The sequence below is a fragment of the Pipistrellus hanaki genome, assembly GCF_964339955.1.
Source record: "Pipistrellus hanaki genome assembly, chromosome: 3".
Lineage (NCBI taxonomy): Eukaryota > Metazoa > Chordata > Mammalia > Chiroptera > Vespertilionidae > Pipistrellus > Pipistrellus hanaki.
In genome coordinates, this window is record NC_140505.1 from 26482011 (window position 1) to 26626189 (window position 144179).

At 44.3% G+C, this 144179-nt stretch overlaps 2 protein-coding genes across 6 annotated transcripts; both read right to left on the reverse strand.

The window, feature by feature from the left end:
* Positions 1-9644: 9644 nt before the first annotated feature.
* Positions 9645-120319, reverse strand: LOC311620471 (uncharacterized protein). 5 transcript variants are annotated; one of them, XR_014794694.1, is made up of 5 exons: positions 62381-62456; positions 29503-29630; positions 22464-22617; positions 16575-16788; positions 9645-12705 (listed from the first exon to the last, which is right to left on the reverse strand). XR_014794694.1 is itself a non-coding variant. In XM_084879932.1 (4 exons), exons 2-4 carry the CDS (start codon positions 29572-29574, stop codon positions 12587-12589), a joined length of 345 nt encoding a protein of 114 aa, XP_084736058.1. In that variant the 5' UTR covers positions 29575-29630; positions 120301-120319; the 3' UTR covers positions 9645-12586. The 5 variants fall into 5 exon arrangements, 3 of the variants coding, with proteins under 3 accessions (XP_084736058.1, XP_084736057.1, XP_084736059.1); XR_014794695.1 differs by lacking the exon at positions 16575-16788 and adding an exon at positions 28527-28618; XM_084879932.1 differs by lacking the exons at positions 16575-16788; positions 62381-62456 and adding an exon at positions 120301-120319.
* Positions 48250-52243, reverse strand: SOX1 (SRY-box transcription factor 1). The gene has a single exon (XM_084879937.1). It carries the CDS (start codon positions 51450-51452, stop codon positions 50283-50285), a length of 1170 nt encoding a protein of 389 aa, XP_084736063.1. The 5' UTR covers positions 51453-52243; the 3' UTR covers positions 48250-50282.
* Positions 120320-144179: the final 23860 nt, after the last annotated feature.

Here is a 144179-nt window from a genome sequence, read left to right on the forward strand (position 1 = left end):
TGGGCTGACCGGGTGCAGGGCCCTGAAGACCGTGATCTGGGATTGGATCTCCTTCTGTTTGTGAAGGGAAGCCACAAAAGGGTTTCAAACAAGGCAGTCTTGTGATCTGAATGATCATCTTAAAGGTTTTCTCCCCTGCTCTATGGGGAACAGGCTGGCAGCAGGCAAGAGGGAGGTAGGAGACTGGTCCGGAGACTACTGTGTAGGCAGGTGAGATACAACAGCTGTCTGGCCTAGAGTGGTGCGAATAAGTGAAGTGAAGCAGGGGGTTGTTGATATGTTTGGAGTGTGGTTCTGAGGGAAAAGGAGGCATCATGTGCGACCCCCATGTTCTGACCATAACAATGAGCGCATGGCCACACGTTGACTGAGTGGCGAGGTTCAAGATGGCTTGGGATTACTAGGCAGGTTGAGATTCCCAGGTCTCAAAGAAATAGTCTGCACTGGGCTTAACAATAAAAGAACATTGCGCTTGCTTTAACTTGGGGTGGTTTAAAAGACTCATTGCGACTTAGCAGGGCTCAGGTTCATTATCTTGGACATCGGATACCACTCTCTTGTAGAGATAACTGGCAGCAGTTAAAATTCAGTTTGTTACAGTGACTCCAAAACTAGTTTTCACCCCAATAACAACTTCACTGCAAATATAGACTTTGCAAATGCATGTTTAGGAAATCATGATCAGACTGGGGGTCATTATAGTTTGAACAAGAATCACACCCCTCCCTCCTCCAATTCCTCTTCCTTCTGCCCTGGGGAATCACTGGGGGCTGAGGTTTCAGCAGTCACCTTTCAATCCTCCTGTGACACATTCAAAGGTGTCCTTGTAAATTCCTAGCAGCCCAAGTTCAGGGAACTGAATGAACTTCTTTCCCTCTGACAGAACGAACCAAGTGTAAGGAATGGCTTTCACCTCAGCCGGAACTGTAGGTGAGCAATGTCACTGAAACATTATTTTAGCTAATACCATCCAGGAATTTATGGTGAATTTTTGTATTATTAGTGTGTCATTGGGATCACATCGATCTTTTTATTTGGTTTCTGAACATTACTCACTTTTTTTTAAATCTCTTATTTTGCATGTTTCCCACCCCAGCTTCTCCACATGTTGTTCCTGCCACGCCAACACTTCTCTGCATGTAATTTTCTGTTGACTGGTAGCTGCCATTGACATAACATTGCACCCAAAAGCTTTATACCTACAGCTTGACACCCTGTTCCCTCCTCTAGATAAAAGAAGGAAATTTGTGAACTTTACATCTATTCAGAGCATTATTTCAATTTCTGAAGTCTGTTTTTAGGGTTGGGTAGCATGTTTTGTTATTTCAAAGAAAAAGGAAGCGAATAATTAAACAGAAAGAGTCTATATTAGGCAGTATTCTGGCAGAGCAATGGGGAAAATGAATAGATTTGGAGAAAAGGAAAAGAGGAGAGAGAAGAAAGGAGGTAAGTCAGGAAAAGCAGAGAAAAGAAGTAGAAACTGATGATGGAGGAAAGGTAAAAGCCCCAGCCCCAGAGGCTGTTCAGTTACCCGGAGAGGTGACCAAGAACCAGAGAGTATATCTCCTCTCCATCCAGCTTCCAGAGGAAACCCTGTGTCTGGCTCAGTGTAGACCATTAATTAAAGACTACATCCCCAGCATCAATAAGAACATTTGCTGTTAAGACAAGAGAAAGAGTGAAAATGGATAGGAAAGATTCTGTGCTTGAAAGCTCTGTGCTCTGCCCTGGCACCCAGCTCTCTTTATCCAGGATCCCACTTGGGGGTCAGAAACCATTTCTTTGGTGTAAGCACAGTACACATGTACAAGGCAGCACACTCTGTTTTGCAGGAGAAATAGCCATACACATTGGAGCAGGGCTTCTCTTGATTACATTTGGGCTCTCCAGTGGCAAAGCCCCTTGCCTATACCCAGAGGTGGCAAGAATTTGAACACCAGTTGACTCCTTTAACTGCCACCTTAGAACATATAGTCTTAGAATATGTTTTTTCCTCTCCCTCTTCCTCCTATGTAATGCTGCCTTCTGAGATAAAAAAAATGTTTAGAGAAAAATACTCTTGATTTCAACACACCACACACACACACACACACACACACACACACATGCCTCACTAGAAAAGAGCTTGTATTTTGCAATCTGTACAAAAAAAAAAAAGTAATCATTCATTATATTAGTCATTTCTTTCTGCTATTTCCCAAAATAGCTCCAAAATGAGTTTGGTACTTCTTAATTTAAATAACCAAAAGCCACAGTAATTATACTGTATTTCCATGTACCTTGATAAATTGAGCATGATCACAAAGCAGTTTTGAGGCCGTTTTCTCTTAAACAACTGTTTTCATGAAATCTAAAAACGACTATAATTAATCTTTGTATTAGGAAATTTCTGGAACATCCCTAAGTAATTGTCTCCAACACCACTTCTCTGAGAACAGAATGATGGTTCAGCTTCTAAACACAAACTAATCTCAGAGGAGCTAATTCGACTTAACTCCCAGAGAAGCAAGATATCACACGAGAGTCTCGTGATCACTGGCTTTATTACATCACACACGTTTATCCTGTGAATACCCCAGCCCAGCTCACCCCACAGACTTTGTAAAGCTAGAATTGTCCATAGCTGGATCTATGATCTTTCATCCAGAGAGCCAAATATCACATTTCCCTCGGTGCTATTTGCACCCGAATTTAGAGCTTTGTTGCCTAAGACTTTGAATTAGAGATGCTATAGCACTTGGCATCAGATTGTTCCACTACAGGCTAGGTGCTGACAAGTTTATATAAATGAAAAGGCAAAGATCCATGTGCTTTGTATTAAAGTCAGAGTAAAGGTCTCACCTTTTGAAAGAGTTGACAAATCCTAAGACAACTTGCAATGTTTCCAAGTTCCCCTGGCAGTGCTCTCAGGTGTCATATAGCCCATGTGTTTGTGCACTACAGTCATCTTTATATTTAAAACATGAGCCCAGCCGGTGGGGCTCAGTAGTTGAGCATTGACCATTAACCAAAAGGTCATGGTTCCAAGTCAGGGCACATGCCTGAGTTGCAGGCTCCATCTCCAGTATGGGGTGTGCAGGAGGCAGCAGATTAAAGATTCTTTCTCATTGATATTTCTATCTCTCTCTTCCTCTCCCTTCTTTTCTCTGAAATCAATAAAAGCATATTTAAAACAAAACATGACCAGAGCCTCCTGGAGGATTTGAACCACCCCATACAACCAGGATACCCACTTTACACTGTTCCCAGTTTTTACTTATTGCCAGTCCTCAACCAATCATAAAAGAACTAAAGGCCCGGTGCACAAAATTCATGCATGGGGGGTAAGGGGGGAGGAATGGTGTTCTTCAGCTGAGCCTGCACCCTCTCTAATCTGGGACCCTTTGGGGGATGTCCAACTCCCAGCAGTAGGACATCCATTTCATAATCTGGGACTGCTGGCTCCCAACCACTTGCCTGCCTGCCTGCCTGATCACCCCCTAACCACTCCCCTGCCAGCCTGATTGCCCCCAACTGCCCTCCCCTGCAGACCTGGTCCTCCCCCATTGGCCCTCCCCTGCTCGACTGATTGCCCACAACTACCCTCCCCTGCCAGCCATCTTGTGGTGGCTATCTTTGACCACATGGGGTGGCCATCTTGTGTGAGGGCATGAGGGTCAATTTGATATTACCTCTTTATTATATAGGATGTCTTTTCCCCCCCTTACAGTTCCAACTGAGAAAAAATCTACAAGGGGCTGAGAGAGTCGCTAAATGGCATGGGGCTGGAGGGGAGGGCAACTGTGTGCAGAGCTATGTCCAGGGGTCCGAAGTGCGCTTGGGTCAGCAGGATAAGGGATGGGGCGGGGGGGGGGGGTTTCAGAGATTTGGTGAGGGGCTTATTCTCAGCCCACTGAACATGCTGGCACTGCTCCCAAAGCCCAGAGAGCAGTTGAGTTTTAATATCCAAATCGCCCGTTTTGAAACGTGTCTATGTGGATCTGTTTAACGTCCTGTCTCCCGTGTCATGGTGTATTTGATATATGAGGTGTTTTGATTTCATTTCTCATGTATTAGTCTTCATATTCAAATTCAGAGTGTGTGATTGTACCCAGGGAGTTCTGAGGAAGACGTGGGGGGGGGGGGGTAACATGGGGATAGTTTCTCACCTCCTGGAGGTGCTGTTATCTGGACTGGCACAGCCGGGCTCACTTCTGAGCTCACTCTGGGGCCAGGCCACATGGCTGGGTCGCTGCTGGTCACACAGCTGGTGCCTGCTCATAGGAATGAACATCCTGTCACTTCAGCCGTGTGCCCGCCTACACCTGGGGTCTGCAGCAGAAGCCCCTGGCTGCTGAGCTCATTAGGGACCCTGAGGTTGTCCTGGCTTCCTGAGCAATCTCCTGAAAGGACAGCATTAGGGTCCCCCTCTGACAGCCCCCTGATTGGAGCTCGATGGCCCAGCAGGGCTCCGGGAGCGGGATGAAAACATGCCTGAGCCTCTCTGCAGCCCAGGGGGATACAGGCTCCAGGACCTGAGTGGCAGGCACCAGCGCTGCCTTCACTCAGAATAATTCCAAGGTGGGACCCAGCCACGTGAACGCAGCTTTGAATCTAATCTCTCCTGAACTGATTGGCAATTATGCTGCCATGCGAGGTGCAATCAGATCTGAAATCATCTCCGCCCCAACTGTTGCTGGCACCAACGCCTCTCCTCCAGGCAGCCTGATGCAACCTCCCGCCATGCTCTAGAAGCCCGGACATTAAAACAGGCTACACACTCAGTCCAGCTTATTCCAAAGGCCCCTGGGCCGGGCACGGTGGAAAAACAACCAGAGGTCTTTGAGCAAAGAGCTGACATGGACAGGAAGTGAGGCATCTGTAGGGAGAGGAAACAGCCCCACTGAGGCCGAAGTAGGAAGGAGATCACTGTGGCCAAAGTGGACTGACCAGAGGAGAGTGTTAATTAATGACATGAGGAGGAATATGAGCCAGATTATAGGCCAGGCACACACAGAAAGGGGCAGCCTATTGTTTCAACCCTGAGGTTGGCCATTCAGCACCTATAATTATTTCTCTCCCTCTTATTCTCTCTCTCTCTCTCTCTCTCTCTCTCTCTCTCTCTCTCTCTCTCTCTCTCTCTCCTCCTCCTCCTCTTCTCTCTCTCCTCCTCCTCTCTCTCTCCTCCTCCTCCTCCTCTTCTCTCTCTCCTCCTCCTCTCTCTCTCCTCCTCCTCCTCCTCCTCCTCCTCCTCCTCCTCCTCCTCCTCCTCCTCCTCCTCCTCCTCCTCCTTCTTCTTCTTCTTCTTCTTCTTCTTCTTCTTCTTCTTCTTCTCTCTTTCTCCTCTCTCTTGCTCTTTCTCTTCAGTTGCTCTCAAATTCTTGTTAAGAAGAACTCTCATGGACCAAGGAGCAAACCATTTACATCAACCCTAGCAGTGAGATATTCCACACCCTAGCTACACATCCAAGATGTAGCAAACCTCACCCATCTTTCTTGCTCTAAATCATTCACTGCGTCTTCATCGCCCAAAGAATCAGATCTACATTCATCACCTGCTATCAAGGCCCTCCACTGCTCCTTCTCCAGCATTATTGCCCTCCCTTTACATCTCAAAGTCTTCTCCTCCAACCAACCCTGAGCATGCCCCACCCCAAGTACACTGCAGACACCCCACCTCTCTCTGTTCCCTCTGCTGAGAAGTATGTTTCTACTCAGGCTCTCTAGGTGTGCTCTTTGTTTTAAGGCCCAAAGCAAATTCCATCTCCCTTGGGGAAGCTTTTCCTGAGTGCTCCAGACCCAAATTGCTCCTTTCCACACAGAATTATTAAAGCCTTCATTCCTGTAAATGTATCCCTTTGTCACAGGCAGCTTGCATTTTCCTGACAACATTCCTCTTTCATGCCTCTGCACTTTGTAAATGCTGTTCCCTGCCTACAGTTCCTTTCCCTTCCCCTCTTTATCCAAGACTGAGATTTGTGGATGCTGGCTGTGATCTCACTGGGCACAGATGCCCATGACCTCCTAGCGCCCCCACGGAATGACCCACTACTGCATCGCCAAACTGTGGGCTATTCAAACATTCACTCTCTTTCTCCCCTACAGGGCTGAGAGCATGAATTATAACCAATATCTCTGTACTTTGTATCCTGCACTTTGTAGAGTACCAGGAATATAATAGATATTTATCTATTGAATTGAACTCTTACCCTCCCATCTTCTCTTTTCTTACCAAAAGGAATAGAAGTTACTACTGCAGCTTAACAGTGAAGGTATCTGTTAATTTTTTTGCAAACCTTAAATAAAAGGCTGGGCTACAGACCCTCAGAAACATCCTTTCATGTAATGAGCTTTGAGAGTCCTTCTCTCCCTTTGTTCCATCTTTCCTCCTTGACAAAGAAACACATGAATATACTTTTTAAAAAGCCACAAACCCTCGGCCCACTCAGATCAAAGAGGAAGGAGGTATGATTGGGAGATTGGCTCACGAATGAAAAGGATGCTCCTCTATCCCCACCTCTCAAAAAAATGTACTCTCTGGGCAGCGGGAAAGAGAACAGATTCATTTTCTTCCACACAGGGCTGCACTGCAGAGCTGAAGGGCATGGGGAGAGGCGTGGGTGCTGTTCCTGCTCCTCAGACAAGATCCGGTGGTTGGAGTACATCAGGGTGTGGTTGGAAAGAGTCAGAAAGTCTCCGAAAGAGTCAAAAAGTCTTTATATATGGTCATATATATATAAAGTGCCAAAGAGCAGCAAACCCTTCAACCCAAAGTTGTACCTGTGCTATAAACAACAGGCATATTGTGAACCACTGCCCCAGACTCTAAGGTCAAATCATGAAGGTGCAATGGGAGTTTCTGAGATTCTAGTAAAGGGGGGTTGCTGACTTCTGTCTTCCCAGGGATGCTAGTGGCTCTTGCAAGCTTGTCCTAGAAGTACATAGCAGCAGCAGTGCCCTGGTGGCTGAAGCTGGCTAAAAAGATCTGGGGCCCTGGCTGGTGTGGCTCAGTGGGTTGAATGTCATCTCTCATATACCAAAAGGTTACTGGTTCAATTCTTGGTCAGGGCAGACACCCAGGTTGGGGGTTCAATTCCCAGTCAGGAGGCAACCTATCTATGTTTCTCTCTCACATCAATGTTTCTCTCTCTCTCTCTCTCTCTCTCTCTCTCTCTCTCTCTCTCTCTCTCTCTCTCCCCTTCTCCTTTCCTCTCTCTCTCGAATCAATATATAAGGCCTTGGGGACCAGAACATGTCTGGGGGAAGAGGAGAACATCAGTTGGCCCCTGATGTCCACAGCAGACCTGAGAGCAGAGGTAGGTGACATTCACTCCCTCATTTTCACATGAAATTTAGTATTTTAAATTTAAAAAATTCTTTATTCCAGACCTCAAACTTCAATTTGTTTAGCTTTTCTATTTTTGGTTTGGCAGCTATTTTTCCAGAGTTTCTATCTCTGCACTAGTAATATTTGAACTAGTACAATAGTACTAGTACAATAGATTGGTAGCCTCCCGAATGCACCCTGAGTAGGGCCAGGGATAGAACCTGCAAATGAGGTACATGCTTTTGACAGGAAATCAAACCTTAACCCTTCTGTTCTCAGGCCAATGCTCTAACCACTGAGAAACCAGCTAGGGCAGGACTATCCCAGTTATTGCCCTTCAGAAATATGTTGTAAATCAAGTAATTTTAAAATGGGATGGCATCCTCTAGTTGCTGAATTAGCCTCTATTTTTGAAATATATTTCATAGCAGCCATTCTAATAATTATTTCAAATTGCCAACTTATTAAATATCTTTTGTGATAATATCTACTAATAAAAGGGTAATATACTAATTAGACCTGGAGAGCTTCCCGGAGACCTTATGGATGTCTTTCCGGAAAAGTCATAGTGGTGGGCTGAGGCAGAGGCTGTTAGAGGCAATCAGGCCAGGAGAGGAGAGCAGTTGGGGGTGATCAGGCTGATGGGGGTGCCAGTTGGGGGTTATCAGGCTGGTGGGGGGAGGGCATTGGGATGAGCAGGTTGGAAGGGGGGTTGTTGGGGGTGATCAGGCCAGCAAGCAGAGTGGTTAAGGGGATCAGGCAGGCAGATAAGTGGTTAGGAGCCAGCAGTCCCAGATTGTGAGAGGAATGTCCGACTGCAGGTTTAGGCCCGATCTAGGCCAGCAGTCGAACAACTCCTGAGGGGGTCCCAGATTGGAGGGGGTGCAGGTCACCCCCCGACCCCCTTGCACAAGCTTCGTTCACTGGGCCACTAGTAAGTAGATAACAATGGTAATGAAAAAAACAATTCAGTGAACATTGATAAGAGATGATGATCAAAAGGATAGACAAATTGAACATTTACTTGCTCACCTGTGAAAAGGCGATAGAGGCTAGCTAGTGAAAGCAAACCAAATTATGCTGACTTCAGCAAATATATAAATGTCTCAAGTACCATCTTTTTGAACCCCTGATGTTTTTGGTCCTGTTATAAGGAATTTCATCAGTATTAATAGCAGTTTTCAGGAAGAAAGAAACAATCATAAAGTTATATAGAAACAGTATATGGATAAGCAGGAAGGTGCCCTCAAATGATAGTATCCAAGCATTGGGCTGTTGGTGGAATCTATCCATCCTAGAATGCATCAAACAGTCCAGACCTTGTGCTCTGAATTTGATGCTATTTCAGCCATTCTCTGAAATGTATCCTGAGGAAAAGCAAAAAGACCCCCACCATCAATGGATGGATAAAGAAACTATAGTGACTGGCTTAGAATTCTAGAAACTTTAGAAACATCTGCTTTCCCATACAAGTGGTCTATCTTGCAAAAACATTTACAAATTTGCTTACAGACATATTAAAATCTAGATAAGATTCCTCATTTACTAGAGGGCTTCTTTGCTTTCTTATCTGTTTTTGAGAAATCTTGCAATAACACTTTTTTTTTTTTTTTTGGTCTATAGTGCTTTTTCAATCAATGTAGCTGACACCAGATAATGTCACCACAAGGGAAATATCTCACTGGCCCAGTATGAACATTAACCTAATTTAGTTAATCTTAGATTATTTATCCAGAATATCTGGTTTGTAAATATTTGAAAGTGTGTGACCATTATAGTTTTTCAGAAAAAAAAAAGAAAAACAGAAAGCCAATGAGTATCTTTCTAATTTTACAACATGATAAAGCCAATGAGGCCATATATTAAATATACCCAAGAATAACTTAACTGGGAACTTGGCTGGCATGTAGCATTTACATACTGCTAGTCTGGGTGCTATGTGTTGGGTTTCCTCTTCTCTATGCTTTTTTACCATCTTTATTGTTATTGTTCTTTTACTCCAAGATGATTATTGAAAAGTAAAAGAGCAGAATTGATAGTAAGTGGCTAAATTCTTGCAGTGTTTTTTCCTTTAGTTATCTCAGTAAGTTGAATAAGAGCCAACATGAGTCATCACAAAAGTAAATAACCTTGTTATGCTACTAAATATGCCATCCTGTTCACCCAAAGTGAGATTACTTGAGTTTCTAACGGTATACAAATGACTCTTCAGCAGGATATATGTTAATTTCTTTTTGTTGTTATTCCCTTGGAAACTGTTAAAAAAAACAGGTAGTTTGATTAAAGTATAAAATATTTATTATTATTTTTTTACTAATTGAGCATAAGCTTCTCGTGACAATGGTGATATTTTCTACATTACTACAAAGAATAAAACTTTTGAATTAGCTTACTCATAAAATCTTGATCATTCCTCTAATTCTACAATATTTTCTTTTCCCCTTAAATTTAGTAAAAAATTGAACCATAAATGAACATACTAGTAATGAACAACAGATTTTCCTTTATGACAGAAATAATTTTTTAATTTTATCAAAAGTATGTCTGAGATACTCCCAATTTATTGGCAAAACAACTCACCTCACATTTTTGCTGAATTTTTTCATTAATTATGTAAGCATTCAACATACATATATAAAAATTCAAGGTATATATGTCAAATATATACGCATGCAGAATTTTCATGTTGTAAGCTATACTGAGTTTATTAAAAAAAAATATTCTTAGAGCAATATTTCCTTTCTTGCTATCATCAAAAATGAAATATAAGTTTTATAATTTACTTCTAAAAATCTTATCTCTAAAATATTACTGTAGACTACTTTTAAATATTTTTTAAACACAAAAAGGCTACAAATATGTTTTATTGTAATCTTCTTGATCAAGATATGACTTCTTAGGTTTCTAAAATTATTAATCAATTATAGGGGAAAATATGGAAGAAATTCCATTCTTGCTTAGTAGAAAGCATTTTCATAGGATATAAATTCTTCCTTAAGCTTTTTGTTTTGTTTTGTTTAGAGTTGTAGTGATGGTGTAACCTTGTTGGTAACCTTGCAGGAGAAAAAAATAAAGCAGAAAATTACCAAAATGCTGACCTGAACTTTGAAAATAACAGGAAAGGATTTGCTCCAGCCCTGCGTAGACATTATACAATAACCTGTAGTAATTTACATCTCATCATTATCCAACAGTTGTAGCAAGATTCTTCAAAAGTTACTTGAGAGTTCATTTAAGATTGCTGACTGAGATCACAATACAGTAATTAGATGAAATTAAAGTTAAAATGAAAAGAAAATGAATCAAGTAATAAAGTACAATGTGGGATGCCCTCCACCCACCTCCATGCATTCTCAAGAAAGAAAGGAAGCTTTGATAATATAGTATGTTATAAAAGCAACTTTAACCCAGGCTGGGTCTGTATCCCCTCCTGCTAAAACACAAACTCAGCATTTTCTACATTTTTGCTTTTCCTCTTTCATTTCCTGGAGGATCAGTGGGCCACATAGTCACTTTAAATTCCCAATAGATGCAGTTTTAAAACATAAAAAGAAGCAAGTGAAATTCATTTCAAGAATATATTTTATTGTAGCCAATATATCAAAACTGCAATCCTTTCAACCTGACATCAATATTTAAAAATGATGAATCGGGTATTTTACATGCTTTCTTGCACACAGCATCTTTGAAATGTGGTGTGTGTTGTATACACTCATGCACACTTCTCCATTCTGACTGGCTGGATTGTAGATGCTCAGCAGCCCCACATGGCTAGTGGCTGCCACAGTGGATAACAGAAGTCTCAGTGGACAGCCAAGGAAACTATCCTGGGAGAAAGTAGGAACCTGGAAATGATGGATACAATGTGATAATTCCATCCATTGGCAAGCTCACTCTTTGAGAGCTCAGAAGAAAAGGTTCAGAGATAAACTGCCCTTATCCTTCAACATCACTTTTTTGCTGTATTTGTTGAATTCCTGTAAGGATTTGTGCACACATCCCTGTGTGTACCTAACAGAGTATTCTTCCCAGCCTTTTGATTTCTCTTTCTATGAGGACCAGATGCTGATGCATAAGCCAACTCTAGTACTCAGTCAGCTAGTGACTTCAGAACCCCAGAGGAGTGATTTTGTGAGTGTGTGTGTGTGTGATGTGTGAGAGTGAACTTGTGTGGCTCTGTGTGTGAGAGATCCCAGGAATTTTTATGTATGAGTGTATAGTGCCTGTGTTTTGTGGGTGTATGAGCGCATAAGAATGTGTGGCATGTGTGAGAATGAATGTGTGAGAAGAGAGAGAGGCAAGGGCAAGAGTGGACTCACCAGATCCTGTTATCCACCAGGGCCCTGGCCCAACCTGAGTGGGCCCCCTGAGCCACCTCTGCAAGGAAGGTCCACCTTGGCCATTAAGACTTTCCACAGCCACCAGCCCCACTCTCTTCAGTGCTTCAGCACATTTTGAAAACCCACAATGCAGTAGGCATTGTCCATACCCTAGAGCAGTGTTTCCCAAACTTTTGACATATGTGTACCCCTTCTATAATTTTCGTAACGCTGAGTACCCCTCGTCAAAAAAAAAAAAAAAAAAGGATGTATTAGGTGCAGCTAAGCACGGTGCAGTGCATATCCCCACCGAACTCCGGTGCAACGTGTACCCCCACCAAACTCTTCCTGTACCCCTGCGGGTATGCATACCACACTTTGAGAAACATAGATGAACCAACCCGGCAAAACACCATCTCCCTGAAACTCACATCATCCTTCGCGCCTCCCCATAGTCAGGACCTCCAGAAAGCTCGCCTCTGCCTTCAGCCCTGCACCAGCCGTGGGTGGCTTTGCCTGAGCAGGAAGTGGGCAGGCAGGGCAAGGGCACCTGGAGGGGCTCTGGGCCCAGGCCCAGCCTGGAGGGTCGTAGACACACAGACTTCCAAGAGCAACCACAGGGCATGACCTGTGACTCCCTGGAGCTTTGGGGTCCAAATTATACAAATTTCCAGGGACTGTGCTAGTTCACTTCCTCCAAAGGTGTCCTATTTACAAAGAGCTTTCCCTCACCCCCAACTAAGCAAGACACAGCCAACCGGGCCTTTTATCCAAGGATTTCTCTGTTCTCCTGGTTGTCTCTACAAAAACATTATTCGGTTGCACTCTTCTCCCAAATCCTACTCCAGTTTGTTGAGGGGCCTGCAGGCATCTTGAGAGGCAGGGGGCGGGGGAGGGAGGTCATGTGCCAGACTGGAAGGGGAGGACCCAGCCAGCCGTTTGCAGCCTTCAACCTCAATCTTTACTTTTTCATCTCCCGGCTAGAAATTGGCTTGGTGGCTTTCTCCGTGTTGACTACCTTTTCCTGGAAAAATGTTCCGGCCCACGGATGAGGTGGGGAGAGAACAGAGCACACGGATCCTGTAAAAAAGCAGAGGAAGGACTCGTTAACTCAGACGGGTGGGCCTGGGGGAAACACAAGATGGATAGGAGGGGAAAGCTGCCTACTCTGGAGCCCTGGGGCGCCCAGAAGTCTGGAAATCAAAGCTCCTCCCGGCCTTGGGTTTCTCGGACCGGATGGGGCCACGGGGTCCAGCGCCCGCAGGTGCATGTCCGCGGGGACCCAACGCATTCCCCACCCGCACCCGGGCCCTTAGCACCCACCTCATGGGCCGCCCGCCGCCAGCACCTAATAGATCCCTCCTGCTACTTGTTTCTAGAAAAAACAAAAAACAAACAAAAAAAAAACAAGAAAAAACAAAACAAAACAAAAAAAAACCCGAGATCATCCTGGCAGCTGGGGGTGGGTGAGGCGATGGAGAGGGAGAAGATTGCTAATCTCAGCAATCGGGAGAACAATGACAGAATCACTGAGATGCGGGTCACGGTGGGCACTCGAAGTTGGCCAGGCGTCTGTCACGGCGCCGCCGGGGAAGGTCCTTTCCTGTGTAACTAACTAACCTGGTTGCTTTTGGGCGCACAGTTGCTCCAACACGGGTTGTTTTGAATTCAACCTGAAGAAAACACCTTGAACATACCTCGCTGGCATTATTATACAAGCAGAAGGCGGTGTCTGTGTTAAAAGCACCTCCCTTGTTGCCTTCGCTGCTCCAGGTGCATTTAAACTTGCAAACAAACACAAGCGAACCAGCGAAAACATCGACATTTCAGCGTGGCTTATAGGTCAGGGGGTCTGAACTCAGAACCCCTCCCTCCCCCCACAAGGATCGGGTTTTTAAAATGTCTGAATCCGCCAGAAAGAGGAGGAAATTATGGATCATCGTAGCGGTTGTCACTTTGCAAAATCCTCCACCACCACCACCCCCCCTCCCCCGCCCCTTTCGCCCTCTCAGCAGAAGGGGATCTGAAGTTTGAAACTTGTCACGGGGGAAAGAGAAACCTCTTGCCCGAGGCTGCTAATGAATTCGGATCGCGTCGTTTTCAAAAAATCTGATGTTTTGCGATGATGACATGAGTGTGGCAACCGAGGGTCCGAGGCGACGAGCCCGCGCAGCTGCTCCGCGCTTTGAAATCCCCAAGACAATGGGCGCCAGTGTTCGCGGCGCTGCGCCTCTCCGCCCCATTTGCATAGTCTGTTCTGCCTGATTGACCAGCGGGCCCGGCGCGGGGCCCGGCATTGTTCGCAGATCACTCCAAGATGGCCGAGATGACAAGGTTCAGGTGAGAGACGAAGTGGGATGATTCCAGAATGCCACAAAAAAAAAAAAAAAAAAAAAAAAAAAAAAAAAGCAAGCGGCCCTGGGATAGGCGGCGAGGGCCCCCCGGGCAAGCTGACTTCCGAGGGTGGATTTAGCAGCCCGGTTGCTTTGGAAGACCTCATCGAGTTTGCTGGAGGGGGAAATGGAAGGCTGAGAGATTTCCACACGGGAATTTACAATGCCCTCTCTTTTTGAGGGGAGGGGTCACTGGGGGTCCTGCTTGATGTAAAAAGTCCAGTCCTTTCGTGGCATTTTATGCTGCTGTGTCCTTTCACTCTTGGGAAGCTTGAGTGCTACTTGCCAAAGGGGACACAAATAGCTCCCTTCTCTGGGGCCAAGAGCTGTCACGAATTGAGCCTGGATTTGCTGGGGGGTTTTTTGTTTTTTTCTTTTTCTTTTTCTTTTTTTCAGAAACGTTGAAAAGTGGTGGTGGAGGTGGTGGTCCCTTGGCTGGCAAATCCGAGTTTGCAGAAGTAAATGAACTCTAATAGTTTAGTTCCAAGTGACCGGCCACTCGTAGTTCTTGGCCGCAGCAAGTCCATCGCTTCACGCCTCACTGCGCACCGCGAAGGCGCAGGCCTCCACCCACTGCCACGCGGGTTTTTACCTGACACTCCTGTTTTGACTTCAGCTCAGGAAGACACAAATCTTTGCCATACAAGTGCCTTTCCCGCGTCTTTCCCCCCCTCCTCCCCCCAGGCCTCAATTCCATCTGCCATCGTTCTTGTTTTACCCCTAACACTGGAGCGCCGTTGGGGATTGTGGCACTGGGACGTGTTTCCACACCCAGGCTTGCTCTCTTGGGGATTTCCATCACCGGGAGAGTAAATACTGCCAAGGATTTGCTGAGATGGGAGTCCTGGAAATCATGGGAATCTTGGGGGAGGGGCCTAAGGCGGGAACGGGTGGGTGGGGCAGGGTTTGGAGCTAGAGGAACCCAACTTAGGAAAGGGAGCACCTTTCCTGCAGAAGGGGGTGGGGGGAGGTCATCCTCTCCCCCAGGTCAAAAGACTTGATTCTGACACTTGGCAGGGTGGGCCCGGAGGAGGAGGCCGCGTCACGGTGAGCCTGAAGGCCTGCTCAGGCCCGGCTAGACGTGGGCTGCGCCCGGCCCTCCTCATTCTCCTCCTGGCCCTTTCTTCTTCCATCCAGCCTCATCACCCCTGTCCTCCTCCCGCCCCCTCCACATCCGGCACCCCCTACAACACCCACCCGAACAAAGGCTAGTCCTGGAAAAGGTTCCCTACAACCCTGCACGCGTGCACCAAACCCCGGACACACATCGGGTCCCGGGGAGGTCTGCAACCCGCCCCACCAGCGCGGGGGAGGCGTCTCTAGGTCCCCAAACGCGTTCCCTGAGAATCACAGGGACGCACATCTCGGGGAAATATAACGATTAATCCAGCTGCAGGTTTCCATATAAGTGATTGTGATGGAGATTGTTGGCGAGAAAATAGACAATTATCCGCTGTTAGCTTTACATAAAGATCGCATTAACTCAAATTAGTTATCAGACAAAAGAGCGTCAGCGTGCGCGCCCGGCCCGCCCGCGCCCTGCCCGAGGGGACCCCCGGGGGCAGTGGGGCGGAGCGCGCGGCCGGCGGGGCGAGGGGCCCGGAGCGCGCCCCGGCGAGGCCCAGGCCCGGCCCCACGCAGGCCCGGCCCCACGCGGGGACTCGAGGCCGCGCTGGTCGGACTCCGGACGCCCCAGTAGACCCCCCACCCCCGCGCGCACCAGCTCCGCCCCACCCCCGCCTACCATCCTCCCGCGCACTACCCGCAGCGCTGCCCTCCTCTCTCCGCCGCCCACAGCCCCCGGTTTCGGTCTTTGAGCCCGAGCAGGAGCCGTCATTCATTCTCTCTTCTTAGTGGACCGGCCCTCCCCCTCGCCGCGGGATGAGACGCGCAGCGATGGAGTCCGCGCGCTTCGACGGCGCGGCCCTGGGACCCGCCCGCCGGCGGGAATCACCGCACGTGGTCACTGTCGGTTCCCATGCACCGCGCCCGGTCGCCCTCCGCGGGGCCCCGTTGCCACGAGGACGGAGGGGAAAGGCGGGCTGGGGGAGAAAAGGCACCGAAGGACTCTCAGAGCGGAGTGTTTGGCCGTGGCCCTGGGGAACCAAAGCGGACATGCAGCTTCAGGCTGGAGAGACGCAGGGCGGTGCAGCTTGGACTGGGATGAGCAAACGTTGCGCACCATCCACGCACGGGGTTGCCTCCCGCACACTCCTGTCTCCCGTGTCCCTGTTAGTGTTCACACTGTCCGGAGCACGGATTCAAACGGCGCTGTGGGTGGGTGCGAACGCACAAGCCGCCGTCCACCGCCCCAGCCTGGCTGCCAGGGCCCCGCGAGGTCTCCACTCCCACAGAGGAGCGCTGGCGCTCCCACGCGGGCCGGCCTCCCCGGGGGCCCTAAGGGTCCCGAGTCCCGCTGAATAGGGCGGATAATGACCCCCGGTTCCCAAGGCAGGCTTTCTGCTGCCTGGTGAGCTTGGATTTGTGTGGTCCAAGCCTTTCCCAGCTTGTCCCATTCTGTCACCGGGATAAGGGGCTCCCTCGGCTCGTTTGCACCTGCGTTGCTTTTGGCTCCTTCAGGAATGCGCTGAAGCTTGTAATCAGCTTTGTGAAGCCATTGAGTGCACGGCTGAGTGAAACTTCCAAAGCTCGAGGAAAACTGGCCCGCTGAATAGGAGCCAGCATGGGGCTGCTCTCCAAGCCTCCGCGCTGCCAAATTCCAGCAGAGCCCCTCACAATCGCTCCGCGCGGGCTGCGCCGCTTCCCCACACTGAGAAAAGTGAGAGAAGAAAGGCGAAAATACCAGTCACCGAGGTTAGTCGTTTGTTCCCAGATTAATGGCAAACGGCTCCCTCTCACTGTTTCCCCCCCCCCTCCCCAATCCAAACGTAGCTCACTAATTTAGGAAATATGACAGAGAAGAGGGAAAGACGGTTATCAATAACCCCTCATCTGTTTTCCATTTTCAGCGTGAGGCCCTCCCATCTCTGGAAGCTGATTTCCAAGTCCACCCAGTAAGACTCCTGTCGGGAGACTTCCTGTCCCATCTCTAGTTGTGCACCTTAGTTTCTCGGAGGAGTCAGATGAAGCCAAACCTAAAAAAAAATCCACCAAATTTGCACCAGAAAGCCCTCAAAACATTTCCTCTAGGGAACAAACAATAAACCAGTTCTATCCCTTCTCTAGGTTACCCTCACCCCATTCAACATGACCCCTGTCCCCAATAACAGGTGCCTTGGATTTCACTGGCTTTGGAGCAGAGGAGGATGCAGGAAATGTAGAACTGCTAACACATATAAGATGATTTGTTATTTTCCGGACAGATGACTGTAGGACTTGAGGAGGGTTTGGAACTGTGGCTGCCCCTCCCTGTGGCATGTGCTCCTGGCTGCAGTTCTATTGTAGAAACACAAGTGTTCTCTGAGCCACCACTTGCCCATGTAGAATCTAGGTCCCGAAGACAAGTCCCTCCCTGAGCTTCCTTCCAGGCTCCTTGATCCCTCTCACCCTGTCAAGGTAAATGGAGGGAAGGAAATTCCAGGATAAGGAAGTCGCTTGGAGCCAATAGGTCAGCCAGCTTACAAAAGGCAAGCTCACACCCAGCAACATTAGTCAGGACATATCAGCATCCTGTAACTGTCAGCTCATCCAGGGAGGGGCTCTTTCTTCGTGTTGGTACACCCCACCGTTTCAGAACAGGGCCTGGCACATGGGAGACACTCAGTACAGACTTGTTGAATGAATGTTGTCCAGTTGTTTCTCTGAAAACGGAGCCAGAAAGCAGATCTGAAATTTGGAATCCTTTCTCCAAATTATAGGCTCTCTCTTCTGCGACTCCTAGTAGACATGACTTGGAGAAAAGAAAGCGAGGGCGACATCATGATCTATGCATAAAAGCTCTCTTTACAATTGCCGTGAATTCCTTTAGCTAATTAATTCTTCCCACCGTGAGTTGGAAGCTTTTGCTCTTCGGAGAGCACAAACATAACCTTTTAAAGATTTGATCTGATTTCCATTCCTTCCAGTAAACATCACCTCCGTTCCGAAGGCAGGGCTTTCTCCTGCCCCAGCACCTTGCTTTTGTGGGTGCAACATAATGCCTGACTGCTGCTCCGAGCTAAAAATAGGCCCCTGGTGGATGGAAGGCTTAATAGGCCTCTTCAAATACCTGACTTATTATAAAGCCCTGGGGAGAGTAACATTAACAGGCAAAGGAAGGAGAGGAGCACTCCTCCTGTGGGTGCCCTATTACAGTGTTTTATGGAGACCAGGCGCAGGCAAGAGTTTAGTTGATACAAGAAGTTATAACATCTCAAACAGTTGTTTTGAGTGAGGAAGACTCTGTATTCAAAGAGGTCAAGTGGTATTGCCAGGAAGTACTCTGGGGCACCATGACTGTTGTCAGTGATAATAATAAAAAATAATTGAATACTTTGTCCTGTTTTCAAACACATCAGATAGTTACAAATAACAAAAAAAGAATTCAGATAGTTCTGTTTAAGAGCAAGGTAATCCCTCCTTCGTACATTTCTGGACTCCCAAAAGTGGCGAATGAGAGCATTTGGTGCTCAAAGAGATGTTAAATATCTCTCTGTGCCAGGGTTTTGTGCATTCATTCATAGATGCTAAAATGCTTTAAACATCCCAGTTCATAGCACCCATTTTGATATTTAAAGTTTAATTTTTTATTATAAAGTTTGATGTGCTGTTTTCAGCAGTGTTTCGCCTTCCAACTACTCTCAGTAACAAGTCAGGAGATATGCAGTAATTCAGAAATTAGTGAAATTTTCTTCATGGTGGGGGCACTGGATTAAGAGGCTGGGAGAGTGTGAAACAAATCAACGTGTAATTGTATGATAAGGCTCTCACGAGGAATTTATTGGCCAAGTTGCTATTTCTATTCCTTCCTAATCTCGTTTAGCACATTCATTCTCTGCAATCTGTCTCCATAATCTTCTGTGGCAGAATGGCAGCCAATAGAAGCGTGCGTGTTTGGAGAGAAGGGAAAATATGCAGAAGCGTGATAAACTGATGCTAATTATCCATATTTAGGACACCGAGTGCAGAAGATCAAGGTTTACAAATAACAAACCAGAGCCAATGATGATGGCTTCCTCGTGTGGAATATGTTGGAGGGGACCAGATAAGGGTTTCACGGGCAGGAGAGATTTACTGGTCAAAGGGTTCACCTTCCACTCTTCCACTTTTATATAGCAGTAAATTATTTAGGCTAAATTCACCAGAACATTACTCTTTTATTTGGCTATGTGCCATGACTTGCTCTTTCTTTGTGTCCTTTCAATGCAAATCCTTGTAGTGTAACATCAGTTGATAAGGGACAAATAATTGAAGTAATAGGTAATTCCCTTTAAATTGTACATATAGGATGGTGAGGTAATGCTCCCAGGAAGAATGAGATGAGGTAAAGAGCAGACGGCTGAAAGTGAAGCAATACCAATCTCAGCTGTTAAATGATTTCTTGGCCAAAAAAAAAGAAGAATATAAATATTTGCTAAATATGTGTGTGTGCATATGATTCTGGGTATCCCACAAGCCAGCAAGCTTGTGGTAAGAGGCAGGAGTTTGTTGGAACATTGAGCCAATGTCTTTTTTTTTTTTTTTTTTTTTTTTTTTCCTGTCTGAAAACCTTATTAATTTTTTAAAAATTTAAAAATATTATTTCTCTTCTGTCTACTGTCCCCATATCACCTCAAACTGTCCTAATATTTAAAATTGGCCCACAATCTTCTCCCAGATTTCTGGCTATGAGGATATACATAAAAAGAATTCAGGCTGAAATACTGTGTGTCATGGTTGAGGGGTCTGTGGTAGAGATTTTTCTACATTACAATAATTGCCTTGTCGAGTTTCCAGGAAACAAACACAAATGTAGCTTAGTACTTTGTTGCTCATTTGCATGCTCATCTTGAAATTTAAAATACTGACTAAATCCCATTTATTGGTACTAACTTTGATTTTTTTTTTTTCTCATCGTCAGCTTTGCTACTAACTGGAAAACTGGTCTCCTTGCTTCATCCTTTGAGAGTTAAATAGAGTTTTCATTTGTAACTTTTCAGTTGATGATGGACAAAGCAATAGGAACCCTCTGTCAAATACACATTGCAGGCTAGCATGAAGCACTTATTATAAACACAAGACGTTTTAGAATAAAAAAGCAATGCTGAAGTTTGGGGATTTAATTTATAATTCCTACATAAAGAAGTATCAGGGAAGAATAGGTGATCCTTGGCATATATATATATTTTTTTCACACTAGACCTTTGGTCAGCAAACTGCGGCTCTTGAGCCACATGCAGCTCTTTGGTCCCTTGAGTGTGGCTCTTCAACAAAATACCACAGCCTGGGTGAGTCTATTTTGAAGAAGTGGTGTTAGAAGAAGTTTCAGTTTAAAAAATTTGGCTCTCAAAAGAAATTTCAATCGTTGTACTATTGATATTTGGCTCTGTTGACTAATGAGTTTGCCGACCACTGCCCTAGACTATATCACACATATGCACTTTTTTCTCAACAAGCCTAATATGCTATTATTGGCACTATAAAAGACCTCTGCCAATTATAATTGTAAGTTGTCACTAATGATAATGGTGTATTTAGATTCCAGAGATGATAAAACTAAAAATGCCTGTCTTAGAACCAAGGTAATACAGCACAGTTGTGTTATTGAATAATGAATTTGTAACATTTTCCCCAATATATTTTCAAAATTACCCATTATTCTATAGAAATAAACTTTGCTTAAAGTTAACAGATGTAAGATATAGTCATGCACAGCATGATGATGTTTCAATCAATGACAGAGTGCATATTTGACTTAAAATTATGATGGTCTCTTAAAATTATAATGGAGCTGAAAAAGTCCTATTGCTTAATGATTTCATAGCTGTATTAATTAATGCATACTATGTGTTTGCAGTGATGCTGGTATAAACAAACGTACTGCACTGCCAGTTGTATAAAAGTTTAGCACATACAATTACAACAGTAGACTTAGACCATCTAGGTTTGTGTAAGTACAGTCAGTGATGTTCATACAAGTATCATATGACTGTAATCTATAGTCAACACATACAATACATACTGTACACTTATACATAGTTTAAAAGCATAGAACTGAGATAATTATCCATTCAATTCATAAAAAAAGAAAATTTTTTTCCCCCATCAGTAATAATCTAGCAATAGAGGCTAAAATTGTAGGTTGCCAACATTTCTAGAAATTATCTAGACTACCTCAACACAGATTTCAAAAAACCAATGTGCAACACAGACATCTTTGGTGTCTGCCAAAGTACTGCATAATATGGACTTGTTTTGGTGTGGTTTGGTTTTGATACTCCAGACTGGAGATTGTTGATTTGGATAATTTGGTTCCCAGAATCAGCTTTTCTTTCTGAATTAAAAATTTTTTACCCATGTGAAAAGTATCTAAACTCTTTACCTTTCACTAAACCCTCTTCCCTCACAGGCAACCACTAACCAATCAATCCATGGAAACTAGCCATCATTATGAAAACACTAGAGGCCTGATGCATGAAATTTGTGCAAGGGGCATGGCCCTCACAGCGCTGGCTGCCTCACGGCCCTGGAAGGTCATTCTACTGTCCGATCTAATTAGCATATTAGCTCTTTATTATATAAGATGATTAAATCCAAAGAAAGATCAACAGGTATTGCAAAGTAAGTAGTTAAATTCAAGGAACCAGTGACTGCTTTCCAGTTTAAGCTAATTTTTAAAATTTAACTTCTTTTAAAGATTAAATTCTGTGCTTTCTTTGAAAATTAGTTTGAGTTCATATATTCAGGCAGAGGCAGAGCCTCACCCCACTACAAGTGTACCTTGGCAGAATGTGGAAAAGCAAGCAGGTGGGAAAAGTTACCAACCAACAGACCTTGGGATTCTAAATGTAGCTGCTGTCACAGCCATGCCCTTCTAACTGTACTGTGTGTGTGTGTGTGTGTGTGTATGTATGTATGTCTGCACATGTGAATGTATGTGTGTGTCCAAGCCTGTGCCCACACTCATGGGTGGTGTCCACACTGTAGCATGTCACAGCCGCCCGGCACTTCTTTTTCCTGGCAGAGCTAAGCATTGGTTGAGTTCAGTTGGGAAGACAAGGAGGTGCAGAGATGCCAGGGAGAAGGTTAAAGGAAGGCGAATATAGTGCAACTCTGAGTTAGTGTCTTTCTGGAGACCAATGTTGTCCTTTCTTGTAGCTCAGGATGCCAACACTATGTAAATGTGAGCTCTATACTCAATTCCCACTCTTGGGGCTTTTTCTCACATACAGTGATTGGTTAGTTTGGTGTGTGGCTGTGTTCTTTGCTCCTTCTCCTTCTCTTCAGAACCCTCCAACCCCATACCAATTAACATCCAATACTTATTCAGTGTGTGCACACTTCTTTAAGCATTTCTATCATAAATACCTAGTTCAAACTGAATCTTCAAATAATGCAGAGAGCTTTGTGTGTTCATCTGCCTGAGCCGCACTCCTGGAACACTTTCATGGAGCCGTTTCAGCCTCTTTAACGGTGTCTCCGAGCTGGATTTCTTATTGGTGGCCAATATATATTGAGGAATCTGAAATAAACACAGAACTCCAATTATTGTTGCCCGTGAACTGGTTAGCAAGATGATTACAAGATATGGTAAATACGCTTGGCATGTTGAAATGTTCTTTCAGCTCCAATGACTTCAAATAGCTTCTAAGTAAAACAAATAAACAGAATAATTGTGGGATTTATTTGGAATTATTCATTATGAGACTACCCAAGGCATGACATTTCCAATCATGTCTTAATTTTCTTTTTAGCGGAAAGGGTTTTCATATCTTGACATATTCATCACCCTGGGCCTGAGGCGGTTATCTCTCTTGCTCATTCTATGGCTCTGAGAGCTGACGGCACACTGTGGGGTCTTTTGTGGATCATGCATGGTTTGCCCTGACTTCTGCACATTAAGAGTGAAATAAATACCCAGGCTGACTGTCCTAGATTATGATCTATGAGCTGATTTGTTAAATGAGCTCGTTGCTTTAAAGGTTATAAATGACAAGATTTTTACCATTACAAGTAATTTATAACTATTTCCTGTTTGATGTGACAGATCCTCTTGAGGAGTCCAAATTTGTCTGCTTGACATACATTTATTTGAACACTTCCCCCTTCTCAGAATTCTAGCGCATATTAACTACTGTTTTCCTAGGTGTCAATTTGCACCTGTGGGGTTTACCTCTCGAGGCTTCAATGAGGTCCCCTGGCCTCTACTCCAGATGGCTGCCTGCATTTCAGCAGCTAATGTGGGTGATTACCGGCATATTTACTGTAATTTATAAAAATCACAGGAAGTGACATTTTTATTAGTCACTGACTCCACCATCACTAACTGCAATGGATGTTATGCATACAAATCCATTGTAAAAACTTGTGCTTCTGAAATCAGAAGCTCTTTCCAGTCTCTCATTCTGTAAAGTGATCATGTTTCACTTTTGCTTGCCATGAATGGGATCACAAAGGAGCTCAGATTTGAGCTGATTTCTGAAGGCCTGGGACTCTTCTTGTGGAGACTGCAATATGCCCTCTCTAAGACTGAGAGAAAGTCCAGAAATGCCCAGACCTCAGTGTGAGGGGCAGTGTATAGGACTGCTAAGAGCATGACCTTTGGACTCAGGCTGTATGTGCACAGAATCACTTCAGGCCCAATAGTGAGGGTTATGTACGTGGTTGCTGCCATTGTCACGGTTGTGTGTGCTATTATTTGTACACCTGTTCTAGTGACAGACTCTGGAACTGTCAGGCCAGAGCTGGTTACTGCAGAAGAGAAAAGAGAAGAAGGAGGAGGAAAAGGAAGAAGAGGAGGAGGGGGAGGAAAGGGAAAAAAGAGGAAGAGAAAGAAACAAGAGGGAGGGAGAAAAGAAAAGAGAGAGAGTTGAAAAGGGTGGGAATGTGTGATGACCGGGCCCTACACCATGGGTACAATAAGGACTTTTTTAAAATTTTTTACTACTATGATCAGCACAAAAGATCTAATGAACAAGTCCTCTGCTTTTGGGAAACCATCAGATTTAACAAATATTTGTTGAGGACCAACAATGCTTCAATCTTTTAAGAATGTTTCTCCCTTTAGTTCTAAGAACAATTCTTCAAGTTAGGAATCGTTTTCCCTATGAAGAAACTGAAGCTCAAAAAAGCAAAGATTTTGCCTTTGTTTGCACAACTAGTAAGTAGCATGGTCAATGTTTGAATTAGACCATCTGACTTCAAATTAGTGCTCTCTCTATACCACAGCTATTACTATAGGATTTCCATACACGTATCTCTCACAGTACAACATAAGGTGGCATTTCATCAAGCACCAAAATGCATGCAATGAAAATTAAGTGCTGTGGGAGATGAGGAAATTGGCTACCGAACTGGTTGGAATAACTCTGGGGAAGTGCTCACATGAACCTCTGCATCTTTTGGAATAGTCTACAGTAGAAGTTTTGGGTTTTTTAAAATGTTTTTTATTGATTTCAGAAAGAGGAAGAGAGAGGAAGAGAAACATCAATGATGTGAGAGAATCATTGATCAGCTGCCTTCTGCATGCTCCCTACTGAGAATGGAACCTGCAATTGGTGCATGTGCTTTAACTGGATGTCGGACCCTGGTTCACAGTTGACACTCAACCACTGAGCCACACTGGCCTGACAAAAGTAGGAGTTCTTAACTATTTTGTGACGTTAACCCATTTGACAATCTGGTGAAGCCCATGAACCCCATTTCAGGGATAATGTTTCTAAATGTGTAAAATAAGCCCAGCTGTCATGGCTTAGTGGTTGAGTGTTGACCTATGAATCAGGAGGTCACAGTTCGATTCCCAGTAAGGGCATATGCCTGGGTTGGGGACTTGATCCCCAGTGTGGGGCATGCAGGAAGCAGCTAATCAATGATTCTCTCTAATCATTGATGTTTCCATCTCTCTCTCCCTCTCCCTTCCTCTCTGAAATCAATAAAAATATATTTAAAATAGATTTTAAAATGTGTCAAATAAAATGCATAAAAGGAACCAACTCGTTATTTGGAAAATTGCTAAATAAAAAGAAACAAAAAATAAGTATGTATATTCTGACTAATTTTGCACTGGGTAAGCACATAGTTGATGAAACATATTTTTCCTTGTAGAAACAATACAGATGATAGATTATAAGGAATGATAGAATTAAAAGAATCTATTTTGTAACCTCTAATTAACTAATGGGTCTAAACTCTGAAAATCAATGGCATCTAACCATTGACAACTAGAATTAATCTCACCTCCTATTCTGTCCCCCCAAAATCTGATGTCATCAACCCTCTCAGTTTACAGGAGACACAGAGGAAAGAGGAACATGATAAACTACACCACAGGGGAGAGATCCACAACCTAGACTGTGGGAAATGCTACAGGATTTCTTTTTATTTCAAGAGATAAATTGCAAGAAAAGAGAAGAAATGAAGGCAGAGTCTATAAATTAAGAGACTTATAAGACATATCAACCAATTGAAAGTGTGAACATATTTGAATTCTCATTTTTTTTTAAAAGCTGAAAAATGCTAACACTTATGGATACTTGAAAATTTGAGCACTGTTGGGATGTTTGATGATATATAATGAACTTTTAATTTTTTTAAGTATGAGAATGGTATGACTGTACTTCAAGAAAAAGAACTTATAGTTAGAGGTAAAATATTTACAGATGGAATTATGTCTAGAGTTTGCTATAAGCTAATGCAGCATTAAAAGAATGTGGCTCTATAGTTGGATGATGAGTATGTGAGATTCTATTTATCACTGAACCTACACTTATGTATGTTCTAACTTCTCCACAATGACAAATTAAACTAATATTTAAGATTACTAAGGAAGCAACTCATTGAAAGGCAAATATCAAAATATTTTCAAATATTTTGTGATATAGTAGCAATTTACCTCAATAATGTACTAAGAAACAAGATCTGTGGCAGATCTAAAATCTAATGCAATTTCAAAGTGGTTATAAGTATAAGTGATATTTTGAAATATTTTCAACAGCTGTACTGTGATATGAAAATACGGATTATTTGAATTGGTGACAAAGTCCCAGGTTAATGCTAATACTCCTTGGGTTTGTTAATTACATTCATAGCTGAAAAAATGCTAAATTTCAGCTAAATGTTAATAAAAATAAAGACGAATACTTTTATTTTTTTATTTTATTTTGTAAGGGTTTGAACCAGACTTTAAGATGAATATTTTTATGTCCAAGTCTAATGGACATTTTGAATACTATGCATGGAAGCCTTCCATCACAGGTTGTTTTTTGTTTTGTTTTAGTAACCCATCTTCCAAAGGTAGAGAGTTCTACAGTGAATACCGTGTGTTTTTATTTTATGCAAGAGCCATCCGTGTTGACATGGGTTTTTGAACTGATTTAAAAATCATGGTCCTTATCTGCTTAAAACATCATGGATCTCTGTCTGTGGTCCCTTCTTTTCCCTTTGGAGTCCTACAGATTCTTATTTCAGAGACAATTTGGGGATCTTAGCATTTCTTCTTACCTCTCTCTGATTTCAGAAATGATAGTTAACATACCACATTTATCATATACTTAGAAACCACTTCTAGTGATATAGAACTACAGATTTTTAAAACATTAAATAAAAAGATATCTTAAATAGAATTTAATGCAACTCCTGCATTTTGCAGATGGGAACAGTGATGCTCAGATTGATTAACTCTCTAGAGCAGAAGTTCCCAAATTTTCTTGGTTTATGGCACCCTTAGTGTCTCAGTAATTTTGTTATAGGGCCCTCATCTACTCCCCACCCCACAAAAAAATCCTACTAGTCTTGTTTATTAAGTAGTTAGATTCAACTTAAAATATTCTTGTATACTAACAACTTTCTAGCCATTAGATAAAAATTTAAATTAAAGGGGGAATGTGATATTTTTTTAAAATATATTTTTATTGATTTCAAAGAGGAAAGGCGATGAAGAGAGAAAGATAGAAACATCAATGATGAGAGAATCATTGATTGGCTGACTCCTGCATGCCCCCCACTGGGGATCGAGCCTGCAACCTGGGCATGTGCCTTTGACTAGAATTGAACCTGGGACCTTTAAGACCACAGGCTGACACTCTATCCACTGAGCCAAACCAGCTAGGGTGGAAATGTGATATTTTAATTACATTCTTAAATAATTATAATTTCTTACTAATGGCATGTGTGTCTGCCATTGGATTTGGCCACCACCACTTTCATTTTGTGTTCTCTGTTGATTTTTGTGTGGTACTTGATTTTTATTTTAGCAACTGCCCCAAACCCAACTTCACAAAGATAATGCTGTTGTTGTAAGAAATGACGTACAACAGTATAAAACGGTGAGCTCCATCAGGCTGGTAGTGTATGCAGGGTTCCCCATATGACAAGTATCACTGTGTCTCCCTGGAAAGGTGAACTATCTTGTGGCACCTCTGTGAGTGTGCTGTGATGTCCCAGGTGACCTTGGCACATGGTTAGGGAATTGAGGTTACACCAGCAGGTGCTCTGGATCCAGAAGAACCAAAGTATCTTGCTTCCTAATCCAAAACAGAACTTGATGAAGCTATGTGACAAATTATTGGTCTGTTAAATGCTGAAAATTTTCTCTATCCAAGTATTCTAACTTATCTGGACATTTTTCTTTGGGCAAGTTTATTTGATCAGTGGAAAGTTCACTGTTTAAATTTTTTTTAAGTTTTGGCAGTTCTCTAAGCTATATTTGACAGTTAAGTTCAATTTGCACTTCTACTTCTGGCTATTACGGAAAACTGGTACCGAACTAGAACTTTTACTGTTAAGAAACTATAAAAATGGATGAAATATATGACACAACTATTCTCAAATGTTGGGCAATGAGCAGTGCAGGAGTGTGATCCCCATGAGAATGGAAACAAATGAGGTGAACCCCATGATCGCCCAGCTTTCTGCCTGGAGGCACTCCAAAAACCACGATGCAAGGATGGAGTGCCCATGCAGAATAAGGCATTCCTGCTGAGTTGAGGAGTCGAAGAGTAGAGAGTAGGACCAAAGAGAGAGGGCAGGATATAAGAAGTGCACAGAGAAGGAGCTCTAGATATCTGCATAAATATCCTTTGAGTCTCTGACTGAAGAGTTGGCTCTGCATGCTAAAGGCAAGGCTCTATGTAGCAGGCAAAGATCAATTGCCAAGAACTGAAAATCCTGAGTGGAAATCCAGAACTTATTTGGGGCTGAGGAACAATGAAGTACCAATCAACCAAGTACTCAGTTGATATCCCAGAAGGGACATGGCTTAAGAATAGGGCTACTCTAACCCCTAAAATAAAGACAACTCCAGATGTGTCCTAACAAAGCTTAAAAGCAAGCCTTAAAAGATCAAGATGAGCCCTGACCGGTTTGGCTCAGTGGATGGAGCATCAGCCTGCGGACTGGAGGGTCCCAGGTTCAATTTCGGTCAAGGGCATGTACCTTGGTTGCGGGAACATCCCCAGTAGGAGGTGTGCAGGAAACAGATGATCGATGTTTCTCTCTCATTGATATTTCTAACTCTCTATTCCTCTCTGTAAAAAAACAATAAAATATATATATTTTAGAAATATCAAGTTGAACTGCAAGTAAATTAACTGCCTCAGAATTAAACTCAACATTCTTAAAATGAAGAAATTATATTTGGACATTCAGCAATGTTGCATCCACTAGGCCTAACATACAATAAAAAATCACTAACCATATAAAGATGCAACCAAATGTGAAAAAAAATATGTGAACAGATGAAAAATCAGTTAAAAGAAACAGACCAATGACAGAAACAATGAACTTTAATACAACTATTATAAACTAGGGGCCCAGTGCACTAATTTGTGCACCTTAAAAGGAACTGTGGGCCACAAGGCTGTGGTAGGCACAGGGGCGGGTCTTGGCCCATCCTCCACGCCCCTGCCTGGGCCCTCCTGCCACGGCTCCCAGCCCCCTATCTTCAGGTAGCCCCTCTCCCACCACCACTCCCATGTGCTGACAGCACTGACGTTGCTCACACCCGCTGAAGCCGAGGAGCGATTGGGACTGGCACCAGCAGTGGGTGCGAGCAGGGCCGGTGCTGGCAGTGGGTTCGAGCGGCCGCTCCGGCACTGACAGCAGGTGTGAGCAGTGGCTGCCAGCCTCAATCTCTCTTCAGGAGCAGGGGGAGGTGAAGAAGCCCTGAGGGGCAATTGGGGCCAGCAGCTGCTGCTCGAAGTCGCTGCCGGCACGAGTGATCAGGGTCAGCACCAGACACTGGAAGTGGGTGCGAGCAGCTGCTCCAGTGCAGGCAGTAGGTGCAAGTGGGGCCAGTGCCAGCAGCAGGTGTGAGTGCAGCGCACAGGAGGAAAGAATTTTCAGTAACCACCAGAGGCTCGTCCTGATGACAGCAACCAGTGCCCTGCCTTGGACTGGCGCTCCCACTCACCTGCTCCACCATCCTGCAGCAGCTGATGCCCATCATGTTCTGCACACACCCCTGGTGGTCAGTGTACATCATAGCGACTGGTTGTTCGGTTCCAGTTGTCCCGCCATTTAGTCTGTTTGCATATTAGCCTTTTATTAATAGGCTAGATGAAAAGATTTAAATGAAAATGTGGATCTAGAGGTGGGGACAAATGGAAAATATCAATAAAGAAGTAAAAATGATTAAAAAAGAACACAGAGATATTGTAGAACTGAAGCATACCACCTAAGAGGAAATATTTCCATTCATCTGTAAACTTTCCCATCACAAATATAAGGAAATATACAAAATATATTTTCTCCATAAATAGAATACATTGTAAGACTAGTAATGTTTACTCTAGCAACTTTTCTGCAAGGAGGCCAAAGAACTTCATGAATATATCCAGTTACTCTCCATATCAATTGCACACCACTGGATACATTTATTTACTCTGGAGGACAGTTTAGTGAACCTTCTGTGATAATGGAATTGGTAGACATCTGCATTGTACAGTATGGTAGCTACTAGCCACATGTAGCTACATAAGTTTATTTTAATTAAAAAATGCAGTTCCTCAGTCATAGTAATCAAAGGCCCAGTGGTCACAGCACAATTCTAAGGAATTAATGGGTACTTATTGCCTTAATATCAATTTTGTTAAAATCTAATTTTTATATTGAAAGAATTAATTCAACTTCCAAAGGTTAGAATAACTCAATGACTCCATAAGGAATAGTTTTGCCCTAGAAAAATCCAAGTGGAATTCCCCCCCCCCCCCCCCATTTTATTGGTTAACTAGAGGCCCAGCGCACGAAATTCGTGCACTGGGGGAAGTGTGTCCCTCAGTCCATTCTGCACCTTCTCTAATCTGGGACCTCTTGAGGGATGTCCGACTGCCTATTTAGGCCTGATCCCAGGGCTGCTGGCTCCCAATCACTCACATGTCTGCCTGCCTGATTGCCCCTAGCTCCTTCTGCCTGCCAGCCTGATCACCCTTTAACCACTCCTCTGCCAGCCTGATTGATGCCTCACTGCTCCACTGCCAGCCCGATTGCCCATAACTGCCCTCCTCTCCCGGCCTCGTCACCCCCAACTGCCCTCCCCTGCAGGCATGGTTCTCCCCCCAATTGCCCTTCCCTGCAGGCCTGATCCCACCCCCCTTTTGCCCTCCACTACAGACCTGGTCCCCTCCAACTGCCCTCCCCTGCAGGCCTGGTCCTCCACACTGCCCTCCCCTGCAGGCCTGGTTCCTCCCAACTGCCTTCCCTTGCTGGCAATCTTGTGGTGACCATCTTATGCCCACATGGGGGCAGCCATCTTTGACCACATGGGGGCAGCCATCTTGTGTACTGGAGTGATGATCAATTTGCATATTAGTCTTTTATTAGATAGGCTATGTTTACAAAGAAGTGAAGTCCTTGTCTCACACAATGGTTCTCACTGTTTCCTGGACAGAATAGAGTTTATTAGAAATGAAGATTTCTGCTTGGCGAGTGTGCCTCAGTTGGTTGAGCAACATCCTGTGCATGGAAAGGTCCTGGTTCAATTCCTGGTCAGGGCACATAGCTGGGTTGTGGGTTCAGTCCCTGGTGGGGGCATGTATGGAAAGCAGTTGATGGATGTTTCTTTCTCACATTGATGTCTCTCTCTTTCTCTCCCTTCCACTCTCTAAGCATGTCCTCAGATGAGGATTTAAAAAGAAAGAGGTCAATCAGGGATGAGTGGGGGGAGGGCATATCTGCAATACTTTCAGCAATAAAGATAAGAAATAAGTAAAATAATAATAATAATAATAAATAAAGAATAAATTAAGATTTCTGAGACATATTTACCTCCAGATTAAGGTATATCTAATCTGAGTATCTGTTTCTTAATAAGATTTAGAAACCATATTTTAAGAAGCATCCCAGATAATTCTGGTATGTGATTATTCCTTAGGAAATTATATAAAAATATATTAATATCCAAACCAAATATTGACACTTTAATCAGCATAATTTTACATGCATGATATAAACACATTTAATTTTGCTTTTGTAACTTGTTGGTATCCATCAGCTATGCTCTTCTTAAATGTAGAAAAATATTATTTTTCCCATTTTTACTTTATTCTACTGAAAGCAAACTATATCTTTGAGATGGTTTAAAATGACATGTTTTTATATGTTAGAACAGGTCACACTAGGTGCTATTTCTTGAGTGACTGAATCAAGATGATAGGTGCCTTATGGATGCCATCTCTGAAAACACTTGCTCCACAAACACTAATAAACTAATGATGTAAGAACAAAGATACTTGATCCTGGCTGAGTACTTTCCGCTTTTATACTGGCAGAATGCATTTCACAAGTAACTTGTTTTTAGAGTTCTGGATCATTCATCCCTTTCCCCCGATAAGTAACTTATAATAGGAATTGTACTCACAGACATTCTAAAACATGCTTTTTCCTTTGGAGATGATTGAAAATTCTCTCACACAATAATATAGAATAAATACATATTTGACTTAGAGAGTTCATTTTTTGAAAATTGGGCTTGGGGACATTCAAGAAGAAAATCAAAGAGGAGTGTTTGATTTCAGAAACTTTGTGTAATCTATTTCCTCAGCATTGAATTACAAAACTGCACAAGTTTTCTCTAGAGAAGTAAAAGGATTCCAGAGTGTGAAAAGCAATAGGTAACTGACATTTGGACATCCCCTCAATGGATCATTCAAGTTTCAGGATACAATAAAGCCTGTTGGGTAGCACATAGCCCATTCCCAAAGCTTCCAGTCAGCTTTTTGATGTCTCATTTTTAAATATTAGCAGGGGAAAGGGGTGACTAGAATTTGTAGGACCTCTCATAGAAAGACAGAGTCCAAAATTAACAGGCAAAGGGATTCAGAAAGAACAGAAGCAATCCAAGGTAAGTAGAAAGCATTTTTTAAAACTCAAGAGGTGTTAAATCCATAAAATAAAATCATCATATTTAAAACAAAACAAAGCAAACAAATACATGCACACAGAGAACAAAATAAAGCATGGAATACAAAACTGTGATTGCTGAAAAAATCATTAGAATAAGTGAAAGATACATGAGAAAAACTCTCTAAGAAAGGAGAACTAAAAAAGAGAGAGTTGAGAATAGAAGAGAAAAATTATAAAATCAGAGGATGAAAGGGGTAATTTAGCTTCTAACTAGTAAGAATTCCAGAAAAAGGGAACAGAGAAAAGTACAGAGAAACTATAAATAAATAATTTATGAAATTTTATAGACTTGAAGGATATGACCTTCTATATTGAAAGAGTACATCAAATTCCTGGCACAATAAATGAAAAATTATTCACGTCAATGCACATTACCACTCAATTCCAAAATCAGGAATAAAGAGAGGGGATAAAAGCAAACAAAAGGGGCCCTAACCAGTTTAACTCAGTGGATAGAGTGTCGGCTTGGGGACTGAAAGGTCCCAGGTTCGATTCCAGTCAAGGGCATGTACCTCATTGCTGGCACATCCCCAGTAGGAGGTGTGCAGGAGGCAGCTGATCGATGTTTCTCTCTCATCAATATTTCTAACTTTCTATCCTTCTCCCTTCCTCTCTGTAAAAAAAGCAATAAAGTATATTAAAAAACAAAACAAAACAAAAGGGAATGTAACTCACATAGAAACACTATAGAACAAGTCTTTTAAAAAGCAAACAAACAAAAATAAGTCAAATATAAAGGATCAGGAATCAAGGAGCATGGTCTACAGATAACATCATACTTAATGGTGAAATATTGAAACTTGCCCCTAAGATCAATAATAGGACAAGAATGTCTGCTCTCACCACATGTCTTCATCACTGTACTGAAAGCTCTAGTTAGTGCAGTAAGATAAGAAAAAAGAATATCCTAATTAGAAAAGAAGAAATTAAAATGTCTTTATTTGTTGATGATAGGATTGTCTTTGTCAAAATCTTACAGAATTTACCAAAACAAAACACAAAACCCAACCTACCAGAACTTAGAAAAAATTTTGTAAGGTTACAAGATACAAGATCAAAACTTAAAACTCATATATTTTTATATTAGCAAAAAACAATCAAAAACTAAAATTCAAAAACAACATCACTTACAATAGCATAATCAAATATTAAATAGAAATAAATATGACAAAAGATGTACAAAATCTGTGTGCTGAAAATTACAAAACATTTTTAAGAGAAATTAAAGATTTAAACTGAGAAATATAACAGGAAGATTTAATATTGTTAAGATATAAATTCTCCCAAAATTCATCTATATATTCCATAAAATCCTACTTAAAATTGCAGATAACTTTTTAAAAAAACTACAAGTTTATTCTAAAATTTACATGGAAATGCAAAGGGCATATACAACCAAAAATCATTTTGAAAAGGATGAAAAAAATTTGAGACTTTATAATACCTATTTTCAAGAGTGATTGTAAAACTGTATAGAATTGGCATGAAGATAGAACAATAGATCAATGTAGCAGAATAAAAAGTCCAAAAGCAGACCCACACATATATGATTAATTGATTTTTGACAAAGGTGCCAAAGCAATTTGATGGGGAAAGAATATTTTTTTTAAATGATACTAGAGCAATTGTATACCTATATGCAAAATATATTAACACTTACCTCAAACCACATACAAAAATTAACTCAAAATGCATCATAGACCAAAATGTGAGAGCTAAAATTGGAATGTTAAAGCACTGTTCATAGAACTTTCTGTGATTACAGAAATATTTTTATAGACCACTCAAAAGCAACATAGTAAGTTAGAAGACAAAAATCTCAAAGATAGGTTATTTTTTACCTAGAATCTTATACCTAGCTAAACTACCACTCTAGTGTTGTACAGCCTATTAGAAGATATAAGTTACTAAAACAAGAGAGTAAGTCAAGCAAGAGGGAAAACATGAGGTGCAGAAAATGGGATAATTATATGGAAGAAAGGGAAAGTGAAGAGTAATGATGAACATTATGTGGATAACTTCAGAGAAGCCCATCCAGTTTGGAGCATGTGGACAGAGGGTCTGGTAGGATATGGCTCCATGAAGATATTGAACTTACAAATTACTGGTGTGTCCAATCTTTCAGAAAATAGTATCAAAGGTGTTTACAATATTGATGTAAACTATGGAAGTATTTGTTATAGGAGCAGAGAAACCTAAGTAAATGAACCACAATACTCACAAAACAAGACTATTAATAACTTCAAGGTTTATAGAATATATATTCATATATTTGGTTTGGGCTCAGCTACAAACATTGCTGCCATGTTCAGACGAAGGTACCCTGAATATTGATTTAACAAAGAACAATGACACGCCTACTTTGGGAAAGAGGGAGCTTGGAAGAATGTAAAAGAAAATAAAAGCTTTACAGTCTCTGAAGAATAAGGTTCAAATGTCTAAAATTAACAAGTCAAGAATAAGCAATATGAACTTTTCATTTAGAAATGTGGAAAGAAATAATGAGGATTGAAGCAAGAAATTCAGGATAAATTTCATGAGTCATGTGCTCACTGTGCTGCCTTAATGTTACAATAGTGAGTCTTCTCTGTTTTCCTGTAGCTCCTACTATACTGCGATACAGATGATTAGTTCAAGGTAGACGCCAAGCCAGTCTGAGGGTCCTGAATAGTTTTATTAAAAGGTCCTGTTTACAAATTGGATCAGGGCATAATTGCACATAAAATATTTGAAAGCCCACAAAAACTAAACCATTCATTTTCTAATAGTGTCCTCAGAATGGGCAGTGTTTATTACTAGGCAAAAATAAATAAAAATAAAAAAATAAAAAAATGTCATATTGAAAAAAAATGAATGTTGCCCTAACCGGTTTGGCTCAGTGAATAGAGCATTGGCCAGCATACAGAGGGGACCCAGGTTCGATTCCTGTCAAGGGCATGTACCTTGGTTGTGGGCACATCCCCAGTAGGGGGTGTTCAGGAGGCAGCTGATCCAGTGTTTCTCTCTCATTGATGTTTCTTTCCCTCTCTCTTCCTCTCCATAAAAAAAAAATCAATAAAACATATTAAAAAGAAAAAAAAAGTGAATGTTACGGCTTGAAGTGTGTTCCCTAAGAAGATGTTCAAGTCCTAACCCCATTGTGTGATTTTATTTGGAAACTATAGGCCTGGTACACAAAATTCATGCATGGGTAGGGTCCCTTGGCCTGGTCAGCATTCAGGGCTGATCTGTGGGGCAACCAGTAGGGTGATCGTGTCCCCCTCCCCCCATTCCCACACACCTTGGCCAGCCTGGAGCCTGTGAGATAGGGGCAGCTCCTGCATTGAGCATTTGCCCACTGGTGGTCAGTGTGCATCATAGCAACCAGTCCTTCAGCTGGGCATTCCATCGTTTGATCAATTTGCATATTAGGCTTTTATTATATAGGACTAGAGGCCCAGCGCACAAAATTTGTGCACAGGTAGGGTCCCTAGGCTGGCCGGAGATCAGGGTTGATCTTTCTCAGTTTCTGGCAGCCAGCCCTGCCCCGTGCTGCTAATACCAGTCACTCTCTGTATGTGGGGCAACTGGCAGAGCAATTGGGGCCCTGCTTGCTCACATCCATCTTGGCCTGGTGCTGCCCACGTCCACTGCCACCCACCTCCGGTTCCCTATTTCCTATCAGGTGATCAGAGCTTGCTGGCCAGGGGGAGGGACCAAGAGGTTAGCTCACAGGCCCCAATCGGGTGATTAGGGCCTGCGGGCTGGGGGCAACTTTTATGTTGAGCAACTACCCCCTGATGGTCAGTGCAAAACAGTTTTTCTGCCTTCCGATCGATTTGCATATTATCCTTTTATATATGGAGTCTTTGCAAACAATAAAGTTAAGATGAGGGCAATAGAGTGGATCCTAATGCATTATGACTGGTGTCCATAACAAAGGGGAAATTGGACCTAGACACACACAGGGAGCACACCATATGAAGATGAAGGCAGAGATTGGGTGATGTTTTCACAAGCCAAGGAACAGCGAGTGCCTACAGACCACCAAAACCTGGGGGAAAGGCCTGGAACAGATTCTCCCTCACAGCCTCAGAGGGAACGAGTCCTGCTGACACCTTGATCTCTGACTTCTGGGATCCAGACTGTGAGACAATAAATTTATCTTGTTTTAAACCACTCAATCTGTGGCATTTTGTTATGGCAGCTCCAGGAAATGACTACAATAAGGAACTATTTGGCATACACAGGTGGGTTAGAAGGTCTCCTTACTTTAAAGAATCTTATGCAAGCCGGGACCGGTTTGGTTCAATGGATAGAGCGTCTGCTTGGGGACTGAAGGGCCCCAGGTTCGATTCCGGTCAAGGGCATGTACCTTGGTTGCGGGCATATCCCCAGTAGGGGGTGTGCAAGAGGCAGCTGATCGATGACTCTCATTGATGTTTCTAACTCTCTATCTCTCTCCCTTCCTCTCTGTACAAAAATCAATAAAATATATTTTTAAAAAAAATCTTATGCAAGCTCAGGTAGAGGATGTGATCCTTAACATTTGTTCCCAACTTTTGACCCAGGTCCTTCACTTTGCAACAATACATAATCACAACACCTCTAAGGAGCAGGATGGCCTCCCCCCAAATTCTTTTGTCTTTCTAATATTTTGGTCTTCCCAATGTGACCCATTTCTGACCCCCAGAAAGGGAAGCTTTGTATTCACTTCTAGCTTCTGAGTAATCTCTCGTTACTAATCATTTTATTAATGTTCCATTCACTGGCCTGGATTATGTTTTCTACTTGTTCCTATGTTGAATATTTCCAACCAAAATATCAATCATATCTAGTTCAAACACAATTGTATGTTTACCGCAGAGCCCTGGCTTCAATGCAAGAGGTTATTTAAGAGTATTTTTTTTACATCGAACATCGAAACCATCTTGTATATTTCCCTGGGCTATGTTAAAACAGGCAATGGAGCCTTAGCTGGTTTGATTCAGTGGATAGAGCATTGGCCTGTGGACTGAAGAGTCCCGGGTTTGATTCTGGTCAAGGGCACGTGCCCAGGTTGCAGGCTCGGTCCCCAGTAGGAGGCACACAGGGGGCAGCCAATTGATGATTCTCTCTCATTGTTAATGTTTCCATCTCTCTCTCCCTTCCTCTGTGAAAGAAATAAAAATATATTTTAAAAAAAAGTTTTTGAAGAAAGTAACTTACATATGTATAATTTTCTCTTTCAAAGGGAGCATTTTTCTCCTACTTATATACAAATGATACTCTTATAAGATAAAAATAATTATTTGAAAAAATAAAAATGTTAATTAAATATTTTGATGTCAGAGTAACAGTTATAACTCATATTGACCCCTTCTACCACTTGAACTGCCACCTTCATGTACTGAATTGATTGGTTATTTCCATCATTATCACATATTATAAATACCATTACTGCTATTATTTATTATCACTTGCATGTTTCTTGTATATTGTCCACAACATCCAGAAATAAGCAAATCCTGTCTTTTGCCATCTCTCATTCATGCATTTATATTTCATTATGTTAGCCTGAGTAAGATTTTAATGTAAAAACTTTCTCATTGAAAATAAGGCATTTATATTAGCCTTTCAAAATGAGAATAATACTAGAAGTATATTCTCAGTTTTTTAAAAAATGTGAAATCTTAATAAGCTAAATTAGCCACTTACTAAGGGAATTCATATAGAATTCTTAATTAAACCAATACCTTATCACCCAAAATGAACTCATCACCTGTAGTAACTATTTGCAGGAAAAAAAAGATTATTTTTATTTTTATATATTTTTAAAATATATTTTTTATTGATTTTTTACAGAGAGGAAGGGAGAGAGATAGAGAGCAGCCAACGTACATGCCCTTGACTGGAATCGAACCTGGGATCTTTCAGTCCGCAGACCGATGCTTTACCACTGAGCCAAACCGGTTTCGGCAATAAGATTATTTTTAAAGTTTCAGGTTAAGTTAAATTAGGCCATTGTATTGACCTAAACAAAATCAGATTATTTTAAATCAACCTATAAGCTACAAATTCAATATGAATTTTGATCATAAAAATTTGCCATATCCTAAGTGTCCCAGTACATTTTTTTATAGTGCTCCACTTCAAAATATTTAACAATTTTGTTTGCTAAGTAGCTAAATATAAACAACTTAATATATACTTATGCTCTAATAACTGAGTAGAGATTTAGAAATATTATATAAATTGAATGAGAAAAAAATTCTTTCACTTCATTCACTGACCAATGCAAATGACTGACTAATCGCTGTGTGCAGTGTTGGGCACTGCGCAGCTTCTCCAGCCTTGGGATCAGGTGGGACCCCAACACCTCATTTCCTGGGCCCAGAGGAACTGTGACACAGCAACTGCCCAAAACACAGTTTTGTGAAGACATAACGTCATGAAGAGGGATTTAGCTACAAGGGAATATTGAGATTTCAAACTACCTTAAGGTATAGCTTACATGGCATCTGACCAAATGTCCAGCATTATGTTTCCCTCAGAATTTAAAAATAGCCTAAGCTATCCCTCCGAGTCCTGTGGGGCCCCTGGGGTGCCTTAGCTCACAGTTTGGGAAAGTATAGAAATAGGGAACAAAATTGGGACAGTTCATTTGGCACTGCCCTGCTACCCACCATCGGTGCCCATTTGCTTTACTCTGCACTGTTCTCACACCCAGCATTCTAATTGTAGAAATAAAATTTCAGTTTGGTACATTTTAAACATACAGGCAAGTTACAAAGTTGAATTCATATACAACAAAGAGTATTACAAAGAAGGATAATAAGGTAAGCATCTGAAGACAGATCTGGCTGGGACTAGTTGTCTACCTATTTCCACATCAAGGGAGTTCTTTACTCTTGTAGAATTTCTGGTATCCAAGTGCCAAGACACAGAACTGGAGTTTGCTTTCTGTATTTCCTTAAGAACAAGGACAGAGCTTCGAAGCACTACTGCTCCCAGTCTTCAGGCACTGTGCTAAGTCCCAGAGGTGCCTTCACTTGTTTGCACCATTAGGTGACCTTGACCAGGAAGGGAGGGAGGGACTACTCTGCTTCTGGGAGTGCAGGTGGGGCCTGCTGGGGTGAAGCAGGCAGCCCTTCTCAGTACTGGCTCCGTATGGGCAGGCTCTGCTGCTCTACTGATTGAGTTCAATAAGTAGTTGTCCCTGTGTCTGGAACTGTGTTGATGCTTGAAATAAACATTAAAAAAAAAAAAAAAAATCAAGCCAGACAGAATTTCTGTTCTCCGGGAGGCTTGGTTGAGTGTGTTAGTTTGCATGTGGTTTCTGCCCAGAGGCACATCTGAGCCCTCAGAATGTTATTTTAACAAGGGAAAGCGTTCACCTCCATGAAGCTGAGAGTGGTCAAGGTTCCCGACAGGCTGACACTTTTTTGGTTAATTTTTTTTCCCCCTGAAGTGAAGACTTCACCTTATAAATGTTCTTATAAATTCTCTGTTTTCCTCAAACCTAATTTAAAGAATCATAACTGCTTCAAATTCAGTTGACACTTAAGCTGTTCAAATTAGATTGAACTTATAACTTATAGATTGATTTAAAATGACCTATTTTTAATGCAAATGCATGATTAAATTTGAGCTGTGACTTTAAATACAATCTTAGTTTTCTGTAAATAGTTACTACTATTTATTTATTTTGGATAAAGTATGGTTTAATTATTTTAAGCCCTTTATATAATTTCCCTTAGGAAGTGCATAATTTAGTTTGTTATCCAAATTGTATAGTCTGTGTTTTAAAGTTGAGAATACATTTCTAGTAGTATTCTCAGTTTAAAGATTAATATAAATGATTTATTTTTTTAAATCAACAGGAAATGTTTTACATTAACATCTTACTCATATTAACATAATCAGATTTAAATCCATGCAACTCAGAGTGAATTAGAGATGGTAAAATACTAACATGTACACTCGTATGCCAACGCATTGCTAAAATATGTTCAGCTGCTTTTTGTCTATTTTCATTGTAAATACCTCCAGCACCAGGATTTCTACCAATTTTTCACAAAGATGCTTTGTCTACTGGTTTTGACCCTGAGTGAGACAGCGTTAAGAATCAGCCTAAATTTTACTTCTGTTTAATTTCATTAACTCTGTTCTAAACAACTCCGTTCCCGTATGTCCTTTCTTTGTTTCTGAGGACAGGATTTTATTTTCTCTGTGCAAATCATGTGGTGACAAATGTCTATAGTTCTGGATGTTGTGGGGAATATACAAGGAACATGCGTGCGATAATTATGATAGCAGGAATGGAATTCAGAATATGTGATAATAAAACGGGAGTTTCAGAAACTCTGCCTTCCCCACTATTCATAGTACCTGATTATTTGAGTTGATATTCTTATCATTCTTATCCATTAAAATGATGAGTGATTTAGTCAACAAAGACAACGTCATTTTCTCCAAAAAGCTTTAGTTAAAATGCATAGGTTATCCGAGTTCTTGAATGATGTCTTATGCCCTGAAATTAGCTAAAAGCCATATTGGAATTCTTATATTATCAGCATAGTTTTGCTTGTTTATATACAATAGAACATTTTCTCTTACTATATCTCCATTTAAAAATTATCTTCTCACATGCTACTCCAAGAGATTCTGACATCTTCCATAACCACACCTTAATCTAGATTTGTATCTATAAATATAATGAATGTTGTTTTTATTATGATCAGCATAAAAGTAACATCCATACTACAGAACTGCATGCTTTCTAAATAGAACATTACTGGTACATATTAGTTTATTCTGTTTAAAATGGTAGCCCCTGTATTTGTACAACCTCTCAAAGACATTTAAAGTACTTAATGCGTTGAGGTGTTGTTCTTTTACAAGATACTCCCATTTTACAGTTTACAATATTGAGAAACTTGATAGTTAAATAATATAGTATTCTGATTATAATCTAGCTGACTAAACCAATTTATTCCAGCTCATGTGCACTGTTAAATGCCCTTCTGCTTTTCCAATGCCACTAAATTAACTCTCAATGAATTGATGGGAAAGTTTTGGCCCATACTGTGTTCATAAGTGCTATATAGACCTATGCAAACACAAATTAGTTTGGTAAAATTAGAAATTGATAAGACACAAACTGGGACATTGTTTAGTCCCTTTAATTGTCCATTATTTAAAGCAAATCAGTAAACCAGTCAGTCTTTACTATTTACAAGATTCTAATAATCCACTTTAAATTTAAATACCGTATTTTCCGGCGTATAAGACGACTTTGAAACGAAAAAAAGCCTGCTCAGATTGGCTAGAGTCAGAGAGGCAGTCTATTAAAAAAAGAACTGGTGTTGCCTCGGAAGTGGGGGGTAGTCTTATACAGCGAATATAGGCCTAAACCTATGTTTTAACTGTAAAATTAGGGGATCGTCTTTTACGCCGGAAAATATGGTGTGTGTGTGTGTGTGTGTGTGTGTGTGTGTGTGTGTGTGTATTTATAGAGAGAGGAAAGGAGAAGAAGAGAAACATTAATATGAGAGTGAAACATTAACTGGCTGCCTCCTACATGTCCCAGAACCAACCCCACATGTGCCCTGACCGGGAATTGAACCGGCAACCTTTTGGTGCATGAGTTAATGTCCAAACAACTAAACCACACCAGTCAGGGTGCCAGCTTAAAATTTTTTTCTTCTTCTAATTTAATTCCCCCCCCCCAAAAAAAAATCATGTATTGAACAATTAAATGAGAGCATTTTATATATACTAAACTGTTCAAATTTAAATGATTTAGATACAGTCTTAGCAGCTATTGGGCCCACCTCCTAATGTGGGTTTTCCAGGTGTCATCCAGGACCTGCCTCAGCATCTTCTGAGAAAGAATCTGCCTAAGAAGGTGCAGATTCTTGAGTCCCACTGGAACCCCAGACTCAGCATATCAGAGGCACTGGGGCTGAGAAATGGATTTGTCACAGTCTCCCCTAGTGTCCTATGTACCTTGAAGGTGAAAGACCAATGTCCTAGTGAATATCTAAGTCTAAGTCATTGACAATGCCAAGCCCACCTGGCACAGCCATTCATTGAAAAACAAAGCTGTTACCCTATGTACTCTGCTCAAAGTTTTATTGCAATCTTCACTGGTGCTTAAAATAATAGTGAGAAGATCCTTCGTAGGGAGTGTGAGAGCAGTTTTAGGATGTCTCAGCTTCTAGCCTAGCTTTCACTTTCTCTGAGAAGACTTCTCTGACTCCCCCAAACTGGGCACAAAGGATCAGGTAGCATTTGGCATGTACTTCTGTCCCACAACTGTAGCCCTTGCCTAGGTGACAATGCGACTCACCCACTGGGCAGTGGGCCCCTTCAGGTTGACCTTTGCATCCTCAGTATCTGGTAAAAGGCTCATAACACATGTTCATTTAATAACCTGAACAGACAATGTACTGGTAGCCAAATGTTTGTTGAACGGGTGAATGAAAGAATGTAATGATTGTAGGTAACTCTAAAGAGAAATTGTTATTAGTGTGGATGAATGGGAATAGTGGTTTGTACAATTACCATTGTTTCCCACCTAGGTCAAATTTGGCACTCAATGCCTCAATTCTCCTCTTTACCCCTGCCTGAGATGACACAGTCAAATGACCATTTACCGAGGGCTCACTATTTGCTAGACACAACATACACCTTAGATTTTCAATCCTGACTATATTCTTATGAAGTTGGTTTTATTTCTGTTTTGCATTTGAAAAAAAATGAACTTGGAGTTGAGGGCATTTGACCAAGAACCTGGAGCCGATCTGTGACAAGCCACGATTTTACTGCAGTTCTGTCTTACTCCAATTCTTATTTCTTTCCCATGTGGCTGTACTACCATTCAACAAAGGTTAGAAATACTATCAATACCATATTGACTAATTTTTCACATTGATCCTTTCTTTTCTTTGAGCACAGATATGTCATTTCTTGGTAAAAATTCGAATGGCCAATTTTTTTCCCCCAGGGATAAACATCACTCTTCAGTCCAATTTCTAACACAAAGAACAAAGCTCCTGCCTCTCCATCCTCACGGATGTTCACGTTAAATTTGCTGTTTAGGTTTGGGTTTTCCCACTTACTGAAATTTCCCCCTAAGAGTTGGGATTGCTTAAAAGTGTGAGGTTTCTGAATCCTTTAAAACATGCTCACCTGGATTTTCACCTCTTCTGTTGCTTAGAAATAAAAATATGAGTTGGACTCTGCTTTGAATTTCTCTTAACACTGCTACTACACTGTTTATAGGTCTTCTATTGCCATGCGGCACTGTGCCCTATCAATTGCTGTATTCGTCCTGTGAAACCCTGGGTCAATCCTTCAGATGTCTAAGACTCTTGTTTTCATATCTTATAAGTGTGTAGGACAAACATAGAGTGTTATTGCTGCCACTAGATATCATCTCTAGTTAGCATTTCGGGGGGTGCTCAGAGAGAAAACAATGTCTGGGTGATAACTCTTGTCAGTTTCCCCATTGTCAAACCCAATCTTACATTCCTCCACACTCTCACAATATTTCCCCATTGGGAACATGCCTGACATTGCAATTTCTCAAAACTGCAGCTCTGCAGTGAATGCCTAATTCCTGAAACGGCAAAATCTAACAAAAGCGGAATTTTTCCCCCCCACTGATTTGACTGGCTGACTATTTCGAGGCTTTGCATGTGATGACCTGCTGTTCTTTACAAACAACATCTTTAATGTACCCACACGGTGGTTCTGAAGTGGCGGGGGCAATTAAATCCTCGGGAGCTGCCTGCGGGGCATTCAGGATTATTCACAATGTCCGGGGTCTCTGCCACAGGCAAAACTTCCCCATAGGTTACAGTTAGCAACTTCCCAAGTGGCAATCTGTTACTTGCTTTGGAACCCAGAACCCGTTCAGCACCCTAGGGTATCCAGGGTGGGCCGTGGGCATGTGTCAGTTCTCTTGGAGTAATTTGTTTTGTGTTGTTTTAAAAATTGCGCGCTCTCTCTCTCTCTCTCTCTCTCTCTCTCTCTCTCTCTCTGTCTGTCTCCCTCCCTCTCTTTCTCTCCTCTAGTTGATTTTTTATATTTAAATATAGAAAGCCAATTTAGAGGAAAACATGGCAATTATGTTTTTTATTATAAAAAAATAGATGACTCTATCTTTGGGAGTATCACTTGTTTGGGTTCTTCATCTGAGTTTCCTATTTGTTAAAACTCTTGGTGGAGTTATTTCAGCACAAATTCCCAGCCTGCCTGCTAAGGACGATACTCGTATTTACTTTCTTCTTCCCTGACACCACCTTCCTCCCCTCCCACCCCTCATCCTCCACCTCAAACTCATTTTTATTACTTTTCAGGTGAGCCCCGAGGATTTTCCTCCTGATGAACCATGCTACCCTTCATTCCTCCACATTGACGGAGAATTCGGTTTGGGAGGCAGATTTAATACAGTTATTTCATTCCCCTCTTCCCAGTACTGTCACACACAGGCCAAGGCTTGCAAAGACCTAAGTAAGGCAACGATTGCTGGAGAGCCTGTGAGAACGCAAAAGGCAGAGCGAACGAGGATCCAGGCTTGTGGTTTTGGTTTCTCATGGAGATGAGATTGCTTTTATAAGACAGAGCCCAGCGAGCCTTCGCCCCAGGCTCCGTCGGAGGAGTGGACGGAAGACGGCTCAGGAAATGGGAGATGCGGGCATTCTAAAAGAATTCTGATGGACGAACTGCTCCCGCCCCGTGAAGCTGCAAACGCACGCCCGCCGCGCCGATTCCCGCCACGGGCGCCCCTACCGTGAGGGCTGGGGCCGGGGATGCGGGTGTGTAGCTCTCCCTGCCGACCCCCCCCCCCCCACTTGCTTAGCCCCGGGGTGCGGATCTCCCTACGTCCGGGCCTCCGCCTCCCCTCCTCCCTTCCAGCCCCCCCCCCCCCCCCACCTCCCGCCTCCTTTCTCCCACTTGTTGCGGCCGGACCCGGAGACCTGCCTGTTCCGCTGGCTGATTGTAAAAGGGTTTGACTTGCAGCTGACCTCGGGTCAGGTCTTTCTCTCCACTAATCCTGCCCTCTTCAAACACAAAAACACTTTGCCCTCTTCCCTCGCATCAGTTCTCTTAATCCCCCCGGAGGCCGACACCCCGCCCGGTCCGGCCTGAGCCCAGGCTGCACCCAAGTGAGTTGGGGGGCGGGCGCCCAGGCCGCAGGCTGCAGGAAGGAACCTTGGACCCCCAGCTCCTCCCGCTCCGAGCCCGCGGGGACGCAGCCCAGGGAAGGCTGGGGACCGGCAGCTCCCAGGCACCGGCCAACCCGGACCCAAGCTCCACCGGGAACATCCCGGGACTGCCGCCGGGACTACCGGGGGCCAAGCTTTGGAGGACGCAGGAGGCTGCGAGGAGAGACAAAGAGAAGGCCGGAGAGAAATGGAAGAAGGGAAGATGCTGGAGGCAGGGAGGAGAGGAAGGGAGAGAAGAGGAGGAAGGAAAGGAGACGTGGATGGATAACGTGCCTGGAAGGGGATTCCAGAGAGGTGGAGAGGAAAAGAATTGAGTGGGACGAGGAGCGAAGGCCGGGAAATCGACCCCCGCTCAGAGCTTAATTGTGCACCGAGCAAGAGAAGGGCGACCTTGGGGAGGCGGAGGGTGGGGGTGGGGGGGTTGTTGCCCCCCGTCGGGAGGGGACCCAGGACCCGGATCCTGGGCGCAGGGCGCCGCCCGCCGCAGCAGTTGGGTCCCCGGGGGTGGGTGCGGCGGGGGCCGGGCGGGCGCGCAGCTGGAGAGGAAGGGCCCTGAGGATGGAGGGAGGGCGAGTGGAAGGAGCAGGAAGGGAGGCCGGGGAAAGGAGTGGGGGCAGGGAGGAACTCAGTGGCACCCTGCCGGGCTGGGAAACACAGGCCCGGGCCGCGAGCAGAGGGCGAAGGTGAAGGTCCCTGCCTGCCCACTTCCCCGACCCGGCCTCCCTCCCGGCCGGCACTCTCCGAGCCCTCGCAATTCCCGACCCTGCAGAGGGAGGGGGTGGGGGGCAAGAACCCGGGCCCACTTCCCTGGGCTCGGCGCCTCGGGGACCCCGCGCCCCCTTCCCCCTCCCCCCTTCCTTTCTGGCCCGGCCTTTCAATCCCGCCAAATTGTCACGCTGGAAAAAGAGCTGCGCCAAGGCCAAGTCTGCTTTTCACTTGAAGTTTCCAAGGAATCAAACCTATTATTACATTTTGCCGCCGACGTATCGGGAGCCTCTGTCCCGCGGGCAGGGCTTCGGGAGCGGGGGTGGGAGCGCGGCCCGGTCGCCCCAGAGCGCGCCTGGCCAGGGGCCTGCCACCCGCGATGAGCTTCTCGAATGAACCAGAATTTTTCCGGAGACAGAAACCTGCGTTGCCCGGTCTTTGTCGGGGAAGATGAAATGCGTGGATATGCGCGCTATTCTTCTCCCACATGCATGATGTTAATAGACCCATCAGTCACGCCACCCGGCACGCATATGCAGAGCAGGCGCGCGCGGTACCCGCTACTGGTTTTTAAGATTAATTCATTGCTAGCTACTGGTGGGTTTCTTTGGCGGGAGGTGATCCAAAGTCCTAACAACAATTACAGGGGCCAAATGATTGGGTTTTTGTTTTGTTTTTAAGATGAGGTGGTGTAGAGGGGGTTAGGAGACAAGCGGAAAAACCCTCAAGCAAATCCTGTTACCCCCTCAGCTGAGAGAGCCGGGCTGCGCGGGAAGGCCTGGCCAGGAAGAATTCCCGCAATGGTCCCTGCTGGAAGTTGTGCAAACTTTGTCAAGGCCCCCCCAAAATCCGGTCCCCGGGCTCCACCCAGGTTTCAAACAAAATAGAAATACCATCTCATGATTTACGAAGTGACTGAAGGCATCATGCAATCATTACCATCAGATAATATTTCATGAATATGATGTGGAGCACCTTGGCAAGCACTGAATTCAATGTGGTCCTGTAGCGGGCTAAATCCGGGAATTTAAATAGGAGAAACACTGCAGGCCAGACGGGGTCCCTTCCTGAGAGGAATCCTAGCTAATCTCTCCTCCCCTCCCACCCCATATTGTTTTTAAATGGAGTCATTCAAGAATTTGCTTTTTTCCTTGTCCTTCTAGCCAACCAGACAAATTCGCTGCAGTTCAAGGAATTCTTATTTTAAGACCTTTCTGGGTTTTTTAACAAGTGACTTGGGGTACCTGGCACTGAGTGTTTCTGCTGACTATGTATGAGGCGCATACAGAAAAATGCCCAACGCTAAATCCATCCATCTTCTGGGAAGCCGACAGACAGGCCTGCCTGGAGTCCCCAGCGTACTGCTCAACCTTATGGCATCAGGCATTTCAAGTGTGACCCACATCACTAATAGGTATGAGCTAAGACTTAGGTGCCAGTCATTGAAAACAGATATAAACTTGGGCATGCACTTAATGTGAGCATGGCCATACATCTATCTGCCCCTTTAGAAGTCTAGCTTGGGAGCTAGCAAAAGAACTAGGGAGTCTATTTAACTCTGAGATATCAGAGTGCTCTGGTCTGCATGGGCTGGTGAGTTAACAGAGCATTACAGAATCTCCCAAAGCTCTCTCCCAGAGGGGACTGTGTGTGTGTGTGGCACTTATTCCCAGATCTCTGATGCTGTTCTGCTTAGCAACCCTCATATATTCAACCACTGTTTCACAAAGGATCAGATTGCTAAGGCAGAAAAAAAAAAGAAAAAAAAAAAGAAAAAGGAGGGGCGCTTTATTATCTTGTTAGGAAGAAGCAATCGACATCTTTTTTTTTTTTTAATTTTTTCAGTCACTCTAAGAAATGGGTGGTTTAAGCAAAAGTATCAAAATGACTCCAAAAAAATTACACATCAATTGTCAGCTGAGCATTTTACTTAAAGCTGTTTCTAATGCAGGTTGAATTGGGTTCTCATTAACCCACTACGATAGGCCCATTTTTGGATGGAGAGTCTATACTCATTCCAGGATAAGAAAAGATATTGAGAGAATGAGGGGGTTGATGAAATCAACATATTTTGATCTGGGTTAAAGGTTTCTTTTTTCAAAAAATATAATTTCACTTTTATGTTGTGACTAATTTCAAAACGTATTTGCTACAGTATACCTTTTAAATTCAATATTTAATGCTGTCAGATTATTTGAAGACAAAGTTTACAGAAAACTTTAAATTCCAGAAGAAAAAAACTGCAATGTACCAATAAACACCTAGAAAAAATATAACTAAAAATTTTAAAGCGTTAACCAACCTTAGATCTGGTCAGGAATAATCAACAGCGCATTTTGCATTCACATAGGTTAGCGACTTGCATCGCAGTTCACTCGGGGTGGGGGGGGGGGTGGGGGGAGTGGCCAATTTTGGGTCTCTGTGTGCGAAAATCCAGCAAAAACTATTCTGCTCTTTCCCAGGGAGAAATAAACCAGGGGGAGGGACGGAGGGGGCTTGGTTACAGTACATTTTGGTCCAGAGATTGTGTTTCCTGGAGCCAAATCTAGATAAATTCCACCTGCAATCTTGTTAATTGCAGGGAAATAGGGGCCCCTATGCCCCATGCAGTGGTCTTTTGTCATCCAACCTTGGCCTGGTCCCGCCATTGGGCTCTTCTCTCCTGGGGGCACGGATCTGGGGCCAGCTAGAGGATGCAAAGCCCACAGCAAGGAATAAAAAAAATCCCCCAGTGATGGCCCAAAGATAAAAAGCACACCAAAGGGCCAGCGTATAAAACGACTTTTTTTTTTTTCTGTAATGATTTCCCATTCTGTATGAACACTGTAAACTCTACAAAATAATCCATTGGTTTTAACTTCCTTCCCTTCCACTGAACGAAGCTCCGTAAAAATCGTACGCTCTCCCCTGGGGTTCCCTTCACTCTCAAACCATGCTGATAATTTCTCCTTCGTCAGATTTACTAATTGTATTCTGAGCTCATAAAACATGCATATACAACTAGCACGTTTCAAATTTATGGGAAGAACCGGGTTTTTTTTTTTTTTTCCTCTCTTGAATTTATTGACTCGATGCATGTTTAAAGAGGGGTTATCTTTTTTCGTTTTTACTAGAAAGGCTTTTTAGGAAACTATGTACATAATCTGAATACCCCTCCCCACGCTGAAACGCCTAAATTAAAACTTCACAATGCATTTACAGGAAATAATTACAAAACAAAAAAAAAATGGAAAAGCTCAGATACAGAAAAGTTTTACAAAACTCAAGAATAGAACGCTGCCATCAGAAAAGGGGGTGGGGGCATCATCTCTTTGTATAAATTAACAAACCAACCCAAAAAGTGGTAATAGCTACGGAAAAAAACCTCGTGTTTGGATCTGCCTTACTAACATCGATAAAAAAAAAAAAAACAACACAAAAAAACAGAACAGCTCCCGGACCACCAAACAAACGCCAGCAGGAAGTGAGGCATCCAGGAAGAGAGTGAGCGCGCCGCCGGCGGGGATAGAAAAGTTGGAGTCGCCTCTTGCTTGGTTTTGGTCTTTGTGTCCCCCTCCAGCCAAGAAACGCTTTTTCAGCCTCTGTGGGTGATAAATACTGTACAAAAAGTCTCCAGAAAACACCAAGTCCAGTCTAAAAGTCTCCAGAAAACACCAAGTTCAGTCTAGGTGTCCGCGCCTAGCCGTTCCCAGAAGCTCCCAGAAAGAAGGCGAGTGGGGGACAGGGGTGGGGGGTTGTCACCTCGTGTTCGTCGCCGGTGTTTTCCTTCCTACGAGAAGGTGGAAACGTCTGCAGCACAAATGCAAGGCCGCGCGGGGCTAGCCCGGGAGGGAACCTCGGTCCGACCAAGCCAGTCCCCCTCGGGTCCCTAGATGTCCCCCTCGGGTCCCTAGATGTGCGTCAGGGGCACAGTGCCGTTGACGCCCGCGCCCGCGCCCTGGTAGTGCTGCGGCAGCGAGTGCAGTCGGCTCTGCGCCGCGGCCGCTGCCGCCGCGGCCGCCGGGTCGCCGCCCTCCCCGGCCGGCAAGTACATGCTGATCATCTCGCGCAGGTCCCCGGGGCACGGCGCTCGCGAGTGCGCCGGGGCCGGCGGGCTGCCGCTGGGCTCCGACTTGACCAGGGAGCCGAGCGCGCCCAGGGCGCCCGACGACGCGGCCGCCGCCGCCGCCGCCGCCGCCACGGCCGAGTTCTGGTGCGCGCCCCCCGCGGCGGCGGCGGCGGCGGCGGCCGCGGCGCCGTAGGGGAGGCCGCCGTAGCCCGAGGGCGAGGCGCTCATGTAGCCCTGCGAGTTGGAGATGGGGCTGTACTGCAGCGCGCCCATGTCGTAGCGGTGCATGGGCTGCGGATTGTGCGGGTGCGCGTGCGGGTGGTGCGGGTGCGGGTGCGCCGGGTGCGCGTGCGGGTGCGCGCCGCCGGCGCCCGGGTGCTGTCCGTAGGCCAGCTGCGCCTCCTGCATCATGGCCGCGGCCGCCGCCGCCGCCGCCACCGAGCCCGGGTAGGCGCCGTTGGCCCAGCCGTTGACGTGCGCATAGCCGCCTCCCGCCGCGCCGCCGCCGGGGCTCTCGAGCCGCTGGCCCACGGCCGCCGCCGCGCCCACGCCCACGCCCATGGCCACGGCGCCCCCGCCGCCCGCGCCGGCCGCCAGCAGCCCGCCGGCCAGAGAGTACTTGTCCTTCTTGAGCAGCGTCTTGGTCTTGCGGCGCGGCCGGTACTTGTAATCCGGGTGCTCCTTCATGTGCAGCGCGCGCAGCCGCTTGGCCTCGTCAATGAACGGCCTCTTCTCGGCCTCGGACATGACCTTCCACTCGGCGCCCAGGCGCTTGCTGATCTCCGAGTTGTGCATCTTGGGGTTCTCCTGGGCCATCTTGCGCCGCTGCCCCCGGGACCACACCATGAAGGCGTTCATGGGCCGCTTGACCCGGTCCTGGTTGGCCTTGGCGCCCCCGCCGCCGCCTCCGCCGCCTCCCCCGCCGCCCACGCCGGCCGGGCCTGACAGGTTCGTGGGGGCCTGGGCGCCGCCAGGCGAGTGCAGGTCGGTCTCCATCATCATGCTGTACATGGAGGCGGCTCGCGGGTTCACCGGCAGCACGCGGAGAGGTCCTGGAGCATAGACGGCCGGCCGGGGGGGCTGGGAGATGGAGAGGGTCTCAACCAGAGCAATACTTGGGGGGCGGGTGTGTGGGGGGAGAGAGGTCTTAGCGGAGAGAAGAAGCGGGGAGGTGGAGGCAAACACAACAAAAAAGAGGCAAAAAACAAAACAAAACACACGCACTGATCAGCGCCGGTCCGGCTCACAGGTGGAAAGTTTCTCCTCGCGCACAAACCACTTGCCAAAGAGGGTGATGACCGGAGGTCGCTGTCCTAGCCGCCGCCGCCGCAGCAGCAGGGTCGCTCTCGGCAGAGCAGCGCAAACAGGTGCAAATCGTGGCCAAGTTGCAGCTCCACTTTTGGGGGACGAGAATGATGCGCGGGCTCCCCGATCCGGACTCTCCGTCTCCTCCGCGGCGGCCGCGGTCGCCCGGCGCCGTCTCCGTCTCCTTTCGTGCTGCACACTCGGTCCTCGGCGGCCTCCAACTCCGGGGATGCAACTTCTAGCAGGGCGGCGCGCCGCGTGCGCCGGGCCTGTGCTGGTCCCAGGTGCCTAGGGGGGAGCGAGGCGCCGAGGGGGGAGCGGAGGGGGAGCGGTGCTGGGGGGTCACGGTGCCGCTGGGGAGGGGGGCCGGGGGCAGACAAGGGGGCGCAGGCGCGCAGAGAAGTCCAGGAAGCAGCCGGGGCCGCCGCCGAGCCCGGGCTGCCCGCTGCCTGCCCGGGGCCGTGCGCTGGGAGCGGAGGCGCACACGGGGCCGGCGGCGCGCGGGGCCCAGCAGCCATACGCCCGGCCCGGGCTGCCATTAAATGAGCGCGCCGCGGCCAATGGGAGCTGGCGGCGGCGGTGATTTGCATGGCGCGCTGGCGAGTGACGTGGGGAGGGAGTAGATGCACTGGGCGCGGGCGGCGGAGCGGGGAGGAGGGGAGGAAGGAAGGGGGAGCAGGGGCAGGAAGGAGGGGGGGGGGGGAGGAGGCCCGGGAGGGGGTCACCGCCGAGCTGCTTCCTGAGAGCGCGCGGCGGCGGCGGCGGCGGCGAACTCCGAGCTCCCCCTCGCCTCTCCCAGCCCGCGCGCTCCGCGTGATGAACGACTGGGTTTAAAAGTAGACGGAGAGAATTCAGGGTTGAGGGGGGCGGGGGGAGGTGAGGAATGCAGAATACAGCCCCCAGCCACGTTTAACTGGGCGCATCCTTGACCCCCAGCTCCTCCTCTGCCCACCGCCGGCCAGCTCTGCGCCAGCGGGGAAGGGGGAAAGTTGGGGACTGGGGCAGGAACTTCGCTCTCCTCTCCGCCCCTGGGGTGGGGAGGAAGGGCGCGACCTCGGGAGCAGGAAATACTGTCCGAGGAACGCCATTCTAAAGCCCCCACCTCGAGATCTGCGAGGCTTGGGCAACTCAGTTCCCTTCGCTTTCCCAGGGATCTGAGCTCCACTGCAGCGTGTTCTGAAGTTCCCCAGTGCCCCGTCTCCTAAGCAAGGCCTTCCCAGTCCAGGCCCCAATAATCCCCGCAACGGGGGAGCATTTGTGCCTGCCGGGCTTGGCTCCATAGCTTGTTTTAGCATTAACCCTGAACTTTTTTTTATTTTTTATTTATTTATTTATTTTATTAAGGATGTCTTTTAATAAATCTGGCTGTTACAGTCACATACTCTTCTCCTAAAATGGAATTTCTGGTAAGGTCGAAAACAAGAACTATCTGCAATCTAGTTACTTAACAACAGTTGAAAAAGTTTAAAACCGCACAAGAATGAGGCAGCCCACGCTCTTCTGGAGAGTATCTTTCCACAAGCTGTTTGGTTAAGAACTTCCAAAACTGCGTGAACAGAGCGAGGCCTCCAGAAAGGCGAGTCGGAAAAGTGGGGTTTGGGGACCAAGAGGCAGAGAATGTTTTTCTTGCATTTATGCAAATGAAAGGCTTGGTTCCTGGAGTGGCGGAAACATCCACAGTATCTTTCCTAACACCGCTGCACGCCGGGTACCTTTTCCATCCGGATGATGGATGATGGGAAAGTGGCCCAGAGACTTCTGACAAAATCCGTTGAGAGACCACACACCCCTCCTGCGCCCTCGGGGAGTAACTGGGGCGTCTCCCTGAGCACCAGACAGGGTGGTGCCTGGGAGATTGCCGGTGGGTGAAGTGGAGCCTAACCAGAGCTGGAGACTGACCTTCTTGTAATAGAAGTAAACACACATACCATAATGATCATTAGGGTAGTAATAAAATGTTTAAGTATGTTGGGCAGTGAATACGTGACACCTCCACTCGCGCCCCCCCCCCCCCAACTCTCTGTCCCCAATTAAAGAAAAAAAAAATCTGAGGTTGTGAATTTCTTGACCCTATTGCTTGTCCACAGTTCAGGGATAATGCCTTCTTTCCTGTCAATTACTATGATTATTACTGTAGTTTTTTATTATTATTGCAAGGTTGCTATAGTATGCAATGCAACAGTAAATTGGTCTCTGCAGATTAGACTGATTTCATTTCAGGTTATTCAGCATTTAATAGTGAACTCATTGAAAAATATATAATTATATTAGAAAGGAAACGTCATTTCATATTTATCTTTCACTAAATATCTAGGTTATAAACTTGGTTTTCAACCAGCTTCTTATCTCACCAATCGAGTTTGTTAAATCTTTTTATTTGTTTCATGTACTACCTCCAAATATCAGTTATATTGTGAATGAACAAGAAAAAGAACAAGAATATTGTTTAAGAATACTATAGATCCGTTTTTTCCTTTGATAATTTAAGAGGCAGTGAGATTCAGTGTGTTATGGGAAGTCAGCAAGACTGAAATAAAGGAAATGGTTTACAAATTATAAACTATATTATCCACTTAGCCATTGAAAGATTTCTTTCCTCCGCTTTTCAATTTAGATTTTAAACCAAATAGCCTAAGACCCCCTGAAAATACTTTGTATGAATCAGGCTTGGCACATTATTTTCCATATCAATGGAGCAATTTATTGTATAACCACCCTGCACTCCAGTGTGCATTGCAGGAATGCTTTATGTTTTGGGGAACTTGTATAGCTGACTTTGAAATGGTTTAGTTTCTTTCTACATAGTCCTAAAAATTGTTTCCAAATAGGACATTACCCTTGTTTTCCAGAGCACCTAAATGGGAAGTAAATGGGTTAGCCTTTTATGAGCTCCCACTAATGCTCAGCATTTGGGGCGCTCTCCATAAGTCATTTTTAGTGAGGAGATGTTCCCTGGGCCCAAGCGGGCGGGCACACACTATGGGTGCCCATGTGCACAAGTATTAACTGGAGCTGCAGGTGTAACTTGTTGCCAAGTGATAGATGATTGGCAGCTGCTGCTTATGCCAATTAGGCGGTGGCAGGGCACTGCGTGCCAGACCTCTCAGTGCCTTGCGTCGTGGCACAGAGATTGAAGAGCGTCATATCAACTCCCGCCGGTAATGGCTTTTGGGAGCCTCAATCTCTTGCTCCTCCTGACCCCTCTCCCCAGTTAACTCTTTAAAAATAGAGAAAACAGCCCAAAAATAGTTTGAAAAACACGTCTTCTCCCTATTCTGTTTCTCTCCCCATCCCTCTTCCCCTCCCCCACTTTGGCAGGAACCACCTTCAAACTCAGAACTTTCTCAGAGACCAGGCGCTGGAGGATTTGAAGACAAATTACACTATTTACCAGAGGCACCAGAACTCAGACCACTATGGAAGGATTACTTCACTGTTGATCGACCAAATTTGCTCTCTTGGCAATTCAGAAACTTCATTGTGCCTCTATATTCAAAATGCCAAAGGGAAGATCCACTTAGGATGGAGATAAGTAAAGATGCTGTGTTTTTTTTTTTTAATTTCACTTATGGGAATGATCCTTAAAGAAAATTCAAATCCAAGCCGTCATTAGAAGAAATTACATACACAGATGTATATGTATATGTATGTGCATACACACTATATTTTCATACATATACATATATGTGTACCCACAGGATATATGCACACAAGTGTATATACATAGCATGTATTCATTCATACATATATACATTTGTATACAAAGAGGGTATATGTATAGGTATACTTACACGTGTATGAAAAGAAAATGTGCATATGAATATATACATATGTATGTACATATGTGCATAGGCACATCCATATATACAATACATGTTTACATGCATGTGTATACACAAAATACACATGCATACATATGTATGTGATGTATTTAGGGGATATACACTAGCCCTTGACTTTCAAATAGATTGAATTCTAGACTTTAAATCTAACACCATTAGCTTAAACTGCCTCTATAGAGTAACGCAAACTTTTAGATTTTTGCTTTGCCCACCTCCATGTTGTGTTCAGGAGGAATCTGGGAAGTAGAGAGATCACTGGACAGAATCCTCGCCCTGCCCCTAGCAACCTTTAATGAAAGCGAGCTCTCAGGCACCTAGGGTGACTTTCTGTACCGGCGCCAGACTCAAGCTCCCAGCAAGCAGCAGAGAGAGGGACAGGTTAGGAGTTCCGAGGAGACAAAGATCACAGCGAAGAAAACGGAAAAGCTCTTCCTGTCTTCCTTCTCCTTGCCTGTCCTGGCGACACCCTCCAGAGAGATGTCCACCTGTGTCCGCTGCCCTTACACATCTAGCTCGGGGGGAGGACTCAGGCCTCGTGTTGGCGCCTCTGTGGACTGCCCAGGGCGCAGTCTTCCAGACTCTGGTGTGGCCCCGAAGGGCTGAGACCAAAGTTCCAGGGAGGCAAATCGCGAGGAAGCCGCCAAATCCTAGGCAGGAGGGACTTTTGGAGAGAAAAGAGCGATCTGAGTGGGGACGAGGAGAAGGCAGCATGGGAGAAAGAAAAAGAAAAGGAAGAGTTTCATTAGAAGAGCCTTTCGAGTTCATCTCCGCGAACCGGAGGGCCTCCAACAGGAGGCGCAGACCGAGAAGAGACCCGGGAAGCGCGCGTGGGAGGGGATCGCGAAGTCGGGCTGGATGCGGCTGGAGAGGAACAGCGCACGGGGCGAGACGGCCAGGTGGAGGCTGGTTCCACGCCCCACCCCCCACTGCCCGGAGCCCCGGGAGGTGCGGGGTGAGCTCCCGGGGTGGCGGAGCCTCCTCCCTGGCCCCGCGTGGGTCTGCCCTGACCCAGCAACCAACGAGCGGGCCGCGATCGCCGTCTGCTGGCCGCTGCCGCTCTCACCGGCCTCCGGGAGCTCCTGGGCCTGAGGCCGGGGCTCTTCACCACCGCGCCCTCTCCGGCTCCTGCACGCCCCTCTCTGGCTCCCGCTTCCTGGGCGCATTCGAGGGTTTGCGCGCCATGGCGCGCAGGTGAAGGGCCAGGGAATCGTGGGGGGCTCTGGTCCCTCCCGGTCCCCCACACTATCCCACTACCACCACTGAGCCCTAGTCCGGCTCACTGGGCTTCGCTGTTCCCAAAGACAAAGGAATCAAAGTAGCGCAAAAGTTTTGTTGTGGTGGCGGTTTTGTTTTTAGAGGGGAAAAAAATAGGGGGAGGGGGGGGGAAGGGAAAGCGAGGAAGGAGAAGGACTAGAGAATCGCTTTCCAGTACGGAACCTAGAGCGACATCTGTGCCACTAGGGACAGCCACAGAGCAGGTCTTTGTAGTCTCCCTGAGTACACAGTCCGCCGTCCTTTCTCCACTAAAAGCGTCGGATCTGGAGGCTTTTCCAGGAACGTCTGAGGAAAAGGGAAATAAAGCTCTCCCCCCCGGAAAGTAAGCAAAGCTTTCTTTCCAGCGACCAGTGTGGAGAGCCTTAAAACCGCAGTGAATAGCGAACAGCCGTGTGTGGTGTGTGTGTGTGTGTGTGTGTGTGTGTGTGTGTGTGTGTTGTTTTGTGCCTCCTCGCTCCCTGGGTGAAAGCATTTGGAGAATCTCTGGGAGCTTTCGAGTAGGGGCTCACCCTGTGAGCAGTACTCACACATATAATTCAAATTTCACAGCTGACCTGCTCTGAAAACCTCAATCAGCTTCTAATTGAAGGGAAAACAAAATATTGCTTCCCTACAGCAGAGCTAACGATTTAATCATTATATCAGACATTATAGCTTTTAATTAGGCTAATGCTGATACTGTATGGAAAGAGATAATTCAACACAGTTCTTGATGAATTCTGTAATTGGGTTAACGGCGGAGCAGTTGGGGGAAGAGACTGTCAATATTCAAGCTGCGTCTGTAGCCACCAGGTTTATGAATGAAAGAGAGAAGACAAGGGAGGAAAAACACTGGGACCGGAGGGGAGCCTCGCGCCCTCCGCCGCTGCCGCGGAGCTGCGGGCGCTCTGCAGGGAGGACAGCCAGGACCGGAGCGGAGCTGGGCGGCCGCTGCGTGCCAGGCCCCGCAGCCCCCTCCAGCTCCTCCTGCCGCTCTGCCCGCCAGGCCAGGCCTCCTTCTGCTGGGAACTTTCCGAGAAGAATCAGACGGGCTACCTGCCCGGTAAATCTGGGCGCTGGGTGCCCAAGCAGCCCAGACCACTTGGGCAGAGGGAGGCCTGGTCTGAGTGCAGCTATAGCGCTCAGTCCAACGGGATGGTCTTTCAAAACACGATCTCTTCCAGGGCTCCCACTCCTTGCCCGAGTGCCAGCCCGGAGGACGAGGCGACCCCCAAACAAGAGCAGTCCCTGACCCTGGGGGTGCGGTGGGCGCGCGGAGCGTGAGACACCTGTGGGCGAGGCAGACTCTCCGCGTTCTCGGGTCCGCACCGATGACTCGGGGTTCGGGAGGGAAGTGGCTGGTGTGGGGACCCAGGCTATTTCCCAGTAGCCTGGCCTCGTTGCCCTTAGCTAATCTGATTTCCGACTCTGGGGGCGGCCAAGATTGGTCAACTAAGAAGGGCTATCCTTCACCAGTCACTAGAAGTCCTACAAAGGAGCCAGTAGGGCAAAGAGCAGTCAAATTCATCTGCACGAAGGGAATCTGTCAAGGGGCGTCGGTGAACCCACTCTACCTACTCCCCACCTAGCCTTGCCCACTAAGGCCTGGCCAGGCCATCGGTTTGGGGATCCTCGGGGACCCCTCTCGCCCCCTGTTGAGGCACAAGCCCCTCCTCCGAGAGCTGAGGCCGGCCTGGAAGAGAGGTCCCCGCCCTCTTCTGCCTCCCAGATTTCTAGGATCCGCAAAAGTTGATACAAGTCCGTGTAGCTAAGACTTGACCGTGCCAGAGGAGACGGTTGGAGCGCCTTAAAATTTTGAGGAGATAATATCCGAGCTTCCAAAATTTTGGATGGGCTTTAGAAAGCCATCTGAGTCTCACCCTCTTCGGATTTAACTCTAAATGTTACGTTCACTTTATGTTTCTGCAGCCCCCTCTTCCCCCATTTTTTTTTTTTTTTTTTTACTCTTTGGCTTGACTACAGAAGTGCAATATTCTCCTTCAAGATAAATATACTGTATTGTGATTCATCCTTGTCTTATTTTGTCAGCAATTACCACAAAATTAAATGGGTCACTGCTAAAGTTTCATTTACACAACCCCCCGGTAATTAACAGTTTGAATACACCTTTTTTACGTTGTATAAAAGTTGTAATTTTCTAACGCGTGTAGTTTTTAATTGGTGAAGAATGCTTGTGTTCGGTGCGATAATAAGAATACAAAGCACCTCATCTGAGCAGGAGGTGTGTTGGTTTCTTTCTAAGACAGTGTGAAGACTCAGCGCACAGATCGGGGTTTCTGGAACTGGGGAGGAGGGCTTCCTCACTATTCAAATTAAAATTTGCAGAACATTAAGGTCTGAGAATATATAGGGCATCTGATTACTCTAACTTTTAAAGCCAAAATCCTTGGGAGAAAAGCGAACCTGACAAGCCCAGCAGGCCCTGTACCCCAGTGTGGGGAGAAGGCGGAGTTTGATATAGGAGGCTTCGGTGATGTTCACCCCACAGAAATAAAAACAAAACAAAGCAGTGTTTTGGGCAGGCGCAGTGTCCCAATCAAGTCCAGGTGAGCCGATGGCCAGCGGGTGTATGCTGGGAAGAGCACTGATGACTGGTAAACACTGCCCCTTTTTCATATAGAAAGGGCCTCGCGCACAAGAGGAGACAAGTCATAAAGAATTTCTATAGGAAAAGAAATAAAGTGAAATCAGAGACGCTTTTTTTTCTTCTTCTTACAGGCCGTCCCTGTTATTGCAAATTAGATTAGCCGCACAGGCTTCAATATAAACATGACATGAGGTTCACGCGAGTGAAAGGACGATCCACTCCAATCTCTCCTTTCATCGGAGCATCTCACATAAATTACATCTTGTCCTTTAATACACGTTTCAATGAGATTAAAACATCACTTTGACACCATTTCAAGCCTTTTCAGGCGCCCGTGTTGCTTACTTCAGAAAACAGCAAACAGGAAGCGGGTCCCTGGGAATCTTCAGGCAATGGGATTGGACCACTGCTCTGTGCTCTACGCTAAGAGAGGGTCCCTTTAGCTCCTTCCTAATACCTTGTATCATCGTACCTCACAGAGGCAGAAGCCATCTGTCCTGCCAGGGGAAATCACATCATTCCTCAATATTTGTGGAGGCAGTCTTTCCATAGCAGGGATGGGGAAGGCCTGCAGCCCACCCCGAGAGAATCATCCCCCCTCACATTAACCATTTAAGGGGCCCCAGCACCATGAATTTGAGATGAAGGGAGGATGGGTAGCCCAGAAAAAAGAGTCAAGTTCTAGATAGCCTTTAAAACCTACATCCTAATTTAGGGGCAGTGAGGAAAGAGTGGGTGAACAGTGGAGTTTTGTACAAAATTGGCTAAAGGGAAATTTCCACCTCTCTATCTGGCTGCTGGGTGCCATCTCTCCCTTTATGGACCGACTACTCTTCAAGACTAGCACCCATGGCTCTGGGGAGTGGCCCCAAAAGGACAAAAGACCCCATGGGGCAGCAGAGGAGGGAGATTTGGGTCTCAGGGTAGAAACTATGCATTTTCTTTGTTTTAGCTACCTAAAATTGCGCTCAACACTCAGAACACACAGGCAAACTTGCTTCTGAGGAGAGGCTGACCACAACCCTTCTTTGCTGATGGTTGTACCCTCAGTCTTTGCACGGAGAGGCCACCCCCTGGAGCACAGCGGGAGGAGGGGTCCCAGTGGCCTGCTCCTACTTGTGGGCAGAGAGATCAGGCACAGCCAGTCTAGTGGCCCTGCCCCAGGGTTGGGCAAGTTCCTCTGAGGGATGACCCCTTCTTTCTATTCCAATCCCGTGCATTCCTCCCCCGCCCCCCAACACCAACTGCTGACACCACATCTCGACTGGCTTTTTGCTCCATCTTTTCCTGTGACAACCAGAACCCAAATACCAGGCCACCTGGGAGCTTTCTGCGACGTTCAGAGAGCACACCTGGCATTCTCTCCGGGCACAGTTCATCAGGGAGAAAGGCTGCTCCGAGAAGGAACCCTGGGAGCGCTGAGGAGCAGTGGGGGTAGGGGTGGAATTCCTTTCCGCGTGGGTCTTGTCTGCATCCACAGTTGAGCGCCTCAGAGGGCGCTGGCCAGGACGTTGCCCCTTCTGCCTCGGCCTGGGGGCCCCCAGGGCCCGCCCCGCGCTGGGGAATAGCACCGTGGTCCCAATCCCAGCAGAGACAACCCCCTCCCCCTAGGCCAGGGCTTCCCCGGGGGTCCTCTGTGCCACTTGGGGACTGCTTGGCTCTTGCTCCCTCGCCCTTCACAAAGGAGCTTCCAGAATTCCGCCCCCACCGCGCTCCTGGAAATCGATGGAGTAAAGCGGGCTTTTAATGGGTTAATTGACTGGCTGCCGCTATCGTGTTCCAGCACCTGCTTCTGGCGAGGAGGCGGCCAGCCCCGTCTCGTTCCTGGTCGATGGCTGTCGGCCTCGCCCCGGCCGGCCCGTCGACTTCAGCACCAGCCGCCACCGAGCACACATTTCACCTTGGAAACTTGGTGACTTTCCTGTCCGCGGGAGGGAGGCTCCAGCCCGGGAAACGGGCGGAGGCGGGCGGCCTGCCGGCGGCGGGCGCAGGTGGATACAGTGTTGCCAAGAGAGCGGATGCGATTTCGCAGGAGGAGGGAGGGCGCGCGGTGGGGTCTTGATGCCTGTGTGGGGGTCACCCCCTATCTGGGCGGCCCATTCAGCGGGCAGACACTTGGGGCACACCAGACTCCACCTTGCAGCGCCCCGTTGTAGCTGGTGGGATTGCAGCGCTGGCCGCGCGGCGGGGTTCCCGGCCGGGCGCCGCCGGGTCCAGAGCCGCTCGCAGGGTGGCAAGGACTCGCTGCCCATTGATGGGTGTCTGTGGGGCAGCATGAACACAGTCAGGACCGTCGGTCCGTCAACGTTAAATGGATGGATTCTTTGCCCCAAACGCCGCTCATTAAATGGCACACGCTCAAACATGTTCATTTTTGAAACGTGATTCTAGCCCTCGGATTTCGTTCTCCGCGCTGCCCGGTGCATACGGCGGAGCGCAGGAGCCGGCGGGCCCGGGGCAGGGGCGCAGAGCGCAATCCGGCCCTTGGTGGAGGGGGCAGGAGGGGCATGGGCCGGCGGGGGAGGGGGGAACGGGAAATGCAGCGAATCTGACTCTCTCCATGAAATCGAGAGGCTCGACCTCCCTTCCCCTCCCCCAAAAGTACGACCCAAGGAGAAACAGAGTCTCGGTCCGCTGGGCGGCGGCCAATCTAAAAAAGCTGGGGAGGAGGAGGAGGAGGAGGAGGGGAGGCGTGAACCTACAGAGAAGAAAATGACAAATGGACCCCACACGCCAGGACGCCTGCGGCGGCGGTCTCCAGCAGCTCCCCACCTGTTCTCTACGGACGACGGAAGCGGCGGGGACACCCCAACCCTCCTGCACAGAAACTCGCAGTCCACACCGCGCCTGCTCCTGGAGCCTTGCCTGCCGGCCCTCCTCCCCAGCTCCCGGCGCGCTGAAGCCCCCGCGCAAGTTCAAGGCACACTTACAGTCAGTTCCGCCTCCGGCTCCCGCGGCCCCCGGAGCCCGATCGGTGCGGCGGCGCCCCCAGAGCCGCGCCAGGGGCATCTCCCCGGCCCGGGCTCCACGGCCGGCCGGCCCGCGCTGGGCGGGGAGCGCGCCGCTGCCCTGGGACCCCAGCCAGGTCGGCTCCCGGCGGCGCCTGCACCGCAGACGCGGCGCCACGCGCGCGCACACTCACACGCGCACACTCACGCGCGCACACTCACACGCGCACACTCACTCACACGCGCACATTCGCGCACACTCACACGCGCACATTCGCGCACACTCAAGCGCGCACACTCACCGGCGCACACTCACCGCGCACCCCCGCTCGCACACTCAACTGCACACGCTCCTCTCTCCCTCTCTCCTGGCGCGCACCCTCCCAGACACACACATGCTGCAAGGCGAGCGAGACGAGGAAATGAAATTTATTATCGATAGGAAAAGACTTTAAAGACAATTCCAAGTGATTGTTTCTCTCCGGGGGAAAAAAGGGGAATCCCTCCACATAATGAAGCGCCTTTTGTGCGGCGCCGAACAATACCAAACAAGTATTCTAATAAATAGCCACTTTTTTGTTCCTCCTCGACAGTGAATAGAATGGAGCAGTTGGTTCTGGAGCAGCTGCGACGCCGCCGTTTGGAGCTGGGAGGTGGAGCCGCGTCTCTCCCGGGCTCCCCGCGCCGCCCCAGCCCTTTACCCCTCGCCCTCCCTCTCCCCCGCCCCCCCCATCCCGCCCCATTCGCCCTCCTTCTCCTCTTTCCTCCAGCCGCCCAGCCGCCGCCCGCGCGCTCCCCACTTTTCCCGGCCCCTGGTTCCTAGTCATCCCCACCCCCATCCGCACCCTCACCCCCTACCCTGCCCGGCCTCAGAGATTCTCAGAGATTCGAGCTCAATAAACCTGCAGTGACCTGAAGATCCCCCCACCCCTTGCCTCCTGCACCTTCACCCCATAAAAAACTGCCACTTCTACCAACACACAGGCTGCCGATGGTCGCCTCGAACAGCTCTTCCGGGTCGTTCCCAACCTCTGGATGGGAGAACGTCAGCCGCCCCACCCGCAGTCTGGAGTCACAGCGGTGCCTCCCTCGTTTCCCGGGGTTATCAGCCCTACCCCCCACCCCCCTCTGCCAGCCCTCATTCTAGGCTCCCTCCTCTCGGGAAATATAGCTTCAGCTTTGTTCTCCCGCTCAGAGGACAGGCAATTTGGCTTAGCCTCCCTCTGCTTTGGGGTTTTAAACACATACCCCTCTTTCTCCCTTGCCTTTGCGACTAGCGGGCAGCTGCTGAACGAAAGACAGTGGCTAACTGAAGATTAGTATGGTGGACACAGAACTACAGGTAAAAAGTCTCAAGTTACCCTGGCGCTCGCTTGGTGGGGAGCCCTACTGTGTGTGCCACCCGATACCGACCCTCCTTGCACCCGACTTTCTCTGCAGGCAAGCTCCTGGGACTCCTAGGAACCGCAGTGCTGCCTTCTCCACCAGGCCCACCGGCTGGTGGGCAGAAGAGAGCATCTAAGGAGAAGAGAAGGCAGCCGGCGCTGGGTCTCTCTCTCTCTCTCTCCCCTCTTACCTCTCCCTGTCTCCTTCTCTTCAATTGTGTAAAGTTGTCAGCACTTCGTACTTAACACTAGCACCCTCTGATCCTCTCTGAAGATATATCAAAAGCAACAAACGGTCTTTCTAAAAATGATGAACCCATGTTTTACCCAGAGGACTTGTGTCTCTCTCCCACCAGAAAGAAAGTTACCAACATGAAAAAATAAAATAAAATAAAATAAAAAGAAACACAAGTACAGTAGAAGTGCCTGCCAGGCCCTTGGTGTGTAAGGTGTGTACTTATCGATGTATCTTAAACATATGGGAGCTTGGTTTCTTTCATTGCCAGCAGCTGCACTTTTTCTGGAGATCCTTGTCTGTCTAGCTCTAATTGTGGCGACAAAAGACCAGCATGACTTTTACTCAATGGACCTCAATCTAGAGAAACACTGTCATTTGCAAATTATTTCTCAATCGGACTAAGTATTTAGGAGTGCAAAGAGAGGAGGGGGTGGGTGTTTTGGAAATCACCACAGAGCTCAGATACTAAGCAGCAGCTCGCTTTCCCCAAAGGGTAACGGTAGAATGCCAAAGAAAGCAGGCACGCTCCCTTTTACCTGGGAATTTATTTTGTGTCGAAATGTACTTTTGAGAAGCCGTATTCCCATGGAGTTTCAAGTAATTCAGTTCTGTCATGTAAGATTCTTGGTAACAACAGGAAGAGCGACTTTGGTCCCTGACATTTTAAAAACAACGGGTTCGTGCAGGAATCTCGTGATGGAAACAAGGAAGCTCGTTGGCATTGGACCGGTTCCAGCAAGACATCTGAACGCTTTTTTTTCCTTTTGTATGGAACATGGAAACATTTGGGGATCCAGATTTTAAAACTTTGACTTACATTTTACGCGTTAAGTCGCTGAAAGATTGGGTACAACACTGCCGAGAGCTTCAAAACCTGCAAATATTTGAATGGGTCTTTAAGCGGAGCAGCTGCCAGTCAGCTGGCTTTGACAGGCTGCCACAATTTTGTCACTTAATAGTGGGTGTTAGGCTAAGTGCAAAACACTCTGGCAAACAGATGTCAAACTCAGATCGCGTATCAATGGGGGCTGTGAAGTGGAATTTTAACCCACATCTAGGTCGGGCGCGCACAGGAGCACAGGTGTACAGTGGCCCAGCCCCGGGCGCTGGAAAGCGACCTTGGAATTCTGTAGAAGCCAGGATGCTGGCCCCTTTCCAGTCCACCAGAGGAGGAGTGGGGCGAATGCGCAGTGCAGACCTGGGGGAAGGACCCTTGTAAGAGCCCCCCCCTCCCTTCCCAACACTGCCCTCCTCCCTGACCTCATTCCCTCCCGGATTGTGGCAGTCTTGCAGATCCTGTCGCCCGGAGGCGGACTGAGCAGAATCCCTTCCCTTCTCTGGTTTCCGCTTTGGGCACTCCTCGGCACCGAGGCCTCTGCCCAGCGAATCTGGCCCCTGGCAGCAAACCTTTCCCGGGGCCTCAGCAGTGACACTGGTCGTAGCAACCGGTGAAAAGACCCGCTGTCACAGCTATCACAGCCCAGACAAGGTCAGCCACGCTGGACATCAGGGATGCCCGGAGACACCGGCAGAGCGCGGCGGGCATCAGCCACGTTATTCACTCCCACCTGGCTGATGTGGGGAGTCTGGGTCGGAACTGGGTTTTCCTTTTAGTTGGAGCGGAGTGATGAGGCCAAAAGATGCTCTGAGAAGCGGAGCCTGTGGGCTGGCAAAACATCTCCTTTGTTCCGGCTCCCCTGAGATGGGACTGGGATGCCCCTCTCCCTCTCCCTTTCCCAAGCAGGCTCTCTTCCCCAAAGGTCTGAATTGCCCCTTTAATACAAGGGGCTCTAACTCCTAAAGAAATGCGCCCCCCTTTGGGGTAGCTCAAAGGAACCCTTTGTATTTCTGGTCCCAGAGCACAAGGAATACTTGGTGCAGTTGTGGGTAAGGTGTCCTGTTCATGCTGTTCTCCCTGAAAATCAGTGAGAATATTTACCGCTACTCACTCAGAGCTGCAGTCCTCCTTGGAATGTCTCCCCAGATTTTGACCTCTTGGTACAGCCTAACTCGTACACAAAGTGCAGTTACTGACAGGACCACACCCATAACCTAATGTTATAAGGTAATGCCTGTGTCACAACAGGTTATTAATTGCTGTTACATTTTTGTAATATGAACATCATTGGACTTACTGCTTCACCCACCTTTCTCCTTTCCTTTGTATAAGCATCCTGCCAATGCTTCATTTTTAGAACTTATTCTTGAAGGTCAAAATAGGAACTTTTGATTATACTACAAAATGCGATGAAAGGCAAATGCATCAGGAGGAAGATTAAAATAAAACTCGCAGGTCTTTCCCTGGAAGAAGAGAAGCTATGTCACACTGCTTTGCATATACCCTCATGACAGGCATTTAGAAAATGACTAAGAATCTTGAGGCTACTATCCAATTTATAATACGTTGAGATCAAAACACTAATTTTAAGTTGCTTTATTCTAAGATCAGCCTGAGACCTATTCTTATTTTCCATGAATGCACACACATGAAAAAGTGCTTGAAATAAGACCTTAAGTTGTTTCTCATATTCTCATTGATGAAATAGAATCAAAATGCCATTTAATGCCTCTCTCTCCAAACCCTCTTAAAATACACAGAGCAAATATTCTACTGAGGTAGAAAACGAAAGCTTCTTCTAGGATAAATAACCTAAGCTTCTCTGTGTCCATCGATTTAAACTATATTTTAATGGAAAACCAGATGTGTTAAGATTTTAAAATTAGTTTTCACAGGAATATACAGTTAATTATACATGTACAAAAATGAAAACGTGAGTATTTTCACTTTCTGACTAGAGTTCATTCTTTTCACATGTGAAAGTGTCTGACCTACCTGTAGAAAATGATGGTAAGTATGACTAGCTCACATTGGAACCATTGCAATGTCCAGGCCCCATCCCAGACCAGCTGACTCAAACTTTTGAAAATGTATGTTTTCAAAAAGGGCCCAAAGTGATTCTGATTGGAATTGAGAGTTGAAAATCCCTGACTTAGAACAGCATTTCTAAGAAATTACTTGAAAATCTCAAAAAAACAACATTGTATTGTAATTACTGGTATAAGTTGCTTTCCAATTTTATGAAAGAATTAGAATGTAATAACATGTACTTCAGCCCATGTGGATGTGGCTGTATAATTCCAACATGCTGACGTGGGATATGTGTGCACGCATGTTCCCATTTATGCCTGATGTGCCATGCATGTTCCCATTTATACCTGATGTGCCTGATGTGCCATGAAGGAGCATCTCGCAATTATTCAACAGGATCCCGGTTGATCCTCCGAAGTGCGCATGCTTGCTGGAAAGATGGGTGTGGTGAGGGAGGGTAAAGGGGACCTCCAGCAGGCAGCCCTGCCTCAGCATACTGGATACCTGACTTTGAGCAGTAAAGTAGGACAGGGCAAGAAGCAGGTCCTTATGAAGAAGGCTTATAAGATATAAAGGGTTTGCATCTTTTGAGGGAAGAGCAAGTTACACTTGCTAAATGTAACAGATGTGCAGTAAGTATGTGATGAAAGAACTACACAGCTTCCGCGTTAAATTGTGTGGTGCAGCTGGTACCCATCAGAAGGAGCTCAGACTGAAAAAGGTTCAAGGAGGGATCAGAACACTGGGAAAGGGGTTTGAAGGCTGGAGATGGTTGAGGTAGAAGGTGGGAGAAAGGAAGGCTTTGTTCAAAAGGATGGTAGCATCATAACAGGTGAGATTCCAGGAGGTGAAACAACTTTCTTTTTTAAAATTAATTAATAAATTTTATTTTTTAAAGATATATTTTTTATTGATTTCAGAGAGGAAGGGAGAGGGAGAGAGAGGTAGATACATCAATGATGAGAGAGAATCATTGATCGGCTGCCTCCTGCACACCCCTTACTGGAGATGGAGCCTGCAACCCGGGCATGTGCCCTGACTGGGAATCATGGCCTCCTGGTTCCTTGGTAGACTCAACTACTGAGCCAGGCCAGTTGAGCCTAAAATCATCGTTAGCAGTGATTTCCACACTATTAGAATTCACCCTCTGGAAATATATCTTTTACATGTTAGTCTTACCTACCTGTTTTTAGTTAAAGTTAATAATTTCATTTTTATGGTAGTATTTATCCAAGGGTTACAATGAACTAACTGGTGAGTGATAAAATAACGAATTTTGCTGATTTGTTAAATTTTCCAATTCATGTTTAACTGGACATTAGCTTCCCTGTCCCATTCTTTCCCAATGGTCAACTCTCACAGTCAACCAGATGCAATCAGAACTGAATCCACAAGTTGTTGAAATAAGAAGACAATGGGAATATAAAGTATTTTATGAATCAGAGCTGAGAAGGCCTATCTTTTATTTTGTTCCAGTCTTTTAAAATAGAAGCCCAGTTATAATTATTGGAACCCTTCACCAAAGGATTAAATATTGTTAGGGGAGGACTTGAATAATTGTCATTAAAAGGAGGAGTATGTCAATCTATCTATTATCTATCTATCTATATATATCTATCTACCTTTCTATCTATATATCTATCTACCTACCTATCTAAACACACACACAAACACATGAATAAAGAATTTTCTCGCTATGAATAAACATGCAAACATATGAGTAAAGGAAATTCAAAGTCATTAATTCACAATCTAAACAAATTTCTTTTGAGGTTAAAATAACTTTGTGATGTTTCTAATACTTAAAGTCTATATCTGCTTCATACTAGTAAGTGATGTGCACAGGAGCAGTCCAGAGAAGACTTTTTAGCCTCTGTGTATTGGTGTTTGGAGATGGAAAGGAGGTCACAGCTTTGTGCGTGGCAGCTCTCAGTAAGAGTGGTGGGTCCATCGTAGGTATGAAGATGTTTGTTTAACAATGAAATGGTTTTGACATGGGCAGTAACTCAAGACTCTCTCTGCTGAAGCCTGGCTTTGTTCTGCTATTTTATCCTGTGCAACCTTGAACGAGTTAGTTAACTTATCCAATCCTGTTTCCTAATTGTTATAGGTATTAATTCCTACATTATAGGGTTATTGTGACAGCTAAATTATGTAATCAATGTAAAAGTGCCTGAGCCCTAGTTCTCAAAAAAAAAAAAAAAAAAAAATCACCATATTATTTAAAGTCCTCTCATTTTTATTTATTTTTTTGGCAGACCTATTCACCTGGGTTTCCCTGGCAAAGGGGGAGGGTGGGTCAAGTGAAATCAGGCCACACAACATCTTACTTCTCCAGGGAAAACTGCACCCGTCTGACCAAGGCAGTCCAGTCTAGGCATGTCCCTTGTCTCCAGGGCAGAGGTGTTTGTTTTTAGGAAGCTGGGACTCTGTCTATGGGGACATTTCAGTATTGTCATTTGAAAACCGTAGATGAACTCTCTTTTCTCAGAATGTTTTTAACACCTCAGTCTGTTACAACTCTTTGGTACTGTGTCACATGCTGTCCTGTAGCCAAATTGTCATATATATATATTTTTTAAACAGTGATCAAATCTTTAAATCTTATCACTTCCACCGAGAGAAGTGTATTTAGCATACTGAGGGAAACAGGTTTCCTAAAGTATAGGCTTTGAAGATCTTCCTCCTTCTTTGTTTTGGGAGTTTTTTAGTTTCTGAAATTCATTCATTCATTTCCCAAATAGTTACTGGTCTACTACAATGTGCCAAGCACCACGCTGGCCCTAAAGATGGGAGGTTCGAGTTAAAGCAGGCTGGGTCGTGTCCTCATGGGGTGAGCAGTCCTCCTGCAGAGAACTGGTTTGCAGTAGGATTTGGGGTGACTCTGGTCATTTTTCTGGAAGAGCCCCTCTCAGTCTTTCTCTGATGTTCCTCCCTTTCATCTTGTATTCACTTCTTCAAGTTTTTCTTTTTGTTCTTGTTTTAATTTTTGTTTCCGCAGATGAGTTTCTTTTCCTCTTTCCTTATATGACGCCAAAGCTCTGTACATTTCAATCTAAATCTCCATTAAATTGTCGCTTGTTAAGCTCAACGCAGTTCAATGGCTATGATGTGGGTCAAGTCCTTCACCTCTTGGAGACCTCAGTTTTCCAAGCTTAAAGGTAAGGCAGCAAGACTCAATAGTGTTTGAATCTCTGTTCTAGAGCTAATGCTTTAGGATTCTAGAATGAAATAATGGACTATTTTGTCATGGTTTAGACTTCCAGGGCTTAATTTCTTGATCTGAGAAGGGGGTACAAAATATACTAGCCTCATAGGACCATTTAGTGTTCAAGGAGGAATTCAAAATCTTCTAACGATGCAAACTGCTTATGAGTCCAGAGATTTTCCCCTCTCTCCCTGTGTTGGTGGGGCAGTATGGTGGGCAGACGAGGAGGGAGCAGTAACAACCCACTTCCTGCTATTTGAATCTTGCAGCTCTGGCAGAGGACTGAGTATTAGAAACTCAAAGAGTGATTTCATAAAGAAAAAAGTGTAGTTTATACCAAAATGGAATAAACCCCCTTTTGAGTAACAACAATCTGCATAAATGCTTTAAGAAAGCCTATAATTATGATAAAAATGTTGCTCAAAGTTAAAATTATGAAGCAATCAAGATTTATAAACAGTCTCTCATCGACTTTTAATCATTCTTTCTTTTTTATATACAAACTGTACACAATATATGGTTGCAATATATCATACCATACATTTTATTTTCAGTAATTTAGCTGAGTAAAATATATGTGAGGTGACATTTAGAAACTTGGTTATATATGCACATGATTATGGGCACATAGCTGCCTACAGTGCACACATGCGCTCGTGCACACGCACACGTACACAGACACAAATACACACACACACACACACACACACACACACTGAGATAGTTATGCATTTCTTTGGCTAGTGTCATACACAGAAAAGAGGCATGCATTACTATATCAGAATAACTTTACAATTTTAATTAGCAGAGCTCCTTTTGCACCTGTTTAAAAAAGCATGCCATACATATAAGTATTCAATCCTTTCTTCTGAAAAGAATATGTTTTAATCTCCAGATGATTGAGGCAAAAATTGACCAGATTGACCAATATCCTATCTAATAAAGAGGAAATATGCAAATTGACCATCACAAGTCCCGAAGATGGTGCACCCATAGACACAAGATGACAGCACCCAGTCCCCTCAGCCCCGCCAGATTCCCATAGTCCTTTCAGTTCTGTTGTGGGGGTGTGTGTGGCAGGCATATGGTGCAGCCAGACCTGCCCTCAGGTGGGTCCAGCCACTCTTGTGCCTGCCACCAGAGTCCCACAGTTCTTTCAGCCCACCCCTTGGGGGGGAGGGGAGAGAGGAAAGGAAGAGACAGGTGCACAGTGAGGCCAGACCCACCCTCAGCCACGCAGGGCCAGCCTGAGACTTTCCTGCGCCTTGGATGTCAGCTGCCCAGCCAACACCTGAGGTGCAGGCAAGCCTCGGATATTGGCTGCCTAGCTGCCTAAGGCTGGCACAAGGTGCAGGCAAGCCTCAGATGGTGGCTACTCAGCCATCCAGGGCCACACATGGCTCAGGTAACCAGGGCAGGCTGAGGTTTGTGCTGCTGGCAGTGGCAGCAGCAGAGGTGTGATGTGGTGTCACCTTCCCCTGATCACTGGGTCGCCTCCTGCCCCGGAGGGCTTCCAGTGTGTGAGAGGAGGCAGGCTGGGCTGAGGGAACCCCCCCTTCCAGTGCATGAATTTTCATGCACTGGGCCTCTAGTTTGTTTATATTGGGAAAAATTATCTAGTTTAAGAGGATAGAAATAACATGTAATTTGGTACCACGTGAAGGCTGATCTCAAATATGAGTTTATAGGTGCTGTGTTTGAAACTTTCTCTATAATGATTTAAAAATGTTTAATCTTAAATTGAAGAGTGAGCCATGGGATATCTTGATAGTAATAGACATTTATTCATCACTCATCAAAGAGTCATTCTTCCTAATCCTAAATTAAGATACTCTGTTATATTTTAAACACATAACACCTATCTTTATGTCACAGATCCAAAGAAGATTATGTAAATATCCTATCTAATAGAAGAATAATATGCAAATTGATCATCATTCCAAGACACAAGATGGCTACCTCCATGTGGTCAAAGATGGCTGCCCCCATGTGGACATAAGATGGCTGCCACAAGATGGCCAGCAGGGGAGGGCAGTTGTGAGCAGTTAGGGGTGACCAGGCCAGCAGAGGAGGGCAGTTGGGGGAGATCAGGTTTTCAGGAGAGGACAGTTAGGGGCAATTGGGCAGGCCAGGGAGCAGTTAGATGTCAATCAGTTTGGCAGGGGAGGGGTTAGGGGTATTCAGGTTGGCAGGTAGAAGCGTTAGGGGCAATTAGACAGAGGCAGTGAGTGGTTGGGAGACAGCAGTCCTAGATTGTGAGAGGGCACTCGGACATCCCTCAAGGGGTCCCAGATTGGAGAAGGTGCAGGATGGGCTGAAGGACATCCTCCCCACCTCCCTTCCCCCTGCACAAATTTTGTGCACCGGGCCTCTAATTTCCAATAATTATATACAAGTGATTTTCCTATGAGTCAACCTTATCTCCTTTGACTATTCTTTTTAAAAATGTATTTTTATTGATGTCAGAGAGGAAGGGAAAGGAAAAGAGAGAAAGAAACATCAACTAGTAAGAGAGAATCATTGACCTGCCTCCTCCTGCATGCCCCACACTGAGGATCCAGCCTGCAACTCCAGTATGTGCCCTGACCAGGAATTAATTCATGACCCTCAGCTTCATAGGTTGATGCTCAACCACTGAGCTATGATGGCTGGGATCTCCTTTGACTATTCTAAATCCCTAATATCTACTTCAACTTTGTTTTAACAATTACCCCCTACAGCACTAGCCTGTTCCACTAAATTCTAGTTTTTTTTTTGTTTTTTTTTTTAACCAGGTGGTCCTAACTACATCCAAACTAAACCGTTAGGGTGCAAAGAACTAATATAAAAATGTAAAAGGACTTTTTAGGCAGGATTTCATCATCTGAAGGTTGGAAAGAGAAGAATTAACTATGGAGAATTTATCATCTCAATAAATACTGACCTATATAGCACTTTGCTTCTTCTAAGGTAAACATCCTCAGCTGGTCTTTATGTTCTCTAAAAGGTATATTTGTTCTTGCTCTCCTGGAAGACTCAGCCATGACAGATGTATTATTACCAAGAAGGATTTTGTTAACCTACAGTTAACATTTCTGAAGCTGATCTTGCTTCAGTGGTGCTACATTTCTCTGAATATATAATCTAGTATAGTTAAGAAGGCTTCTGCCTACCTTTGTGGTGTCATCTTGGATTGCTGTCTCCAGACACTAGTGTCTATCCCCAGGAAATTTCTGTTCCTGCTATGGAGACCTCCTCTCACAATCTTTTCTTGGTTCTCTTTCGCTTTTCAAAAATCTTTTATACACCTTTCAAATTGTTGTCTGGCCTACTCCTCACTCAAGTTGCTTGCTTAAAGAATCTTTCTCCCCTAATCTAAATTAAGGCACTCTGTTATATTTTAAACACATAATAGCTTTCACAATTTTAACTACAGATTTATTTTTATGGTTATTTGTTCAATATCCATTTCCCTCTGTAAATTGTAAATTTCATGAGGGCAAAATTCATGTTATTTGTTCAACACTGTAATTCTAATGTCTAGCACATTACAGACAATATTTGTTAGATAGGTAAATATAAATATGTATAAAATGGACAAACTGGTATTGGATTGTCCTCCAGCAGACAAATAACTGTAAACTCTGACAAAATATACGAGCAAGTTGCAGCAGACAACAGTCATAACAAGATCATGATCTTAGACAATAGGAAACTCATGAGGTGAGCCCCATACCCTAGTTGTCTGCCTGGGGGCAATTTCCTGGCCACGATGCAGAGGGCTGGAACCCAAGGAGAGCATGGTGGTCTTTTCTAGTTGAGAAAGCAGAAATCAGAATTCTGGGTACACGAAGCAGCTGGAATCTGTGGGATAGAACTGCAGAAAGGTTAGAGCCATGTAAGGAGAGGACTCCAGAAGTCTTTGTGAGGGTGCCCTGTCAGTGTGTGGCTGAAGGCCTGAATGTCCCTACACAAGGCTTATCAGATAGAAGCTGGTAGGAGATTGAGAGTGCAACCAAAAACTAGAGGGGAAGCAGTACAGACACTGTCATGGTTCTATCCCTGACAGGTGGCAGGAATCTTGTTAAAATCACTTTAACCTGAGGCATCCAGATGAAACACCAGAAAGACTGCCTTTGCAGTTAGGATCAGGTGCTTTGCAAGATTTGCTCTAGTCCAGCCCTAACAAAACCTAATTCTAAGCTCTGTAAAGATCCACAAGGGCAATAAAATTAGGTTGAAGGTTAAGTCTGGCCAAGTTAAAGGAGCTTGGTAAGCACTTTAGACTTATACAGATGTGCACTAACAAAGCATGAAAATCAGAGAGAAAAAATATTGAAAACAAAACAACAACAAAAAAAACCAGAGCTTCACAGACCTTATGGATAATATCAAATGGTCTAACATATATGTAACTGGAGGCCAGAAGGAGAAGCAAGTGATATTGAGATATAAACATTAAAAAAAAAAATAATGGCCAGATACCTGCCTAATTTTATGAAAAACATGACTTATCAGAGCCCAGAAGCTTATCAAACTCCAAGCAAGATAAATAGAAAAACAACCATACCTAGCCACTTTATAGTCCAACTGTTAAAAAACAACAAAAAAAACAAAAAAACAATGCAAAAGGGAAAATCTTTAGAGGAGAAACCAAGATGGCGGCATAGGGTAGACACCCGAATGCAGCCTACCACAACAAATTTGAATTTAGAACTGGAAAACATGGGAGGCATTGCCCTGAAGCACAGGACGGCTAGCTGAGAGGAGGCTCTGCCATCTGGGAAGGAGAGAGAAGGCACACTGAACCTCAGAAACTGTGAAGGTATGGAGAACTGTGCGTGTGAAAAGGCGCTGGCTTAATCCTGGCGCGCGGAGAGGAAGGGCGGAGAGTGCTGCTGGCTTACTCCCAGCGCAAGGAGAGGGCGGGCTGGGCCGAGTTTGCTATTGGCTTACTCCCGGCGTGGGAAGAGGGTGGACAGGTAATGCGCGGCTGGCTTTCTTATTCCAGAGGAAAACAGAATCACCCTATTGCTCTGATAGATGGCCCCCTCAGGGAGAGGCCAGACTGTCAGGCAGTGGGCAGAGATCTCTCGGAGGTGTGTGAAGCCAGAGGCCATTACTGCGGGACTTGGGGAGAAGCCACTTGGGGAGGAGCTGATGGGAAAACAAAGCTTGTCTGCACCACCCTGAGATTCAGCCCCATCCAAGCTGAGCACAGAAGCTCTCCCAGAGGCTGGCTTTCTCTAAGGAGGGACTGGCCGGAATCCAAAGCTTGTCTGCGCCTTCACCAAAGAGGTGGGCGAGCCTGCAACCAATCTGGTGAGACTCACCGCAAACAGGACTTTTCTAAGTGAGACTGACAGGGAACCAAAGATTGTTTGTGCCACCCAGGGACCCCGCCCCATCCAAGCGGAGTACAGAAGCCCTCCTAGCTGAGACACTGCTGATCCTCACAGCCAATTGGCTTGGAGATCAATGCTTTCCAGTTATAAGCAAGGCTTAACAACAAAACTGCACACATAGCCCACAAAGGGCTACACCAAGACTGTCCCAGGTAACTGGGAAGGCTGTGCTACTGGGCTCTACCAGAACACCTAATACACAAAACTATTCCTTCAAATCAGGAAAACAACTAAAATGCAGACAAGGCACAGGACACAAAGGAAGGAGATGGAGGAAAAGAAAAGAATGGACATTGAGTTCAAAACCACTGTTATAAGGCTTTTCAATAAAATCCTAAAAAAGGCCAATAAAATAAATGAGACCTATGAGGATATGAAAAGGGATCAACTAGAAATAATAAGGGATCAACTAGAAATGAAGAAAACATTGTCTGAAATAGAAAATATTACAGAGTCCTAAAAACAGACTGGAAGATCGCAAGAATCAAGACAAAGATTTAGAACACAAAGAGCCAGAGGACACTCCTCTACAGAAGCAAAAAGATAAGAGAATCCAGAAAGTTGAAGATAGTGTAAGAAACCTCTGGGACAATTTCAAGTGAACCAACATCAGAATTATAGGGATCCCAGAAGAAGAGAGAGAGCAAAATACTGAAAGAATACTGGAAGAACTAGTGACAGAAAACTTCCCCCACCTGGTGAAAGAATTAGACCTACAAGTCCAGGAAGCCGTAGAACCCCAAACAAAAGGAATCCAAAGAGGACCACACCAAGACACAATATAATTAAAATTCCAAGAGCAAAAGACAAAGAGAGAATATTAAAAGCAGCAAGAGAAAAGCAGGTAGTTACCTATAAAGGAGCACCCATACAATTGTCAGCTGATTTCTCAACAGAAACCATGCAGGCCAGATGGGAATGGCAAGAAATATTCAAGATAATGAATAGCAAGAACCTACAGCCAAAAATACTCTACCCAGCAAAGCTATCACTCAGAATCGAAGGCCAGATAAAGAGCTTCACAAATAAAAAAAAAGCTAAAGGAGTTCATCACTGCCAAACCAGAATTATATGAATTGCTGAAGGGGGTTATTTAGGAAGAGAAAGAAGATAAAGATAAAAATTATGAACAACAAATATGTAACTATCAACAAGTGAAACTAAAAACCAAGGAAATTAAAAAATCTGATGAACAATATTAACTAGTGAATATAATTGAATCAGATGTATGGAAGAGGAGTGGACTGATGATTCTCAGGGAAAAGGGGATTGGGGGTGCGAGAAGAGACTGAACAAAAACTGTGCACCTATGGATGAGGACAATGGGGGATGGGGAAAGGACAGAGGGTGGGGTGGGAACCTGGTGGAGGGGAGCAATTGAGGTGGGGGGGGGAGAGGAACACATTTGTAATAATCTGAACAGTAAAGATTTATTAAATTTGAAAAAAAAAAAGGGGGGGGGAAATCTTGAAGTTAGCTGAAGGAACAAAGATATAGGATATAAGCTAATTCCCCATGAAATACAATAGAGACCAGAAAACAAAGGAAAAATATCTTTAAAATGATGGCAGAAAAAAATCTACAAAACTGTCACCCAATGTCATATGAAGCAAAATTATCTTTCAAAAAAAGTGAAAGAGACGTTTTTGTGTTAGTGAAAGATGATCATATTTACAGCCAACAAACCTGCTACAAAAAATGATAAAAGGTACATTTTAGGATGAAAAGACATGGTACCAGGTGGATACTGACATCTACATAAAGAAATGAACAGCAAAAGACATGTGGAATAAGACTGTATTTTCTTTCTTCTTATAATTTAGTTAAAAGATAACCAAATGTTTAAAAAGTAAGTCTGGCCATGGCTGGTGTGGCTCAGTTGGTTGAGCATCATCCTATGCCCAGGGAGGTTACTGGTTCGATTCCTAGTCAGGGCTTATGTCTGGGGTTTTGGTCTCCATCCCTAGCAGAAAGTGTGCAGGAGGCAGCCAATTGATGATTCTCTTATAGATGTTTCTGTCTCTCTTTCGCTTCCTCTCTCTCTCAAATCCATAAAAACTGCCCTTCCTGCTTCCTTCCCTTCACCTCAGCCCTGCCCGCTTCCCTCCCTTCTCTGCAGCCCCGCCTGCTTCCCTCCTGTCCCTGCCACCCTGTCTGTTTCTCTGCAGATTTGCTCCCTTCTACAGAACTTGGCTTCCTTCTAAGCTGTCTTCAGTCTTTGCTCTGCACCTGGATATGCAAATTAACTGCCAGCTTGGTTGAGTTAATTTGCATATTTGCTCCTGATTGGCTGGTGTGTGTGGCTGGTGGGCATGGCTTGTTGGCATAATGGAGGTATGGTCAATTTGCATGTTTCTATTTTATTAGATAGGATTTAAAATATAAATATATTTTATTGATTTTTTTACAGAGAGGAAGAGAGAGAGTTAGAGAGCTAGAAACGTTGATGAGAGAGAAATCTACCAGGGATGTGCCTGCAACCAATGTACATGCCCTTGACTGGAATCAAACCTGGGACCTTTTAGTCTGCAGACTGATGCTCTACCACTGAGCCAAAAATGATTTCGGCTAGATAGGATTAAAAAAAATATGTTTTCATTGATTTCAGAGAAGGAGAGAGAGCTAGAAACAGCAATGATGAGAGAGAATCATTAATCTTCTGCCTCCTGCATGCTCCCTTCTAGGGATCGAGCCTGAAAACTTGGCATGTACCCTGACTGAGAATCAAACCATGACCTCTTGATTCATGGTTTGAAGCTTAACCACTGTGAAAAACTGGCTGGGCTCTAGTTTATATATATTTTCTACTTTTTTCTTTGCACCTTGACATAAAAACTCATTTTTGCTTTACTGTCTGTATAGGCTTGAAGGTACAACACACATACACACACACACACACACACACACACACACACACACACACACAGCTCTCTCCCCCTCTCCTGATGAAATATACACTTAGCAAGATCTTTTTTCTTTGAGTTTGTTTATACTCTACCCTTCTTCCAGCCTTCCATGGGATGCTATCTCAAAAAATGCTAAAGTTCTTGTTATCTGCCTATCAATAAACAAATCTAAAAATAGGTGTACCACATGCCAGCTTGATATCATTTGCAGTGGTAGAAAACAATATTAAAAGAGCAGTGCTAAGTTAAAAGTCTTTTCTAACTTATGTAGACAAATTGATGTATGTTTAAACATAATCACAATGTCACCGAACATTTTTATGGGTATAGTTACTGGATTTTTAAAAAAATATATTTTTATTGATTTTGTACAGAGAGGAAGGGGGAGTGATAGCTAGAAACATCGATGAGAGAGAGTCATCGATCAGCTGCCTCTTGCACACCCCCTACTGGGTATATGCCCGCAACCAAGGTACATGCCCTTGCCGGAATCGAACCTGGGTCCCTTCAGTTCCCAAGCTGACGCTCTATCCATTGAGCCAAACTGGTTTCGGCTGGATTTTTTCTTACACCTCCTCTCTGTTATTCAAGGACGACCTTTCTCAATCTTGTGCCTTGAAATGAAACAATATGACTAGTAGCATGAGCATTATCTGAAAGCCTGCCTGAGGATTTGCACTTTAGAAGGGTCCCAGGAAGCATGGGTTTTGGATTTGCCCATTAGATGATTACTAGAGTAGTTCTAGAGAAAAACAAAGTATACATGTTTGAGGTAGCCTCATGCAATCATTCCAAAACAGAAGTTAATGAGAATTGTAAATTATTGTTTTTAATTCTGTCCTGGAACTTGTATTTATATTCAGTGTTTTACACAAAAAATTGTGTTATATTTAAAAATAATAATAAAAATGAATTATTATGTTCCTTTAAGACAACTCACAAGTTATTCTGAAGTTAGATTTCTGTAAGTCTTAGTTTAGCATCTAAGTACTTAATTATTTCATGTTCAGTTGCTTATTTTTACCCCATGCTGCTTTGTTCTTGCTAAAATATAAACTAGCTTTAATGATTTAAAAAATGTAGACTCGCTTTCAATCTATATACTTCCTAAAATAAGTGTACATTTGCGTTACAACTCCTCCATCATTTAGACACGGAGAGAGAATGAAGGGGAATTAAAGTAAATATCCATGAAATGCCATTATGAGTTGGAAAGCAGAGAACTGGGGGTGATAGCTAAAGACTAGGGACAATCAGCCTCTAAATTAATTTTACCTCTCTTCTTTGTGGATTTCTTAAGTCATTATTTACAAGCTGTCAAATTTTATGGTTGAAGTAATTTGTATAAAATATGCAGTGAAAGCATATTTTATCCATTGATTTCTTGACTGTTCATGGTTGCCACTCATCTCCCGAAGAACTCTTTTCTGCTTGCACAAAACATAGATTAAAATATCAGTTTTCAGCCCTGTCTCTAATGCAGAGATAAAGAGAATGGGCAATGAAGTTAGCCAGGCCTGGGTTTAAATCATAGCTTTGCACGTTACTAATTGTGTATAATTTGGTCAAGTTACCCCATGTCTCTAGCCCATATTTTCTTCATTTTAAAATGTGGATAATAATAGTATAGAATTTGAGATCATTTCAGTGAGCACTAAATGAGTTAATACATGGAAAGCTCTATCACTTGGAAAATTTTAAAAGGACTTTAAGAGGATTTTTTTAATGAAAATTTTTATAAGTACAGCACTATCTATACTTGAGGTTTTTTTTTTTTTTTTTCAAATTGAGGGAACTGCCACTTTTAACAGCAGATTAGATAATTTGCTATAGCTCTTCCACAAAGGATAACCCCCAAATCTGTGCAAAATGTAATATAAATAAAATCAGTTTCTTCAGGCATGAAAGAATTAATGAGATAGTGAAGAATCTGGGAGAAGACCAGAGCTCACCGACAGGCTGTGGCATTGCAGGCCTCTTTGGATCTTATAGGCATTGACTGAATGGAAAGAGATACATGAAACCTGAACTGTGCTTCAGTGGCCTCACACAACCAAGGGGAAGAAGTTCAAATTTGAGGTCCATTAACTTGGAGATTTGGATGAAATCACCCCCACTATAGGCTGGCATCCTGTGGCTTCACCACAGGAGTAAGGACAGTTCTGCATCCCTCAAGAAAACCTCAAGACTTGAACTTGGTTTGAGGTGGTCCCAGACAGCTACTTTCCCCAGTAAGCTACAGAAGCAAATAAAACTATTCCCTAAAGGAAGGCAACATTGCCTTAGGCCTAAAAGGATTTTATCACATACTTAAAAAAGTAATGTGTCCAGTGCACAAAAATAACCAGATATTTGAGGTGATAAATCACCATGAGTGAGAATGAGCAGAAATAAGAGACACCAAATCAGAAGTATACAAACTGCAGATACTAAAATTATTAGATGTGGTATATATGGCGACACTATACTGTAAGAGATATAACCAGGCTTTAAAAAATGGATTGAGGATTGAAAAGAAGGGAAATAGAATTTAAAAAAAAATCATGATAAAAAAGATGCAATAACTCAATTAGGAACTCACTGGGTAGATTAAAGACTAAATTAGATGGAGCTTAAGAGTGAATTAGTGAACTGAGAGGTAGTTTAGAAGGATATCCAAAAATCAACATGGATAGACAAAAAATAAAAATACAGAGTGAAAGAAAAAGGCACAGAGCATCCAGTGTAAAGTTTAATATACCTGTAATCAGAGTCCTAAAAAGAAAGGAATGAGAGGGTGAAGACAAAACAGTTGCAAAGATAATGGTTGATAATTTTCCATAACTAATAAATGACTCCCAATGACAGATTCAAGAAACCAATATATTCCCCACAAAATAAATAAAAGGAAATCCATAGCACATCATAGTGAAACTGCAGAAAAACCAAAGACAGACAAAACCAAAAAACAGCCAGTAAAAGAAGACAGACTCCCTGCAAAGGATCTTCACATGTGTTGACCTACATTCTCACAATCACAGTAGATGCAAAAAGGTAGTGAAATTGTGCTTTCAGTCAGGGCTGGGCCTAGAGTTACAGGGATGAGGCACTTGCTCCAGCACACAATTTGTTATTATCAGAATAAATAATAGTTCTTTTAAAAAATATCTTTATTGATTTCAGAGAGGAAGGAAGAGGGAGAGAGAGATAGAAACATCAATGATGAGAGAGAATCACTGATTGGCTGCTTCCTGCATGCCCCCCACTGGAGAAGAGCCTGCAACCAACATGTGCCCTTAACCGGAATCAAACCTGGGACCCTTCAGTCTGCAGGCCAACACTCTATCCACTGAGCCAAACTAGCTAAGGCTAAATAATAGCTCTTGTCTGGACTGAGGGAGCCTACAGATTTGGCCTTCACCAGCAATGTCAATAGAAATGGGCACTTCTGGGGTGTTCAGGCAATAATATGGTTAATCAAATCTGAAAACTCAATTAGCTTAGGAAATTTTTTTATTAGCCTTAACAAAATTTTAAGTGTTATAACAATATTTCATAAAATTAGAGAGGATTAGAGAAAAGAAACTAGAATCTTCATTTCACCACTCTAAATTATCATCTTTATATGTTCCCTTCTAATCTTTGTTCACAAATCACATACAGGATTTTACATGATTGTCAGGACAGAACTTGAAATCATGATTCTTGTGTTCATCGCAATCTGGGAGATTGCTTCTGGGATAGCTCCTCCCTCTCCCTCCCTTGCTGGGAGGACTAAGGTAGAACAGTGTATCGTGTCCTAGGGAGGCCCTGATAAAGTACCACAAACTGGATAGCTTAGAACCGTGGTTGGCAAACTGTGGCTCTTTGGCCCTTTGAGTGTGGCTCTTCCACAAAATACAAAGGCATGGGTGAATCTATTTTGAAGAAGTGGCGTTAGAAGAAATTTAAGTTTAAAAAAATTTCTCAAAAGAAACTTCAATCGTTGTACTGTTGATATTTGGCTCTGTTGACTAATTAGTTTGCCAACCACTGGCTTAGAACAAAAGACATTTATTCTCTCTCTAGAAGCCCAGTGCACGAAATACGTGCACAGGTGAAATCCCTTGGTCTGGCTGGTGATCAGAGCCTATTGGGGCTGTCTAGTGCAGTCCTAATTGGGGCCAGGCTGGCTGGGGCCTGCAAGCTGGCTGCCAAACAGGGCCAGAGGTATGGGGGGAGGAACCAAGGAAGATTTGCCGGCCAAGGGGAAGGGGGAGGTTGGCTGTGGGAGCGTACTGGTGGAGACAGGGAGGTGATAGCACTGGTGTGGCAGGCCACTAGGACAGGATAGCTGGCCCTTGGTCTTCTTCTCTGACCTTCCTTTACAAACTTCAAGTGTGACCACTTGGGAAGTCTTTCTCTACTCACTTAAAACCTCTTGTTGAACTAGAGAACTGGTCACTGTTAAGCCAGACTTTAATAGGTCAACTTCTCAGGAAATAAAAGTGTGTTGATTTCACATATTTTTGTCCAATCCCATTGTTTTTCCAACAGAAAATATTTCATCCTCTGGCATCAGCCTAAATCAACCACTTCATTTTGTGTAATATTCTAAGGACCCAGTTGGACTTTGGTTGGGATTCAACACATACTCAGTTGGATCCCACACATTTTTTTCTGAAAACCAGCTGTGAAAATCAGTAGTTTAATTGGTCTTAACAAGACAGTGATTCGTTCCTTCTTAAAAGGTTAAAGGTATTAACACAGCAAAAGATAAAATGTCTTTCAAAAAAAATAGTTGGGCATTTTAGCCAAAGGAAGTATGCTGTATGTTCTATAGTGGTTTTTTTTTTTTTTTAAAGATTTACATTTCCTTTTGTATGCAAAAGTGAGCACTTGTCAATTACCCACTGAGGGGGTGCTGTGATAGAGAGATTATTTCTCAATAAGCGCCTGAATAAAATCCACTTATGCAAAATGCCATTTCTGATGCATGTGTACAAAGCAGGTAGCATGCTTGGCAAGGAGCACTCACTGGAGCCAGTGTCTCCCCTATTCTCATGCTCTTAGCCTTCCGCTTAGTGAGATTAGGTTGGCATCAGGATAATTTCAGTTGCATATCAAAGTCATTCAGGTGCAATAGATGAAGTTTCTTTCCAGGGAGCATAACGCCTTTGGAATTAATGAACCTAGACAACTTTCTGGAAGACAAACCAGAGGTGAGGGATCCGAACCTACAAAGCACCCTGTTTCAGGTTCCAAAACTAGAGTTCATGATTGCAGTGGCAAAGGGGACCCGGTACCTTCCTTTCTCAGTGTCCCGATGCTGTGTTGGCCAAAGGATTACCTTGTAGGTGTGGCACATTTCCTCTTTTTAAAATGAAATCTGAATAAAAGTTAGTGATAGTTTGAATTCATTTTGGAGGGAGTAATAGGACTCCTAGTTCTCAGCAAATCTTTTAAATATATATCATTATTATTCAATAATCATTCAACAGAAGTATTAAAGGCCCTGTATATGTTAGACACTGAGTATATTCACACAATGGTATGCAGCCAAAAGTTGGAATGAACTGCTACTATGCACATCAACATGAATGAATTTCTTAAGTATCGTTTTTTTAAAAAAAAATACATTTTATTGATTTTCTATAGAGAGGAAGAGAGAGGGATAGAGAGTTAGAAACATCGATGAGAGAGAGAGTCATTGATCAGCTGCCTCTTGCACACCTCCTACTGGGGATGTGCCCGCAACCAAGGTACATGCCCTTGACTGGAATCGAACCTGGGACCTTTCAGTCCGTAGGCCGACGCTCTATCCACTGAGCCAAACCAGTTTCGGCCTTAAGTATTGTTTTTAAAAACAAAACAAACCAATACAAAAGAATACATACTGCAGGTCCCACTTTCATTTTTTAATTTTTATTTTTAAAATGTATCTTTACTGAGAATATTCAGATGCCCCTCCCCCCTACCCCTATTGACCTCCTCTACCTTGCCCGTGGTCCACCCCAGGCCTTCACCACCCTATTATTGTCTGTGTTCATGGGCAATGCATACATATGCATACAAGTTCTTTGGTTAATATCTTTTCCCCCTCCCCATCCCCTCTCCCCTTCAGGCAAACTAGTCCATGGCATCTGAAGTCAGGTTAGCTGGGGACAGTGGAGATTGGAGGACTTCTGGGATGAGGGTAATGCTCTGGTTCTTAGAGTGGGTGCTGGCTATATGGGGGTTTTACTTTGTGAAAACCCATCAAGTAACCCTGTTACTCTGGCCCATTTCTGTATGTATGTTAGACTTCAATAAAAGGACTCCTTATAAAACTACAGAGGGTATTGAAACGGTGATATGACCAGGTGCAAGTATTATAAAGAGTTTCTTGTGCTGTGAAAAATAGATTAGAGGAAAGCAGAGAGAGTGCAGGGAAACCAGCGAGGGGCTACTGCATTTGTCCCAGTGAGAGAGAGAGGGAGACACAGCCTAGGGTGGTGACAGTTGAGACAAAGAGGATAGATAGGCTGAAATGTAATTAGTGGGAAGGAATGCCAGGGCCTGCTGGGGGGCTGGACAAGGGCAGGAAGAGAAAGGAGTCTCAGGCTGGAGAGCAGTAGTGACGTTCACTGAGAGGAGGGATGCGGGAAGTGGAATGGATTTATTCTTTCATTATTTCTCACCTAAAGTCTCCTAGAGTCAAAAGCAAATAATAGCATGTGCATCGCAGAGACAGCGAGGCTGTGATACATATGGGTTAGCACTTTTAAACTTTATTTAGCATTTCCTTCCAAATGTATCCAAATCCATATTTATTTGCATTGTTTTAGCAGGGATACAAGTGCACTGAGGAAATATCAGCTCTACTTTGTAGCTGAAGAGGCACAGGACTGAGAAGTGACTGGAGCAAGGTCACAGGCTCGAGTTCCCACTCGTGGTCCAGTGGTGACCATGGAATAAGAGGGGGTCCTTCTCCAAGATGTGAGAATGAGGGAATCAAAGGTTCCCACACATTTTTAGATAAAAAAAAAAAAAGAACACACATGCCAAAAATACCTTTGGCAGCTCCATTCTACATTGCAACAGTTTTATGATTACAGGGCACACCAAAACAAATCATGGTTATGTCTTGGCACCAGCAGGAGTTAATTTCCTGTGTTAAATACAATTACAGTTTTGCACCGTTGTCCACAGTAGGGAAAATAGGGTCTGTGGCACCAAGCATTAGGAGAATGATTTAATGTTCACTCCACATGTTGATGCTCAGATCCATCTTACACAGTTTCATTACTCTGTGTCTTTTCCACGTCCAGGTCCATGAAGAATCTTGCCAGATGGTAGGATGGTTTATTGAAATATTTTTATGAATCTGTTCTTTTTTTGTTGTTACCATACTATAGTATTTACACAGGATAAATTATTTGCTTTATCTCTGTATTCAATAACCTCAATATATTCCCCCAAAATGGAGACAGAGAATAATGTTAGGTAATCCAGGGCTTAGACTTATGCTTTCAGATGGATTCTCTGTGGTGGTGGCAATGTCCTTATCTGATTGTCAGTTGCTGCAGCCACTAAACACATGTGGCCATTGAGCACTTGATATGTGGCAAATGCAACTGAGCTACTGAGTTTTAATTTTATTCAACTTAAATTTAAAGAACCACATAGAGCTGTCACATTGATCTTCACAGGTGCAGATACGCCAAGGCTGGTATGATTCATCATCATCTTCCCTCGTCCCTGTTAACTATCCTTTAATCCAATCACAACTGGACTCCTTAGCAGAGAAAAGATATATTTTTACATTCCCTCCAAAGCAATACTTGAGACACTTCTAAAAATCATAATTCTGATGGAGGAAATATATGCATTTGTAGTACTGAGGAGTAATACTTTATAGCTGCAATAAGTAGAACAAGGATGTAAGTGATTGGCTTAGGAACTAGGAGATATGATGGTTAGTTATAAGAGAAAATAAACTCAATTTTTCATTAATTTAACACATATTTATTAAGAGCTGTCTGCTAATCAGTAACCTAGGTTCTAGAGATAGAGCTATGAACCAATTAAAGTTTCACCCTCAAGGAGCCTGCACTCTAGTTGGGGAAACAGACAAGAAAGGAACAGATATGAGCATCAGATGCTGACGTTAAATAGTGATCCACGCTTTGGAGGCCAATAAAGCAAGTTATGGGGAGAGGGAATGCAGGTGAGTCAGGAATGATAACATCTGAGCAGAGCCGTCCAGGCAGACTGAGCATCGTGAACAGAAGCTGAGGGTGAGAGAAAACTTGGAGTATTCAAGAAACACCAAAGAACCAGTTTTCTGGAGCAGATGAGAGAAGGGGAAAGTGGTCAGGCCATTGAGGTGAGGTGGAAGGGGCGAGCTCAGAGAACTCTTAGAAAGCTTTTGCTCAAATTTTGCGTGTGTTGAAAGGCAATTGGAGGATTCTGAGCAGGTAAGTAATGAGACTGTGATACATTTTCAAAGATCATGCTAGCTGCTGGGTAGAGGATAGACTATGGGGGCCAGGTGGAAGTAAGGGGTCCAAAGAGGAGGCTACCATCCAGCAGGAGACCCCATCCAGGAGATCACTGTGTGTGACCCAGTGGGGACAGTGTACATGGGTAGCAGTGGAAATGCTGAAATGGGCAGATGTTGCTATGCATTTGCTGATGGGCTGAGTATGAGCTGTGAGAGAAGAAATTCAAGGACACCCAAATTTTGGACTGAGAAACACCCCAAATTGGCTGAGAAAATCTGGAATTCACTAAGATTGCTTTCAGCTACATGGTGGACTAGAAGATTGAGATAAAAAAGGGTTCAGTCATAGGAATATAAAGATGAGCTTTTTGCATTCCCATGGTTTGTGATTTTATGACTCCAGCACTCTGCACAGATAAAGACTGTGCCCCCTCTTCTAAGAACAATGTCATGTCAGATTAGGGCCAATCTAATGACCTCAGTTCATTTGATCACCTCTGTAACTATTTTTCTCCAAATCACATCACATTTTGGGGTAGAGGGAGTTATTAATTCTAAGGTGACATCATTCAACCTATATTACCCCCTTTAAAAAGTTGCTGAAGTGTGTACTGGATATTGGACAGAGCCCGGGATGCCCTGGGGGTTTCTCTATTTCCTTTCCTGAACTTGAACTCTCATTTGCCCAAATTAAGAGAACTCTCTTCCTGTGTCTGCAGTGGTACACATTGTGGAAGCTGTTTCCAAGGCAAGAGAGGCAGGGTGACCACCAGGACACCCACCTTTGGAATGTCCATCACTAAGTGCTGGGCTGACTTTCAGCAAGGATGGTGTGTGCCTCAACATTCCAGCCATAGGTCTCTACCACTTGGAATTGGGTGACCTTGGGCAAGTTACTTCTTAGCTTTAATTTTCTCAACTGAATAAATAAACAATCTTCTTGCTGTGGTAGTTGGCACAGGCTCTCATACATACTACGCACCAATAAGTAGCACACATTTTGTTATTGTTTTGATAGAAGTAAGTCTGTCCTCCAAGAATAAATGCAGAGATTAAAGTGATGTTTGATGAGGAGGAGCCTGGCATCACTGATCTAATAGTAACTAGATTTTTGGCCATGGGAAACTCAGGTTTTCAGGACTTTTGTCCATGGGATAAGACACTTGGACAAGACCAGAGGAGCTGTAAGTTCTTCTTTAGACCCACTGTGCCGTAGAAGGAATGACCATGGGGATAACTTGGTTAGAGAACATGGGAGCATGTCAGCTTTAGGTCTCTTGAGACAAGTGAGGACCATATGGACATGAAGGAGACGGGAGATGTAATGGAAAAGATGAATCCCAAGTGTGAAGACTTTGAAATGGATCAGGAAGGGGAATCTGCATGTCTAAAGGTTTTTTTGTTTTGTTTTGTTAGTTTTTAAGATATATTTTATTGATTTTTTACAGAGAGGAAGGGAGAGGGACAGAGAACTAGAAACATCGATGAGAGAGAAACATCAACCAGCTGCCTGCTGCACAGCTCCCACCAGGGATGCGTCCACAACTAATGTACATGCCCTTGACCAGAATCGAACCTGGGACCCTTCAGTCCAGAGGCTGACGCTCTATCCACTGAGCCAAACTGGTCTTGGCTGCATGTCTAAAGTTTGATAAGGACTAGTTCGCGGTTCTGGTTGTTGTGCGAGCAGCAGATTCTTCTCCCTCTATGTGAATAGGGTTCTCCACAAAACTCAGGTGCCTATACATAGATAAACATGGGCATAGTTTAATGCTGTCTCTGTTCTCCTTGGAACTCCGGGGGGTGGGGTGGGGAGTGCTGGACCCCTAATTAAAATGGGGCGGCGCCTCTGCTTTCTGCCTCTTCAGGCAGTTTCTCTGAGAATGGATGGTATCATTCTGAGAGCCTGTGGGTTCCCAGGACACCAAGTCTCCCTCCATAGGAGGGCACTTTCATTAGTGGGAATTGTAGAACCACAGTGGCATCATGGACCTGTCTTGTGGCCTTAGGCTGTCTGGCAGATGACCATATGTGATCCTGCTTTATCACCAGTGACCATCAGAGACCAGGAGCCAAGGTAAAAACAACCAACTCAGCAATTCCCCAAAATATATACAACTAAAAGGCAGTCACTGCTTAGATTTCAAATACAACATTAAAGCCTGGTCTAAAGGAGGTCTACCCAGCTACACTCAAATTTCTATTGAAGGTCAACAGACTTCTTTAGGGAGGCTGATTAAAAAAGCAAAAAATATTGCTCAGAGCCTCAGACACCACAAGGAAATTGTCCAGGGGAACTCCTTGAAGTCAATTGGATAAATTAATGAGTTTGAGTTTGGGTTTTTCAGGCTTGGAGAAAGGCCTACTGCAGTGAGGGGTCAGATTTTGTTCCAGAGGCTTCTCTCAAGCAGAAATCTGAACTTGTGATGCCAAATTCTGTTTGTGCCTATACATGTGGGATTCCCATGGACTTTAGAGAGAAAGCAGGCATGAGGTAGAGGCAGAGAGAAGTACTTTCCCTGCACCAACTTGGTTTCCTTTGGGCAGGCAACATTGAATGTGAACTAGCTGGCCTATCTCCATTTGGAATCAGAGCATCAGAAGTCATGACTAATTTTGCTCTTTATGTTAATGAGTCATGAGGAGATTCCAGAAAAGAGAATGCAGTAGGAGTGTTTGAAGGAAGGAATTGTTCTATGGGATTCTGGCTATTCCACTAATGAATCATGAATTGAGATGGAGACCCAAGTGTGGTCCAGAGCTGTCTGGGGATATGTTTATTTCTAAGTGATGTAGGGTAGGTTTTGAGATTCTTTAAAAAAAAAATATATATCTTATTGATTTTTAACAGAGAGGAATAGAGAGGAATAGAGAGTTAGAAACATTGATGAGGGAGAATCATCGATCAGCTGCCTCTTGCACACCCCCTACTGGGGATGTGCCCGCAACCAACGTACATGCCCTTGACCAGAATAAAACCTGGGACCTTTCAGTCTGCAGGTCAACACTCTATCCACTGAGCCAAACAGGTTTTGGCGGTTTTGAGATTCTTATTGTTGCCTCAACAGGAACTAATATCCACAGGAATTTGTGCCTTATTTCTTTGCTAATATTGATAAAGAATTCCGATGGAGTGTCAGGAAGCAGCAAGTCTCCTTGTGTTTGTGACATTTCAGATCCAGCTACACAAGGACTCTCTCTGCTCACTAGGCCATGGGCCGTCTGGCAGATGACCACATGTGGGCCCACACCAATGTGGACACATACTGGGTTGGATGGCCCTTTTCATTCAGCATTTCTTCCTTCCCCTTCCTCTACTATGGAGGCTGGAGAGTGCACAGAACATATTTCTTGACTCCTTTGCAGCTAGGATTCTGAATGTCAATTACATTTCCCCACTGAGAATTTCTTACCAGGGGAAGATGTCAAGGTGAAAGCGAATGCCATCTTCTTGCTGTGAGTGACCATTTCCTGCTTTCAGAAAGGTGGTGCCGGGGAGACTCCAGAGCAGTGCTCCCGGGTCCACAGCTCTGTGGAGCGGCTTTTGTGATGAAGGCCACAGGGGGAACATTCAATTTTTATGTCGAGTCGCTAGCTTTGGGGGGCTGAGGGGCATTCTTAGGATGTCGGGCAGGCAGCAGTCCTGGCAGTATCTCCTTGAACTCAGTGGTTTCAGTGGCACCTGGCCCCCATTTTTGTGATTGTGACATAGGTTACCACGGATTACTTCTTCAGAAGGCCAAGGCTCCTTCCTGGAGGTCAAGTCTGGAACCTGCTACCAAGGTTTTCTCCATTCTCAGATGGGGCCTCTATTGAAGTTTCTGTTTCTTTTGCTAGCCCACCATGGAGGTATCTCATTGCTTCATGGTACAGTTTTGTCCATTCCTCATTCATTCATTCACTCATTTATTCATTCATCTTCTCATTTTCTCTTTTATTTAACAAACACTAATACTCAATAGCCAGGCACTTTCTTAATCTTTGGGAATATAAAATAAATAAGACTTGATCTTTAAGGAGATGACAATATGACAATTTAGGGGAGATCAATGGACATAAAGACTACTCTAGTAATGCATATCCTATCATGATAGGAGCGTGCAGGGTAGAGCTCCACATTCTACTGAGAATGTGGGCAAAAGGTGGCTGCCAGATGAAGGGACAGGAATCATCACAGGAGAAAAACAGAAAAACACAATCCTTGACATCAGGAGTTTATAACGTAAAATGATCCCAGGAAAGAATGCCTAGCTTGTGACTAACTGCCTTGCATGCTCTGACTCTGTGCTGTGATTCCCGCTCTGCATGGACAGGCCCTGCCTTTTCCATCATGATTCCATCAGAACCCTGTGTGGCATGTGATGTGCACAGCATGTGGGATGACCAGGAGCAGTAATGGCTCAGCAAGGGCCACTTGGCTACTCAGTCACACCACAGACACTCACCGAGGAGCCATCAGGGGCAGAGAGTGATATAATCAAGGATTCTGAATACAGACCTGGGAAAGGATATTTACCTCGGAAACAATTGCATAAAAATAAATGAGGAATTTCTTCCCTTCAAGAAAGGGACAGTCTGGTAAAGTAAATAGAAAGGTAAACAGACAATAAAATTCAAGGTGACCAGGGCTGGCATAAGGGTACCTACCAGATATGACAAAAGACAGACAAGGGGCATTTAATACCAAAAGCAGGGGGAGTAGAGCTAACATGAAGTTAGCTGCCAGTAAGTAAAGCTATGAAGGCTTTATCTCAGCTGACGCTCACAAGAGGTAGTACTCAGACAAGCATCTCAGACAAGAAGCAGGAACAGAGTTTAGGCACTTAGCTCAAGCTTGTGTCCTCAGGGAGCTAAAGAGCAAAGATTCAACCAAGGCAGGCTGTGTTCTGAACTAAGTTCTGGAGCATGGAGAGGAGCTCAGCAGCAGGAAAGGGGGAAGGAACCACAGTGCAAAGGCCGGGAGGTAGTGCAAGCATGCAGCCGGCACTCTCATAAGCAGCCTTGATTTGACAACCCTAACTTTCCTCTGCTCCTTCTGAGAGGAGCTGTGGAAACCAGGAAGGGCAAAGGTATAGAATTTGCCAGACTTGTTCAAATGGCTGCTTTACCACTTTCAATGTTGAGACCTCAGGCAAAACTAACACCCGAGTCTCAGTTTCCCCAGCAACACATTCAGAATGCTATATATACTTATCGGTGCTGTTTTGAGTATTGGAGACAATATATAAAGAGCTCCTAGCACAGTGCGTGGCATGCAGTGGGTGCTCAACAAATGGGCACTCTAAACGTTCCCTCACTCAAAACACAGCTTCTTGGAGCCTCACCGGTTAGTATGGATGAGGCCTAATGGGCTCTCCTGATTGCCTTCAGATACCTGGTGCATCAGCCTGGGGGCCCAGACCTGAGGTCAGCAGTGACCTGGGAGTGTCGACTCTTCCTCAGGGACTCACTCATTTCCTCACTGCTTGTCTCCCAGGGAATGCTGGCAGCAGCCCACCTGAGAGCAGCCACAAAAGCCCTCCCATGGAGCCGTGAGCCAACCTACTGGACAGGATTGCAGCAGACTCTGCCTGCCCTACTGCAGGGCAAGCTGTCACGGGGCTGCGTGCGGTTTTAGACAAATGCCTCTCACATGGTCTATTTTAGTCTTGGTACCTTACGTCTTTCTCGTAAGTGACAGTGCTATTTGTCATGAATCATTGACTATCAGAATTGTCAGTCTTTTAGTGATGCCACAAAATAACAGAATTCACCAAACCACGGGTCTCCTTTTCCCCTACTGGTTCACCCGCCTTTAGGTGGAACTCTTCGAGGAATTAGAGACACGAGAGAACCCTGTTGCCTGAGCCCTGTAAACCTTTACTTAACGGGAAACCACAAGAACTTCTTGCAAATACTTGCGCAGGGGCTGTATCAAGACAGAAGACAGAAAAATGATCTTGTATTGATTCTGTGCACGGTCCAGCAGGTAGAGGAGGAGTGGCAATGGGAAGGTGCACGTGACATTCCTCTGGGAGAGCCAATAACCCAGCATGACTGTTGGGGACACTTAACAAGTACCCTCCCATGGCGTGGCAAAAACAGCACTCAGAACTGCACCAGAGCTTCTCATTGATTTCTGCTCCTGTGTGTCAGCAACTGGGGCCTTTTGCTTGGCCTTTGGCTTCATTTGAAACTCTGTGGCTGTGAAAATATGTCAATCAGGTTGTCTTCTTGAGAGGGAGGCCTTGCTGACAGGCATAGAAATCAAGCCTGCATGATAAAATAAAATATTTTCCACCAGACAGGTGGGGCGAACTTGGAATCCTTAGAAAGTCTGGGAAAAGTCCAGCAGCATTGGATTGTGAGAATGTAGCTCTGGCAGCCAGAAGACAGAAAACAGTTGAACATTGACTTCCAACCTTTCTTTTCACCAGTTCCAGTTGGGGGGCAAGAGGCAAGGGTCCTTCGTGTGACAGAGGGGAAGTTTCCAGAAGGTGGTGTCCATCTCCACCCTTTGCCTACTCATTGGCCCTCCGCAGCCTCTGGCACACTCCTCCAGGTGAGGGCATCTGGTCACCAGACCCAGTTTACAGGAATCTGCCCTCTCAGGTGTGAGTCTTCAAGAGTCAGATTCTTGGAATGCATCTGCTCTTTTAAACAATATCCTATTAACAAAAGTTTGAGCAGAGCCCTCATCCTTGTAAATGATGGCTTGGGCGGGCCTCCAGGTGTGACCTCAGGTCCCCAGGGCTTTCTGCAGATGCATATTTGGCTTCTGTGTTCTAGGGACACAAAGGCATGGTGAAGGAAGAAGCTAAGTACCATGACAGGGCTGAGGAAAGAACTGCGGACGCACCGTGTAAAGATGCACTGGGTTCACCTGGACCAATGCTGTGGAATAAAGGTTTCAAATATAAGGGACATTATTTTTAAAAAAAATATTTTATTGATTTTTTTTTTTTTTTTTTTTTTTTTTTTTTTTTTTTTTAGAGAGAAAGGGAGAGGGATAGAGAATTAGAAACATCCATGAGAGAGAAACAACAACCAGCTGCCTCCTGCACACCTCCTACTGGGGATGTGCCCGCAACCAATGTACATGCCCTTGACCAGAATCGAACTTAGGACCCTTCAGTCCGCAGGCAGATGCTTTATCCATTGAGCCAAACCAGTTAAGGCAAAGGACATTATTTTTCAAGTCCGCCCCTCCCTGCGATTATGCCAGCAAGTCCGTTTAGGCCCAGATGCCATCAGGATCTGAAGTAGCTTATGCAATTTGGTGTTTCACATTTTCCTCCTAAATTGTCCTATTTCTTCAAAAATACAATGATACTCTTGTTGTTTATCTGACAAAGTCACAGCTAAAAGCATCCATTTCTTCCTGTGCTGTTGAGAGCAGAGCTACCAGCAGTCTGGGATAAGTGATAGATAAGCTCATGCCAAGGAAGGCTTGAGTGGCTGTTTCTCGGCTAGCGATGGTTGATTTTTCAAGGCAGTGTGAGCCTCTCTGGATGAAATTTGGGGTGTTCAGCCTGTTTTACTCCAAAAGGAGCAGCGTTCACTGGTGTTTGCAGGCCTTTGTCTACCCTCAGAAACTCTGCAGGTCTTTCTTTACGTCGCTGACTCAACTGCAACCCCAGCCTTTGTCCTGTGCACTGAGTGGCCTGGGAGACGCCTCCTGTAGGATCTACAGAGGAGAGCCAAACTTCTGGCCATTACTCAGCTAGTGAAAATAATGTAGATACCTCCCTGGAGACAGAAAGAATAAATCAGTGCACAAAACTAATTAATTTTACCATATAAGTAATGCTGTGGGTTTTAGGGGGTAATGAATCTTACATTCGGAGTAACTTGAGAGGTCTGTGTCTTTCTTCATGCCATTTTCCTCTCCTGAAAGGCTTCCTCTTTTTAAAGAACCTACTGACCCTTCCAAGCCCTCTGGCGTTTCCACACTCCCCCTCAGCCAGCCAGCTAGACTGAGAAGTCCGTGGAGACAGAGGCAGGAGCTCCAAGCACATGGCAGGTGCAGAGGCACTGGGCATCCCTAACCATGAAGGTTGTGATAACTCACACTACAATGGCCCTTGTAAAACTCACCTTTATGCCTCTGTAAATCCCATCATCAGCATCTTTCCTATGGGTGGGTCTGGTATCAGGTTCAGTCAGTCAGTGGTGTCTTCCTGGAGTTCTGGGAGAGCCTCATGACCTCTCAATGTATAACATTGTCTTGGCCTTGCAGCACGATCTGTGTTCATTTGCTTTGTTATCAGTGTGCAGTTTTCACCCTCTCATCCTCGTTCCTAGTCCACCTCCTTCCCGTACATGCAACATGGCTTTTCCAAGTGCCTTCAGGAGATCCACGCCCGCCACCCACTCTCATCACACTCACTTTGCACCCACCGCTCCTCCCCGCTCAGTGATCAGCTGGATGTCTCCTGCTCTGGTCTGATGCCCGTGTAACATATATTCCTCACGTTTATGGTAGAGAAACATGCCCACTGGTACCGTGTTTCCCCAAAAATAAGACATCCTCCGAAAATAAGACCTACTTACAGGTTTCCTTCTGAGTGAAATATAAGGCATTCCCCCGAAAATAAGGCTCCCCCTAGGCTAAACATGAGAGATTTGGTCCACTGATTTTGAAAGAAATGGAGTCACAAGAAATTCACCAGGAAATTCAGGAATTGAATTATTATGATGATGTTCCAGAAGATGATGACATGATTGTCATTGAATAAATGAGTAAATTCTTGATACTGTAGGATTCACAGTTTGTCTGGTTTGCATTGACAACTACTGTACTACCATACCGTATACAGGTAATAAATTTCCTTTATTTTCATTTAACAATAAATGTGTACCGTATTCTTTTTCATGGAAAAATAAGACATCCCCTGAAAATAAGACCTAGTGCATCTTTGGTAGCAAAAATTAATATAAGACACTGTCTTATTTTCGGGGAAACAGGGAACTTTGTGGAAATGGCGCCTCTGGGTCCAGGACCATGTCGGAGTTTCTTCTGGACACGGGTCCTTCCCAGTGCTGCTGGCCATCAGCTGACCCAACTTTGTTCAGCAGCCCCAAACTCACTCCTTTCCTGCATATTCTGGTTTCTTCCTCTCTCTCTACCAGCTTGTGATAAGGCACTGGGCATCCCTAACCATGAAGGTTGTGATGAAGTCTTTGGAGAAAAGTCAGATTTAAGGCAAGCACTTCCCTGTCCATTCACTGCCTCTCCCTCCCCTTTACTACCTGTCTCTCTAAATGACACTCCAGCCCCAATGGGAATCTCAAGGTCAGTGGTCTCCGTCCTTTTGTCCCTCAGCCCCATGTCCAGTTGTGGCCCAGACTGGCAACCTCCTTTATTGACCTCCCACCGCTCCACTGCCCAGACACTTCCTTCATCACTTGAGTTAAATCCTGCTGCCCAGGGCCCCAGTCAGGTCCCCCTTCAACCCATGTTTTAGATTGTTTCTAGAATGATCTTTGTAAAGTGAAGATATAATCAGAGCAGACCCCAGCTAAAAGCTTTTCAGTGGGCCCCTATTTCTCCAAAATAGAACTCAGGTACCACAGCTTCTTGGGACCCTCTTCAATCAGGCCCCACCTACTTCTGTTTTTTTCTTATGATTAAACTGCCCCTTTGTAAACAGTAGAATAAGTGGGTCCTCCTCTCCTCACATCTCTGCCTTCTGCCCTTTGTCCATCCTTCCTTCCATCTGGGTCCTCCTCTCCTCACATCTCTGCCTTCTGCCCTTTGTCCATCCTTCTTTCCTCCGAGTTACGACGCATCTCCCACACCAGCCTTCAGGAGCCGTCCTGATTCTTGGCCATGCACACGTGCCCCTTTTCCTGTTAGATCCTCCAACAAGGCTGTGTCTTCCCTCTGGCAGACTGACTTGTCTGGGGACACATGCCACGCCTTATTTTTAGCCCCTTGCCTCAAATCAAATCCTAGGGGCTCCAAAGGGACTGCCAGAGGCCTTATTCTGTCACTTAGCAGCCTGGGGAATCTACTTTGATGGTGGAGCCTCCCAGAGGATGAGGGCTTTTACCGAAACTGGTTTGGCTCAGTGGATAGAGCCTGTGGATTGAAAGGTCTCAGATTCAATTCCGGTCAAGGGCATGTACCTTGGTTGCGGGCACATCTCCAGTAGGGAGTGTGTAGGAGGCAGCTGATTAATGTTTCTCTCTCATCGATGTTTTTAACTCTCTCTCCCGCTCTCTTCCTCTCTGTAAAAAAATCAATAAAATATATTTTAAAAAGGAGCCTTTTATTTCACTCTGAACTCAGTCTTCAATGGATGTCATTACTGTGACTCAGCCATTATCTATTTTGCAGTAGTACATTCCCTCCATTTAATAGATGAAAACACAGAGGTTGGGAGGCATAGATGACTTGTTCAAGGTCACACAGTTAGGACAGCACGGTACAGGGGTCTTAACATACTTTTGAGGCACTGCAATGCCCAATTCCCTTCATTGCTCACACTGTCACTGCCCATGACAGCAGGGTTGCTGCTCATCTTTCTGACCATACGCAGTGAGAGAGAAAAGTAATGCTAAACCATTTTGCATTTTGCACCAAACATCAAGTCACGGAGGAGAAAGTTGGGAGCCTTCATACACAACTAGTCTGTTTTCTGATGTTCCCGCACATCTGTGCATACGCTCCTCAGAGTGCAGAGCAATGAGTGACCCACACGCACGCGCCCAGAACCTGTAACCAGGGCATAGCAGCCAACCTCCATGGTGCATGGTGCTAGCTAATTTTTTTCATTATTGGGAGTTCACTCATTTAAAACAAATCAAAATGACTGGAAAATAAAATAAAATAAATCCATTTATGCCTACTTAAAAAGACAAAAAAAAAAAAAACAACTTGAGGAGTTGACTTTTATTTATTTTTTTCTAACAGAACAGATGGCTGGTAACAATGAAATTAGTATTAACATATTTTAGAATTTCAACAATAGGCAGGAAAAAGTGGGTATATATGTGGGAAAACATAGAAGGGGTATTTTAAGAAATTAATATATTCCTGAATTTCAGGTTCCTTAGGAGACTGATATAAAATTGGGATAGGACAAGAAAATAGTGGTTTTGTCCACAAGCTACAGAAGATAAAAATTTGGGGGAAGAAACCAGATCAAACTGGGAAGGACAGCAATGGCTAAATCTGAGGTGTTTTTGTTTCTGTAAATAATATATTTTTTATTGATTTCAGAGAGGAAGGGAGAGGGAGAGATAGAGCCAAAAATTTAAAACTTAAACTTCTTCTAAACTTCTTCAAAATAGACTTGCCCAAGTCATGGTATTTTGTGGACTAGTCATACTCAAAGGGCCAAAGAGTTGTATGTGGCTCGAGAGCCGCAGTTTGCCCACCACAGCCTTAGGTGAACCCAGATCTGCCACAGACACCAACACCAGTGTACTGACCTGGTGCTGAGTTGGTCAATTACTTCTCTGGGCACCTACAATGGAGAGGCCCTTTCTGGTCTTGTATGTGGATTGTTCCTGCTCACAGACCTTCTGGTATCTGTCAGGATTGGCTCCACTTTCCCAGTAGAGAGACAGAGATACAGGAGGCATTAATTCACCCAGCCACACAGCCAAGTGATGGAACCCAGTAGTTGAACCCAGTAGTTGAACACAACTCAATGTCTATTCCGCAGCAAAAAGAATGAAATCAGGAGATATGTGACCAGGTGGGCGGAGCTTTGTGTTGGTGGCTGGTTTTCTTGGCTACATATGTTCTAATTAGATTTAACACACTTATAAAATAACTCTTATGGATAAAATGTGAAACCACCATACATACAATTTACCATGCTTCAATGACATAAAAAAACACATGGTAAATACATTATAATTATTGGTTAAGACAAAGCAGAGACAGTTCTCTCTAAGTGCTCATTTCATTGTGAAAGGTTTAATAAACAATTGTATTAAGTTGGTGGCTTATTAAGCAGTAATAAAGTGATCAACAACTGGTCCAAACAAGACTTAAAAACACCTTGCAAATACTTTGTAATGTATTTTCCATGTAAACTAGTTATGAAATACCAATATTCTTAAAACATCAATACACATTAGCAATGCATTTACTTTCTGTTTTTAGACCTATCCTATTCAATTCCCCCCAAAAGCTTGTTAAATACTCTTCTAATCAGATGCACAACCTTCAAAACAAATGAGCTGAGAGTTGCTGTCATTGGCATCAATCTGAAAGTCTCATAATACGGTACATTTTCAGCCTTGTTTTGCTTTTGCCTGACTTGAAGCCAAAAAGCTTAAAAAAAAAAAATGCATTCACCAAAAACAGAGTAAACTGCCAAGGCATAAATTGAATTCTGAAGATTATCTGCAGTGCTAGCCATTATTAGCTTTTATTGTCTTTGTTTAAAAAAATGGATTTATGGTCTGAACTGTGGATTGTCTTATACTAGCATTTTTGTAATTTTTACCCACTGTACCAAAAATGATACTTTCCTTGTTTTCTAAGATTTAAAAAAAATTAAATTATGTAGTTTTCTTAGGATACCAGTCACATTTCTATTTTTAAAAAATGATTATTGTCTTTTTTTTTTATTTAATTACCAGCAAATCCAACTATACCAAGATTCATACACTATTTCCTAACTCACCATCAGTGGGGCCAAGGAATGGAAGTAGGAGGTGCATGTTCAGCCCCTTCCTATAAAAGCACATTAACAGGCAACACATAGTGTCAGTTTAGACCTTGAATTCCTATTTATTCTTCACTTGGAGTTTGGTGGATACAGTCTCTCAAATTGCAGATGCTCTCTAAGTTACTACGTCAGTTTTTCCTAGGCAAAACTCTCAAAGTATATCACACATGTTGGCCACTTTAGTAGAGACCGTCCCACCCCCAACTAGGGCCTGTGCTTGAATTATTTATTTATTTATTTTGGTTTCCTGGAGTTCTCATAGATTTCTAGGAAAACAGCTGTCTTTTAAAAAATAACATTTACCCATCATCTAATTTAATAATTTTAAAAATATGGAACACAGCGACCTGGGGAATCTCAAAACTATATAAAGGGTCCCAAGATCCAAACAATATTCATGATTATACCAAGATGTTTCTTGTCCTTTTCACTGTGCTGACATTTGGACATTGGTTGATGGTACAGAATCAATGGTGAGTAAGCTGCTAAGTTTGGGCCCACATTCAAGCAGTGAAGCCAAGTGGTGCTAGTAGTCATGTATGCTTCACTGCCCCATGTTCACAGGAAAAAATAGTTACCATTGTATTCGTCAGCCATGTGTTCATGGGAAATGATAGTAATAAGGCCAGTTGTATTTAAGAGTTACCTTGACAATGCTGTAAAAGGGTAAATTTTATTAATTCTGGACCCTTGAGAATTTGTCTTTTTAGTGTTCTATGTGGTGAAGTGGGAAGTATGCACATTCAAGTGCAATGGCCCTCTTGGCAAAATCACTGTGAGAATGAGTTGCAAGCCAAACTAGCCACTTTTTTTCATTTTTCTTTTTAAATATATTTTTATTGATTTCAGAGAGGAAGGGAGAGAGAGAGAAACATCAATGATGAGAGAGAATCATCGATTGGCTGCCTCCTGCACGCCCCACACTGGGGATTGAGCCAGAAACCCGGCCATCAGACCATGACCGGGAATCAAACCATGGCCTCCTGGTTCATAGTTTGATGCTCAACCACTGAGCCATGCCAGCCTGGCTAGCCACTTTTCTTTCTTGATGGAATGCCATCTTTACATGGAAGAACACCCAGCAAACTATGGATATTGAGATTTAAATATCTGGTGAAAGTGAATGAAGGAGCCTGTCAATTCAAAGAAAATAATTAAAAATATTTGTTGCCAATATTAACTTTTGATTTTTGAAATAAAAATTCAATGTTTTGAAAACTTGCATCTGCTACTATGAGCTTCATATTATCCCAATTCTTAAATGCTTTTCTGATGAGATTGGTAGTGATTTTAATATATGTAATTTTTGGATAATAACGAAATGAGTAAACTGCATGACTCAGTGACCAATATTTTCCAAATGACCAATGTCAAAAAATCATGATTGATAAAAGATTCATTCAAAGTGCAATATAAACCAATGGATTTAAATGTAAAATACTCCAAAATGTTCATGGACATATTTTCAGATTCTACAGTGTAATTAACCTCCTATAACAGTGATTTTCAACCCTTTTAATCTCATGGCACACATAAACTAATTATTAAAATTCTGCCACACATCACAAACTATATATATATTTTTTTACCAGACTGATAAAAAAAAAATAGGGATAATTTTGATTCATTCACACCGAATGGCTATTATTGTGTTGGCTGTTGTCATTTTTTTAAATTTGACAATCTAGCAGGGGTCCTCAAACTTTTTAAAGTGGGGGCCAGATCACGGTCCCTCAGAGAGCTGGAGGGCTGGACTATATGAACTACTAATTCCTACTGTAACACCTCGGCTGCGCTCACTGCCCAAAAAACCTGGCGGGCCGGATCAGACTCCTCTGCGGGCCGCATGTGGCCCGCGGGCCGTAGTTTGAAGACCCCTGATCTAAAGCAAGGGTGGGGAATGTCTGTCCCGAGGGCAGTATAAGGCTGGAGAAATCATTTGGTCTGGCCCTACCAAGGCATTAGGGGTGAGTTAATTAAAAGTTCGACCAAAGATAGCAAGCTAATTTTTAAGTTGATAATTTTGTATGGCCTGTGAATGATGTTATAAATACTCAAATGGCCCTTGGCAGAAAAAAGGTTCCCCACCCCTGATCTAAGGGAAAAGAGGTCAGTGCCCATGATTAAATAGGTATTCCATGTTTTAAAACTTCTTTCAGTCCACCTGTTGAAAATCACTGGCCTATAGATACTAATATGTTATGTTTTGGTGCAGTAACAAAGAATATCCACAATTATTTAAAAGGGCTGTTAAAATATTCTTCTCATTTCTGACTACATATCTGTGTAAGACCCATTTTTTTTCGTGTGCTTTAACAAAAATAACATAGCACTAGATTGAATATTTAAACAAATATGAGAATCTAGCAGCCTTCTTTTGAACCAGATTTAAAATAATGCCTGTTTGCACTAAATTGCTTCTCTTTTCTTGAAAATATAGTCTTTTTTATAGAAATAGGTTAAAAAGTAATACCTATTTACTTATTAATCATTGTCATTTTATACATTATTGCCATTTTTAAATAAGAAATAAATATTCTAAAATGTAGCAGTGCTAATTTTTAATATGGTAAACATTTATAGGTATAACTCACATAGACAAAAGCTCTTAAGGTATTCTATATTTTCTATGCATATGTTTTGGCCTAGAGACCAAACATTTAAGAATTGCTGCTCAGAAAGTACCTACTATGGCCATGCAAATGTAATATGGTTGCAAGTACACTTTACTTTCCTGATACTGAATTCAAGAAGAAATTAAATTAATTAGAGCCAACTTCAATTTCCTTATTTCCAGCTCCAAAAAGAGTGTTTAAGATATACTGTATTTTGTCATGTCATAAAATAATCATTGGGATGATGGCAGCTTAATTTTAATATTAGTTTGGACACCAAGAATATTGTCCTCATTGGATGAAATTAAAACCAGCTTTAATGAAAGATTACAATAATATTTCATTAAAATTAGTTGGGAGAGTGGGGGATATTGATATTAGAAATCAAATTCAGGAGTCAATGGTTGGCAAAGTGTGGAGAAGTGGCACCCTTGTGGGGCTCCTTTTTCCTTGAACTGCAAGCACATTGAAAAGAAATGACCCTCTGGGAAAGGAAATCTCTTCCTACTCTTTCTTTGCATACGCATGAGGTCTTGTTGCCTGGATCATCTATCTCCTGATGCCAGTTGAGCAAACTATGTATGAATCTGAGTTATTTATACCATTGTCTTGACTTCATTTACAGAAAAACCTAAATGTTACCTCTATGAACTCTCATAGAAACAATGAGATCCTTCCTTCTTGCCATTTTCAGGGTGTCAGTTAGTCCTCTGGCTAGTTCTTCTCATGGTTGTTTCCACTCAGATGTCATACATGGACCAGGTCCTCTCGTGACAATGTCCAAGGGAAGAAAAGGACATATTTTTCCACGTGCTCCATTTTATAAGAAAAGAAATCAATCAAATGCCCTTGAATGGACTTTCCTTCACCTTTCGCCAGCTGGAAGGCATGCCTATACCTTCCTTCTTAGTGAACAGACACCTGTGACAATTTCCCTGCTCCTTGGGTTGGGACTGGGACCCTTTCCCTTGAAGCACCTGATCACAGGAAGAGGGTAAAAACTTGAAAGTCAGGATTTCATTAAAAAGGGGGAAAACAGCATGTGTGAATGGCTGTGGGCAGACACCTAATAGCGTCCACTACAAAGAGAGAACATATGGGCAGAACCCATATGAGATTTCCCACATTGTCAGACTTGGGAGGGAATGGAAAGACCCTGGGGAAATTTCCCTCTTGGAACACTGGGCATGCATGTAGTCGTCATTTGGCACCACCAGACCTTTGAACACCAGTAGGCCCCAACCCCTTGAAAAGCTTTTAGTTTCTATCCTCACTCTCTGCTTCTTATTTCCAAGGTTTTCCAACAGTGCTCTGAACTTCAGACATTAGTAAAGAAAGTGACTTCAGTAAGCAAGAACAGGGTCCCAATTTCCCATTCCTCCAGTATGAATTATAAGACCCCAAAAGCGAGTTCAATGTGCCGATCTTACATCTCTCTCCAGATCCCTGCAGAGCTGATGTTGCCAAGTGAACACATTTATCCAGCATCAACTGCCCTGAGTGAACAGAGGATCTGTTAGTGCATAAGTAGAGATGAAAAGAGGACTCATAAGACGAGTGGGAAATGCCCCTAATGTAGTTTCTCCATCTACAAATATAAGTGGAGAGAAGAGAGGAAGGCTCTCTGAATGCTCACTTAGCTCCTCAGGACTGGATACGAGAGGAATAAACAAGCAGCTAGAGTCTGACTGGGAAGGAAGATGAGAGGGTGTTATTGATCCAAAGAAGAAAAAGTAAATGTAACGTTAACTTTAATCCAGTGTGAAAGGCATAGGGAGATGATAGATTTTAAGTGAAGACAATGTAAAATTCAATGTCATACATTGTATGTATATAATGAATTAGTAGGCGATTTTCAAATGAAAGACAACTCATAAAATAAAACACAAAGCTCTCAGTACAGGCAAGTTAAAATATTGTATTTTCTGGAAGTCTATTTTTTAAAAAAAAATCTCCTCATTTTGATCAACTATAACTTGTGATAAATAAGTAAATCTTACAAGTCTAAATAAAAAGCAACTTGGATTTTATGGTAAATAGTTGTAGGGAAAAACTGAGATATAATGATTTATGCAATATAAAATTTATTACTTGGGTTCAAGGGAAAAAATTAACAGTATATTAATTATTGGAAGATTTCCTATTATAATTTTATGTCACCAGAACAAATTGATCCTATAGTAGATAGAAAGGCATAATCTTTGATTATTTATATATGTACTAAAAATAGAATCTATCTTTTACACAGAAACTAAAGGTGCCTTGGTTTATCTTTAACAAGGTTTAGGTGGATATACCTTTACTATAAAGAAACACATTAAATATAAAAAAAAAAGAACAAAAATATTTGTGCACAAAATGTACATAGATATATCAAGGCCATGATTTCTTTTTAAGCTACATGCTATGTACAGTTAAGTGGGGGGAAACTACACGACATTGCTGCAGCCAGTTCCTGTGAAAATAGTACTTACAAGTGTTACCAGCAGTCAGTATACATTAATCCCCTCTCCCATCAGTTAATTACATCACCCTTTAAGATAGACGTATAATGTAATTAGAGATTTGAATAGTTCACAGCCAGATCACTTAAAGTAACATTGTTAATGGGCTCTGGAAGTTCTCCCTTTAATATTGCCAGTGTTATAACTTCTAATTACCTTAATAATTAGGGCTCTGTCACTCGTGATTGAGGTAACAGCTCCTAACGCTAATGGGTATTGGAGGTCTGGTACAAGGCATGTTTTGATGTTCTCATCTAGTTGCTTAGGGTCGGGAGGAGCTATTTGCCCTTGGAAACCTGGCGGTTGCTATGAGGTGGCCCGGGCATCCTTACCAACCATTTTAATGCCTCCTCTGCCACTGCTGTTTTCATTCAAGAAAGAATGTATAAACTCTATTCACTGACGACTACTCAGGAAATGCAAATGTGGCACCTATGGATGGAATTTTCTGAATTTCAATTGCTCCTGTTGCTAGAACTACAAAATAACGGTATAAACTTGGATGTCAAATCAACTGGGATTGAAATGAAAAGGCACCAAAATTTCTTTCATGGGTGGTTAGGATCTGCTGTTAATCGATGAAGGTGAGAGATTTGAGAGTAAATGGGGAAAATGTGAAGAATCTTGCTGTCCTGTTGAGAGTTGTATGGAAGCATGCGGATGGGGGACATGGGGTTATGCCTGGTAATTTTATGTAATTCTATTCAAAGGACAGAAAATAAGCTCACATAGACAATTTGGGGGAATAAAAATTATATTTGTAATACTGACTCAGAAAGTATGGTTCTCATAGCAGTACTCTGAGAAGGTGGTCCATTGCCACTCATACCTGGGATACACATGAAGGGGTCAAGGCCCTCTGAAATGCCATCTCAGCCACAAGTCCTTGGACCCTCAGCCTTAGGTGGGCTCACCTTTCCAGAGTGACTTCTTTCTGTCTGAAGGCTCTTACACTCTGTAACCTTGTGTTATTGTCATTTGCAAATCTACATATTCTCTTCTCACTGTAAGTTTTCTGAAAATAAGTTGCAGAACTAGCCACCTGTGTTGCCCTGCACAGCACTTGGAGCAGTTAGGATGACACTTTGGTCATGAGAGGGTAGTGGTGGATGAGCCATGTCACATCTACTTAAAGGGGAACATTCATGAGGAAATAGCCTGCACGTCACTGGGAATGTAGTTCCAGAATTTGCAATGTAGATGGTGTTATGGGCTGAATTGTGTTTCCCCAAATTCTTGTGTCCAGATTCTGACCCCAGGGCCTCACTGTGACCTTATTTGAGAATAGGATCACTGCAGATGTAATTAGTGAAGATGAAATCATTAGGGTGGGCCTTAATCCTATAGGACTAGTCTATATATACAAAAGCCAGCAACCATAAGCCATAATGACCTGAACAACTGGTTGCTATGGTATCCACAGCAGCCAGCGAACCAGCCTGATCAAGGGGTGGGGGCTGGCTGGCCAACCCCCCTGTGGCCCTTACCCCTGGCCAGCCCCTACCCTGATTGGCCTGCCCCACCCCACTCTGATCGGCTCTAAGCCCCTCCCCTGGCTGGCCCCACCCCTGATCACCTCCTTACCCCAATAGGGGGTGGGGCTGCCAGCTGAGTACTTATTATGGCTGGGCCCTGTGCTAACTTCATTATATGCATTATCTCATTTCTCCTCCAAAGGACCACAACTCCCTGTTCCCAGCCACTGTACCTGGGCTTCAGCACTGTGTGCTGTTATCTCTCAGGATTCTCCCCATCTTGCCACATCAACATCACTGCAGAACATGATTACAAACCACACTGAGGATTCTGGGCTCTTCATTGCTACCCATTGCTCTTTGCATGTGTTGGTGAAAGTGATTGTTGTAGATGTGACCTCAATGCAGGTATCACTTTCCCGGTATTCTTCTAGGTCAGTGGTCGGCAAACTGCGGCTCGCGAGCCACATGCCCTTGAGTTTTTAGCAAAGGCCAGCTTAGGAGTACCCTAATTAAGTTAATAACAATGTACCTACCTATATATTTGAAAAATTTGGTTCTCAAAAGAAATTTCAATTGTTGTACTGTTGATATTTGGCTCTGTTGACTAATGAGTTGGACGACCACTGTCCTAAGTGATTTCCTCCCTTGCCCTTCAGGGGTTTTTATAGGTGAGGGAGATAAAAGTGCTTCAGGACCTGGACGCCACACTCTCAGCTCTAGAGATGATTGCTCTGTGGGCCTACAGAGCCTGGCAATTAACACAGGAAGGGGCTGTCTAAGGACCCATTAACTCAGAGTTCATCCATGTGGGGCAGCCAACCTTACTCTCAGTACCCACCAGAATCCAGGTTTCTCAATGATTTCACATACTTCTGCAGGTTCAGTGAATTCAGGGCATGGGGTAAAGATAGACATGTGGTTTTCTTGCCATTTGGATGTGAAGGAAAGGAGATATCTGCTGTACTGATAGCTGCCATGTAAGCCTGGTTGTCAGCTTACTCTTCTATGAGATAATTCAACGTTCATTAAGTTACAGTATCTGAGCTTCCCTTCTATTTGAAAGATTCACATTGAGAATACCTAGAACAGGTGAATAAGCTGTCATCATTTTTGAATATTTGATTGGAGAACAGACAGAAAACCTGAGTCATGTTCTTTGAAACTTGCTTTGATGACAATTACTAGTTTTAAAAGTCCTTGACAATAAGCCTCAGTGGCCATCCTTGTGCCAACCGCTTTCTGTAACCAATGATTTTGTCTGAGATAGCTGTTATCAACCCTGTGACTCTTTTGGGGATAAAAGATGGCCATGAGAGGTAGCACAACGAACCCTGGGGCACACACTGGGACACCCCTGAGCTTTCTCTCCTGGTGCAATGGGCCAACTGATCCACAGAAACCTTTTGGGGCAGTTGGAGGTTTCCAGCAAGGCTACTGGGCAGGAACCTGGGCTGAATTGCCCACATAGGTAACAATAACCCTGCAATCCACAGTTGGAAAAAACAATTAAGCTCTTTTTTAAACTTTTTTCTTAGTTCAGTCTCGGGAGACTCTCCTTTTAAGAGAAAAAGATGATGACTCTCTCCTCAATCAGCATGCGGCACGTTTATCTGCAGCAGGACCTAGTTGGTCATTGACACAGGTGCTTCAATAACAGCCTTGGTTCACATGCGCTGAGTACTTACTATGGCTGGGCCCTGTGCTGACTTCATTATATGTATTATCTCATTTGTTCCTCAGAACAACCTTGAGACATAGCAAGTAATTTTGTCCCCATTTTACAAATGAGAAAAATGAGATGTGGAGTGGGTAAATCACTTGCCTGAGGTCACAGGAACAGCAAGTGGCAGAACTGGACACCCAAGTTGTGAGGTGGAAGATAAATATTTTAATCTCTTGAGTGGCACAAACTGTTTTGCACTGGTAGATATATACTTATATCATTCCAATTGCATTATAAATCCTATATATGTAGTCTTCACATACATATTAAATAGATAGGTGGTTCAATTAATGAATTGGTTGAGCTCCCAAAAGACCCAATTTGATCTGCTATTGAATCACTTTCTTTCCTAAGTAAATAAATATATAATTAAAGTCTATAAATATAGTTTCATCACAGAGTAGTAATAGGAGCCTAAGTAGTAATAAGAGCCTAAGTACGACAGTGAGAACCTATGAGTACACATAGCATACTTTAATATATACAGACCATTAAGAGGTAACCTTATCATCCTTTATGACCCAAGATGAATAACACCATTACCCCCTTTATTGAAGTCTATGTTTATAGGAAATGATTATAATGCTGAGAATAAATTGAAGTCCACTGTGGCACTGGGTATTTTCTTCTACTATTCTCAGGAGGATCACCCACATGTGAACTTAGGCTCTAGGAGATAATTATAAAATTCCATCCTGGTGGCTTCAATTCAGTTACTCTGTCCTGAAGGACATTTGGCTTTACTAGATCAGAAAGAAGAAACAGTCAAAAGTCTAATCTCTTTCACTGAGAATGCTCTACCTCCAGGCTTCTCTCCTTGGGATGTACTTCTGGAAAACACGGTTATCACAAATGCCAAGAAAGATAATCTTAGAAGGATTCATACTTCCTTTTCTTATTTGTAGCTTCTTTGGGTGGTATCCTCCCATAGCCTACAGAGGACATCACAGGCTCCTGCCCAGAGCGGGCCAAATATTATCTCAAACTAGTGCTCACCAAAGAACTGACTGGAGAAAGATCCAGGAGGCAGTACATAGTCTTAATAGAAAACCTATCAGGCTCAGATGAATGAACTTGTAATATTCCCTGGGGCTTTTGGATTAAATGCAGACTTTAATAATTGCTCTAATTACTGCTGTTGTGATTCTACCTTTGAATCTACATCAAACAAACATACAGCAATTATTACACTTGCATTTAATCTACTAGTTCCAGGGATTCTGACTGTCATTATTTCCTCCTAATATACCTTTACCTGTAAAATAAAACCAGAGATAAAAATTGTTTTTAATTTAGTGGTAAACATGTATTTAGCTCCTAATGATACAATTTCCTTTTACACAGGGATGAGAAGTTTTCAATAACGCAGCAGTTCCCACCCACCAGGTCATTAAAGCTGATACATCCCTTGTGACCTGGCATACTTGTAGAGCTTTCTTCTGGAAAATAGCTTATGATTGTTATAATCCTCCACCAAGGCTAAAGAAGGAGAGATATGTGTGTAAGAGTGTAGATCGAGAGGTACCCAGAGACCCTGAACTGCCCCCAACCTCCACATCTCACTTCTATTTACCCTGCCACGGTGACTAAAATAGTTTCCATGGGGTCTACAATGAATGCCCCTGTGTCTAAATGGCCTCTGTAGCTTACTAGCTGTGTGACCATGGGCAAGCTACTCTTCTGACTCAAGTTTCCTCATTAAAGAATTATAGTAGCACCTGCTTTAATGGGTTGTGGTGGGAATTAAAGGAGAGAATACAGTACTTCCCAAACTTGCTAAGTTGTTACAGGTAACAAAGATGCTATTAAAAAAATACATATTTCCAGCCCTCCCCATATGGATGTTAATTTAGAAGGTCTTTGTGCAGGAAAGGTGAGAATCTGTATGTTTAATAAACACCGCAGAACAATTTATGATGGAGGACATAACAGAGAAATGAAGCTTTCACCACGGTAGATTCTCAGTAGATGGAGCCAGGAGTCTATTAAAATGAGTATACCCTTGGCCTTAGTCCCTGCCAAGCACACAGTGGAGCTGGGAGCTGAACTGTTCGTCTGTGTGTAAGGAGGACGGACCTGGGCTGGGCTAGGTTCTGGTGAGAGAAAGTTGCTAAGGAAAATTCAGACAATGGGGCTACCAGGGAAGAAAGGTGACCCAGATAGGGGTTTGGGAGAAGTCAAACTGCCAGGTAGGCTCTAATCTATAGCTGCTGCCAAGTGGGGGTGGATCGGCCCTTCAGGGAGAGGCAGGAAATACTGTGGACAACCTCACTTAATGCTCCCAAATCCTACCCCTGAGCCAAATGTTGATAGTCACCAGGTCTTTATGCCTACTGCCATGGTTCTCACCCTGGCTGATCATTATTTTTCACTGCATGCTGGGACCTTCCCCCGGGAGGGAGTGGCTTAGTCGGTCAGGATCAGGGCCCACATCTGGCAATGCTTGAAACTGCTCTGGAGGTCTACAGGGTGGAGAATCCCAGTCATGGAGTCTACACTACATGGAAACTTCAAGGTTACTGAACTTGTTCTCAAGTTCTATCTGTTCTCCGTGTGATCTGGGTTCTATGTGGCTTCTGTTATGCATTTTTTACTTCTGTCCAGTCATCCATTTCTACTGATACCACCCACAAAGCAGATTTCCTTAGAAATAGAATAAGAATACTGACATATTTCAGGGGAAAAGTAACAAACCACCAAGTATTTTCATGATACAGCAGAGGCCTGGAACAGCAGTCACTCTCATCGATTATAGAATGAGCCTCAGGTCAGCTTTGGTTGGGGCCATTAAAAATGCACCCAAGAGCCGAAACCGGTTTGGCTCAGTGGATAGAGCGTTGGCCTTCAGACTGAAAGATCCCAGGTTCGATTCTGGTCAAGGGCATGTACCTTGGTTGTGGGCACATTCCCAGTGGCGGATGTGCAGGAGGCAGCTGATTGATGATTCTCTTTCATCGATGTTTCTAACTCTCTATCTCTCTCCCGTCCTTTCTGTAAAAAATCAATAAAATATATTTTTTTAAAAATGCACCCAAGAATTACAACGTCCGGTGATTTTTCCTATTACATTTCTTTGTGAAATTCATCATTTCTGAACAAAAAGCTTCCTGCTTTTTCATGAGTTGAATTCTGTCCCTCCAAAATTCACATGGACTGTCCTAATGCCCAGTACTTTAGAACGTAACCTTATTTGGAAACAGGGACATTGCAGATGGAATTAGTTAAGGTGAGCTGACACTGGCGTATGGTGGGCCCTAATCCAATCTGGCACATGGAGACACAGACAGGAACAAGATGGCCATGTGATGACAGAGACAGAGGTTGTGGTGGTGCTTCTACATGCTAAGCAATGCCAAAGACTGCCAGCAAACTGCCAGAAGCTGCGGGAGAGGCACAGGAAAGATTCTCCCTCCCAGTCTCAGAAGGAACCAACCCTGCTGATACCTGGGTCTTGGACTTCCAGCCTCCAGACTGAGAGAGAATACATTTCCATTATTTAAGCTGCCCAGAGTGCAGTATTTTGTTGAGGGAGCCCTCACAGACTAATATGTAGTATTCTCACTCACTGCCTATCTTTACTTATATTTTTCTTTTTCAAATCTCTCTTCTTTGGTGAACACAAAAAAGTAAAGGACTGATACTGTGGTTCTACAACAGATGAGACTGACTGGATTAGGTTAAAGTAAAATGATTTGATAAGATGACTTTTCTTTTTGCATGTATATGAATGTAAGTAACTAGTTTAAATACATTTTTTCCCCTAGTATGTGTATTCTGCATGGCTGTAGAAATATCCAGGCATGCCAGGACCGGTTTGGCTCAGTGGATAGAGCGTCGGCCTGTGGACTGAAAAGTCCCGGGTTTGATTCCGGTCAAGGGCATGTACCTTGGTTGCGGGCACATCCCCAGTAGGGGGTGTGCAAGAGGCAGCTGATCGATGATTCTCTCTCTCATCGATGTTTCTAACTCTCTATCCCTCTCCCTTCCTCTCTGTGAAAAATCAATAAAATATATTTTAAAAAAAAGAAAAAAAAAGAAATATCCAGGCAGCAGCAGCAGCCATGGCAAATGGAAGAGAGCTGCCTGTGACTGCACCACTGAGATGGGGTCGTGGTCTTAGAGATACTGTCTGTGTGTGAATGTAGGTGCGCGCGCACACATGCACACATGCATTGCATGTTACCTATTATATGCATTGCATAAATCTGTATTGTCCATCTGTAGCACTCAGCACTACCATTAAACTCTAACATCACCCATGCAACAGAGCTATGGTTATGTCCTTATTTACCAATTAGTGGAACACAGGTAAGTTTAGTGACTTAGCCCAGGTACCACAGGCAGAAGCTCTTTCAGTGGTAGAAGAAACAAAAATAAGTAAGAGACTGGATCATTTCTTTTCTGGCCCTGAGTTCTAGGAGGCAACAGAGCATACTCTACTAGTGCAGGAAGGGCTGTGCAGATGCAGAGATCAGACTCAGTCCTTCTTATTTGGGGCATATGTTGTCGTTTGCAGACAAGGACTAGAGCTCAAGGATGCTGACCTGGTGGTTAGGTTGGGGCAGGGACCCCAGCCAGCACTGCCCAAGGCCCTCTCTGCTGTGTGGGCTCCTCTATTTAACTGGGAAACCTCACTTTTGAGACGGGATAGGACCACAGAGGGAGAACATGGATCCAAGTGATGGTTAAATGAGAATTTTCTAGATGAACAGCTAAGCCTTCATGAGATGCCACCTATTGATATTTCTCTCCCCTCCCACTCTAATCCTTCATCCCATTCTAGGACCATAGCAAAAGGACGAGCTACCTTCAATGTATGCTTCTGTCAGGCACTTATTTGTTCATACTTGCTTATTCTACCCAAGGGCAATCTCCATTAACCTCCACAGAGTACCAGAAAATTCCTTGGAGCCATTACTCCAGTCTGGAGGGCACAGCATAGCCAATCCCTCTGTTCTCCTTCCCAACTCCCTCCAGCACAGAGGTCCTCTAGGATGACATGCTAGAGAAATAGGTATTAGAGGAGGAAATCATATATCTTACCTAATAATAGAGAAACATGTAAATTGACTGTATCTTCGCTATGCCCACAGCCAATCAGAATGAGTATGCAAATTAACCAAACAAAGATGTTGGTTAATTTGCACACATACCTGGGTCCTGGGAATCTCCTCGGCATCCAGGTCACTCCCAGCTGGCCATCAGAGGGGCGGGGGTGGGGGAGGCCTTCCCAAGCCTCTGATTAGAGGGGCACAGGGGGAGGGCCCTGCCCAAGCCTGGGATCAGAGGGAGGGGAAAAAAATCAATGAAAACATATCCTCAGGTGAGGATAAAAAGAAAAATAAATAAAGAAAAAACAAAACAAAACACATCTTGAAAATGCCTAAAGAAAGTTGTCATTTTTTTCATGGTGAAGGGACTGGAGTCCGTGTTGATGAAAATACCTTGGCGGCTGTGGTAACTGGCAGTGGCTGCAGCAGTGGGGTGATGGGGCTGGTGCCTTTCCCTGATCATCCTGGTCACCTCCCGCAAAGGGAGGCCAGACTGCAGCTTATGTCTGCTCCCAACAGGGAGTGGGCCTAAGCCATCAGTAGGACATCCCCTGAGGGTGCCCAGTTTGTGAGAGAGGGCAAGCTGGACTGAGAGACCCCTCCCCAGTGCAAGAATTTTATGCACTGGGCCCCTAGTGCAGTGGTCAGCAAACTGAAGCTCGTGAGCCACATGAAGCTTGTGAGCTGCAGTTTGTGGCTCTGTTGATTAATGAGTTTCTTGACCACTGGGGTAGGGGCTTAATCACAAGGAACAAAACAACCTGTAATTATTGAAATCGAGAGTCTAGGTCAGTGGTTGGCAAACTCATTAGTTAACAGAGTGGCAAACCGCAGCTCTCGAGCCACATGCAGTTTGCAGACCACTGCCCTAGTGTATATATATGATTTCAAAATAGTTTAATGTAAACCATATATATATTTTGATTTGGGCCAGGCTGCTGATTGGATTCCAGAGTTCTCTTTTTTGCATAAGCAACATCTATCCACAAAGTGCATCATCTATGTCTTTTTTTTTTTTTTTAAGTGAAACAATTAATTAAAACCACCCATGAAGCAATCTAAATATATAATATTGGTTTTAATAATTTTTCCTAATAATTGACATTGGTCTCATCTATAGGTAATTCTATATTTTTTAATACAATTTTTTTAAATCTAGTCTTTCCAAAGTATTCAATTTAGTTTCATAAAAAAAGAAAATATTTTTGCACTCATATTTCAATGGCTCATATCATATTTAGTTAAATTATAACATTGCAAGTGGCATAAAATGGTGTTGGAGCAGATACAAGGACATCTTATACAAGTGTGTGCATGTACTTTACTGAAGGAATAAAGAACATTTTTAGGGTGACTTGGTTAAGATGAGGGCTCACTTTGGCTGCTGAGGGCCAACCCCATCCTACTTTTCCCCATGTCTACACTCGAATTTAGATCCTGCCTCCACTTCAATTCATCCCATTCAAAGATGGCCTGGGGGTGAGAGGAGAAGGAGAGGCTGGTAAAAGAATATAAACTTTCAGCTATAAGATGTAAAACATGGTGACTCTAGTTGATAACACTGCATTAATTAGTTGGAATTTGCTAAGAAAGTAGACTCAAATATTTTCAAACTTATGCATAAAGATACATGTGTTAATGAACTAGATGGCAGAAATCCTTCCACAAGGTACACACATATGAAGTCACCATAATGTACACTTTAAATATCTTATTTGTACATTTTATTGTCAACTAGAGGCCGGGTGCATGAAATTCGTGCATGGGTAGGGTCCCTTGGCCTGGCCAGGGATCAGGGCCAATCTGTTGGGTGACCAGCGGGGCGATTGGGGGGTCCCCCACTGGCACCCACCTTGGCTGTCCTGGGGCCTGTGGGGTGGGGGCAGCTCCTGCATTGAGCACCTGCCCCCGGATGGTCAGTGTGCATCATAGTGACCAATAATTACTCCATTCAGTTGATTTGCATATTAGGCTTTTATTATATAGGATGTAGGATATAGGATATAGGACATAGGATTATACCTCAGTAAAGCTGGAAAAATAACAACAGTGTACAGCAAACTGTTGGCTACCTTCTCCTCAGTGCCCTTGAAACAATATAGCCACTGAAACATTTTGGATGTTTTTTCATTCCTTATTCATGACTCTTTCACTGAATATTAACCTGGAACAGAGTCAAGAATTCTACTTTCATTCTGGATACAAATTATGCCACCAAGAATTCTTGCCAAGGCCATGCGAGATCTTTGTCATGGATCATTTTTTGGGAAACAACAAGTGTCTTCACTAGAACTTCTTATACTTTATTTGGTAAGAAATGGTGAAATCAAACTTGTAGGAATGAGTGTAAAGCTCACTTGACTAGAATTTAAAATTGGGAAATCCACAGGTGGAAGTAGGAAGTCACTGACCACAAGGCATCCACAAACTGCAACTCAAGCTGGTGGTGCATACACTGACCCCCATCTCTCTCTCTTCTTTTTCTTTCATATAGTAAAATACACATAATATAACATTTTCCATTTTAAGCATGTTTAAGTGTTCAGTTCAGTGGCATTAATTACATTCCCAATGTTGTGTGACCATCACCATGATCTGTTTCCAAAACTTTACTATCACCCCAAACAGACACTCTGTATCCATTAATCAATAACCACCCATTCTCCCTGCTCCCAAACCCTCATTTCCTTTTTAGCTTTCAGTTTTGGTGAATCAGCATAGGTTTTCCTTTTTATATTTCTTGAATTGACCACACATTTAACTAAGACATAGCTGCTCCTTGTTTTGTATAAAGTAACATCAAAGTGCACACACACATTGTACTGGTATACTGTACTGGATAGGTCTTATCCAACAGATGAGCTCATGAGAATAATCTACTTTTACATATTTTAATCAAATAATGTTGTAAATTATCTAGTAAAAATGAAGTGAGGTGGGGGATTGGAGTGATCTAGGAGATAAATCACATGGCATGCATTTTTACAAATTTAGATTTTATATCTTGTATTTTCCTGAAGCAAAATTTATATATCATTCTAAAACTTTTCTATCTAGGAAAAAAAATCATCATTGTTTCCCTTGGGCATAGATATATCTCATAACTCAAAAGTATATTTAACAAATTTCAGCCTAGCCAAATATATTGCCATAGTAAATTCTTTCTATTTCAGTATTTTCCTCAAATCATGCTAGCCTGTTCATGATAGTTTCACACTATTCAAAAGTGATTTATTCTGGGTGGAATAAATTTCCAGCACAAACCCTCCACAAATATTAGAAATTTGAGATTATCGCATAAATGCCAATGGGAAAGAAATGTTTCTGGAATTGTACTAGCTATTATCAAAACAATAACAGCAGTGACACATGTTTTAGAGATAGAGCACTAGGGATTTTTTAAAGACATTCATTACATGCCCATCTCCGAAAGCAACATCTAATAAGTATAAATATCTTTAAAAGTAAATAAATACATTGAAAAGTATAATTTATTTTAGCCTGTGCACGGATTTTTTTCAAAACCATTTCTCAGAAAATAAAAATCCCATTTCAAGCTGTATGTATTTCATCAGACTTGGAGAAAGAAGAGGGATATCCATGCCCTTTATCACAAGGAAGATACAAGGTGGCCATAATCCTAAAACATATACAGCGTGACACAGTGAAGTCTCGAAGGCTCTCAGAAATGGCTCCGGCGCTGGGAGCAGAGTGTGTTTCCAGAGTATAATCCGGCTGATACAGTGTTCTTTGCAAAAGGCTGTGAGGTCTTGGCCTAATAAGCATAATCTCATTACACTGCAAATAAAAGTTTCCTATTTATCTCCAGATTTCAAATGAATCTAATAAGGCTTATGATACAGTCACCCAATACCCTAATCATATTTCTGCCTATCTAAAAGCAATCAGTAATTGTGTTACAGCAGAACGTGCTGACAATACCTCTGACACAGAAAGGAGAATGAGAGCCCAGCTGTACTAATTAAATTAAATGCTAGGCTGATGGAATACATTTGCTGAAGCCGGGAGAGTATGGGTGCAGAATTAATAAGCATTACGGCTTAGAGCGGGAGATGATATCATAATGGATGCAAGGTTTTGATGTTGAAAGCCTCATTCAGATTCAATGTACCATAATGTACGGATCTGACAGCTGCTTAGAGAGGTGCAGGGCCTTGAACAAATTGCACAGGAACTTTCTCGTTTTTATGTTCCTCTTGGAGGGACATAACATCTTGCATCACCCCCTGAAGCCTAAACATCGCCCGGGCCGGGCTACGAGGAGGCAGCCTCAGCATCTTCGATCTCTCTCTTAGCCCGTTTCCCATCTTCTCACTCTCTCCTCTCTCCTCTCTTCTCTCTCCTGGCTCTGAAACTTTTGTGTCTATCCCTCTGCACTCCCTTTTGGATTAAAATATATATATATATATATATATATATATTGATGCTACGGCGCCAGAATAAGCTGGGGAGAGATCAATATTGAACTAGATTTTCCTACGAGGCATTTTTTTTTTTTCCTTCCATTCTCCTAGGAAAAAACAAGGCTTTCAGGGAAAGAGGTACAAATGGGCCGCTCAGGGGCTGCGGGCTGGTTGCTGCGCGGGCTCGGGGCCTGGCAGCGGGACCGCCCCTCGGAGCTGGGCGGCCTGCTGGTGCCAGCGCAGCACAATCTCCTGCTCATAAATTAGCTGCGCTATCTCCACGGCTGCAGCGCCGGAGCTGCTGTGCCAGCGGCCGGCCGGGATTCATTATCATGAGAATTTTGACAGGATATTAAATTTACTAATCCTGAACTTTCCGGACTGACCCTAACTGGGAACAGACAATGCGGGTGCCTGCCGGGAAAACACTTTCTCTTGTTTTCTTTCGTCGTTCTGCCTTTTTCTCTCCCACCATCCTGCATGTATTTCCCCCCACCCCCACTCTCCCCCCCACCCCCCAACCCAGTCTCCCTCTAGGGACACCAGCATTCAGGCTTCCGGCAGCTTCTCCTCTCCTGGGGGAAGACTCTCTCCTAGCGGGAATCCTAAGAAGAGAGCACACCCACACCTCGGTGGGTATGTGTGTGGAAATACCACATTATACGGCTCAACCCTTCTGACCAGGTTGGACGGCACAGTAGGTAACGAATGGGCTTCTCTGGCTAACAGGATGGGATGCTCACCATTTCACTCAGTTCACCCTTTACCCATATGACACGGACACCTACAGACAAACCAGCATGCAGGTCAGCGGTTATGCTCCATCCTCTATGCACAGGAAGGCACGCACGTAGGCACGCGTGCACACACACTTGCACACGTGCTTCCCTGACATGAGGCCAAATTGTGCGGCCTCGGTCACCTGAGATTTATCGCAGGTACCCTCAGCTCCACGCTACTGAAATTTTGGAAAGACCAACACACACACACACTGTGGTGTTCCCAGCCTCTCCGGCAGAGATGCCCCCTGGTCCCAGCACACCAGGCTCTGCGCGCACATAGGTGGTGATAGCAACTGTTACTCTCTGTTGATTCCGTCTATAAATACACGACACCAGACCCCAGGGATATTTTTAGAAAGTTTCGGGTGACACAGCAGCATCCGGCACCTTGCCCATGGGTAAGCTCTCCGTGCTTCGGAAGAAAAAACAAAACAAAACACGCCACCGATTTCCACTGACGTGCTGCCAGTGTGATCTCTAAATAATTCAGCATTAAAATCCGGCCCGCTCTCCTACCACCCCGAAAAACTCCTGCAAACACAGTGCCAATTAAGTTGCTGAAAACAGCAGATTTCCACTAATACGCCACAGATAAAGCTGACCATTAAATCGCAATTTAACATCCCGGGCAGCGGAGCTGCTGACAGCCTCCAAAGCTTGTAATCTCATTTAACCCCCTCCTGTCAGGAGTGGGCCCGGCCCTCTCGCATAATTCGGCCAAATTAGACCTGACATGGCAACAAGAGAAAGAAAAACCTCTTTAGCTTAAAAGTCAGGCCACAGTGGGCAACATTGACCTTCAGCGTCCCCTGCTCGCCCACGCCGGGTCTCCAGGGATCCGGGAGACATTTACCCCGAGAGAGGAGGAGAGAGAAGAACAGAGGAGGTGGGGCAGGAGGAGGCGGGGGGGGGGGGGGGGGGGGGCGCCTAGACCCAAGGCACTTGGGTTTCCCTGGGGGCAAATTACAGAGAATTTCCCTAGACAATGGAGGGAAATTTCACCTGGGCTTTTTCAAGCCTTTCTTTGGTAATAAAAGATGAACCCCGATGGCTCGGTTCAAACTCTTTCGGCTCAATATTTCCCTTTGCCCGCCGTGGCCTCTGACTTGGAAGCCGGGGGACGCCTCTGCTGGAACACAGTTTCCCTCTTCACGGCCGGAGCCACCGTGCATTTTAAATGAGGTCATCCTGGCTGGTGGCTGGAGCCTTCAAAGCCATCTCCTGGAACTGGCATTTACCGGGGCTCTGTTTTCATAAGGAAATTGGGCCGCCTCTGAGATCCCTGACAAGCGGCATTCTTGACAGGGCTCTTCCACCCAGTCCGCTGATTTTGTTAAGAGGGGCTGGGAGCCAGAGGGGGTGGGGGAGGTGCGGTCCCAGCCCAGACCCTGGAAGAGGATCTGGACACCGTTCTCGGCGGTTCCCAGAGTCAAACCGGAGTTCCTTGAGAGAAAGAGCTGCACCGCATCTTGCGCCTCCCTAATAAACTCAGAGAGCACACCAGAATGACTCAGGCTGCACTCTAAGTCAGAGCAAATCGGGGTCTTTTTTATTTTATTTTAAAAAAGAATCAGTTCTTCAATTTAAAAGTGCTTCCCTCCCAAGGATGCAATCGTGTTTTTGTTTAGTCTCCCGAAACAACGACAACAACAACAACAGCACAAAACAACACAAACTGTTTTCAGCCCAAAAGTCAGTCACAGGGGCCTCTTCCGAAGTTCATGTTCGTGTCTCTACTACCTCTTTGGACCTCAAAAAAGAGCAAACAACAGCACTATCCTCAACAATCCTAGCCTCGCCTCTTTCTTTGCCTGCATTTCAAAAAAACAGAGGTAAACGCACATGTCCAAAACTTCTAAAAGTCAAGGTAAAGTTTAAGAGAGAGAGAAAGAAAGAAGAAAGTGGAAGAGACAGAGAAAGAGAGAGAGAGACAGAGAAAAAGAGAGACAGAGAACAAGAGAGACAGACTCCGAGAGAGACAGACTCCGAGAGAGACAGAGCGGGAGCTTCTCCTTCTGCACCTGAGTGACTCACTCTCTGCAGGAAGCAGTTCGGCAAACGTATGAATAAATTATGCCTCACAAAAGGAGAGAAAAGCCAAGATGCCTGCGAGGAGGAAACTTCTGGACCTCCCAGGCGTCAGCTGCTCAGCTTTGCAGCTGCCCCCCAGCCGGCCCCTCACTCCTGGGCTTGGGCCACCCCGGAGCCTCCTGTAACTCACCTGTCCCCGCTCCCAGGGGCCACACAGCAGGAAGGCGCTCTCAGCGCTCCCAGCAGAGGCAGCCCCCTCTGCGGCGGTCCTTCACCTGCTGCAGAGGCCGGGCTCTCAGGTGCTGCCGGTGAACTCAAAGTCTGACGTCCCTCCCCATGTTCCCCCTTTTGCTCCTGGCGTAAAAGCTAGCTGAACTGGCTAGCAGAAACCGCCTCAATGTTTATTTCAACTTCCCGGGGCTGCAGTGGAGCGAAGTCCTGCCTGCCTGAGCCTTTCTGCAATGGAGTGGTTTATTTAATTTGTCAGTATAATGGGAGCGGCTGAATGAGAGACAGAGAATGCAGTGTGGTATAAAAGAAACAAAGGCTAAAAGTACCACTATTTTGATTCCCTTTTTAAAATTACTTCCAAAGTGTGGTGTCTATTGTGAGGAATAATGCTGAACAAAGCACAGTGTCTTGGCAATATTCACAGAGCTTATTCACCCACAGCCAGTTCTGTCTGTACATTCAGAGGTAGAATACACTTATAAATGATGTATTGGAAGGACTATAGCTCCTATTGTGTCCCCAGTGTAAACAAAAAGGCAGACAGGAGCTGAATGGCATATGGGCAGCAAGGCCACACTGGGTGCAACCATTCCCCCGGTTCTGGGGAGGGAAATCCGAAATCGGCTACCACCCCCTCAGAGTCACAGTGACGAAGGCTCAGTCTAGGAGCGCCCCCACGGTCTCCTCTTCATCCATCACCCCTGATTTGCACCTGCAGGAACTTCTAGAAGGTTACCCCGGGAAACAGACCAAGGATATGCCTTGCTGCCTACACTTCCAGGTGTGAAAGGTGAACCCTAACCCTTTGACAATTTCCAGAATATTCCACCGAAAGGACGCTTGTCTCCTCCACTGATAACAGCTTCCCTAAGTTTCGGAAGACTCGGTGATGTCCTCCATGTGCCCTACATAGGGGCCGTGAGGGGTTCCTTTGGTGGGCGGTGTGGGACCCTACATTTTACGCAGCTTTTTTTGTTTAATCTGTCACGTGTAGCAGATAAGTATTTCTTTAGTTAAACGGCTCCACCGCCTTTGTGAGAAAAGAGCCCTGGGGGTTATAAATTGCACTCTTCTACTTCCCTGCACATTTCAGGAAAAGGCACTTTTGGAATATGGGTTTTCTTCTGTTCAAACATTTTTGGACAATTTCATGCCAATAGGAAAAAACGACTTAGCTCTTTAACTGTAATTCTTGTCCCAGCCTAGGAATCACAGGGAGTAACCACTCACCTTCCCTTTCAATCCAGCGTCTATGTAGGCCGCCTCTGTTCCGGCTGCTGTTTCTGACACGGGGGGCGGGGGGGGGGGGAAGATAAGGAGAGCCTGTAGTGATGTCATAGGGGCGTACATTCCCAGCACTCACCTGAAGTTTGGACAGTTTTGGTTTTTATAGAAATGACTGCCTTGGAGTCTAGGTGGCTACAGACAAAGACTGGTTGATGGAATCCAGAGTGCTGGCTTTGTTGGCAACTCAGGGGGCTCAGGATCATTCAGTTTAATGTCTTTGGAGGAAACAGAGCCAGAGTGTGGGCCATTGGAGTGCATAGGTCAACAGAACCTGGTAGGAATCTTTGAAATCAATTGCCTAACTTCCTCATTTTACAGAGGGAAACATTGCAATCGATAGAAATTTGATTTGCTCAGGATTAGCCAGTGGACAAATTGGGATTAGGGCGTGGATCTCTTAAGCCACCCAGGTACCTTAAAACATTTTAAACATAATGGTCCATGAAAAGCAGCAGTCAAGGGTGTTAATATAATTACGTTGGATATACAGACACTTCAATCAACATCCACTCTTGTCTTCAAAAGTTTTCAATTTTGTACATATGATTCTCAGGTTTTGAATGACTTAATAAGTTAAGAAATTATTGACTTCGCAGTGACTCTGATACTCCGTGGTTTGGGGAATTCTTCATTTTTGTGAATTTCTCTCTGATGATAAAGTAATAGGTACATTTGGTAAGCAGTTTGTGTTCCTTGGAACATCCTACAGAGGTCTCAACCTCCGTCCACTGATATCTCTCAGGCAGTTCTCCAGGGGCTGCTGATGGCAGTACAAGCAAGTGGGCTAACTCCCAGGGACCGAGAATGGATTTGCTCCTGAGTTACTTCTGCATCCTTAAAAAGAGATCGGAATATAACAGACTGTTGTGGCCCACAAAATGCATTGTTTCATGTTTTCTGCGTAGTTGGCCAATGATAAGTGGGTCATTCCAGGGTCCAGTGGACACAGTGTTGAATGGAGGTTGGGAAATGCGTCTAGATCTCACTGCAGGTTTTGGGGACCCAATTTGGTCTCCTAATTCTCCAACTTAAAAACGGTCTTGACGATTTTGTATTCCTACTTATACATCCTCTACTCCACATGCTTCCCAGGGGCAGGAAATGTCCCTGTAATACCTCTCTCTTATCAGTAGTAACCTTGTGAAGGTAAATGAGAAATACGAACACATTTTCGGCTCTAGGAAGAAAGGTGCAGTGTACATTCCAGGTAATTCTAGTCTCCATCCGAAGGGGCAGTCAGCAAAGGTGAACATGCTGTCATTATACACGGCCCTCTTCTCCCATTTAACCCACATTATTTAAAACATTTCAGAGTCTCTTTTTAGCCGATGTTACATTATGGTGCCAGCTAGGCACAGAATGCTAGGAGCTTATCACACCGAGTTTTTTGTTTTTTTTTTTTTTACATACGACATGCAAGAACCTGAATTTTTGCAATGAATGTGTGGGAGGTAGAATTTAGCTATCGTCACTCAGAATTTGAAAGTCCCATTAACGCTTAAATAGCACGATGAATACTTGATGTATTTCTTGGATTTTACTTCACACGACTGGGCTCTGGGATGCCTAGATTTTCAAACGAGGAGGATTTCTGCTTCCTGAGGAAAAGTAACCAAAGGAGAAATCCACATTATTAGCAGAACCCTGCGTGCTGGGCTGGATTAAAGAGCAAACCGTTTAAAAATTCAGTCCTCCAGTTTTTAATTTTTTTTCAGCTCTTCCCCCCCTCTTTTTCATATGCTTTAAAATCCTTTGCCGTCTTCCTTCCTAACTGCACAATATCAAAAGCTCTCTGTTCTAATCCTCTCCCTGGCTGCCTCAATTAATCACTTCTTTATTACAGGACTTGGCATCTTGCCCTCCCATTCACCAACAAGCGTTTCCCTTACTCTGCTTCCCGAAGCCAAGGCTGCTCTTGTTCCCCTTTGCCATCTCCTCCTTCTCATTCTCAGGCTCTCATTTCCTTTCGTCATTTCACCCCCCCAATTCTTCACTTCATGTTTATTTATTCTCTCAGCCTCCGAAAACTTCTCTCTTTTTCGTTTACTCGGTAAATATTACTGCTCGCCTGCCTGGGCCTTTGCCAACTCTGTGGGGACGAGATCTGCTTAGTCCAGAGGAAGAGCTATGGTTCCCAGCACTGACTGGGCAGTGACTGTGCCCGGGGCTGTGTTCGCCTCTGGGAGCTTTCTCACCGGGAACTCCATGCAGAAAGGTGGTCCCCCCCTTACCTCGAAGGAGAAGTGACTGAACAACTGAATGCGGTTCAGAACCTGAGGCAGTAACCACAGCCCTCATGCTTCCCAGAGGAGCATCCATCAGGGACCCATTCTGTGAAATGTGAGCCCGTCCTGTCCACAGCAGGGGAAGGTCCCGCCTCTGAGCACCTGGGCAGGCCTGACTCAACCCCTGGGCCTGCCTGTGGTTTATGACAAGGACAGCTTCACTTGCATTTTTTTTTTCTTTTAAAATCTTTATTGTTGAAAGTATTACATATGTTCCCCCCACCCCCCACCCCCCGCATGGACTCTTTCTAGCCCGCTCCCACTCCCTATCTCAGGCCTTCACCAACCTATTGTCTGTGTCTGTGGATTATGCGTATATGCATCCAAGGTCTTTGGTTGATCTCTTCCCACCCTCCTTGCTTTCCCTCTGTGATTTGACTGTTCCGTGCTTCCATGTTTCTGGATCTATTTTGTTCACCAGTGTATTTTGATTATTAGATTCCACATATGAGGGAGCTCGTGTGATGCTTTCTTCATTGATGGTCACGAGGGTCGCTGAGCTGCCTGAGGAGGAAAGTGCCTCATGGATGGCAGCTTTCTGACCGTCACTGCTATCGCTCATGTCATCTCCAAAATGACTGTTTTGGTACCAGATTTACTCAGTAGGAGCAAGTTAATTTTCAACGGAGCAGTTTAGTTGATAGTTAAATGCTCAATAGAAAAGTTTCAGATGCAAGGCAGTAAATAACTGATGTTTTACAATGTTTGATTTTTGGAAAGGTCTATTTTATTTGTGTTATTACAATATATTGTCATAATTGTTCTAATTTCTTACTGTGCCCAACTTATATTTTTGTTTTTTAAACAATTATTTAAGTATAGTTGGTATACAATATTATTGGAGTTTCATATATATATATTATATAATATATAATATATATATATATATATATATATATATATATCAATGTTAACAGGATACGGCATTTCTTTTTTCATATATATATATTTATTATGATTTCCGAGAGGAAGGGAGAGGGAGAGAGAGACGAGAGAGACAGAAACATCAATAATGATAGAGAATCATTGATCCGCTGCCTCCTACATGCTCCACCCTGGGGATCAAGCCCACAACTTGGGCATGTGCCCTGACTGGGAATCAAACCATGAGTTCTTAGTTCATAGGTTGATGTTCAACTACTGAGCCATGCTGGCAGAGTAGAGTTTTAGTTGTATTTTAAAACTAACTTTATACCTTATTATATAACAAAGTAAGAACATTTATGAAGCTTATTTATTTAATTGCCTTTAAACACCTGCCTATTAATAAATAATGGTGATCCACTGAATGCAGCAGGTATGTTCTGAATACCAGGAAGGACCACTACTCCAAAATGACAGCAACAAAACAAACCTTTTAAGTTGAAAAGGCTTGTTTGACATTATAGGCCCCAAACTTGTGACTACTGATTGAATTTCTCACTTTTAAGTTGATATTTTAAGGTCACGCAGTTAGAGGCAAAGCGACAAGAGTGGAGGATCTGTAACTTGCGTGGCGTGCACTGTTGATGCAGGGAGGTCATCATCACTGGGGCTAAACGATGTCCTTGACTTCTGCATCAGGAGTCCGAGTTTCATACATAGCCCTACAGCCCTTGGTTTACCCCCTTTTGTGGCTTCAGGCTTATGGACACATTTAAGCTGTTAAAGTGGTATCTTTGATGCAATTACTAAGAGCAGAATGTGCAATTTTTGACAATGAAGAACTTGCACTTAGAGCAGAATATTTAGCATGCAGTGCTGGCTAGTGCTTCAGTTCCCAGACAAGTAGGCAAGAGCTCTGTGCCCTGAAGGCACAGAAGTGCTTTCATGGACCAACACAAAACCCAGCGTGCATCTCTTCTTCTTGTGGCAATGCTGGGCTCCCTGGCTAACTTGGGGGACACCCCAGGAGTTTGGGGAACCTCACCTTGCTATGAGCAATGGGCTTATACAAATGCTTGACCCCTTCTCCCTCCATGGGTCCAGTGGTCGGCAAACTCATTAGTCAACAGAGCCAAATATCAACAGTACAATGATTGAAATTATTTTTGAGAGCCAAACTTTTAAATTTAAACTTCTTCTAACACCACTTCTTCAAAATAGACTCGCCCAGGCCATGGTATTTTGTGGAAGAGCCACACTCAAGGGCCAAAGAGCCGCATGTGGCTTGTGAGCCGCAGTTTGCCAACCACTGGGTTAGAGAGTGAGGTTAAAACTTTAAAAAGCCTTAGGACAGAAAAATTACTGTCCTAAGAACTTGATCCAAGGAATCGTACTGAGTGGTCTGCAGCATTTCTAAATCAGTGAGTGTTGGCATGTTGAGAGAAGAGTACGGACAATGAACTAAATAAAAATGTACACAGTCCAGGGACATTCATCTAAGCTAGACCAGCGTGTAGAAATCTTATCTGGATTGTGGGGAGGGGGTGAGCTACAGAGGTTCTGAAGTAGCCGCTTGAGTTTGAGGATCTTCCTGGAAAGTCAGATATAGGATCCCTGTCTTAAATGGCTTGGACCCATGTGTGGTATGAGCAGACAGGACGAAGGCAGTTAACCCACCTCATTGATTGCAAACACACAGCTATCATTCATGGAACCTTTCCTGAGTGCCTGGTGCTTTCCTTTTGACATTGCACCCGATTGTTTCAGTGACCATGTTACAAAAGAGGACACTGGGCTCAGAGAGGCGGTGACTTCCTGCGGTCACATGGCTAGGTTGCTCAGGTACAAAGGGTACTTGAATGGACAGCCCTGAACCAGATGCAAAGAACCATCACCGTTGCCAGTCTGGGAGCGCCAGCTGCTGCAGACATTGAAAGGCAGAAGCTGGAGAGAGAAAGCCAGTCTCCCTGGTTGTTGTCCCTCCTGAAATCCAATGTCACTCCCCAAATCCCTCTCTAGAAGGAGACCAGGTAACTTAACTTGTTTTCTCTCAGCTGTGAATTAGAGCTATTCTTCTAGGGAAAAGCTTAGAAATAGTGTCTTTTTGAGGAAGAGATCAAGGTGATGTAAAGTTCCCTATTTAGGAAGAAAAGAGCAGCTGATGACAGAGCCCAGCCTTGGAGCTAGAGGACCCCGGCCAGGGTAATAGGTGGGTGAGAGGGAGAACCTGTAGTTGCCCCAGATAGACCGATTTCACCCTGAGGAGGTCAAGGCCAAGTCCTTTGGAGTCTCTTGCTTTTTGTTCCAAGTTCAGGTATTTACGGTAGAGGACAGCAGTTTTCTGTGTCAAGGCGTTTCGACTGGACACACACAGACTGGCTGTGCTGCACCATGGCCCATGTCTCAGCACCTGCCTGGAAAGACTTCCATTCAGGAGCACCGCACCCCACCCTGCCACTGGCAGCAGATGCCCCGAATGAAGATGCAGAACCTCAACTGGTTATAGACCCTCTAGTGTCCCAGGCAGTTGGCCACAGGCTGGCTCAAACATCACGGGCATCATGGCCCCAAGTGTGATTATAATGGCAATGCTGAACCTGGCAGAAAGCCACTGCCTCTGTCTGACCAGCTACCCAAGCTAAAAAGAACAGCTCCTATGAGGAGTGTCACTCTTGCCTGGGGGAGAAGAGAATTTTGGTTTAAGCTTGCCTCAGAAGAGAGAGGAAATGGAGTGATGGGAGAAGAAAGGCTATGTCCACATGTCCAAGGACCCATGGATAAGAGGCAGTCGGAATTCAGGTGGCCTTTTGGTACCAGAAGTCCACTGAGCTTTAGGGAGCATCCGGAGTCAAGGATGCATGTACCCAGGCATCCCCGGTTGGGGGTGGGTGTGGGAGGGTCAGGAAGCAGAAAGCACTGCCTTTGGGAGTTTCCCATTTAGATAATTCATGAGCAATCAGGAGCACCCAGAAATAATGGGGGACTCAAATAGGGCCAAAGGTAGTTGGTAGATGGCCCAGAAACATGGTATCAACCAGCTTTTGTTACAGATATCATTGGTCATGCATTCTATGTACAAGGGAAATGTGACATGGTCTTTTAAAGGAACTTCTCAGGTTAAAAGCTGCTTCATGATCCAGAATGGAGGTGGCAGCTACTTAAGGCTCTAGAAGTATGTTTCTCCCAATGATTTAGTGGAAGAAAAAATTGTTTTAGTGCCCAGCCGGTGTGGCTCAGCAGTTGAGCATTGATCCAGGAACTAAGAGGTCACTGGTTTAATTCCCAGACAGGGAACATAACTGGGTTGCAGGCTCCATCCCCAATGGGGGGGTTGGGGTGTGTGTGTAGGAGGCAGCCATAGATGTTTCTCTCTATATATCCCTCTGTCTTTCTTTTTCTGAAATAAATAAATACATACATATTTTTTGTTTTTTAAAAAAGGTTGTTTCAGTGAAAGAGAGATCACTTCTATCTCAGGTAGCCATGGAGAGGCTGGTGTCAACTGCACAGGCCTGACTGCCATCCCCCATGTAGGCGTTGGGTGGAGACAGCCACTGGGCAGGATTACAAAGATGAACATGGCAGGACAAGTCTTTGTTCATCTATTCATCCATTCATCCACTCATTTACTCATTCAATCATCCATCCATCCATCCATCCATCCATCCATCCATCCATCCATCCACTCATTTACCCATTCAACCACCCATCCATCCATCCATCCATCCATCCATCTTCCATTTATACCAGATTTAATTTTAATGAATAGTCAAGAAGTCTTTAAAGTTTTAAGAAAGGATGCATAGTAACACAATTGGAGTTGTTTTCACATAAGCCTATCTTCCACTTAGTCATTCTTGAGCTCTGACTTCTCCAACAAGACAAAATCTCCGTAGATAATCTCAACTCCCCTCCTTCATTATGTTTCAGAGTTAAGAAGTTGCTGGCAGTGACTGAGATTATTTCTAAAGCAATTTTTGATCTTTAGGTAGCTTTATAGATAACCCTAAGAATAATTAAAAAATATATATTTTATTGATTTTTTTTATAGAGAGGAAGGGAGAGGGATAGAGAGCCCAGGCCTAAGAACAATATTCCCATGCTCATGGATTGTTGTATGTTACAGCAAGCTTTTTCAATTAGGGGCTATTCCTTCCCTCCCCCAGGGGACATTTGCCAATGTCTCAATTTGGGGGCTGATGGGTACTACTGGCATCTAGTGGTACATCCAATAATGCCCAACATTCAATAATGCACAGACCATCCTCCAGAACAAAGAATAATCTGACCCAAATGTCAATAATGCCAAGATTGAGAACTTTTGAGATAAAGGTAGAGATGTGCTCTTGCAGAATGCCAACCTGAGAATCAACCAATTCGACTTGTAGGGATCAAAATACCATTTATGGGGTGCATTCACAAACTAAACACCGTCAAGATGGATGTCACATCTGGTTGTGTTGCGTCGGTACCCATCACCCACGGGTTTATGGACCCCACTGGTTCATTTCACTCTGAGAGCTCTGAGATTCACGCTCACTCAAATAGCATGACAGGCTAAGTGCATTGTTTGTACCTCAATACAATTGTGCACGTCCTTTGTGCTCAGCTACCAAATAACATTTAAATCTGCTGCCTCCATTCTAAATTAATATATTTTAAGGCTTATACCCATAAATCATTCATTTCAAAATTCTCATCTCTTGTGAATAAGTTCATCATTTTCATTCACATTTTGTCACAAAAAATTAGGAGTTTAGCTTTTCGAAAATTTCATTTCCCACTTGTCTTTTATGTGCGGCAAGATAGTAAACCAGCAGATTAGCTTTTCTTTCATCACAGCAGAGGAGGACGAGCTAGAACGTAACACAATCAAAACAAATTGCTTAGGAAAATAATTCCTTTATTTAAAGGAATTACCAATAAGCAGGCTGCTTTCACAAGAAACAGAAACTGTCATGGAGCTGGCCAGGGTCGGAGAATGTGGCGGCTGAATTACGCTCTCCTCTGCAGTTACTGTTCCAAATTATAGCAATGCTCACATCTTATGAATGGCTTCTTAAAGTGGGGTAAGTAAACACCATGTAACCACCAACTGCTCCTAACATCTTCTTACAAGTGCAAATCCCAAAGGAAACGATCTGATAGACCCAGCATCTCCTTAGTTGATGTAGCACCACCTGGCCAAGGTTGGTCAGACGCTACAGTGCACCTACTGACAGGGGTCTCAGGGATCCCTCTCACCCCCGACCCTTGGGCAGTGCATAATTATGTTCTGCAAAAACGGTCAGACTGGCCATGGAGTTATTAAAATGATAGTTTCCCCCTATAAGCATGCTTGAATAAAATATTCTCATCTTTGATTATACAATAGCAAGTGTAGTCTACTGCCAATAAAAGACATCCAAGTGGAGCCTTGGCGAATTTAGAATATCTGAATTAAAATAAAAATGTGATGCAAATTGAGATTTAATTTAATTTATTTTTTTTTAAAAAGCCCATTTGAAAATAAATGAAAGCAAAAGCTTGAAACTAATTTATATGTTTGCTGTCTTCAGATCATTTTCACTGTGTGAATAAAGGAAAGAGGTAAATTAAAGTTATCCCAGGATATTACTCGTAAGAGGTTAAAGTATGTTCTAATGGGCAGATTAATTCTGTGGGGAAATAACATTAAATCTTTCTGAAGCCTTGAAAATTTTTCAAAAGCATTCTTGCTGCTTTCTTGCATTGCAACAAATGCAATCATCTGGCTAGATAATCTGGCATCTTAAATAACTTTGCACTTAAGCCCTGTCAATTTGATCTTCCAAGGTTAATTGATTATTTCAACAAGCATTCTTGCCAGAAAAGATCTGAGTGCTTACATCTTTTCATTAATTCATGCTGTTTGGTGAGAAGGTGAAAAATAAGAAGGAGCTGCCTGATTTAACTCTTTTATCACCCAGTCTCCAAGGGAACACGGGGATAACTTTGCTCTGTCAAACTGAAGCTCAATTTGCGGGGGCAAAATGAATGAGTCCAACAACCTTACATACCCAAGTGTAAAGGGTGTAGGTGGATGCTCGTTTTGTAATGAAAACAACTGATTTCGTGGCGACTCTTCCCCAAAGCCTGACCCTCACTGCTTCTCTGCAGTACCAGGCCATTCACACTGGACAAAGCCTGTCTGGGCCTTTCTGGAATGGACTTGTCCCATCAGCAAAAAAATATTTGTCATGGACATCATCCTTTTCAGAGACACAGCCGGGACACTGGAGGCTCACCCCTCACGCACACGGTGCCACAACTCATAGGCTGAACCACAGAACCTGGCCAAAAATCAGTCCTTTAAAAAAAAAATTTTTTTTTTATGGACATTAAAATTGTGCAGGCATTCATGTGTTTCTTAAAAATAAAAAAAGCAAACCCAGATACTCCTAGCATGAGAAAGAACCTGTGTTGATCAGAACCTCCTACACGGCGAGGCAATTCTGTTTCTGAACACGACCACTTGCCATCCCAAATGCTGGGAGGACCAGAGAGCATGGACTTCCTTCCTCTCCTCCCGACTCATTTCCCGAACCACCCCAAACACAGGACTTCTCTCCCCGTTCGCCGCTTCTTTCCCACTGGGCTTAGAAGAACATCAGAAAGTGCACCTCAGTTTGCTGACAGTTTGGGGCCTGCAGCTGCCCTCCTTCCCAAAACCCTTCCTTCTTCAATCACGGTGCATTTTGGGGAATGGTTCCTACTTCTCTGAACCCGAGGGGGAGGAGGGAGGAGGAAGGAGGGAAGAGGGTGAAGAGAGAGAAGCCCCTACAGGCAGGATGGCTCTCACTCTCTGGCTTATGAGTTTGGGGTGGGCACTGCCAAGCAGGGGCCGGGAAAGCGTCTGCAGGCTCAGAGAGCATCCATAGGCTGGCAGAGCTCTCCCTGCCCTCCCCCTGCTCGCTTCCAAATGAAAGCAGCCACACCACTCTGGAATTGGAAGGAGAAGGCCACAGCTTTATTTACATAACACAAGAGATATCACAATCAACAAGCATTAATCATGATCATTACCCCAAATCATACAAAATAACGCTGCTGACCGCTTCCGCAGCTCGTGGGTTGTATTTTAGTCCCTTTCTTTTCCTCCTGGGAAAAAAAAAAGGGGGGGGGGGGGAGAAATGACAAAATCATTAGGAGCCATCTGGGGGCTCCCCCAAATAAAACATGTGTAAATTAAACACATGTGAAGTGCTCGATATGTGGCAAATTAGCACAGAAAATACGGAGGCCCGTGCATCTGAGCAGCCTGCCTGACTCGGAGATGTGACAGGTATTATTGCTCTCGGTGGAGTTATTTAAGCACGGTAGGAATCCCAATGTCCGGGAATGTCAGGGGACTGTTATTAGACAAGTTTAATTAGGATCTACCCTGCTGCTCCTAACAAGCATTTAATTAACTTCTAGGCAGGGTAATTAGCTTTAGATTGCAGCTGATTTTCTTCCTCACCTTCTGTTGACACTTGGCCCGCACGGAGGCATCCTGCCTGGCTGACAGTGTAATGGATAGCAGCGTCGAGAAGCCTAATATCAAGGCTGCCGGATCTAAAAAAAAAAAAAACCCCCTCGGCCCAGCCATGAGGATAACAGACAAAAATATCTCGGTGATGGCGGGGTTGGCCCTCGGGTATCACAGAAGGCTTCGGAGCTCACATGCAGACTCCAGGCCCGCCCTGGTGGGAGAGGGAAGTTGCCCCTGAAACAAAACCAGCCCCTCCTTCGTCCTTTGCCTTCCCTGGGCCACCATGGGGGAAGGCGTGCTGATCCCCACTCCAACAAGCAGATGGTAACATCCGGTCCCAAATCTCTGGGTGTCTGGCCCAATGCCTACTTTCCCGATGACAAAAAGAACTGGAGAGCACCAGCCAGGCCACTGGGCACCCCAGGAACCTCCAGCCTTTTCCCGAAGATTCCATTTCCAAACTCAGACCATGGAGTTTCCAAACCCACTACTGTGCCCTTCAGTCCTCCTGACGTCTCTGTTAAAAATATTTAAGACTTGTCCTAGCTGGTTTGGCTCAGTGGATAGAGCGTCATCCTGGGGACTGAAGGGTTCCAGGTTTGATTCTGATTAAGGGCACGTGCCTGGGTTGTGGGCTTGATCTCCAGTAGGAGACACGAAGGAGGCAGCCAATCAATGATTCTCTCTTACTGTTGATATTTCTATCTCTCTTTCCCTCTCCCTTCCTCTCTGAAATCAATAAAATTTTATTTTAAAAAACAATAGACCTTCTTACTATGATTCTGTGAACCTCAAAATAAAACACCTTTCAAAATGAGAGGCAATAAGCATTTATTCGAGATCATAAAGAATAACTATTTGGGTACACAGATAATAATTTAATAAATAAATTAATTAATTTTAAAAAAAGGAAAAAAAAGAATAACTATTTGGGAAACATTGATTCAGGCAGAAACTCAAATAGCGTTCTGACTAGGAGAGACAGGCCAGGGGCATTTATGAGAAAGGGGAGGGGAATGATTATGTCCATAGAAGGAAGGCCTTTCAACTGGTGCAGAAAAGCTAACTTAAGGTTGCTGATTCTAAACAAAGTTTTCGATTTTGAGTCCGGCAACCATCGGTAGCCATCAGTCTGCTGGTCATAGTATCTGCTTTCTTGTTATCTTTGCAAACAGTTCTTTGGGCCACCATGTGGTGTTAGGACCGGTCCAAAGGTTATTTTGCTCAGTTTTAACATTCCAAAGGTTTGAGGCATAACATATGCAAAGCAGTTCTTCTGGGATGGCAGCTCTAGCTCCATTTTAGAGCTGCTTCCTTTATATTGTTTTTTACAATGCAACTCAGAACACTTGGGGGCTGCAGGAGGAAACATGCTTCCCTTGTAATTATGATGAAACATTTAATAATTCACACCCCGCTTCAGAAGTACACGTGCTTTAACAGGAAATTGGTTCCTATTTGCGCACCCACGTTCACAGCAGCTTTATTCCCAGTAGCCCTATGGTGGAAGCAACCGAACTGCCCATCGACAGATGAATGGATAATCAAAATGTGGCATATCCATGCAATGGAATATTATTCAGCCTTCAAAAGAAAGGAAATTCTGGCCCAGGCTACAACATGGGTGAACCTTGAGGACATTAGGCTAAACAAAATAAGCCAGTCACAAAAAAGACAAGCACTGTGTGATTCCATTGACCCAAAGTCCCTAGAATAGTCAAATGCATAGGGACAGAAATAGAATGGTGGGTGCGAAGGTTGGAGGAAGGGGTAGCGGGGAGTTGGTGTTTAGTGGATACAGAGTTCTAGTTTAGGAAGATAAAAAACACCGGTTTCAGCTATGCGTTAGGTCTTGATGGGGTTGTTTGACTGAAGCAAATTGCCTTCTGTGTATTTGGTGATGGCACAGTGCATACTGGTTGCCCCCAGGAGGGGCTGGTGGCTGAAGACAAAGGGGGAGGAGACTTCTTATTAAATACTCATTTGTGCCCCTGGGATCTGTATCATGTGCAGATATTACTTACTTAGAAATAAAGAAAGAAAACGAAAAATGGCAGTGGAAATTGAATCACACAGAGATGTTTCTGAGGAATCAGGGTGTTTTGCTCACTCTCTACAGTTGGTAATAGTCTGTGTGATTTCACTTGCAAGGCAATTGGTGAGTCAACTCTTTCCTCACATATGAATATTAATTCAGTAGATCACACTGTAGAGAGAATGGCATGGGAGTGTTCTCTCCAGCATTCATTAATGTGCCCTTTCTGGGATAAACTGACGTCACTGTTTGGTTAAACATGCTTGGCTATCCACCCAGTGGTTGCTAGGTGATAAGTAGAATCAACCAAGTTTTGGTTGTTTGGAATATACACTGAGTGAACACATTATTATGATCTCTGAATGCATAATAATCTGGCCACTCAGTGTATATCCTATATAATAAAAGTCTAATATGCAAATTGTCCCCTTGACTAGGAGTTTGACCAGCAGGCAGGCTGGCCAACCACCCATGTCCCCTCTTCTGGCCAGGCTGACCGGACCCCACCCATGCATGAATTTATTCACCGGGCCTCTAAAACACACACACACACACACACACTGAGTGGCCAGATTATTATGTGTTCAGAGATCAATAATAATTAGGCCACTCAGTGTAAATGGTGTTTTGTGTAAGGGCTAAATTAAGACCCAGTATCACATACTGCCTTGACCTCTGGTTAAGCAGGGAGAGTCCCAAAGGCCTAAGTGCAAGTCGCCTCTCCACCCTGCAACCATGGATCAGCTAAACAGCCCTCCCTCCTCACAGGGACAGGCCCAGTGCCTTCTCATCCCTCAGTAATGGGCCTTGGTGCCTTGCAGGCCTATGGAATACTCAAAGAAGCCAACCACATCCTTCCATGGGGGACAGGGGCACGGCACCCCATCTTGTTGTCACTACCAAGCCCCTTCAACAGTGCTTGCTTGTTCATTCTGCCTGAGGGCACCCTGTATGGCCCTGTGAGGTGTGTGGTGTCCCCTCCCCTAGATGGTGTGTGTGTGTGTTGTCTGTCGCGTCTGCCCAGTATGAGGAATCAGGTGCTTGGCCATTCCCAGAACCCTCCAGCAGGACCCCTGTCATCAGCAGTGTGAAGCAGAGGTAAGCAAACACTTCTGAATGCTGTCCTTTAACCGTGATACCAGAAACAAAGGAATTGTTTGCTAATAACCAAATCATGTCACTGGGCATATTTATAGTAAAAATTGATAGTGTGTTACTCCCTTTGTAGAATGCTCTCCTGGGCTCTGGGAGCCTGTTCTCCCCTTTCCCATCTCCACTCAGATCTTCCCCTAACCACTGGTTCTGCCGGCTCCTCTTTAGATTGTCTCCCAAGTGTTGGTGTTGCTTATGGTCCCATCCCTGACTCTTCTCACTCAGCCTGTCTCATCTGGACTTTCATTCATTTGCATGGTCATGTTCTTCCAACACTCATCACTTCCTTTTATGTCTATTCTAGATAGAGAATAAATAAATAGTCATTTAAGCAAAACTTTCTTTTGGTACTGGCTAAAATCCCTGCCATAGTGGGAGCGCCATGGCTGAAGCAGTGGAAGTGCGTTTGTAGAAGTGAGGGTCAGGTGTGCAGGTGGTGTGTGCTTCTGGCAGGCTGTGTCCCGGCGGTGGACATGAGCAAAGGTCATAAATGGGTCCTGGCATAGGCCAGGGCCTCCACAGCCAACGGTGCTTGAGGCCCCATCTGAGCAGAAAACCCTAATGAACAGAAATGCTAAGAAAATGGGACCATTGGGATAGATTTTAGATGGCTTTTCCCCCTGACTAATATAGTTAACTCAGATAATGATTTTCTTTAAGAGAGATGCTATTAGAAGTCTTTGTACCACATGTGTATTTGTCTACCTTTGTGAATAAAGTGAAGGAAACACAGTTTGGTCTTTCTTTGCTGATTCTGGATGTTGCAGTTCTGTGAGTCATCATCCTGAATGTCAATTCTTACTACAAAAAGCTAAAGGCCTGGATATATATATGTAGGAGGTAGAAGGTTCCAGCTTGTACTGAGTACTGCATTTGCCTTCATACTTATAAAAAAATAAATGCCTGGTGCCTACAATTTTATGATGGTCAGGTTTTGCTTTAACATTTTGCAACACCAACTGTGGCCTGGCCCAGCCGCCCTGGCATCCATCACCGGAAGCTGCTGAGAATTGCAGAGTCCCAGGCCTGGCCCTGCTGGGGCAGAACCTGCCTCTCAGTGACATTCATGGTGTTGGGCATGGGCATTAAAGTCTGAAAAGCCCTCTTCTGAAATACTCTAGGAAGAAAAAAAATCGAAGTGGGGTGGATAATAAAACACAATAGCAAAACTGTGTTGGGCCATTCTCTTGCTTTGCAATTGATGCATCTTATTTCCTTGCGCAAATGGTTTTGTACTTTATATGTGAGTTTTATTATATTGTTCTCTCAACCATTGTGTGCTGAATACAAACCCCTAGCATCAAATCCTCTCATTTGGTTCTTATTGATCTCTTACTGCTAAAAGTCAACTCCCCCATAAAAAGTCAATCCTCTCCTCATATAAAATCACAGTTTATTCAGGTATGATGTCTAATTTTCATTGTACATTAAATCCAATGTACTGTTAAGTACTCATTGAACTGACTGAAGAGAAAAACAAACACAACCTGCTTTAAAAATGAATATAAATGAATATTAATAAGGTCTAGCATGTGTAAATCACAAAAAAAATGCATAAAGGGCTTTCTTCTCTTATTAATTTTTATTGTTGATATTATTACAGATGCCCCCTCCCCTTTACCCACCTCCTCTTATTTCTTTAGTTAGCAAACACTTCTAAAGAGCTTACTATGTTCAAGGTACTTCCTCAGGGATTTACAGATATTAATCCATTTAATCAGTTTTGTCCCTATAATGTCCCTTTCGGCAGGACAGCTTACAAAATACAAGATTCTGAGGTGGGCGTGGCATTCCAGGGCTTGCTTCCAGAGGCACTTGACCTGATCTGCGTGGGGCCCGGAGCCTGGCAGCCCAACAGCCTGGGAGGTGCCACCCAGGCTGGTGATGTCTTTCCCTCACCCCCCAAAGCCTGTTAGGAGCTAATGATAGTGATTGCAGCCACATTTGCTCAGCAGACCAAAATGGGCAAGCCCTGGTCACCAGCTGACTTGGTGGTGACTTGTAATGCCCACTTAAATCCTCTAAATACATAGCTCCAGGAAATTGAGATGCACTTGATGGAATTAAGGAAAGCATAAAATTTAATTATCACTCTTTCTCCCCCTTTTCCCCGCCACAAAGTAAAAATGATCCGGAGAGTCAGAGAACTGACAACCACACTGCTTACACGTCTCGAGAGTCACGGCCTAAAAGAAATCACATTCGGAAAAAGTATTCATTTTCATAAAGTGTAGAGATTATAACCTTGCACACTATTTTTCCCCCCCAGAACTGTGAACTATATTAATGTCAACAGGCATTTTTTTAGGTTAGGATATCAAAAGAAACTTCAGTGGATATGATGCCCTCCCTGGCCCGGTGTTTAATACCATAGCAAATGAAAATGCCTCTTAAAATGATGGGACCCACACAGTGAGGGATGGAAAAATGGGGACACAGATACACACCTGGTACAATTGAGCCTTGACTTTGACATTTCCACTGTTCACACTCACATTTTCACTCCTAGGAGTTAATGCTACAGAAATACCCACTATCTGTGAAGAATGCTTACGGCAGGGCTGTTTGTAAAAATTGCAAATGATTTATTACGAAAGAAAAGTTGGAAGAAACTCAAATGCCCTTCCATAACAGATTGGTTAAAAAATAAAGTACAAAACCATTTGCGCAAGGAAATAAGATGCATCAATTGAAAAGCAAGAGAATAAAGTGGGTCTATTTGTCCTAGTGCAGAAAGATAGCTACAATTTATTGTTAAGTAAAAAAATCAAGTTGTGAAACTGTATGAAGAATGTGATTCCATTTTTGTTTAAAAACGATAAGATAGGATAAAAAAATAAATAGAAAAAGAGGCCAAAGGCATATGCATCAGGCTGTCAACAGTGATGCTCCTTAGGATATGAGCCAGCAGGGAACACTCCCATGCTCGGGGACAATAATGCTTCCTACATTTTTAATTTTGTGGCTTATCTGAGGAATCTTATAATCCACATTTTCTCTATTTGTAAAAAATATGATGGCGTTTGCTTCAGAGAGAGAAATAACTGTGTAGAAGAGACATGTGTGCCCAAAGCAGGAAAAAAAAAATCTGAGAGGGATAGAACCCACAACCTCAGTTTGTGCCCTGACTGGGGATCAAACCCACAACCTTTTGCTCCAACAGACTGAGCCATTCAGCCATTATTTTAATGACTACAATAATAAAGAAGAATAATTTCTTTTCTTCCCTCTCTCCCTCTCTCCCTCCCTCCCTCCCTCCCTCCCTCCCTCCCTCCCTTCCTTCCTTCTTTCCTTCCTCCCTCCCTCCCTCCCTCCCTCCCTCCCCCTCCCTCCCTCCCTCCCTCTCCCTCCCTCCCTTCCTCCCTCCCTCCCTTCCTCCCTCCCTCCCTCCCTCCCTCCCTCCCTCCCTTCCTTCCTTCTTTTCTTCCTCCCTCCCTCCCTCCCTCCATCCCTCCCTCCCCCTCCCTCCCTCCCCCTCCCTCCCTCCCTCCTTCCCTCCCTTCCTTCCTTCCTTCCTTCCTTCCTTCCTTCCTTCCTTCCTTCCTTCCTTCCTTCCTTTTTTCTTCTTTCCTCTCTTTTTTCTTCCTTCCTGCTTCTCTATTTCTTTCTTCTTTGTTTTTTTCTAAGATACAGCTTTATACATGGTGCACCTATATATGATACCCCTGTCAATTCAAAATGGCAGTGATGAGGAAATGTAAATGAACTCTACACCGAAGGATCCACTTCCTGTGACTGAGTCTGGGATCCGCTGTTGCCCATGGAGCTGTGTGGACCAGTTCCTTTGAGATGAGCCAGAGTGAGGTCCAATAGCAGTTAGAGTGTCTCACCAAACTGTGACATGTGCTATGTGGTGGTCTGAATGCAGGTGCCACTGAAGCAGAGGGTAGAGAGCCCTCAGGGCTTCAAGGGTTGATACCCCACCTGGGGCTATTGGAAGGGACTAGATCTCCAGCTTCATACCAGGCAGGGGTGACCCAGATAAAGCCAAGCCTTTTTGGAGATGGTTCCTCGTCTGCCTTTGCTGCAGTTCCGGGGAAGGGGTGCACTCTTCCATACCTCACACTAATAAGCAAGCTCTTGAGGAGAGTTTTCCTCAACCACAGGAAAGAAATCCCTCCCTCATTTGAGAATGGACTCAGAGGCTATGAGTGGGGCAAGAGGAATGGATGGGATGGCTGCTGGTTGATGGTGGCATTGCCCTGAAGGTTGTGATGGAGGTGGAAGAGGGGGCGTGGACCAGGATGGATGGCGGTGACAGTCGTACATAGGTTATGAAGCTAAAATCATTCTCTCCTCTGTGCTTGAGGCTGCTTCATTTGGGATAACCCATAGTCTAAAGAAACACTTTAGAATGGGAAAGAGATGAGAGCACAGGCTGTAATCTGGAAATATTTTCACCATTTTGTTTACATGGAAGTTAAGTTAAGCAGAAATCAATAAGGAAGAAAGTGAAAACACAAATACAAATTCGTTCTGAAAAGTCTTAAGCAGCATATGGCAAGTCGTAGATGGTTCAGAAAAACAAAGGCCCCCAAGAGCACTGTCCACATGCTAGAAATGGGAGTAGAACCAGCATTTCCTGCAAAACACATTGCTTGGGACACCAGGTGATGATTTCAGAAAGAAAAAAATAAATAAATAAATAAACCTGAACGTGAGCTTGTCACCCTGGGTTGGGATTTGGATAGAGCAGCCTTGGGAAATTATACTACAATCAAATGTATCAAATTCTATAACCAGCAATTTCAAATTGTGCATTCCAAATTGATATATTCTACACAAATAAAAGGATCTGATTTTGGGCTTTGAAATCAGCCGCCTGCCTTCTGTTTGCTGTACAATGCCATCTGACTTCCTAAAAAGCGCGGTGCCTTTTTTCCCTCCTGCACCTGCTTAGCTTCAAGAATGCCAGCAGCTCATCTCAGACAGACAGCGATGCTGGGGCTGCGATCACCTGACAACACCAGGGAAAAGCAAGGTGAGGGAGAAGGGAGGGCAGGATGCTGATGGGCTCTGGGGCAGGAAAGGTCATGGGAACCGGACAGTCTGGGGCATCTGCACCTTCACCAAAGGAAGATCCCCTTCACCATCTCCCAACTCACCTGGGAGCCAAGGGCTAGGCTTGTTCTTTGTGAGGAAAAACTCTGGGTAGAGCAACTGTTCCAGACTGATAAGAGGGCCTGGATCCCATGCAGGACTTAGAATTCCTCCTATTGATGCAAATGTTCTCCAGGATGAATTCGATTTTCAAGTCAGCATCACAGAGGGGTGAATACGTTATCCACACATCATCAGACAATATCGTGGAAGCACCAGCTAGATCTTTAGTCTGTGTGACTTTAGGGAAGTTGCTTACATTCCCTGACCCTCAACTTCCCCACCTGCAAAATGGGTTGTTCATGGTGCCTCCATCCTGGGGTTATGGTGAGGATCAAAGGATGAAGTGTGTGTCGTGTTCAAAACAGGGCCTGGCCTAAAGGTAGCCTAGCTGTGCTGTGACTACTATTGTCATTGTTGTTACAGTCATCATTCCTTAAGAGATCATATATTTTAAAGAAAAAAAAATAATAGCCTAGATATTCTACCAAAATCCACAGACTCCCTAAAACTAATATCATTATCTAAGGAGAAACAAAGGACATGAAACTGCTTACAGTCTAGAATGACAAACAATAAACTTACTACAGGGTTAACGTATTTTTTTCATAAATAGAAATATAAAAAAAGATCCAATTCATTTGCCTTAAAAATTATTGGTAAGAAGAAAAGCTATATCTAATGAGCAAAAGAAAGAGTAATCATGCTATTTCAGTTTTATGGTACCTGTTTTCAGAGAAAGTTTGGGGAAAAGTGGGATGGAGCTGTGGAGGAGGTCTGAGCAGAGCAAAGAAAGGTGTGAGAAGGAGGACCCGAGAGGGCTGGCCATGGAGCTGCAGAGACGGGGCAGGATGCGCGCAGTGAAGAGGGGCCCGAGGCTCGGCACCTTTTGGTGAGCCCTCCAGGAAGGCCTGGGACAGTTGGCCATTTGCAGGAAGCTGTAGACTTGCGAGCCTCAAACAAACCTTTCCCTGGCCTCATCATTCTGAGAAACACCACCCCAGGCATTTCACAGCCACCTTTATGCCTGACTGATTTTGTTTTTAGATTGTAAACTCATTTTGGAAATATAGGTTCATTTTTTTTTCCCCCTTACAAAACTTGGGAAGGTTTTGCTCAATGATCTGGCTTAATTTCTTGCTGCTGGACCTCAGAGAGGCCAGTGAACTTTCCCCCTACCACCCCCATTCCCTCTATCCAGGGCACATATACCTGGGAAATGGAGACCCAGCCATCTCCCCTTTCCCAGGGAGCCCTTCCCTGCTGTCCACCCTCACACTGGACACTTCCCTGCTCTGTGTCCCACCCCTTGAGGATTCCCAAGGCATCAGTAAATAGGCATCAGTATTTACCACCTCTTATTATTGGTTATTTATATGGTTTACTTATGTGCACACTATCTCTTCCCTTAAAGCAGAGAGACCTTGGTGTGTCCTCAGAGCCTTCCTTCCCCTTCCTTGCTTAGCAGAGTGCAACACCCACTGACAGATAGATTAAGTTCAGAGAAAGAACGAAACTGGGAATAAAAATAAATTTAGGCATTTGAGAAGAAGATGAAAAATATACATATAGAGAACTTTTCTAGAAAAGACTGGGAGCATGGAACTAAAGTTTAGGTGAGCAGCCAGGACGAAGGTGATGGGATGAAGGTGACAAGATTGAGTCAAGAAGGCAAGGCTCCCAATGAGAGCTGACATCAATCTTAGCCAAAACCCTTCTGTTTCTCCTGCTTTTGGGGAAGTCTATTTACCAAATATTTTAATGCACAGTGTCTAGCACATGGTAGGTGCTCAATAAATATTTTCTAAATGCCAAATGAATTAATAAATGCTGTTTTCTGAAAATACAGTAAAAATCAAGTATTAGATATGTGCAGGGCAAGTTTGTGCAATTTAGGGGCTTAGGGAGGTTGTACCAACAGCTGTTTTGATGGAAAATGATAACTGACAAGACTGTCTCTATCCCTCTCTGTGGTGGGGAATTGTCATCCTGAGCAAACTGTAGTAGATGAGACTGTAACTGCGGAGGGCAGACACATGTACGCAGACTCTGATGGAAGTAAGTCCCCCACAGGTGGAAGTAGCTCGGTACCCCTGCAGGAGCAATGCAGGAAATGTGGGGCACCAACCTTTCAATGTTAGAAGCCAGAGGTTACTTGTGATTATATTAGTATTAAATTATCATAAAGCACTTGCATCCACAATAATACATATACATATATTTTTTCCCCAAAATAATGTTTTTGCCTGCTTTCCTCTGCACCTCTTTGCAATCGTGTAGGAAATACAAAATAGTACTTATGATTCCAAAATGGGGTTTACATCTGCCTCCTGAAACCCTTCTGCTACTAGAAATATTTTGATACACATTTTTGCTTATATTGAATATCAACAGAATGCCTGATTTTGACCCAAACTAGATTTCACATCTGCTTATCTGAGCTACAGGACAGAGCAATGACTTCCATTTTGGGAGAGAAATGTGAGGGAAATAAAATTATTGGGTCTCCTATTCTACCTTTGAAGGAGTCATACGTAAGGATGAACATTTTAAGTCTGTTTCATAGAGAGAAGTTTTTGGATCTGGAGTGGGTCATGGAAATTTTCAACCCGTGTTCCTTAAGGAACAGTCTTATTGACTTTAACAATCTTTTCTGCGGAATAGGCCCTGAACAAATACTCAGTGAGTTGGATCAATTGACTAGACCCCGAAGTCCAGTGATTTCTGGCAACTACTTGATAACTAGGTTTCTGGGGAGCCATGTGGCTCTGAAGATGCTCCTTTCCCTCCCTTCCAGGTGAATGACGGGCTACACTGCTCTTTGTAAATAAGGAGCTGCCGATTCAAGCGGTGGATGGGGGGAGATAAAAAGAAAAAGAAAGGGGGTACTGCCATTCCAGCGTTAGTAGGCACGGCCTAGGTGGAGTGTCTAGACCCAGGTCCCATGGGGTACGGGGGCCACTGCAATGTCTCCATAACACTGTTGAGTGGAGGCACCATCCAGGCCAGTAGTAGCAGCCTCATCTGGGCGCTCATTAGAAGTGCACATTATCAGCCTCTTCCAGGCCCATTGAATCAGAAACCTTGGGGACACACACTGGCCATCTGCGTTCTAACAAGTCCTCCACCAAGCATACTCAGTTGTGCACATCACCAATGTGCACTTCTTTGCCTCCTGTCAGTGAGGAAGGCTTGTGTTTTGTTCCATTTAAATAATGATGCTGTGGAGAGGGCTCCAGTTGGCCCTGGAGAGTTACCATAGACCCTCCCTTAGGCAGCGGGACCCAGCGGAAGCCACTCTGGGCTACAAGATGAATCTATCTGTCATGCTTAGAGCAAGTGCCTCTAATGTGTCCACTGTGCTTCACCTCCAAGACACAGGTAATTTTGTTTCTCTTGATCATACTATGCTACCCACAGGGGGGACCTCAAGATATCAATGGAAGCCAAGATCCACCATGAAAGCTCTCATAGCATATACTTGGCTGCTGAAATGTCACACAAGGCTACATGTTCACAACAAGAAGATAAAATTAGTCACTCAAGGCCAAATTCAGGGCTAAGCCTCCCCCTCCTAGCTGATCTGATAATGTCCCCAGGCTTGCCATAGGATGTGGGTTGCT

Excerpts from the sequence above, each read along its gene's own strand:
- LOC311620471 (XM_084879932.1), bottom strand. The coding sequence starts at position 29,574 with ATGATGTACACTGACCACCAGGGGTGTGTGCAGAACATGATGGGCATC. Across the intron at positions 22,618-29,502 it reads GCTGCAGGATGGTGGAGCAG|ATTCCTCAATATATATTGGC; the intron begins GTGAGTGGGAGC and ends TGTTTATTTCAG. Across the intron at positions 12,706-22,463 it reads GAAGATTCAGTTTGAACTAG|GATCCGTGTGCTCTGTTCTC; the intron begins GTATTTATGATA and ends GCTTTTTTACAG.
- SOX1 (XM_084879937.1), bottom strand. The coding sequence starts at position 51,452 with ATGTACAGCATGATGATGGAGACCGACCTGCACTCGCCTGGCGGCGCC.